The sequence below is a fragment of the Ranitomeya variabilis genome, chromosome 1 (assembly GCF_051348905.1).
Source record: "Ranitomeya variabilis isolate aRanVar5 chromosome 1, aRanVar5.hap1, whole genome shotgun sequence".
NCBI classification, from domain to species: domain Eukaryota; kingdom Metazoa; phylum Chordata; class Amphibia; order Anura; family Dendrobatidae; genus Ranitomeya; species Ranitomeya variabilis.
In genome coordinates this window covers 473,757,083-473,901,261 of record NC_135232.1, presented here as the reverse complement: position 1 = coordinate 473,901,261, position 144,179 = coordinate 473,757,083, and the positions used below count along the sequence as shown (strand labels likewise).

At 44.5% G+C, this 144,179-nt stretch overlaps 1 protein-coding gene across 1 annotated transcript; it reads right to left on the bottom strand.

Moving 5' to 3' along the window:
- Nucleotides 1–32,728: 32,728 nt before the first annotated feature.
- ANP32B (acidic nuclear phosphoprotein 32 family member B) lies at nt 32,729–94,203 on the bottom strand. Its single transcript, XM_077250829.1, has 7 exons — nt 93,775–94,203; nt 67,417–67,566; nt 65,044–65,166; nt 63,569–63,761; nt 49,294–49,430; nt 48,640–48,703; nt 32,729–33,678 (listed from the first exon to the last, which is right to left on the bottom strand). Exons 1-7 carry the CDS (start codon nt 93,826–93,828, stop codon nt 33,605–33,607), a joined length of 795 nt encoding a protein of 264 aa, XP_077106944.1. The 5' UTR covers nt 93,829–94,203; the 3' UTR covers nt 32,729–33,604.
- Between the last annotated feature and the right edge of the window lie 49,976 nt (nt 94,204–144,179).

The window sequence follows — 144,179 nt, the reverse complement described above, 5'->3', positions numbered from 1 at the left end:
ACCAAGAAACACCACGGAATGATTTCTTTGGCACAAGAAATTGGGAGGATCCCTCTGATCACTCAATATCATGACAACCATGGTAGATTTTCGAAAATCATTAATAAATATTGGCCAATTTTACAGAAAGATAAGGTGGTGGGAGAACTTTTATCAACAAAACCAAGATTTGTTTACCGTAAAGTAAAGAATATTGGAAACATCCTTGCACCTACCACGAAAATGGGGTTTGGTACCAGTAGAATCCCTAAAAGTAAAAAGAATTTGAACTCCGGAGGAGGTAGCTTTTCATATTGTGGGAGGTGCCCGTGCTGCCTACGCATAAATCGTCCAACAATAGTGCAGAAATCATTTTGGAATATGGACAAAACTGGGGAATTTGCCCTCAGGGAAACGATCTCGTGCCACTCTAGGGGAGTTATATATGCAATAAGATGTCCCTGTGAGAAAATGTACGTAGGTCGCACAAAAAGACAGGATTAAGGAGCACCTGGATAGCATTCTGAAGGGATCTTTAATACATCCCCTGTCGCGACATTTTGTAGAAAAACATGAGCGTTCAATTGGGGGGTTTTCGTTTTGTGGTATTCAAACAGTACCAAAAAACCCGAGAGGAGGGGATTTTATTAAAAGCATGTCCCGGATCGAATCCAAATGGATTTTTACATTAGACACCTTAGCCCCTAAAGAACTCAATTAAGAGATTGAATTGTATGCCCTGTAAGGTTTTTATTGTATTGACACATGCTTTTTCCTGTTCCCTTTTGATACATATTCTAATGCACTGGGTTTTATTAGAGTAAGCTTTAAATGATGGAGAATTTTTTATTGGTCTCGCAATTTTGTGCAGATTATTATAAAGTTTTTATATTAAATATGGCCAGGAGCCTGGCAATGGCTTCATGGCACGATTTGCATTTATGTATCGTTTGATAAGCTCACTTTGAGTCTGCACATTTTTATGTATATGTGCAGTTTAAGATGAATTTGATTAAAATATTCTCATTTTTATTGCTATTTATTACTATGTACTTTTATCATTTTTATTATTATTTTTATTTTTATTGAAATAAAGTTTGTAATTTTATAAGGTGGAGGGACTACCATATTTTAGCATATTATCTGTAGGTATATACAAGGTACAACCACTAGCGTCAGATGTGCCCACGGTTCAGTATTTGATAGTAACAGTTGGGTGTCCGCATTGGACCGGGTCAATTACTCCTTGACCGGCGAAATGTGCGCCCGCTGTTAAATTATGGGGCTGCAGGAGCGTGGGTGGATATATAAGAACGCGTCGGGTTGGCCCCTACACACGTCCGTCTCCAACAGACAGGTGACGTCACCATTCCACCACGCCCCCCGCTCACCTCGCTACGCTGTCAGCGGCGCCATCGGCCGTGGCTAACGCTGACCCACGGCGGCGGGTCTCTTCGGGGAGATTGCAACTCTAGGGAGGACGCTCCCATTATCAATACCACTGGACTACGGACGAGGACACCGGCATGCAAGTGGCCATTCTGTGTACAAGATTACATTATATTCTGTGAGTGCCGTTCAGCACGGCAACCTTTTATTATACACTTTATTTGTTGACCGTTACACACACCACACTGGTTGGTCTGCCTGCTGCTGTTCTTTCAGGCACACATGTTCAGCGCCACTGTGATTCATAGTATACTATTTTGTCAGTAATGGCACCTGTTTGAACTTAGTATAAAAGACACCTGTCCACAACCTCAAACAATCACACTCCAAACTCCACTACGGTGAAGACCAAAGAGCTGTTGAAAGGACACCAGAAACAAAATTGTAGTGCTGCACCAGGCTGGGAAGACTGAATCTGCAATAGGCAAGCAGCTTGGTGTGATGAAATCAACTGTGGGAGCAATAATAAAAAATTGAAGACCACTGATAATCTCCCTCGATCTGGGGCTCCACGCAAGATCTTACCCCGTGGAGTCAAAATGATCTCAAGAACTGTGAGAGAAAATCCTAGAACCACACAGGGGCATGTAGTGAATGACCTGCGTAGAGCTGGGACCACCGTAACAAAGGCTACCATCAGTAACACACTACGCCGCTATGGAATCAAATCCTGCAGTGCCAGACGTGTCCCCCTGCTTAAGCCAGTACATGTCCGGGCCCGTCTGAAGTTTGCTATCGAGCATTTGGATTATCCAGAAGAGTATTGGGAAAATGTCTGATGAAACCAAAGTAGAACTGTTTGGTCGAAACAAAACTTGTCGTGTTTGGAGGAGACAGAATGCTGAGTTGCATCCAAAGAACACCATACCTACAGTAAAGCCTGGGGGGGGGCAACATCATGCTTTGGGGCTATTTCTCTGCAAAAGGACCAGGACGACATGAAAGAATGAATGGGGCCATGTATCGTGAGATTTTGAGTGCAAACCTCCTTCCATCAGCAAGGGCATTGAAGATGAAACGTGGATGGATCTTTCAGCATTGTAATGATCCCAAGCACACCGTCTAGGCAATGAATGAATGGCTTCGTTAGAAGCATATGAAGGTCCTGGAGTGGCCTAGCCAGTCTCCAGATCTCAACCCCATAGAAAACCTTTGGAGGGAGTTGAAAGTCCATGTTGCCCAGTGACAGGCCCAAAACATCATTGCTCTAGAGGAGATCTGCATGGAAGATTGGGCCAACATGCCACCAACAGTGTGTGCCAACCTTGTGAAGACTTACAGAAAACGTTTGACCACTGTCATTGCCAACAAAGGGTATATAACAAAATATTGAGATGAACTTTTGTTAATGACCAAATACTTATTTTCCACCATAATTTGCAAAATAAATCTTGCCAAATCAAATAAGGTGATTTTCTGATTTTGACTCTCATAGTTGTGGTCTACCTATGATGTCAAATACGCCTGTATTTTCATCTGGGAGAACTTGCACAATTGGTGGCTGACTAAATACTTTTTTCCCCACTGTAATAAGTAGCCAAGATTCCCAGTCAGAAAAGTTGGAGAGTGTCAGGCAAGTGTCATGCGTTTTTTTTTTCTCACTTAGCATCCATATGCCATGCAAGTGCTATGCGTTTTTTCCCTCACCTAGTATCCGTATGACATGCATATGAAATATGTATTCAATGCGTTCTTAACATCAGCTTTTACATACAGTAATTATCTGTCATTTCAAGCTAGTTTTCAAACTAATAAAACAATCTTATATCCAGAAATAGAAAGAAAGATAGATAGATAGATACTGCGCACTGCAGTACTTTGCTCTGCCCTCAACAGGGCAGACAAAATACGCCTGCGCCTGAGCCGTAGCGTGAAGACAAGAAGAGGACGTCATCCTATGAAGATGGGAGGCCCCGGACTGCGACGCCCATCGGATCGGACCGCCCGCCCAGGTGAGTATAATCTAACCTCTTTTTCTCATCTTTCAGGATACATCGGGGGCTTATCTACAGCATTCCAGAATGCTGTAGATAAGCCCCTGATGCTGGTGGGCTGAGCTCATCTTCCATTTTGGGGGTGACAGGTTCCCTTTAATAGCCTAGGAAGGGACCATGGATATTGGTCCCCCTCCCTGACTAAAAACATCAGCCCTTATCCTCCCCAGAAATGAGGAAAAACTGTTTTCTCACATTGCACTCGCCGAGTTTAAACTCTGATTTGAGCACACCCTTACATTTAGGCCAGACTCATGCAAGAGAATCGGGGTCGATTATGCAAATTCTGTTGTTTGATTCGAGTGTCAATGCGCTGTGCTTTGGTTCTCTTTAATAAAAAGAGAGAAAAAACATTGCAGGTCTGAGTTGCCACATAAAATAACTGGTTCATGTGGTCTATGATAAAACATTGCATAGGACTTGGCGATGTTATACGCCCCTGTGAGCAAGCCCTTAAGAGAGTAATCCATCTGAATTCAGGATAAACATTCACTTCCAAAATAAGGTCACTTGTAGGGGTTCCTTGTTTTTGCACCTCAGGAGCTCTTCAAATGAGTTGTAGTGTTCAAAAACAACTTTGATGAGAGGTTAAGACTTGGACTGTAGAGAACTGGGTTAAATGTGTTTTCTCTGATGACGACCCCCAACAGATTGTTTGGGATATTTGACAGAGTGATTATGCAGAGAGGAAGAGGTTACCGCTACTAGGTGTCCTGTTTGATGGCATTAGTAAAGCATCCGCAGATCATTCATGTATGGGCTTGGTTTTATTCCAGAAGAGTGAGTTCACTCACAATTTTACATAAGAACACTGCCACGGATAAAGAATGGTATCTAAACATCCTCCAAAAGCAACTTCTCCCAACGATTAAAGAGCAATTTGGAGAACAATGTTCATTCCAGCATGTTGGAGCACCATATCACAAGGCAAACGTGATGACCAAATGGCCTGGTGAACAATTTTTACATAATGGTATCTGCAGTCCAAAGATCATGTTGAAAAAAAACACTGGAAATTCTGACTCAAAATGTTTCCAATCTGAGGACAGATGATGAAGCTTACTTAGAAAAAAAATAAAACAAACAGAAAAAACATAACGCTAGGGCTCCACACAAAAAATGGTGCAACCACGGTCACAATTCAAATGGGCATAAAATCAATTGTTCAACCCAACTAAACCACCACAAAGCATTAAAATTACAATAACTGAAAATTCAGTCAAAATAACATGACGAGAAAAAATATACAATATATTAAAAAACTAAAACTAAAAATATTACAAAAAATGACAAAACTGAACTGTTCACCGAGACCATTCAGAGATAGTGCATAACCATGGTTCATACACTTATATTCAACTTGAGCAAGTCTCCTCAGGACATCATCTCTACGAGACCCTGTCAGTGCCTTTAATCTTCAGTTAGCGCCATTTAGGCTACTTTCACACTAGCGTCGTGTGCTGCACGTCGCTATGCGACGTTGCGGCGCACCGACGCTAGCTGTGGAAGCGCCGCACAACGGGGGCAGCGGATGTTGTTTTTCAACGCATCCGCTGCCCCATTGTGAGGTGCGGGGAGGCGGGGGCGGAGTTCCGGCCGCGCATGCGCGGTCGGAAAAGACGGGAACGACGCACCAAAAAACGTTACAAGCAACGTTTTTTGGTGGCGATGGTCTGACGCAACACGACGCAACCGTCGCACGACGGTTGCGACGTGTGGCAATGCGTCGCACTGCGTCGTTAATAAAAGTCTATGGAGAAAAAACGCATCCTGCAAGCATGGATGCTTTTCTCCAAAACGACGCATAGCGACGTGCAGTGCACGACGCTAGTGTGAAAGTAGCCTTACCCGTATGACAGCTCTAAGGCTATGTGCCCAGCATTTCCGCAACTCCCTGTCACGGGTAAAACACATGCGGAATTCGCGTGCGTTTTCCCACAAAACACAAGCATTTTTAGCTTGCAGAATGCTTGCGTTTTCCAAGCGATTTGAAGCATTGCTTGGAAAAGTGATTGACAGGTTGGTCACACTTGTCAAACATAGTGCTTGACAAGTGTGACCAACTTTTTACTATTGATGCTGTCTATGCAGCATCAGTAGTAAAAGATAGAATGTTAAAAATAATAATAAAAAAATGGTTATTCTCACCTTCCGACGGCCCCCGATCTCCTCAGCGGAGCTCCCGGTACGTTCCGTTCCCTGGGATGCTTTGCGCGAAGGACCTTTGTGATGTCACAGTCGCGTGACCGTGACGTCATCTCAAGTGATTCGAGTAATGTATCCCTGGGAACGGAAGCCGCCACGTGCACCGCTGAGGGGCCATCAGAAGGTAAGTATATCCCTATTTTTTTATTTTAATTCTTTTTTTTACATGAATATGGATCCCAGGGCCTGAAGGAGAGTCTCCTCTCCTCCAAACCCTGGGTACCATCTGCACATGATGCGCTCACTTTACACATAGTGGGCATAGCCACATATGTAAATGTGAGCATTTCAATGCAATCCTATGGCTGCGGAATTGCCATGATTCCGCAGAAATGATGAACATACTGCGGATTTTACCACTATGCGATTCCGCAGCGGGAAAATCCGCAGCATGGGCACAGCAACTGCGGAATCCCATACAATTGCATGGGAATGCATTTTTTAAGCATTTTTAAGCGTTTCTGATGCGGCAGAAATGCATAAAAAAGCAACCTGGGCACCCAGCTTTAAAGTGGCAAAGAATATGTTTAAGTTTTGTAGTGGCTTCTAGATTTATAGGTGCAATGCCCAGGGGATTTTTTATATCCCTGGCATGTTGAAGTAGTCTCAAGTGTAATTCCTTTGATGCGAGTCCTGTTGTGAAATTGGATTTTGGGCTCCCCCGGTGGCCACTGGTGGAATTGAACTGGTGTGCATCATCCCCTCTGTTCACCTGTTTCCATCAGGATGTGGGAGTCGCTATTTAACCTTGCTCCTCTGTCACTTCCATGCCGGTCAACATTGTAATCAGAAGCCTTTCTGTGCATGTTCCTGCTGCTAGACAACTCCCAGCTAAGTTGGACTTTAGTCCTCGTTTGTTTTTGCATTTTGTTCCAGTTCACTGCTGTAGTTTCGTTTCTGTTTCTGGAAAGCTCTTGTGATCTGAAATTGCCACTCTGATGTTATGAGTTAATACTAGAGTCTTAAAGTAATTTCAGGATGGTATTTTGATAGGGTTTTCAGCTGACCATGAAAGTGCCCTTTCTGTCTTCCTGCTATCTAGTAAGCGGACCTCAATTTTGCTAAACCTATTTTCATACTACGTTTGTCATTTCATCTAAAATCACCGCCAATATATGTGGGGGCCTCTGTCTGCCTATCGGGGAAACTTCTCTAGAGGTGAGCCAGGACTATATTTTCCTCTGCCAGGATTAGTTAGTCCTCCGGCCGGCGCTGGGCGTCTAGGGATAAAAAACGTAGGCAACGCTACCCGGCTACTGTTAGTTGTGCGGCAGGTTTAGTTCATGGTCAGTTTAGTTTCCATCCTTCCAAGAGCTAGTACTTATGTTTGCTGGGCTATGTTCTCTTGCCATTGAGAACCATAACAGTTTGACCGGCCAAGAAAGGGTTAAATTAATTGACAGAGAAAGGAGAGAAAAGAGAAGTCTGCTGAATATTTTTTTTTTTTTTTTCCCCTTCCCTTCAGTTCTGAGTGTGCTTGTAATTGAATCTCTTGCAAGTCTGCCTATATTGCAGCCTTTCTCTCTCTCTCTCTCCTTCTAATCCTGGAATGGGTCAAAAAATCATATATGAATTACCCTTACTAAAAAGATACTTTTATTGTTAAAATTTGGGACAAACAAACAATAACCAAAAAATACCAGAAAAAACCAACACAACCAAAAACTGTGCTCAAAAACTAACAGAAAAAATCAAGAAACACTAAGGGGGAAAAAAGAGTCTAGATGCCCCTAGCTCCCACAACTACAATGATCCCTGCCTGACTGCGGAGGTTGGCACCCTTGGGGGAACGCTGTGGCGCCCCCGCTCCTCGATGGCTGACCCTAAGGGTCCTGATGCACCCTACCACCGCTAGTGAAGAGCCTCTACCCTCAGGCTAAAGGGTCCTCTCACACTAGACAGATAATTGTCTACGCTAGGGAATAGCTAGGTCCCCACACACATGATTAAAACTGTATGAACACTTAGCGCATACATTATTGGGTAATCAATGAAATACCGCTCAGAGAGAGTTAATTTGACAATCTATATGGTAATGATACCCCTTTCATGAATATCACCAAGATGCTAAATACTGTATATGGATACGTATAATACAAGGAAGTACTATAGCTGATTATGTACCTATTTCCTTAATTCCATTTGCTGCATCCTAAGGTGCTGCAAACCCAGACACATTGCATCTATATAGACAGATTAGATATAACTGTACTCATCTCAGGATGCACTCGCGGTATTTTCCCAAAACGCCATTCCTAATTTGCGCCTCGACGCGTTTCACCCTTTAAGGCTCATCAGGAGGCCGATAACGTGATAATATGTGTCATAACTGATGATAAGTAACTCAATCCTGGAATGGCTCTGTGTTCACCTGTTTAAAATGGATATTCAGAGTTTAGCTGCAGGTTTGAATAATCTCACCACGAAAGTTCAAAATTTACAAGATTTTGTTGTTCATGTTCCTATATCTGAACCTAGAATTCCTTTGCCTGAATTTTTCTCGGGGAATAGATCTTGCTTTCAAAATTTCAAAAATAATTGCAAGTTGTTTTTGTCCCTGAAATCTCGCTCTGCTGGAGATCCTGCTCAGCAGGTCAGGATTGTGATTTCCTTGCTCCGGGGCGACCCTCAGGATTGGGCTTTTGCATTGGCTCCAGGGGATCCTGCGTTGCTCAATGTGGATGCGTTTTTTCTGGCCTTGGGGTTGCTTTATGAGGAACCTCAGTTAGAGCTTCAGGCGGAAAAGGCCTTGATGTCCCTATCTCAGGGGCAAGACGAAGCTGAAATATACTGCCAGAAATTCCGTAAATGGGCTGTGCTTACTCAGTGGAATGAGTGCGCCCTGGCGGCGAATTTCAGAGAGGGTCTCTCTGATGCCATTAAGGATGTTATGGTGGGGTTCCCTGTGCCTGCGGGTCTGAATGAGTCCATGACAATGGCTATCCAGATCGATAGGCGTCTGCGGGAGCGCAAACCTGTGCACCATTTGGCGGTGTCTACTGAGAAGACGCCAGGGAATATGCAATGTGATAGAATTCTGTCCAGAAGTGAACGGCAGAATTTAAGACGAAAAAATGGGTTGTGCTTCTATTGCGGTGATTCAACTCATGTTATATCAGCATGCTCTAAGCGTACTAAGAAGCTTGATAAGTCTGTTTCAATTGGCACTTTACAGTCTAAGTTTATTCTATCTGTGACCCTGATTTGTTCTTTATCATCTATTACCGCGGATGCCTATGTCGACTCTGGCGCCGCTTTGAGTCTTATGGATTGGTCCTTTGCCAAACGCTGTGGGTATGATTCGGAGCCTCTTGAAACTCCTATACCCCTGAAGGGGATTGACTCCACCCCATTGGCTAGTAATAAACCACAATACTGGACACAAGTAACTATGCGGATTAATCCGGATCATCAGGAGATTATTCGCTTTCTTGTGCTGTATAACCTACATGATGTGTTGGTGCTTGGATTGCCATGGCTGCAATCTCATAACCCAGTCCTTGACTGGAAAGCTATGTCTGTGTTAAGCTGGGGATGTAAGGGGAAGCATGGGGACGTACCTGTGGTTTCCATTTCATCATCTATTCCCTCTGAGATTCCTGAATTCTTGACTGAATATCGTGACGTTTTTGAAGAACCTAAGCTTGGTTCATTACCTCCGCACCGGGAGTGCGATTGTGCCATAGATTTGATTCCGGGTAGTAAATACCCTAAGGGTCGTTTATTTAATCTGTCTGTGCCTGAACATGCTGCTATGCGAGAATATATAAAGGAGTCCTTGGAAAAGGGACATATTCGTCCTTCGTCATCTCCCTTAGGAGCCGGTTTTTTCTTTGTGGCTAAGAAAGATGGCTCTTTGAGACCGTGTATTGATTATCGGCTTTTGAATAAAATCACGGTTAAATATCAATATCCGTTGCCACTGCTGACTGATTTGTTTGCTCGCATAAAGGGGGCCAAGTGGTTCTCTAAGATAGATCTCCGTGGGGCGTATAATTTGGTGCGAATTAAGCAGGGGGATGAGTGGAAGACCGCATTTAATACGCCCGAGGGCCACTTTGAGTATTTGGTGATGCCTTTTGGTCTTTCAAATGCCCCTTCAGTCTTTCAGTCCTTTATGCATGACATTTTCCGTGATTATTTGGATAAATTTATGATTGTGTATCTGGATGATATTTTGATTTTTTCGGATGACTGGGACTCTCATGTCCAGCAGGTCGGGAGGGTTTTTCAGGTTTTGCGGTCTAATTCCTTGTGTGTGAAGGGTTCTAAGTGCGTTTTTGGGGTTCAAAAGATTTCCTTTTTGGGATATATTTTTTCCCCCTCTTCCATCGAGATGGATCCTGTCAAGGTTCAGGCTATTTGTGATTGGACGCAACCCTCTTCTCTTAAGAGTCTTCAGAAATTTTTGGGCTTTGCTAACTTTTATCGTCGATTTATTGCTGGTTTTTCTGATGTTGTTAAACCATTGACTGATTTGACTAAGAAGGGTGCTGATGTTGCTGATTGGTCCCCTGCTGCTGTGGAGGCCTTTCGGGAGCTTAAGCGCCGCTTTTCTTCCGCCCCTGTGTTGCGTCAGCCTGATGTTGCTCTTCCTTTTCAGGTTGAGGTCGACGCTTCTGAAATCGGAGCTGGGGCAGTTTTGTCGCAGAGAAGTTCCGATTGTTCCGTGATGAGACCTTGTGCCTTTTTCTCGCGTAAATTTTCGCCCGCCGAGCGGAATTATGATGTTGGGAATCGGGAGCTTTTAGCCATGAAGTGGGCTTTTGAGGAGTGGCGTCATTGGCTTGAGGGGGCTAGACATCAGGTGGTGGTATTGACTGACCACAAAAATCTAATTTATCTTGAGTCCGCCAGACGCCTGAATCCTAGACAGGCGCGCTGGTCGTTGTTTTTCTCTCGGTTTAATTTTGTGGTGTCCTACCTGCCGGGTTCTAAGAATGTTAAGGCGGATGCCCTTTCTAGGAGTTTTGAGCCTGACTCCCCTGGTAACTCTGAACCTACAGGTATCCTTAAGGATGGAGTGATATTGTCTGCCGTTTCTCCAGACCTGCGGCGGGCCTTGCAGGAGTTTCAGGCGGATAGACCTGATCGTTGCCCACCTGGTAGACTGTTTGTTCCTGATGATTGGACCAGTAAAGTCATTTATGAGGTTCATTCTTCTGCGTTGACAGGTCATCCTGGAATCTTTGGTACCAGGGATTTGGTGGCAAGGTCCTTCTGGTGGCCTTCCCTGTCTCGAGATGTGCGAGGCTTTGTGCAGTCTTGTGACGTTTGTGCTCGGGCCAAGCCTTGTTGTTCTCGGGCTAGTGGATTGTTGTTGCCCTTGCCTATCCCGAAGAGGCCCTGGACGCACATCTCGATGGATTTTATTTCGGATCTTCCTGTTTCTCAGAAGATGTCTGTCATCTGGGTGGTGTGTGACCGTTTCTCTAAGATGGTCCATTTGGTTCCCCTGCCTAAGTTGCCTTCTTCTTCCGAGTTGGTTCCTCTGTTTTTTCAAAATGTGGTCCGTTTGCATGGTATTCCGGAGAATATCGTTTCTGACAGAGGAACCCAATTCGTGTCTAGATTTTGGCGAGCATTCTGTGCTAGGATGGGCATAGATTTGTCTTTCTCGTCTGCTTTCCATCCTCAGACTAATGGCCAGACCGAGTGGACGAATCAGACCTTGGAGACATATTTGAGGTGTTTTGTGTCTGCAGATCAGGATGATTGGGTTGCTTTTTTGCCTTTAGCGGAGTTTGCCCTCAATAATCGGGCCAGCTCTGCCACCTTGGTGTCTCCTTTTTTCTGTAATTCGGGGTTTCATCCTCGATTTTCTTCTGGTCAGGTGGAATCTTCGGATTGTCCTGGAGTGGATGCTGTGGTGGAGAGGTTGCATCAGATTTGGGGGCAGGTAGTGGACAATTTGAAGTTGTCCCAGGAGAAGACTCAGCTTTTTGCCAACCGCCGGCGTCGGGTTGGTCCTCGGCTTTGTGTTGGGGACTTGGTGTGGTTGTCTTCTCGTTTTGTCCCTATGAGGGTTTCTTCTCCTAAGTTTAAGCCTCGGTTCATCGGCCCGTACAAGATATTGGAGATTCTTAACCCTGTGTCCTTCCGTTTGGACCTCCCTGCATCTTTTTCTATTCATAATGTTTTTCATCGGTCATTGTTGCGCAGGTATGAGGTACCGGTTGTGCCTTCCGTTGAGCCTCCTGCTCCGGTGTTGGTTGAGGGCGAGTTGGAGTACGTTGTGGAAAAAATCTTGGACTCCCGTGTTTCCAGACGGAAACTCCAGTATCTGGTCAAATGGAAGGGATACGGTCAGGAGGATAATTCTTGGGTGACTGCCTCTGATGTTCATGCCTCCGATCTGGTCCGTGCCTTTCATAGGGCTCATCCTGATCGCCCTGGTGGTTCTGGTGAGGGTTCGGTGCCCCCTCCTTGAGGGGGGGGTACTGTTGTGAAATTGGATTTTGGGCTCCCCCGGTGGCCACTGGTGGAATTCAACTGGTGTGCATCATCCCCTCTGTTCACCTGTTTCCATCAGGATGTGGGAGTCGCTATTTAACCTTGCTCCTCTGTCACTTCCATGCCGGTCAACATTGTAATCAGAAGCCTTTCTGTGCATGTTCCTGCTGCTAGACAACTCCCAGCTAAGTTGGACTTTAGTCCTCGTTTGTTTTTGCATTTTGTTCCAGTTCACTGCTGTAGTTTCGTTTCTGTTTCTGGAAAGCTCTTGTGATCTGAAATTGCCACTCTGATGTTATGAGTTAATACTAGAGTCTTAAAGTAATTTCAGGATGGTATTTTGATAGGGTTTTCAGCTGACCATGAAAGTGCCCTTTCTGTCTTCCTGCTATCTAGTAAGCGGACCTCAATTTTGCTAAACCTATTTTCATACTACGTTTGTCATTTCATCTAAAATCACCGCCAATATATGTGGGGGCCTCTGTCTGCCTATCGGGGAAACTTCTCTAGAGGTGAGCCAGGACTATATTTTCCTCTGCCAGGATTAGTTAGTCCTCCGGCCGGCGCTGGGCGTCTAGGGATAAAAAACGTAGGCAACGCTACCCGGCTACTGTTAGTTGTGCGGCAGGTTTAGTTCATGGTCAGTTTAGTTTCCATCCTTCCAAGAGCTAGTACTTATGTTTGCTGGTCTATGTTCTCTTGCCATTGAGAACCATAACAGAGTCCCAACATATAGCAATTCACAAGGACAGGAGGTCAGATAGATCTCCGCTGTCATTTTACAATTGGTGTGACGCACAATATATTCTTTGTCATTGGAAGAGTCAGTAAAAGAACCTGATTTCATGATGAAATGGCATGCTAAGCAATAACTACAGGACGTTGAGCCCCATTTATGACTTTGGGAATGGAGACTGCTGGCAAAAGCTTGTGTTCGGCTAGGCATGAAGTAGGCAGCAGGTCATGACAGCCAACAGCCATAAGAAAAGGTTCTCAATTAAACACTAAAGACGCTTGTCATGAAGGGGTTGAACAATTTTGAAACTGAAGTCTGTAAAAGTGGCATAGTGTGTTGACTTTTGCAAATCCACTTGTTATAGAGTAGTGTTTAAAATAATAGCAATGTGTTCAAAAACATGAGTTAATCACAAATCTTTATACTAGTTTTTATTTCCATAGTTTGGGAACATTGCACAGTGTTTTCTAATTCAAAACATGAAGAGAAATGTATATAATTTGTAACTACTTTAAAGAAAATAACAAAAAATTAACATTGGGCTGTTCTAAAAAATAGCAGTGTCTGCATTTGTCTTTACAAACTCACAATTTGTACTATTTTTGTGAGGATTTAGCATTCCTGTGAATCACTGACCTAATATATAGTTGTATACCCACAGTTTTTTAGAACTGCTTCACATCTATGTTGCATAGAGTCATAGATTACATTACCGTACACATTTTTTTGGCATTTGTTGGCTTTACCTCAGAAATGACATTTTTGATCTCACCTCACAGGTGTTCTATCGGATCCATAATAACCTGACCTATAAAACTGTCCCACTAGTTAACCCCTTCAGTGAACACCGTAAAACAAATAAATAAAAAACGAGGCAAAAAAACCCCAATGCTTTATCATCATACCGCCGAACAAAAAGTGGAATAACACGCGATCAAAATTGACGGATATAAACATGTTACCGCCGAAAACGTCATCTTGTCTCGCAAAAAACGAGCTACCATACAGCATCATCAGCAAAAACATAAAAAAGGTACCGTATTTTTCGGAATATAAGATGCACTTTTTCCCAAAAAAAATTGTGAGGAAAATGGGGGGTGCGTCTTATATTCGGAACGCAGGCTTACCGGCATTGTGGCGGCGACAGAGGTGCGGGCATGATGTGGCACGGTGAGCTGTATGGCGTGAGCAGGTCCCATCCATATTTGAGGTGAATCCGCGGCCCGGTATTGATGGAGAGCAGCAGCGCTGGTGAGTTACGGTATTTTCCGGTGGCGGTGGCCATCTTGCTGAGGCCGCGCGTGCGCAGATTCACTACTCTGCGTCCCAGGGCTTCAGGAAAATGGCCGCGGGAGGCCGCGCGTGCGCAGATGGAGATCGCGGTGGCCATTTTCCTGAAGCCCTGGGACGCAGAGTAGTGAATCTGCGCACGCGCGGCCTCAGCAAGATGGCCACCGCCACCGGAAAATACAGTAACTCACCAGCGTTGCTGCTCTCCATACGGTAGTTTATATTATGCCATTAAATAGATAGGGATTTAGGAGGAAACGTAATCGGGAGTTTGTACCACCCCTTTAACGCAGGAGTCAATGCAGTATAATGCAAACTGTGGTAACTTACTAATATTATAATTTAATGTGCATTACTACAGAATATACATTCTAGATAATGTTGACATGGGCTTTCGGATTATAGTGCTGTGGCCAAGAAGGGCCAAAACGTAATAACTTAAAAATCCTATCAGTTACGGTATGGCTCACGCCATACAGCTCACCGTGCCACATCATGCCCGCACCTCTGTCGCCGCCACAATGCCGGTAAGCCCGCCGCCACCAGGAAAACCACCCAGCTCTGCTGCTCTCCTTCACTACTGCTGTGGCGTCACCTCAAATGTGGAAGGGACCCTGGCCGCTGCCACCTGAGGAAGTGACCGCACGTCTGCCACCGCCACAGCAACCTCCCCATGGACACCAGGCCATGGCGTCGCCCACCTAAGCAGGATGGGACCCTGCTCAGGTGCACGCCGTTCCGCCCACCGCACCTCAGCATCACCTCACCTCTGCCACCACCATGCCTCCTGTGACCCTGCTCTGCCACTGCCTGCCCTCAGGTAAGAGATCTTAAATTCGGACAATAAGACGGACCCCCATCTTATAAAAAATATTTTTTCTGCATTTTTCACCTTAAATTTGGGGTGCGTCTTATAGTACGGTGCGTCTTATAGTCCGAAAAATACGGTATAGGTCACAGAATAAAGTGATGCAAAAACAACTAATTTTATATAAAATAGTTTTTATTGTATAAAAGCGCCAAAACATAAAAAAAATAAATGAGGTATCGCTGTAATCATACTGACCCAAATAATAAAACTGCTTTATCAATTTTACCACACGCGGAACGGTATGAACGCCCAACCCAAAAGAAATTCATGAATTGCTGGGTTTTGTTCATTCTGCCTCCAAAAAATTGTAATAAAAAGCGATCAAAAAATGTCATGTGCACGAAAATGGTATCAACAAAAATGTCAACTCATCCCGCAAAAAACAAGCCCTCAAATGACTCTGTGGGCCAAAGTATGGAAAAATTATAGCTCTCAAAATGTGGTGATGCAAAAACTATTTTTTGCAATAAAAAGTGTATTTTAGCATGTGACAGCTGCCAAACATAAAAACCTGATATAAAAACCCGCTATAAATAGTAAATCAAACCCCCCTTTATCACCTCCTTAGTTAGGGAAAAATAATAAAATAAAAAAATGTATTTATTTCCATTTTCCCATTAGGGTTAGGGTTGGGACTAAAGTTAGAGTTAGGATTAGGGTTGGGATTAGGAGTGTGTTAGAGTTAGGTTTGTGGTTAGGGTTATGGTTAGGGCTGGGAATAGGGTTACGGGTGTATTGGGGTTAGGGTTGGAGATAGAATTGGGGGCTTCCACTGTTTAGGCTCATCAGGGGCTCTCCAAACGCGACATGGCATTCGATCTCAATTGGAGCCAATATTAGTTTGAAAAAGTCAAACGGCCACCTTCCCTTCCAAGCTCTGCCATGCGCCCAAACAGTGGTTCCCCCCCCACATATGGGGTATCAGCATACTCAGGATAAATTGAACAACAACTTTTGGGGTCCAGTTTCTCCTGTTACCCGTGGGAAAATAAAAAAATATTGGATCTGAAGTACATTTTTTGTGATAAAAAGTTAAATGTTCATTTTTTTGAACATTCCAAAAATTCCTGTGAAGTACCTGAAGGGTTAATAAACTTCTTGAATGTGGTTTTGAGCACCTTGAGGGGTGCAGTTTTTAGAATGGTGTCGCTTTTGGGTATTTTCTATCATATAGACCCCTCAAAGTTACTTCAAATGTGATGTGGTCCCTAAAAAAAAAATGGTGTTGTAAAAATGAGAAATTGCTTGTCAACTTTTAACCCTTATAACTTCCTAACAAAAAAAAATTTCACTCCAAAATTATGCTGATGTAAAGTAGACATGTGGGAAATGTTACTTATTAAGTATTTTGTGTGACATATCTGTGTGATTTAAGGGCATGAAAATTCTAAGTTGGAAAATTGCGAAATTTTCAACATTTTCACCAAATTTCCATTTTTTTTCACAAATAAACACAAGTCATATCAAAGAAATGTTACCACGCACATGAAGTAAAATATGTCACGAGAAAATCACCGGGATCAATTGAAACATTTCAGAGTTATTACCTCATAAAGGGACAGTGGTCAGAATTGTAAAAATTGGCATGGTCATTAACGTGCAAACCACCCTTGGAGGTAAAGGGGTTAAATAAGGGCAACCTGATTCACACCTGTATCTTCACAGAATGAATGTCTTCACTAATTGAACTCCACACTGCTATTATTTTAAACAGACCCCTTTTAATTTAATTATTTTAATACACAGACTCAAAAACATGCAGATCATGAATGCGGAGTTTGTTGGTTTTCTTAGAATCTGCTGCACCAACTGGTAAATTGTTTGACATGTGGCGATGTAATTTATACCAAAAATAGTCATATTGGACTAGGACTTTATCTAGATCTGTAGTGAGCACCTTGAACCCTCCTGGGGCCTCACAGAATATTATAGTGTTGAGATGTGAAAATTAAAAAACACATTTTTGAAACAAAAATGTTGTTTTAGCCCCATTTTTTTTAATGTCACAAGGGTAACAGGAGAAAATGGGTGGCAAAATTTGTTGTGCAATTTTTCCAAAGTACGCTGGTACCCTACATTTGTTGGAAAACGACTGCTTGGGTGCATGGTAGGGCTGGAAAGGGAATGAGCACTATTTTGGTTGGCATAGAATGCAGATACCATGTCACATTTGAAGAGCCCGTGACATGCCAAAACAGCAGAAACCCCCACAGGTGATCCCATTTTGTAAGCTACACCTCTCAAGTAATTCATCTAGGTGAGTAGTATTTTTAACCCTAAGGCGATTCACAAACTTGTATAGAATTGGGCTAAGTAAATGAAATATTACTATTTTTTTTCACAAAAATGTTGCTTTGATCCTAAGTTTGCAATTTCCAAAAGGGGTAATACGATAAACGAACAGTACAATTTGTTATGCAATTTCTCCTGAGCACATCAATACCCCATAAGAGGTCGAAAACTATGGTACTTTGAGGCACAGGGAAAAACCTAAAAAAGGAAGGAGCGCCATATTACAGTGCAGATTTTGCTGCACTGGTTTGAGGGGGCCATGTCACATTGGCAGAGCCCTTGGGGTTCTAGAACAGCAGAAAACCCTGTAAGTGACCCCATTTTACAAACTACACCTCTTAATTCATCTAGGGGTGGAATGATCATATTAACACCACAGTTTTGTCACAGAATTTTATACCATTGGGCAGTGAAGATAAAATACAGGGATTTTTGTGTACTCATTGAAAAATCCTTTTCTCCGAGCCACTCATTTGGGGACACAGACCATGGGTGTATGCTGCTTGCTACTTGGAGGCTGCAATATACACCCTCGTGCTGGCTCCCAGAGAACCAGTTTGGTGCAAAAGCAGTAGGAACAAACAGTAACAACATAGAACTGTACAACATGTCAACTTAAAAGAACAGGCAAAAGCCATATAAGCCATTAGGCTAACAGGGTGGGTGCTGGGTCACCCAATGAGTGGCTCGGAGAAAATGATTTTATGGTGAGTACACAAAAATCCCTGTTTCTCCTTCGCCTCATTGGGGGACACATACCATGGGATGTCCCAAAGCAGCCTAAACTGCCTAAATGTGCGCCACCGCTGCCTGCAGAATTCTTCTGCCCAGACTCGCATCCACTGGAGCTTGAGAGTGAATATTATAGTGCTTTGCGAAGGTATGTAAACTGGACCAAGTCGCAGCTTTACAGACCTGCTTTGCCGTCACCTGATGCCGAATGGCCCAAGAAGCCCTCACCGCCTGAGTGGAGTGTGCTCTGATCCCCACTGGGATGGGCTGACTTCTGACTTAATATGACTCCTGGATGGTGGAACGAATCCACCTGGCTATGGTGGCCTTAGAAGCGGCAAGACCTTTCCTGTGACCTTCCAGGAGAACAAACGGAGCATTTGTTCTTCTGGAAGATGCCGTCTGTTGTGAATTCCGTTCTGGAGCTCCCTCCTGTGGTTGCTAATGGTATTTTTGCGAGTTCTGCCCTTGGGCTCCCTCTGGTGGTTTCGAGTGGAACTGCTGCCCCTTTAGGTAGCTGTAGCAGCTGCCTCCACTGATCGCCTTGCCTGGGTTTGTTATTTAAACCTGCTCTGGGCTTTAGTTCATGCCAGCTGTCAATGTTCTTGGTTGGATTTGGTTCTCTCCTTGGATTTCTCATATGGCCTGTCCTTGTCAGCAAAAGATAAGTTTTTGCTAGTTCTTGTTTGTCCATTTGTTTGGACTCTATTGCTCTGCCAATATGTCTCTTTTTGTCCAGCTTGTCACTATGTCATATTCAGGCTAGCTGGAAGCTCTGGGAAGCAGATTTGCCCCTCCACACCGTGAGTCGGTGTGGAGTTCATTTTTGTAAACTCTGCGTGGATTTTGTAGTTTTTAATACTGACCGCACAGTATCCTTTTCTCTCTGTCTATCAAGTTTAGTATTGGCCTCCTTTGCTGAAATCTGATTTCATTTCTGTGTACATCATTTCCCTCTCCACTCACCGTCAATATTTGTGGGGGGCTGTCTTTCCTTTGGGGGTTTTCTCTGAGGCAAGATAGCTTTCTATTTCCTACTTTAGGGGTAGTTAGCTCTTAGGCTGTGACAAGGTGTCTAGGGAGAGTCAGGAACATCCCACGGCTATTACTAGTGTTGTTGTTAGGATTAGGAACTGCGGTCAGTAGAGATACCACCTCCTCAGAGCTCGTCCCATGTTGCGTTTTAGCCACCAGGTCATATCAGTGTGGCCTCTTAACCACCAGGTCATAACAGCCGTCCTTGAGACGTACCTTTGCAGAGCTCTGACCAGGTCCAGAGTGTGGAGAGCTCTTTCAACACTGTGAATAGGGGCCGGACAAAAGGAAGTATGAACAATGTCCTCGTTAAGATAGAAGGACAAAACGACCTTTGGTAAAAAGTACGGTGACGCCTGAGGACAACCTTGTCTTGATGGAAATTAAGGAAAGGTGCCCGGCAGGATAAGGTGGCTAATTCCGAAACTCTTCTGATCGATGTGATTGCTCTAAGGAAGGCAACCTTCCAGGACAGAAAAACCAAAATGTCCTGAAGCGGTTCAAAGGGAGGTTCCTAAAGGGCACTTAGTACCAAGTTGAGGTCCCAAGGCTCTAAAGGCATATGATAGGGAGGAGCAACATGTGACACCCCCTGAAGAAAGGTCTTAGCCTGAAGTTTTGATGTGATGCGTCTCTGAAATAAGACCGATAGAGCAGAGATTTGCCCCTTGAGAGAGCTGAGTGTCAGACCGGAGTCCAGACCAGCCTGTAGGAACTCTAAAATAGTGGGAACTGAGATGAGAGGGGAAAGACTACGATCCACCAAGCAAAAAATGTCTGTCAGGTACCGTGATAGATACGGAGCGATGTGGGTTTATGGGCACTAACCATAGTGGAAATGACCTGTTTAGAAAACTCGACCTGGGTCAATACCCAGGATTCAATGGCCACAGCCTTTAAACACAGGGCCCCTGAGTTCTGGTGGTAGATCGGGCCCTGGGAGAGCAGATCTGGCATATCCGACAGCCTCCATGGTATGTCAGCGATGAGGCGTACCAACTCTGCGAACCACGCACCGCGGGGCTAATCGGGAGCGACCAGGATCACTGGGACTCCTTCTGCCTTGATCTTCCTGATTACTCTGGGGAGTAACGGTAGAGGGGGAAAATGTACGGAAGACAGAATTGGCGCCACGAAAGAACCAAAGCGTCGACACCGATATCTCTCAGATCTCGAGACCTCACTATAAACTGGGGAACCTTGGCATTCAGTCTGGATGCCATGAGATCCACATCTGGGATCCCCCAGCGAAGACAGATCTGGTTGAAGACTTCCGGATGAAGCTCCCACTCCTCCGAGGTGAGACCCTGATAGCTGAGGAAGTCCGCCGTCCAGTTTTCCACTCATGGAATTTGCACCACTGAGATCACAGAGTAGTTGTTCTCTGCCCATCGAAGGATGTGAGTTACCTCGGACATGGCCTCCCTGCTGCAGGTACCCTCTTGATGTTTGATGTATGCCACAGGCAATGTCTGATTGAATACAGATGGGGTGACCCGCTAGAAGATGATGGAAGGGCCAGCCGAATACGGATCTCCAGAACATTGATCGGTAGCTTCGATTCCTGAATTGATCAGTGGCCCTGAGCAGTGTGGTGGCGGAAGACTGCTTCTCAGCCCAAAAGGTAGTCATCACCAGCCATTGAAGGGGTAGAAAAGAATTCCCCCAATTGAGGGAAGAATTCAATGTCCACCACCTGAGAGCCTGTCTGACCTGCAGGGACAAGTGATACCTGCGGTCGAGAGGAAATGGGTTTCTGTCCCAAACTGCCAGAATTGCATGTTGTAGGGGATGAAGGTGCAGCTGGGCAAAAGAGACCACTTCCATTGCAGCCATCATCTTTCCTAGTACCCTCAATGCAAACCGGATGGAGTAAGGGGAAGACTGACAAAGCGCTCAGGCTCCTTGTTGAAGGGCTAAGATCTTGTCTGGAGGGAAAATTACCAACCCCTGAGACGAGTCCAGGGACATTCCTAGAAAGGAAATCTGTTGGGCTGGGACAGGAGAGGATTTGCTTAAGTTTATCAGCCGGCCCAGGCGAGAAAGGGTATCGCAAGTAATGCGAACGGACTCCGCAGTCGTGGAAAGATAGACTGAGAGTGCAGGATGGACATGGTGGCCGCTATGACCTTTGTGAACACTCGGGGCCGTAGCGAGGCCAAAGGGCAAGGCCTTGAATTGAAAATGCTGGTCACGATTGGCGAAGCGCAGGAATCTCTGGTGAGGGGGAAAAAAATCGGAATATGTAAGTAAGTGTCTCGGATGTCGATTGAGGCCAAGAATTCTCCCTCTTCCAGGGAAGTGATAACTGAGCACTGAGATTCCATGCGGAAATGACGGACCTTGGCAATCTTGTTTAGAAGTTTGAGGTCTAGTATGGGTCTTACCTTTCCGTCCTAATTTGGGACGACGAAAAGGTTCAATAGAAACCCTGAAACCTTTCGTATTCAGGGACGGGGACAATGACCCCATCGTGACACAATGTGTCTATGCCCTTGCCTCTAAAGAGAGAGGATGGGAGGGACATAAACGTGAAGGGAGGCGCGTAGCAAAGTCGATCTTGTATCTGGAAGACACCAGATCTCTAACCCTCTCGTCAGAGACGATGGAAAGTCAGACCTGACGAAAGAAGTAGGCGGCCGCTTACCCTGCAGGTGTCGACTGGATAGGGCCGGTAGTCAGCGTGAGGAAAATTTCTGAGACCTGGGACCTTTAGGTCTCGAGTGCTTGGGTCGGAACTTCCAATGCTGGTTAGGTCTGTAGGAGACCTGAGCTCCTCCATACCTTCGTGAACGTACTGAACCGGTTGAAGTAGTGGTAGTAGCCCAGCCTGGAGTGGAACGAAAGGAGCAGAAACGGATTTGTTGCTGTCTCCGAAAAGGACACCTAAGTTTCTGTTGGGGAAGGAATTTACTCTTTCCTCCCATAGCATCGGAAATAAGCTTATCTAGCTTTTCTCTAAATAAGCGACTGCTTTGACAAGGAAGGGAGGAGAGAGACTGTTTTGATGCAGAGTCCGCATTCCACTCTCTGAGCCATAAAGTTCTTCTGATAGTGATGGCATTGGCTGCTGAGTGGCACAATGGGACGCATCCAAGGATGCATGTACCAGGTAATCACCTGCCCGAGAAATTTGGTTGGCAAGGTGTGCTGCCTCAGGAGAAAGATTACTTCTCCGAAGTGAAGTAGCTAAGTTCTCTGACCAGAAAGCCATTGCCTTAGCTACCCATGCTGCGGCAAAGGATAGATAGAGAGCCGAACTTGAGGCTTCAAAGACAGAGCGAGCCAAAGTTTCTATCTGACGGTCCGTGGGATTTTTGATGGATGAACTATCCGGCACAGACAGGAAAGTTTTGGATGCTAGGCGGGATACTGAGGGATCTACCACCGGAGATTCAGCCCATTCTTTGTTCAGATGAGCTGAAAAAGGATACTTTGCTTCAAGAGGCCTTTGTGCTGTGAAGCGTTTATCCGGGCGTTCTCTGTGCCTATTAGCTATGGGACATGGGTTGATCCGGAGCGGAGTCGGAATCTTCCTCAACCTTTAAAGCCTGGTTGATAGCCTCAATCAGCGAATCCACTGTTTTCTGAAAATCTGATGAATCCAGATCTAAGGAACGATCAGATTCACACTCAGATTCGCTTTCGCTACTGACCTCTGGAGAGGGAGAGTGAGAAGTTTTCTAGGTGCCTGATGGCTTCTAGAGTGCTTTCAACCCCTGCTAACCGACTGCTCTCAGCTTGGGGAGGATCCGTCTACATCAGTCCTGCAAACGCTCCAGCCCCCCCGAAGGATCACGGAGAGATTCACTCGCTTTGGCCAGTGAAGCAATGGATTGAGACAGTTACGAAGCCCACTCAGGGGGGGGGGGTAAATTAGGCGGGCTCTCATCGCTACAGAAATGCCAAACATGTGGATATTAAATGTGGAGTAAGCACACTGGGGCTCAGAAGGGGGGGGGGGGGGGGCTTTTGGATGCACAGAACTCGCTGAATTTCGTTTGGAGGGTGAAGAGCCATTTTGCTTTTCCAGAGACTTTTACTATCAGTAACTTGGAAGCCCCCTATATTTCCGTTAACAGATGTGAGGGACCTGAGTGGGGACTTTTTTCGTAGATTGCATTGACGCTTTTATTGTTAACATTTTATGATATTTATTCTGTGCTCTACACCGAGCACTTACTTTGGGGTTTGCATCCAAATCTCAGAGTGGCAAGATTCAGATTAAACCCCCATTCACTATAATGAGGCAGCAGAGTTAATCTTTACTCCGCCTGACCTCTGTTCAGCGGTGTCCATCTTTTCAGAGGTGTACAAAACTGGCGGACCTAGCTTTTTTGTATGACTAAAAAGACAGACACCGCAGCATCACAGGTCAGACAGTGCCTCCCGACGGAGGTTCCATCCGAATCATGTATTTCAGAGATTTACAAGGAAACCCCGATGTAAACGCTCAGGATAAATGTGAACCAAGCTTTACTGTGATCTTTGTTAGGCAAAATGAACAAATCAACAGCGGGTGAAGAATTCATTTTATTTTTTATGCCATTCCTCATGCGGTATGTGATTAGGCGACTTTATTCTTCAAGTTGGTGCGATTACAGATACCAGACTTATATCAAGTTTTTGTTTGGCTGCTGTCACATACTAAACAAACGCTTTTTGTTTTTTTTTTACAAAAACAAGTTTTTGCATCACCATATTTTGAGAGCTATAATTTTTCTATATTTTGGCCCACAGAGTCACATGAGAGCTTATTTTTGCCACTTAACTTGTTTATTGGTACCATTTTCGGGCACGTGACATTTTTTGATCGCTTTCTATTCTGGTTCTTGGGAGGCAGAATGAACAATAACGAGCAATTCAGGATTTTTTTTCCATTGCCGTCGCGCGTTGTGAAAGTGATAAGGCAGCTTTATTCTTTGGGTCAGTACGATTACAGCAATACCACATTTAGATAATTGCTTTGTTTTGCTGCTTTTTCCACAATAAAAACTATTTATTCAGTCGCCATGATAGCACAACGAGAGAGGGGATCCGCCCTTCAGGGACAGGAAACCTACAGACATAAAAGGGCGGTACCCCTCTCCCGCATCAGTTGGTTTCCTGTCCCTGACAGCGGAACCTCTTCAGGCAGGCCTTAAGAAGGTCGAAGATAAGAAGAAATCCCACTCCTGACAGGCCGATGCAGGTAGCGGGGGTCCCCTACCTCGGACTGATCAGGATGCTGGAAGCACCACACGGCAGGAGGACTGTTTGTGTTGGTGACAGCAGGAGGAAGCAGCCTTAAGGTGGATGGGCTGGCTTCCATGGTAGCCACAGTCATACCTTGTAAGTATGGGGGTCTGTTGTTTTCTTAGTGCCGCGTTTGCCGGGGCCTCTCGGGTCTGTCCGCGGCTTGCGGTGGGTGTCCGCGTCGGTCTGGGGGCTGCTTCCATCCTCATCCGCGCGTCTGCTCGCAGGGCCGCAGTCGCGACCGGAAGGGGCGTGTCCTGATGACGCGGCCGGCGGCGCGAGCTGATGACGCAGCCGGGCATGCCCAGTAGCGCTTTTTTCCGGCTGATGGCGGCGCCAGCGTCTGGGTCGGGGACCGGCGCTCTCACTGGCCAACAGCAGGGGCGCGGCACGGGGAGGGAAAACCGGACCCTATTGGTAGTCGATACCAAACACGGCACCTGGAGTTCCTGCTGACCCCCATCCGGGGGCGGTACCCTGGGGGACTTACTTAAGCGGTGCACAAGGGCTGCAGAGTGTTCCTGTCCATTCCATAATGGAGTCGCCGGAAGGAACACCGCAGCTGAGCAAACAGCAGCAGCAGCCGCTTCAGCAACTTCAGGAGTTGGAAGGGCCTCAGAGAAGCTCCCAGCGACGGTCTAGTGGCAGTAGTCGCGCTGGTAGAGCTAAAGGGGCTCAGATGTCAAAACCAAAGTCCTCAAGCCGTAAAGAATTACCGGCTACGAAGGATCCCCCTTCTACGGTACCACTCGTTGCTGGGCTGGGTAAGTGATCTATGTGAAAGTTCACTTATTGATTATTGTCCCCCTTATATTCCCTCTCTCCTTACTAGGGGAGGAAATGTGTCACTAAAGCCAAACATAGGCAGTGTGCCGAATGTGCAGAGCCACTTCCAGATGGTCATAAGAGGAGGTTGTGTAGATCCTGTATACAACACTTAATTGAGGAGGAGGCTCCTGACCTTACTTCTACGATAAGAGAAATGGTTAGGCAAGAAGTCAGAGGTTCCATGAAGTCCAGGTCTCATAAAACAGATGCCAAAAAAAGGAAGGAAGTGACATCCCCGGTATCAGACGTAGTTTCAGACTCGGGTGAACTGAGTTCAGGCTCTCTCCCATCATCTTCCTCCTCCGAGGATATGGAGTCTAGTCGGGCCTGTCTGTCACTCGACAGGATTAACCACCTGGTCAAAGCGGTCAACAATACGATGGGAATTGAGGAGACCCAATCAGAGTGCTCCATTCAGGACATAATGTTTAAGGGTATAGATCAGAGATCCCGAAGGTCCTTTCCAGTAGTAGATAAGATTAAGTCGCTAATTTCAAGGGAATGGAAAAAACCCAAGAGGAAGGGGTCACTTCCGCCAGCGTTTAAAAGGAGGTATCCTTTCGACGAGGAAGCATCATCATCTTGGGATAAGGTCCCGAAACTGGATGCAGCAGTGGCCAAGGCATGCAAAAAAAACCTCTCTTCCTTTCGAGGATTTAGGGAATCTGAAGGACCCACTGGATAGGAAAGCTGACATCTTCCTTAAATGGGCTTGGGAAACCTCAACCGGATCCCTGAGACCAGCAATAGCAGCCACTTGCACAGCTCGGTCGTTGATGGTGTGGCTGGGTCACCTAGAAGATCAGCTCAAAGATAAGGTTCCCAGAAACGAGATCTTATCTTCCATGCCTATAATCCAGGATGCAGCAGCTTTCCTTTCGGACACGTCGGCGGACTCTGTTAGGTTGGCCACCAGATCCTCAGCTTTATCTAACGCGGCCCAGAGAGCATTGTGGATAAAATGTTGGCCAGGAGACTTACAGGCCAGAACAAAGTTATGTAGCATTCCCTGCGAAGGGGCTCATTTGTTCGGACCTGTCCTAGATGAACTCTTGGAAAAGGCGGGGGATAATAAAAAACGATTACCTTTCTTAGGAAGACCCTTTTATAGACGGGATTACAAGAGGATGGTCTAACCGCAGGTGGTCAAACAGATTCGAACAGAGAGTCAACCAGATATGACAGCAACAGGAGAAGAGGTAGAGGATACATGTTTAACCCTTCTCGGGACCGTAAAAAACCACAATGACTGGCGGACCAGGTGGGGGGTAGGCTTTTAGCCTTCTACCCGGCCTGGATACAGATAACTAATAGCCCATGGATTCTAAGTATTATTGGAGAAGGCCTAAAGTTCGACTTCCACCATATTCCTCAGGACAAATTTAAATTGACACCCATCCGTTCTTCCTCTGCAGAACAATTGGCACTGGAATTGGAGGTTCGGGAACTTCAACAGAAAAGAGTTCTGATCAAAGTTCCTACAGAAGAAAGAGGTAGGGGGTTCTATTCCCCTTTATTTCTGGTCAAAAAAACTGACGGATCTTTTCGTACCATTATCAACTTGAAAGGCCTGAACAATTTTTTGTTGATTCCATCCTTCAAAATGGAGTCTGTAAAGTCGGCAATAAAGCTACTCTTTAACAATTGCTTCATGTTGTCTTAGACCTTAAAGACGCCTACTATCATGTCCCAATACACGTAGATCATCAAAGATTTCTTAGGGTGGCGGTTTCACTGGCTAGCACAGTAGAACACTTTCAATATCAGGCACTCCCTTTTGGAGTCGCGGTCGCACCCCGGGTATTCACGAAAATCATGGTAGAGGTTATGGCGCACCTGCACGAACAAAACATATTAATAATTCCATACCTAGATGATTTAATGATTGTAGGACATTCAGAATCACATTGCAAGGACCAATTACAGAAAGTGATATTAGCATTGCACAGGTTAGGGTTTATCAATCTTAAAAAGTCTCGTTTACAGCCCTTAAAAACACAGGAGTTTCTGGGTCTTGTCATAGACTCTAGTCAGCAGGAATGTCGCCTGCCAGATTTAAAAGTATCTAATATCCAACAGCTAGCCAACAGAATAATTAACAATCCTTTGGTTTCCGTAAGAAGTGCGATGTCTCTTTTGGGTTCACTTACATCTTGTATTCCGGCGGTTCTCTGGGCCCAATATCACACCAGAACGCTACAATGGGACGTCCTACATAATTCCCGTCGACTAGGAGCTCATCTCGACAGCAAATTTTCACTTTCTACTGAATCTATTCACTCACTTATTTGGTGGACACACATTCCAAATTTACATAGAGGGGTCCCTTGGACAAATCATATAACTAGGATAATAACTACGGATGCTAGCCCCAAGGGATGGGGGGCACACTTAGGTGATAATTGGGTCCAAGGGCTATGGTCCCAATCTGAACAGGACTCATCCTCCAATCTAAAAGAATTGTTGGCCGTGGAACGTGCTTTGAATAGTTTTCTTATACTCCTACAGGGTCGACACGTCAGACTTTTATCAGACAACCAGGTAACCGTAGCCTACATTAATCATCAAGGAGGTACATGATCCAGTTCATTAATGGAGGTCGCGGATCGTATATTTCAGATGGCCGAGAATCGTCTACTCTCTCTTACGGCTCTACACATAAAGGGAAAACTCAATACCATGGCCGACTATCTAAGCCGCAACAAACTCAGACAAGGGGATTGGTCACTAAATCCAACCATCTTCAATCAGATCGTACAGTTATGGGGATGTCCAGAAATAGACCTTTTTGCCAGCCGAGGAAACAGAAAGTTACACCAATTCTGCTCCTTAAATCCCAGAGACAACCCGTATGCAGTAGACGCTTTCCTAATATCATGGCACTTCAGTCTCGCCTATGCCTTTCCCCCTCTAAACCTAATTCCAATAGTTTTGAGGAAGATTCGGGAAGACAGGGCCCGAGTAATCTTGATAGCCCCATTCTGGCCCAGGAGGTCGTGGTTTCCTTGGATGAGGAAAATGTCTATCAGCCCGCCATGGATTCTCCCAGAATTACCAGACCTGCTCTCCCAAGGCCCAATTCTCCATCCATGAGTAGCCAATTTACACCTAGCGGCATGGAATTTGAGAGGTCTTTGCTGAGGGGGAAGGGGTTCTCTCGGGATCTGGTAAATACGCTTCTAAAAAGTAGAAAACCCTCTACAACAAACATCTATGTTAGAGTTTGGAAAAAATTCCTATCAAGTTCAGGGGCTCAGATTGACCAAAGACCCTGTATAAATCAAATTCTAGAGTTTTTACAAAAGGGTCTAGAGATGGGCCTGGCCACAAGTACTCTCAGAGTTCAAGTGTCTGCTCTGGGGGTGCTATACAACTTTAACTTAGCCAGCAATCACTGGATATCCAGGTTCTTTAAGGCAGTCACTAGATCCAGGCCAGTCATTAAACAAAAAATAGTCCCTTGGGACCTAAATCTTGTTCTCTCGGCCTTAACGCGAGCCCCATTTGAACCTATTGATACTATCCCGATTAAAGTTTTATCAATTAAAACAGCCCTCTTAGTTGCACTCACGTACGCAAGAAGGGTTAGTGATCTGCAGGCACTTTCTAGACAACCACCATACATGCAGTTTAGGGAAGATAGGGTAATTATGAGACCTGATCCCCTTTATCTTCCAAAAGTTGCTTCAAAGTTTCATAGGTTGCAAGAGGTTGTCCTACCTTCTTTTTGTTCTAATCCCACTAATAATATGGAACGTGAGTTTCATTGCTTAGACGTAAGGAGGTGTATCCTTAAATATATTTCAGATGCCTGGAAAAAAGATAACTCCTTATTTTTAGCCTATCAGGGGGTTAGAAAGGGTCTTAAGGCACCGTTACACTAAACGACTTACCAACGATCACGACCAGCGATACGACCTGGCCGTGATCGTTGGTAAGTCGTTGTGTGGTCGCTGGGGAGCTGTCACACAGACAGCACTCTCCAGCGACCAATGATCAGGGGAACGACTTCGGCATCGTTGATACTGTCTGCAATGATGCCGAAGTCCCCCTGCAGCACCCGGGTAAACATCGGGTTACTAAGTGCAGGGCCGCGCTTAGTAACCCGATATTTACCCTGGTTACCATTGTAAAAGTTAAAAAAAAAAAAACCACTACATACTCACATTCCGATGTCTGTCACGTCCCCCGCCGTCAGCTTCCCGCACTGACTGTGTCAGCCCCGGCCGTAAAGCAGAGCACAGCGGTGACGTCACCGCTGTGCTCTTCTTTACGGCCGGGGCTGACAGTCAGTGCGGGAAGCTGACGGCGGGGGACGTGACAGACATCGGAATGTGAGTATGTAGTGTTTTTTTTTTTTTTAACTTTTACAATGGTAACCAGGGTAAATATCGGGTTACTAAGCGCGGCCCTGCGCTTAGTAACCCGATGTTTACCCTGGTTACAAGTGAACACATCGCTGGATCGGCGTCACACACGCCGATCCAGCGATGACAGCGGGTGATCAGCGACCAAAAAAAGGTCCTGATCATTCCCTGCGACCAACGATCTCCCAGCAGGGGCTTGATCGTTGGTCGCTGTCACACATAACGAGATCGTTAGCGGGATCGTTGCTACGTCACAAAAAAGCGTGACGTATACGTTGCAACGATATCGTTATGTGTGAAGGTACTTTTAGAGTATCTAAAAACACTTTAGCTAGGTGGATCAGGGAGGCAATCTCTCTCGCTTATTCAGCAGGTGGCATGGAGATTCCAGAAGGTATAAAAGCACACTCTACTCGGACCGTAGCAACATCTTGGGCAGAGAGATCAGAAGTGTCGATTGAAGACATATGTAAGGCGGCCACATGGTCTTCTCCATCTACTTTCCTTAGGCACTACAGATTAGATCTGGGTAGTTCTTCAGACCTTACGTTTGGGAGAAGGGTAATTGAGGCTGTTATCCCTCCCTAATTCTTCCTTACTTCTCTGAAAGTCTCTCGTTGTGCGGTCATGGCGACTGAATAAATACGTAAGCTACTTACCGGTAGCGTTTTTTCAGGAGCCCATGACAGCACCCTTATATTCCCTACCCTATTCTTTCTCGGATGGCTCAACACTTCCGTTTTCTACTTTAAATTCTACGTTCACTCATATAATGAATTGTACCAAAGTTTATGATGTACCTGTGTCACTAACCAAGGGGATCCTCTCATGCTCTGGAACCAACTGATGCGAGAGAGAGGTACCGCCCTTTTATGTCTGTAGGTTTCATGTCCCTGAAGGGCGGATCCCCTCTCTCGTGCTGTCATGGGCTCCTGAAAAAACACTGCTACCGGTAAGTAGCTTACGTATTTTATGAAAAAAAAAAAAAAAGGTTTTCGCGTCACTTTTATCTGAGATCTATAACTTTTTTTATTTTCCGCTGTTGGAGCTGTATGGTGGCTTGTTTTTTTTGCGGGACAAGATGACGTTTTTATCGTTACCATTTTAATTTCGATTTGACTTTTTGATTGAGTTTTATTCTACTTTTTGTTTGGCAGCATGATGAAAAAGCAAGGGTTTTTGCTCCTTTTTTTAACAATGTGCACTGAAGGAGTTAACCAGTGTGACAGTTTTATAGGTCGGGTTCTTCTAGAGGAGAGGATACCAAATACACTGCTCAAAAAAAAAATAAAGGGAACAATAAAATATCACATCCTAGATATCACTGAATGAAATATTCCAATTGTAAATCTTTATTCATTACAGGAACACTAAAATCCCACATCCTAGATATTACTGAATGAAATATTCCAATTGTAAATCTTTGTTCATTACATAGTGGAATGTGTTGAGAACAATAAAACATAAAAATGATCAACGTAAATCACAACTAATATCCCATGGAGGTCTGGATTTGGAATGATACTCAAACTCAAGGTGGAAAATGAAGTTACAGGCTGATCCAACTTCAGTGGAAATGCCTCAAGAAAAGGAAATGATGCTCAGTAGTGTGTGGCCTCCACGTGCCTGTATGACCTCCCCACAACGCCTGGGCATGCTCCTGATGAGGCAGCGGATGGTCTCCTGAGGGATCTCCTCCCAGACCTGGACTAAAGCATCCAACTCCTGGACAGTCTGTGATGCAACGTGACGTTGATGGATGGTGCGAGACATGATGTCCCAGATGTGCTCAATCGGATTCAGGTCTGGGGAACGGGCGGGCCAGTACATAGCTTCAATGCCTTCATCTTGCAGGAACTGTTGACACTCCAGCCACATGAGGTCTGGCATTGTCCTGCATTAGGAGGAACCCAGGGCCAAACGCACCAGCGTATGGTCTCACAAGGGGTCTGAGGCTCTCATCTCAGTACCTAGTGGCAGTCAGGCTACCTCTGGCATTTTCTGGCAAATGCCAAGTGTCCTGCACGGTGTTGGGATGTGAGCACAACCCCCATCTGTGGAAATCGGGCACTCAGACATCCTCATTGAGTCGGTTTCTAACCATTTGTGCAGACACATGCACATTTGTGGCCTGCTGGAGGTCATTTTGCAGGGCTGTCAGTGCTGCTCCTGTTCCTCCTTGCAAAGGCTGAGGTAGCGGTCCAGCTGCTGGGTTGTTGCCCTCCTACGGCCCCCTCCACGTCTCTTGGTGTACTGGCCTGTCTCCTGTAAGCACCTCCAGCCTATGTACACTATGCCGACAGACACAGCAAACCTTCTTGCCATAGCTCGCATTCATGTGCCATCCTGGATGAGCTGCACTAACTGAGCCACTTGTGTGGGTTGTAGACTATGTCTCATGCTACCACGAGTGTGAAAGCACAACCAAAACATCAGCCAGAAAGCATTGGTACTGAGACGTTGCCTCTGGTCCCCACCCGCAGAACCACTCCTTTATTGAGTGTGTTTTGATAATTGCCAATAATGTCCATCTGTTGTCTGTTCCATTTGCACAACAGCATGTGAAACTGATTGTCAAACACTGTTGCTTCCTAAGTGGACAGTTTGATTTCACAGAAGTTTGATTTACTTGGAGTTATATTCTGTTGTTTAAGCGTCACCTTTATTTTTTTTGAACAGTGTATGTGTACTTTTCTGCTTTTACATAAATATACGTATTTATTGGTTTAATATTTTTTTTATTTATTGTGATTTTTTTTTTAAATAGTTTTAAAACATTTTTTTACTTTTTTTTTTTATCCCTGTATGGGATTTCTATTTTTATTTCTCTGGTCACTGATCTCATGCAATGCAATGCAATACACATGTATTGCTTTGTATGAGACGTGACAGTTTTACAGTCAGATCGCTTGTTAGACTGAAATGTTAGCCGAGTCTAGCAAGCCACTGTAACTGGCAGAAAACTACGAATGCGGCATCTAGAAGATAGTAAAAGGTTAACATCATTGGGCTCTCCAATCAGATCCCGATTATGTCACCTGTCAGAGCTACCAATCTGCACAGGAATCGCAGTGCTTGCAGGACCCTAGTGGTCCAGAGCGCTGCCAGACCACCGACCGCTCAAACGTTGGCGCTGCACAGAGCCCAGCAAGCGCTGATGTTTATGTACAGTGAGCGGTTGGGAAGCGGTTACATTGGCCTTGGTTTATTGGCTAATTGCAAATAGAAGTTTGTAAATTTTGCTGATAAACCCAATTTGCACTGAGGGTTGTAGAATTTTAATTGCAAAGTTATCATGCGGTATCGGACAACAATCTGAGGCATACTTCTTAAAGATTCTAAAACCGTTCTAAAAAAACATAGTGCTTCCCAAGTAATAAATGGCAGCGTATACACACTTTTGTATATGCAGAACAATAATTACAAAGCACATTACAAGTACACGATCAGGAGTCATTTACTTCTTATTCAGAAATGTAATCATACAACTAGGATTTACCAAATAGTAACATGTTTATTTCACTCATGTTGTTAAAAATAGTTCATCTTCAGTTGTCGCAAAAACATCCTACTGTAAAAAAATATTGAACTGTTAGGAAAAGAAAGCAAAGCAGGAAAAACAAGACCCAAAATGTTAAGATTTTATTTACAAAGTTTTTTTTTCCTTTTTTTTTTTGTTATACAGAAAGTAAAAATGGTGCTCTGATGTCTATTTAATAGGTAGCCATTGACAATCATGACTCGCCAAACACTAAATGTTCTAGATTGTTAACCCTTAAGAACCCCAATGCAATAGTAAAACCATTGACTCAGTTTTATTAGCCGAAAGTTTTGTATATATATTTTTTTTCTCTGTATACATATATATATTTATTTTTCCATGATTTTTTTTTTGCCTTTTTGAGACTTAATTATAAACCAGGATGTAAGTTTCCAGTAGGATTTATTGGCTGTAGGAATGTCACAGTAACAACTCTTTGGCTCTTTTGGGGTGTTCAGGGAGAGGGCTTGTTTTAATTGTTAAATTTCATTTGCAGCTTGTTTTCAGTAATCCATGGATGGGGCCAGTTCAATCAATACTGTGTAATCCAAAATGTCCTTTTTGATTTTTTTTCTCTTTTTTTCCTCTTACAGAAATCTAATCATCCTCTTCATCACCTTCGTCATCTGTGTCCCTCTTCCTCTTTTCTCCTTTTCCAGTTTCCTCCTCATCTGTTGAAAGAGACAGATAATGGATTTAGTTATTATAAAACACAACAGCACTAACAAACAAACAAACAAGGAAAATTAACATTCAAGTCTGAAAATTGTTAGTAGCAAGCATTAAATTAAACAACCAGAAATGACTAATAGACAGGTAACAAAAGTTCACATGTTATGGTTCGAGCAGAAGTACATTTTGAATACTAAATAATATATGCACAGTTCTATCTGGAAAGTCACTCCAGCACTGCTATTCATTCACAAAGAAGTTAAAAGGGTTGATCCAAGTGAATATTATTTATCACCTATACATGGGATAGGCAATAACCGACTAGTGGGGCACTGAGTGCTACGACTCACACAGATCGGCAGAATGGGGCAATTTTATCCTTGCTAGAATGGAGCCCACTACATCGATTCTCTCGGGCACTGCGCTCAGCTATTTCCAGCAACCCCATAGAGTTATTTTTGTAGAAGCAATATGTTGCTAGTATGATGATACACTTTTTTTTTTTGCTACTCATGCCATTTAAAATACTTAAGAGTTCATACACGGGGGCGTGTCCGTATGCCGAGCTGAGCAGAAGTGTGGTGAAGGAGCTCCTGCCATCTCCCAGCTATAAATAGCATAATATCACCCTGCATCACCGGGTTCCACAGTCAGCATGGGGCCCAGGAAACCTAGGACCATACAGCAGCCTGCGGTGGACCAGCCAGCACAGCGGACGGCTCTGGACGCTTTTCTGGGCCTTGAACAAGTCCAGGGAGATACACAGGCGCCACCTTTACAGAGACAGGGCAGTGAGGAGGAAGCTTCCAAGCAAGACGCTCTGCATCAGGACGGCACTCAGGAGACTGATGGCTGCTGGGAGGAGGAGATCTCCCCCTCTACATCGGGGGATGAGCCTTAAGGCCCCATCTCACATAGCGAGATCGCTAGCGAGATCGCTGCTGAGTCACAAGTTTTGTGACGCAACAGCGACCTCAGTAGCGATCTCGCTATGTGTGACACGTACCAGCGATCAGGCCCCTGCTGTGAGATTGCTGGTCGTGTCGGAATGGCCTGGACCTTTTTTTGGTCGTTGAGGTCCCGCTGACATCGCTGAATCGGTGTGTGTGACACCGATCCAGCGATGTCTTCACTGGTAACCAGGGTAAACATCGGGTTACTAAGCGCAGGGCCGCACTTAGTAACCCGATGTTTACCCTGGTTACCAGCGTAAATGTAAAAAAAAACAAAACAGTACATACTCACCATCTGATGTCCGTCAGGTCCCTTGCCGTCTGCTTCCTGCTCTGACTGACTGCCGGCCGGAAAGTGAGAGCAGATCACAGCAGTGACGTCACTGCTGTGATCTGCTCTCACTGTACGGCGGCTCAGTCAGAGCAGGAAGCAGACGGCAAGGGACACCGAAAGGCGAGTATGTACTGTTTGTTTTTTTTGGTAACCAGGGTAAACATCGGGTTACTAAGCGCGGCCCTGCGCTTAGTAACCCGATGTTTACCCTGGTTACCCGGGTGCTGCAGGGGGACTTCGGCATCGTTGAAGACCGTTTCAACGATGTCGAAGTCGTTCCCCTGATCGTTGGTCGCTGGAGAGAGCTGTCTGTGTGACAGCTCCCCAGCGACCACACAGCGACTTACCAACGATCACGGCCAGGTCGTATCGCTGGTCGTGATCGTTGGTAAATCGCTATGTGAGACGGGGCCTTTACACAGAAGGAACAGGACTTCATGGAGATCAGATAAGCACCGCTGCTGACCGCAGCCACGAGGTGAGGGGGAGGGGGGGTGTTGGGCCCCCACTCCTTTACCCTTCATATCAGCCCACACAAACAAACAGCTCCTCATTACATCAGGAGGTCCATGGACAGAATAATACACAGGACACTGCCTATATTCAACCCCATCAGGGATACTACTCCTCTCATCATCCTGATTATTCACAGGGTGGATAAAAATCAATGTTTTTTTAAAAAAATAAAAAAAAATCGGATTTTTTTCAATAAACTGCTTTTTGAGGAAAATATTTTACCATCCAAAGGTTCTTCCATCATGAGATAAAGCTGAGTTGTTTAACTCAGTAGAATAAAGGCTGTATATGTGTAACATTCACAATGCCATGCTCTTCCAGAGGTTTCTGTAGGATGCTGACTATCCAACAAGTTTGGGCATGTCAACTGAATGGAAAAAGAAACTAAACCAAAAGTGAAACCAAGCTAGAAGGGTGGAATTAAAGGGGCAGTATGAACAAAATGTGGAGGCTATTAATAGTTTATACAATTAAGACATGCTGCTTTTAAACACCTACCTATTGCCATATAGTAAAACAAAAAAGATTTTTACTTACTTTGGGCTCCCCCCCTCACCCTGGCGTTAGATCGTTGCCCCTAGTTTCGTCCGTGTAACTATGGGCGCACATGCGCACTGCTCTCACTTCTCATTTTAATCGTGATTTATATTAAAAAAAACCTTTTGATTTAAATCAGTGATTTAAATCATGATTAAAATCATGATTTAAATCGATCCGATTTAAATAGAAAAAAATCTTTTGATTTAAATCGTGATTTAAATCATGATTTAAATCGGCGTGATTTAAATCAATCCACCCTGATTATTCAGTTAACTATCATCTTAAGGGTACTGTCACACAGTGGCACTTTTGTCGCTACGACGGTACGATCCGTGACGTTCCAGCGATATCCATACGATATCGCTGTGTCTGACACGCAGCAGCGATCAGGGACCCTGCTGAGAATCGTACGTCGTAGCAGATCGTTTGGAACTTTCTTTCGTCGCTGGATCTCCCGCTGTCATCGCTGGATCGTTGTGTGTGACACCGATCCAGCGATGCGTTCGCTTGTAACCAGGGTAAACATCGGGTTACTAAGCGCAGGGCTGCGCTTAGTAACCCGATGTTTACCGTGGTTACAAGCGTAAAAGTAAAAAAAAACAAACAGTACATACTTACATTCCGGTGTCTGTCCCCCGGCGTTCTGCTTCTCTGCATTGTGAGCGCCGGCCAGCCGGAAAGCGAGCACAGCGGTAACGCGGTGACGTCACCGCTGTGCTTTCCGGCTGGCGCAGACACAGTGGAGAGAAGCAGAACGCCGGGGGACAGACACCGGAATGTAAGTATGTACGTTTTGTTTTTTTTTTTACGTTTACGCTGGTAACCAGGGTAAACATCGGGTTACTAAGCGCGGCCCTGCGCTTAGTAAACCGATGTTAACCCTGGTTACCCGGGGACCTCGGCATCGTTGGTCGCTGGAGAGCTGACTGTGTGACAGCTCTCCAGCGACCACACAACGACTTACCAACGATCACGGCCAGGTCGTATCGCAGGTCGTGATCGTATAGTGTGACAGTACCCTAACTCACGGCCTGATGGCAGCTTCAGGGGGCCTGCCCCTCCCTCCCAAGACTGGCAGTTTATTCTGGCAACTCTACCATCTAAAGAGGACTTTAAGATCCTCATTAGTGAGGTCAAAGACATATGCAGGGCAGAAATAGCCAACGTGAGACGAGATTTACAACACTTAAATGGGAGGATTGAGGCCCTGGAAGAGGAACATGACACCACAAGAAAACACATGACAGAAATTCGCCAGCTAGTGTCCTGACAACAACAAGTGATGGAGGAAATGCAGTCCCACTTGGAGGATTTGGACAATAGGGGACGCAGATGCAACATACGTGTGAGAGGAGTGCCTGAGGTGGAGGTCTCTGAGTCTCCTGATCTGATCCTGCAGGACATCTTTAATAACATTCTGGGTGCACCTCCAACCAATATAACTAAGTTGGACAGAGCACACAGGGCGCTACAGCCTAAGAACATGTCTACTCAACCCCGAGATATTATATGCTGTGTTCACGACTTTACTACTAAAGAATTGATCATGTCCAAAGCCAGGACCCGGAACCAGACCCCCTTATTTCGGGGAACAGAGCTTCAGCTCTTCCCTGATCTCTCCCGCATAACCCTGCAGAAGCGGAGACACCTCAGGCCCCTCTTGCTAATACTCCAGGAACACCAAATTAAGTATAGATGGGGGTTCCCATTTGCCCTGACAGCCAGGAAAGATGGAAAGTCCGCGACTCTGCGTACCCCTGCTGATGTGATGGCCTTCTGTACAACCCTGGAGATCCCGGCAGTCAACATTCCACCATGGGTCCTGCATGTACCTGGGGCTCCCCCTCCACCGGTGTGAACCAAGTTGGGGGGAGGAAGGCGCGGGGCGAGTGGGGGAGGTGGGGGGAGAGGTGGCCGTGCCCCGTCTTCTCCCCGTACCCGTTGACTTGACTTTTAGTTTAGGCTTGTTTAGAACAGGCCGCATATTCTCTTTTTCTCTAAGCCTCCCTTACTGATTGGCCCCTCTGCCTTCTGGCCTGTGACGCTGGAAATGGGACATCCAAACCCCACCGGGGGATGGACACAATGCTGCCTCTGTGTGTCTGGAGCCGCACCATTTACTGAAACAATTGAAGCAGGTCACCCGGGAAGGCAGGTGGCGGGGGCTTCGCCAAGGCCACTTCGGTTGCTTCCCAGTTACCCCTTTCTTTACATTGGAGGGGCGGCTGGCTGGAGATAGACCGGCTCTCTCGGATTCGGAGACTTCCACCTATCCTAGGGCTTCCCTGGGATTGATATTGAGACCGACTTTTTCTACCACTCTGGCCCTCCGAGCCAAGAGTGGGTTTCCTCAGGGGATCCCTCTCCGGGTTAAACCCCGGGTATTGTTTTCAATTGTTTTTCTATGTTTTTTCACTTTTTGGATATGCAATTTACTAACCGAGTGTCTATGTCTTCCCTTTTCCTTGTTGTTCTTACCCTACCCAACCACCCAAATTTTGTTTCCACCCTCGGTTCGATCCTTGACAGCCTTCATCTGGTGGACCAGCCGCGCTGAGACAACCTCTATGTTAACTTACACCTTCAAAGGTAACAGTCCCGACACCTGCACTACACTCCACCTAATGCAACTAAGATGACACGTATTGTATCCATTAACGTGCGGGGTCTTAATTCTCCCCGCAAGAGGAAATTGCTGTTACAGGAGCTGCGCTCCACTAGGGCAGACGTGGCTTTCATCCAAGAGACCCACTTTGACTCTACAGGCTCATTTAAGTTTGCAGCCCACTTATATCCCCATCAATATCTAGCCAAGCACGAATACTAAGAAAGGGGGGGTTGCAATCCTGATTGCAAAAAATTGCCCTATACAAGTCACTGGAAATCACTCTGACCCTAAGGGACATTACGTGATCCTGGAGGCACAGGTGGGGGGCTCACCTCATATTCTCGCTAACATTTATGCCCCGAACGAGGGACAGATTCGCTTTCTGAGGGGGGTATTTTCACTCGTAGGGGGGCTTCCCCATGCGGCGACTATAGTAGGTGGAGATTTCAATCTTCCATTCTCTGAAACATCTGACAGGCTTTCTCTCGGGGGGTTCCCGCCCTCTGACTCTGTAAAGAAGCCGTCTTTGGGCTTCCGGAGGATTATAAGATCTGAGGTTCTCTTTGACGCATGGAGGGTGGCACACCCTGGAGAGAGGGCCTTTACCTTCTTTTCACACCCACACCAGACCCATACCAGGATCGATTACTTCTTTGTAAACTCTGCTATTCTTAAGAGGCTGGGGGGGGGGGGGGGTGGAACTGGGCTCCATTACCTGGTCAGATCATGCTCCTGTGATCATGGAACTGGAGGGAGCCCATTCTCGACCTAGATTTGGCCACTGGCGCTTAAATGAATCTTTACTCAAGGACCCCGAAGTCAGGGCCTCACTGCATAAGCAACTGGAGGAATTCTTCCAGCTCAATACGGGCTCAGTCTCCTCCCTGGGAATTCTGTGGGAGGCACATAAGGCGGTGATGAGGGGCCATTTTATTAGGGAGGGCGCCAGGGCCAAGAGATCCGCGGGGGTCCAGAGGGCACATTTGACTTCTCAACTAAAGCTTCATGAGAGGACACTCGCTGAATCTCCCTCTCTGGCCGCTTTGAAAGAGGTGGTCAGACTAAGGGAAAAATTAAAAGATCTGGCGGTGGCGGGGGCGGAGAAGCTGCTAACTTTCTCTAGACAGAAATTCTATGAAAGGGGCAATAAGGCACACACCCTCCTGGCACGCCAGCTGAAGGAACGCTCCGTGGCTTCATCTCCTCAGGCCTTGCGGGGCGCTGCAGGGGTGACGCATTATCACCCTGATGCCATAGCTGATATTTTTTATAATTTCTACAAAAAATTGTACAATCTTGGTCCCCCATCGGCTGATGGATCCCAGGGTTCAGGGGCTATTGAAGACTATCTTGCTACCTTAGACCTCCCCTCCCTACCTAGTGAAGCGATTGAATCTCTAAATAGTGCAGTTTCCTCTGAAGAGGTAGAGGAGGTTTTGGAGTCCCTGCCCATGGGAAAATCACCTGGCCCTGATGGTCTGACATACTTTTACTATAAGACATTCGCCAAAACACTTCTTCCTCACTTGGCGTCATTATTTAACTCCTTCTTGCAAGGCGACCCAATCCCGTCCACAATGCTACATTCCCACCTCATCCTCCTTCCAAAGCCGCCCAGGGACCCCTTGGACTGTGCAAACTACAGGCCAATAGCCCTTTTGAATACGGATTTGAAGGTGTTCACCAAGCTACTGGCCTCCAGACTTAATAAATGGCTACCCTCGATTATTCATAAAGACCAAGTAGGCTTTATTCCATGCCGTCAAGGGGGTGATAACACCAGGAGGGTTGTGGACTTGGTGGACATCTCGAACCGAAAGAAATTGTAAACACTAGTACTGAGCCTTGACGCCGAGAAGGCTTTCGATCGCCTCTACTGGCCATTCCTTTTTAGTACGATGCGGGTCTTTGGCATCTCGGGTGGATTTTTGTCCGCGCTGAGATCCCTATACAATCACCCTACAGCAGCCATAAAACTCCCTCTCTGTACATCCAAACCATTCACTTTATCGAATGGCACCAGGCAGGGGTGACCTTTGTCACCTCTCCTGTTTGCCCTCTGCATAGAGCCCCTGGCAGCGTCCATACGACGGGACCCCAATATTTCTGGGGTGATGGTTGGGAGTAAATCTTTTAAGATCGCACTATTTGCTGATGATGTCCTATTGACGCTCACTAATCTCCACGTGTCTCTTCCGAACCTCATGAGGGCTTTGAGGAGATATGGGGACTTATCTGGATATAAAATCAATTCCAGCAAAACGGAGGCTATGCCGCTTAACATCCCCCCTGAGGTATGGGACCACCTACGCCTGAATTTTAAATTCAGGTGGAAACAGGATGCTGTGAAATATCTGGGGGTGAATATTACGTCCTCATATGAGACCCTCTGCAAACTAAATTTCCCCTCCCTCTTTAAAGAATCAAAAGCCCGCCTGACTAAATGGCAATCACTCCCTCTCTCGTGGATGGGTCGGATAGCGGCGGTAAAAATGAGCCTTTTACCCAGATTGATCTACGCCTTTGAGACCCTCCCAGTTGGAGTTCCGGTCTCGGAATTGAAGTCCCTTCAGGCGGCTATTATGAGGTTCATATGGCAACAAAAGCGCCATAGAGTGGCTAAGGAGGTTCTCACAGCTCATAAGACCAGGGGAGGGCTTTCTGTGCCAAATATTCTTAATTACTACTGGGCTACTCACCTGAGGAGAATCCCCTGCTGGACATCCCAATGGGCCTACAGCAAGTGGAATGAAATAGAGAAATTATGGCTTGCCCCAATACACCCTAACTCTCTTTTATGGTCGCCAGCACAATGTAAGTCCTTTCCGCCCCTTTTAGGCCCCATGCAGTTCACCCGTGACATTTGGAATACCTGCACACGGAGATTCGCCCTCATGTCACCTTGCTCCCCCCTTGTGTCCTTCATCTATCATCCACAGCTCCCAAGCAGTTTAGAGTCTCCTATGGTTCACCCTTGGCTTAAAGCGGGCCTATTTAGATTTGCGGATATTATAGATGGGGAGACCATGGAGATTCACTCCTTTGATTATCTTAACCCCTTCCCGACCCATGACGCCTATGCGGCGTCATGGAATGATCGCATCCCTGCAGATCGGGTGAAAGGGTTAATTCCTATTTTACCCGATCTGCAGGGAGAGGGGGGAGTTGTACTTCAGCCTAGGGGGGGTGGCTTTGCCCCCACGTGGCTACGATCGCTCTGATTGGCTGTTGAAAGTGCAACAGCCAATCAGAGCAATTTGCAATATTTCACCTATGAAAATGGTGAAATATTGCAATCCAGCCATGGCCGATGCTGCAATAGCATCTGCCATGGCTGGAAATCATGTACTGGCCCCCCCCACCGCCCCCGATCTCCTCCCCAGTCGTCCGTTCTGTCAGGTACCCCCCTCCGTCCCCCTGTTCGCTCCCCCGTGCTCCTGTCCGCTCCCCCGTGCTCCTGTCCGCTCCCCCCGTCCTCCGCTCCCCCCCCCTGTGCTCCGATCCACCCCCCCACCACCCCCTCATACTTACCGATCCTCCCGGTGTCCGGCCGTGTCCTCGCTGGGCGCCGCCATCTTGGAAAATGGCGGGCGCATGCTCAGTACGCCCGCCGAATCTGCAGGCTGGCAGATTCGTTACAGGTACATTTTGATCGCTGTGGTAGGTTCTACCACAGCGATCAAAATAAAAAAATAATAAATAAACCCCCCCCTTTATCACCCCCATAGGTAGGGACAATAATAAAATAAAGAAAATATTTTTTTTTCTTTTACCACTAGGGTTAGGGTTAGAACTAGGGGTAGGGTTAGGGGTAGGGTTAGGGTTACGGGTAGGGTTAGGGGTAGGGTTATGGCATGTGCACACAGAGCGGATCGGCCGCGGATCGGCCGCGGATCCGCAGCGGATCGGCCGCGGATCCGCAGCGGATCCGCAGCGGATCGGCCGCGGATCCGCAGCGGATTGGCCGCGGATCTGCAGCGGATTGGCAGCGGATCCGCAGCGGATTGGCCGCGGATCCGCAGCGGATTGGCCGCGGATCCGCAGCGGATTGGCCGCGGATCTGCAGCGGATTGGCAGCGGATTGGCCGCGGATCCGCAGCGGATTGGCCGCGGATCCGCAGCGGATTGGCCGCTGCGAATTCGAAGCAGTTTTCCATCAGGTTTACAGTACCATGTACACCTAAGGAAAACCAAATCTGCTGTGCCCATGGTGCGGAAAATTCCGTGCAGAAACGCTGCATTGTATTTTCCGCAGCATGTCAATTCTTTGTGCGGATTCCGCAGCGATTTACACCTGTTCCTCAATAGGAATCCGCAGGTAAAAACCGCACAAAAAAACACTGGAAATCTGCTGTAAATCCGCAGGCAAAACGCAGTGCCTTTTACCTGCAGATTTTTCAAAAATCGTGCGGAAAAATCTCACACGAATCCGCAACGTGGGCACATACCCTTAGGGTTAGGGTTGGAATTAGGGCTAGGGTTGGAAATAGGGTTAAGAATAGGCTTGTGGTTAGGGTTACGGATAGGGTTAGGGGTGTGTTGGGGTTACAGTTGTGGTTAGGGTTGGGATTAGGGTTACGGTTAGGATTAGGGTTAGGATTAGGGTTGGAATTAGGGTTACGGTTGTGTTGCGGTTAGGGTTGTGGTTAGGGGTGTGTTGGGGTTAGGGTTGTGATTAGGGTTATGGCTACAGTTGGGATTAGGATTAGGGGTGTGTTGGGGTTAGTGTTGAAGTTAGAATTGAGGGGTTTCCACTGTTTTAGGCACATCAGGGGTCTCCAAACGCAACATGGCGCCACCATTGATTCCAGCCAATCTTGCGTTCAAAAAGTCAAATGGTGCTCCCGCCCTTCCAAGCCCCGACGTGCGCCCAAACAGTGGTTTACCCCCACATTTGGGGTACCAGCGTACTCAGGACAAACTGGGCAACAACTGTTGGGGTCCAATTTCTCCTGTTACCCTTGCAAAAATAAAAAATTACTTGCTAAAACATAATTTTTGAGGAAAGAACAATTATTTTTTATTTTCACGGCTCTGCGTTATAAACTTCTGTGAAGCACTTGGGGGTTGAAAGTGCTCACCACACATCTAGATAAGTTCCTTCGGGGGTCTAGTTTCCAAAATGGGGTCACTTGTGGGGTGTTTCTACTGTTTAGGCACATCAGGGGCTCTGCAAATGCAATGTGACGCCCGCAGACCATTCCATCAAAGTCTGCATTTCAAATGTCACTACTTCCCTTCCGAGCCCCGGCATGTACCCAAACAGTGGTTTACCCCCACATATGGGGTATCAGCGTACTCAGGAGAAACTGGACAACAACTTTTGGGGTCCAATTTCTCCTGTTACTCTTGCAAAAATAAAAAATTCTGGGCTAAAAAAATATTTTTGAGGAAAGGAAACACATTTATTATTTTCACGGCTCTGCGTTATAAACTTCTGTGAAGCACTTGGGGGTTCAAAGTGCTCACCACACATCTAGATAAGTTCCCTTGGGGGTCTAGTTTCCAAAATGGAGTCACTTGTGGGGAGTTCCTACTGTTTAGGCACATCAGGGGCTCTGCAAACGCAACCTGATGCCCGCAGAGCATTCCATCAAAGTCTGCATTTCAAAACGTCACTACTTCCCTTCCGAACCCCGACGTGTGCCAAAACAGTGGTTTACCCCCACATATGGGGTATCAGCGTACTCAGGAGAAACTGGACAACAACTTTTGGGGTCCAATTTCTCCTGTTACTCTTGCAAAAATAAAAAAATTCTGGGCTAAAAAATCATTTTTGAGAAAAGAAAAATTATTTTTTATTTTCATGGCTCTGCGTTATAAACTTCTGTGAAGCACTTGGGGGTTCAAAGTGCTCACCACACATCTAGATTAGTTCCTTGGGAGGTCTAGTTTCCAAAATGGGGCCACTTGTGCGGGAGCTCCAATGTTTAGGCACACAGGGGCTCTCCAAACGCGACATGGTGTCCGCTAATGATTGGAGCTAATTTTCCATTCAAAAAGTCAAATGGCACGCCTCCCCTTCCGAGCCTTGCCGTGCACCCAAACAGTGGTTTACCCCCACATATGAGGTATCGGCATACTCAGGAGAAATTGCCCAACAAATTTTAGGATCCATTTTATCCTGTTGCCCATGTGAAAATGAAAGAATTGAGGCTAAAAGAAATTTTGTGTGAAAAAAAAAGTACTTTTTCATTTTTGCGGATCAATTTGTGAAGCACCTGGGGGTTTAAAGTGCTCACTATGCTTCTAGATAAGTTCCTTGGGGGGTCTAGTTTCCAAAATGGGGTCACTTGTGGGGGAGCTCCAATGTTTAGGCACACGGGGGCTCTCCAAACGCGACATGGTGTCCGCTAAAGATTGGAGCCAATTTTTCATTGAAAAAGTCAAATGGCGCTCCTTCCCTTCCGAGCCCTGCCGTGCGCCCAAACAGTGGTTTACCCCCACATATGAGGTATCAGCGTACTCAGGACAAATTGGACAACAACGTCCGTGGTCCAGTTTCTCCTTTTACCCTTGGGAAAATAAAAGAATTTTCGCTAAAATATCATTTTTGTGACTAAAAAGTTAAATGTTCATTTTTTACTTCCATGTTGCTTCTGCTGCTGTGAAACACCTGAAGGGTTAATAAACTTCTTGAATGTGGTTTTGAGCACCTTGAGGGGTGCAGTTTTTAGAATGGTGTCACTTTTGGGTATTTTCAGCCATATAGAACCCTCAAACTGACTTCAAATGTGAGGTGATCCCTAAAAAAAATGGTTTTGTAAATTTTGTTGTAAAAATGAGAAATCACTGGTCAAATTTTAACCCTTATAACTTCCTAGCAAAAAAAAAATTTGTTTCCAAAATTGTGCTGATGTAAAGTAGACATGTGGGAAATGTTATTTATTAACTATTTTGTGTCACATAACTCTCTGGTTTAACAGAATAAAAATTCAAAATGTGAAAATTGCGAAATTTTCAAAATTTTTGCCAAATTTCCGTTTTTTTCACAAATAAACTCAGAAATTATCGACCTAAATTTACCACTAACATGAAGCCCAATATGTCACGAAAAAACAATCTCAGAATCGCTAGGATCCGTTGAAGCGTTCCTGAGTTATTACCTCATAAAGGGACACTGGTCAGAATTGCAAAAAACGGCAAGGTCATGAAGGGGTTAAGCAACATTTCTCGATTTCCAACAGGGAATTCTTTCAATACCTACAAATCAGAGATTTTGCTAACTCCCTATATGGTAAAGCGGGAGCTTCGATCCCCACGGATTTCGAGAACATTTGCAGGAGGGGCGTGAACACCAGGGGTCTGATCTCAGAAATTTATAACCTTTTATCGGATCCACAGGATGGGTCTGGTGAATCTTTTCTATACATGCGCAAGTGGGAAGCCGCCCTGGAGCGGCGTATTTCTCCCCGAGAGTGGTCTGTCATTTGGAGGAATGCCGCAAAATCGTCAGTGTGTACTCTCTATAGAGAAAATATCTATAAGATACTAATGCACTGGTATCACACTCCAGAGTTTCTGCATGGACTGAATCCCTCTGTCCCTCCCTCCTGTTGGAGATGTGGAGGAAGCACTGGGTCCCTCATGCACATATTCTGGTCATGCCCCAAAATTGTACCTTTTTGGGGTCAAGCTAAGTCCCTCATTGACAAGGTATTGCATACAGATATAGAACTAAACCCTCTGGTGCTTCTCCTGGGTCACGGGGCGCCGGGTATGGGCAAACTTTCCAATAGATTATTGCAACATATCCTTACGGCGGCCAGATGCCTGATTGCGCGTTTTTGGAGGCAGCTGAGTCCCCCTTCGCTTCAGATCCTCATTAGACGGATCATGGATGTCAGAAGGATGGAACACCTTACAGCCTTACTAAATGACTTGGTGGTGCGCTTCCAGGCAATATGGTCCCCGTGGGATTATTATGCAGCGGGATCCGACCTGTAGTGCGGCTGAGTTCGGATTTGATTAGTCGATTTAACTGAGGTTTTTCCCTTTTTTTCTTCTTCCCCTCCCCTCCTTCTACTCCTTACTGTCTTGTCTTGTCTTTGTCATTTACATCTTTGTAAAATTAAGGTCATTTATAGCCTTACATCGTTTATATCGTTTATTATTCATGCACACTATACAGAAACTAAATACTTGTACGACCCTGTTTTGTTATACCATGTTTAATAAAATAAAAATTTTATGGTTAAAAAAAAGAGTTCATACACAGCTGCAGCATTATTCTTCTATTAGTACATTATGCGTATGATTAGTATGCACTCTATCGTGCTAAAGCATGTCAATGTGAAATATATGAAATATGAATAGCTATTTTGAATATTAGGAAAAAATGAATGAGACGCTTTGCACAAAATTCGGCCAAATAATGTCTGCCCATCAATCATCGTCAAGGTGGTCCCATAAGTCTGATGGGTCCCTATCCAATGTGAACACCTCTCTAAGGCATGAGTCACACTAGAGAGGAATACGGACGAGTGCTATGCGAGAGAAAAAAAAAAAAAAAAATCGCATAGCACTCGGACCAATGTTAATCTATGGGTCAGCTCCCATCATCCATTGTTTTCTCGGCCGTATTATACGTGCGAGGGAAATCGCAGCATGCTGCGATTTGCAATATATATATATTATATATTACTGTATATATGTTTTCACGAATATTTGAAGCCATGGATCCATTCTATATCCATTTTGCAAGCCGGCGAGAAAATCTCGTCATACGGATGTCACATGGATACTTTGATGCGAGGAAATCGCATCCTCGCATTGCACACGGATGATATACGGATCACTGTTCAGGGAACATTTCTGCGATTCTCGTCTGTGAAAAACGGACCGATTTTTTTATACACTGTGTGCGACTCCAGCCTATGGCTGATGTCTGAATTCCTGGGTGAATGTGGACACTTCTCTCAGCAATGCCTGCATTTATGGGTAGGTACGAACCTGCTGTAATTAAAATCACCACATGGTGAAGGGTGGAGTTCTCAGTCAGTAAGCGTCTAATTTTTTTCTCCTAATATTCAAAATCCGTATTGCTATTCATATTTCATATATTTCACATTGACATGCTTTAGCATAAGAGTGCAACCCTTTTTGTATATTGTATATGGAGGTAGCTGCTCCTGGTATGCACCTATTCACACTAATTTGGATGTACCAGTCAGATTTTTTGTTATTTCCATGATTAGTATGCATACCAGGAATTAGACAGATTAAAAGTTATGTAACAGGTATAGCAAAGCAACGCCAATAGTGACTATGTGGAACCACAAGCCTGAGGGATGCACAGTCTGACTGCCGCATTTCAGAACACAATGGTCTTTAGTCAAAGCCATAGTGACTATAACTAAAGACTTAAGGTACCGTTACACTAAACGACTTACCCACGATCACGACCAGCGATACGACCTGGCCGTGATCGTTGGTAAGTCATTGTGTGGTTGCTGGGGAGCTGTCACACAGACAGCCCTCTCCAGTGACCAACGATCAGGGGAACGACTTCAGAATCGTTGAAACTGTCTTCAACGATGCTGAAGTCCCCCTGCAGCACCCGGGTAACCAGGGTTACAAGTGAACACATCGCTGGATCGGCGTCACACACGCCGATCCAGCGATGACAGCGGGTGATCAGCGACCAAAAAAAAGTCCTGATCATTCCCATCGACCAATGATCTCCCAGCAGGGGCCTGATCGTTGGTCGCTGTCACACATAACGAGATCGTTAGCGGGATCGTTGCTACGTCACCAAAAGCGTGACGTTGCAACGATATCGTTATGTGTGACTCAGCCTTAAGGTCTGAAATGCAGTAGCCAGACTGATCTGAGACTTGTGGTTCCACATGGACACAAGTGACATATGGTTATACCTGTTTATGGCTTTTAGTGTGGATTTAAAATTAATGATATTGCATTTTATTGCATAATACAGGAGTCTGAGCAACTGTGCACATATTAAGAAGTGACAGACTACTCTTATTATACAATAATGAATATAACAAACCTTCATCTTCCTCTTCATCTTCCTCCTCTTCATCTACCTCTCCATCATGTCCAAATTCCTCATCCTAAATAAAAGAAAAAAAAAACAACAACAAAAAACTAAATTTAGAACAGTAGAGCAGTTTACATTACATTTCTTCGGTAAGGCTGCATGCACGCTATTGTTGGAAAGTTCTCCTGGCCATCGTTAAGCGAGTTTATCACAGCACAAATTGTGAAGTAAGTATTTGGGAGTATTCGCCCATATAAGCACCTCACCAGATATGCAGATTCTAAGGGCTCAAACCTCAGGAAATATTTTGTGCAACAGAACACTTAACCAACCAATTGATATAGTGCAGATTTATTTCGGCAAAAATGCATCCCATAAATGGCATTTGTGCATCCACAGAAACACACACAACAAAACACTAAGGAATCAGTCATATGGCTGTATGTGCAATGGGCCACTACACACACAACATTTGAAGCCCATTTACTTACACTCGAGTGGTTTTACAAATGGAAATCGCAGCATGTATTATTCTGGTCGGTTTTACACACTAGAATATTTTATGCATATATAATAGCTGGCACTATTCTACATTTGTAGACGTCACTGGTCATCTCAACTTGGCCTCACACAAACAGCAAAAATTAAATATTCTGCACTAACTTCTTCTTCTCCACTACCATCCTCCTCTTCATCTTCTTCTCCAACCTCTTCCTCATCCTCATCATCTTCCTCCTCGTCATCTATATCCTCTTCCTCTTCACCTTCCTCTTCGTCATCATCTTCTTCCTCTTCTCCTTCTACAAATGTAGATATTGTAGTGAGTAAACAGGATTAATATTACATGCACAAATTAGCTCTATACATACAGAATCTAATGTAAAATCAATGTCAATACTTACAAGAAAATGCATTTTAAGGGGTACACAGCTGATGTAGATTTAAAAAGGGGATCAAATTAAACATGAGATCTTAACTCCTTTCTGTCATTGGACGTACTATTCCGTCCATGTGGGGTGGGCCCTAGTTCCCAAGGACGGAAAAGTACGTCCAGCGCGATCAGCCGCGCTCACGGGGGGAGCGCGGCCGAGTGTCAGCTGACTATCGCAGCTGACATCCGGCACTATGTGCCAGGAGCGGTCACGGACCGCCCCACGGCACATTAACCCCCGGCACACTGCGATCAAACATGATCGCAGTGTTCCGGCGGTATAGGGAAGCATCGCGCAGGGAGGGGGCTCCCTGCGTGCTTCCCTGAGACGATCGGTACAAGGCGATGTGCTCACCTTGTACCGAGCGTCTCCTCCTTGCAGGCCCCGGATCCAAAATGGCCGTGGGGCTGCATCCGGGTCCTGCAGGGAGATGGCTTCACAGTGCCTGCTCAGAGCAGGCGCCAGGAAGCCTGGAGCTGTGCACGTCAGATCGCCGATTTTTTCTATAAAATAGTTTTTATCGTATAAAAGTGCCAAAACATAAAAAAAGATATAAATGAGGTATCGCTGTAATCATACTGACCCGAAGAATAAAACTGCTTTATCAATTTTACCAAACGCGGAACAGTATAAACGCCGCCCCCCCCCCCAAAAAAAAAAAGAAATTCATGAATTGCTGGTTTTTGGTCATTCTGCCTCACAAAAATCGGAATAAAAAGCGATCAAAAAATGTCACGTGCATGAAAATGTTACCAATAAAAACGTCAACTCGTCCCGCAAAAAACAAGATCTCACAAGACTCTGTGGACCAAAATATGGAAAAATTATAGGTCTCAAAATGTGGCAACGCAAAAAACATTTTTTGCAATAAAAAGCATCTTTTAGTGTGTGACGGCTGCCAATCAAAAATCCGCTAGAAAACGTGCTATAAATAGTAAATCAAACCCCCCTTCATCACCCCCTTAGTTACAAAAAATTAAAAAAATTTATTTATTTCCATTTTCCCACTAGGGTTAGGGTTAGGATTACATTTACGGTTGGGATTAGGGTTGGGATTAGGGTTAGGGGTGTGTCAGGGTTAGGGGTGTGGTTAGGGTTACAGTTGAGATTAGGGTTAGGGGTGTGTTTGGATTAGGGTTTCAGTTATAATTGGAGGGTTTCCACTGTTTAGGCACATCAGGGGCTCTCCAAATGCGACATTGCGTCCGATCTCAATTCCAGCCAATTCTGCCTTGAAAAAGTAAAACAGTGCCCCTTCCCTTCCGAGCTCTCCCGTGCGCACAAACAGGGGTTTACTCCAACATATGGGGTATCAGCGAACTCAGGACCCATTGGACAACAACTTTTGGGGTCCAATTTCTCCCGTTACCCTTGGGAAAATACAAAACTGGGGGCTAAAAAATAATTTTTGTGTAAAAAAAAAAAGGATTTTTTATTTTCACGGCTCTGCGTTATAAACTGTAGTGAAACACTTGGGGGTTCAAAGTTCTCACAACACATCTAGATAAGTTCCTTGGGGGGGTCTAGTTTCCAATATGGGGTCACTTATGGGGGGTTTCTTCTGTTTGGGTACATCAGGGGCTCTGCAAATGCAACATGACACCTGCAGACCAATCCATCTAAGTCTGCATTCCAAATGGCGCTCCTTCCCTTCCGAGCTCTGCCATGCGCCCAAACGGTGGTTCCCCCCCACATATTGGGTATCAGCGTACTCAGGACAAATTGGACAATTGGGTTTAATTTACACTGTTTCCCTTGGAAAAATACAAAACTGGGGGGCTAAAAAATAATTTTTGTGGAAAAAAAAAGGATTTTTTATTTTCACGGCTCTGCGTCATAAACTGTAGTGAAACACTTGGGGGTTCAAAGTTCTCACAACACATCTAGATGATTTCCTTAGGGGGTCTACTTTCCAAAATGGTGTCACTTGTGGGGGGTTTCAGTGTTTAGGCATATCAGTGGCTCTCCAAACCCAACATGGCGTCCCATCTCAATTCCAGTCAATTTTGCATTGAAAAGTCAAATGGTGCTCCTTCCCTTCCGAGCTCTGCCATGCGCCCAAACAGTGGTTTACCCCCAAATATAAGGTATCAGCGTACTCAGGACAAATTGGACAACTACTTTTGGGGTCCAATTTCTTCTCTTCCCTTTGGGAAAATAAAAAATTGGGGGCGAAAAAATCATTAATGTGAAAAAATATGATTTTTTATTTTTACGGCTCTACATTATAAACTTCTGTGAAGCACTTAATGGGTCAAAGTGCTCACCACACATCTAGATAAGTTCCTTAGGGGGTCTACTTTCCAAAATGGTGCCACTTGTGGGGGGTTTCAATGTTTAGGCACATCAGGGGCTCTCCAAACGCAACATGGTGTCCCATCTGAATTCCAGTCAATTTTGCATTGAAAAGTCAAATGGCGCTCCTTCGCTTCCGAGCTCTGCCATGCGCCCAAACAGTGGTTTACCCCCACATATGGGGTATCGGCGTACTCAGGACAAATTGTACAACAACTTTTGGGGTCCATTTTCTCCTGTTACCCTTGGTAAAATAAAACAAATTGGAGCTGAAGTTAATTTTTTGTGTAAAAAAAGTTAAATGTTCATTTTTATTTAAACATTCCAAAAATTCCTGTGAAACACCTGAAGGGTTAATAAACTTCTTGAATGTGGTTTTGAGCACCTTGAGGGGTGCAGTTTTTAGAATGGTGTCACACTTGGGTATTTTCTATCATATAGACCCCTCAAAATGACTTCAAATGAGATGTGGTCCCTAAAAAAAAATGGTGTTGTAAAAATGAGAAATTGCTGGTCAACTTTTAACCCTTATAACTCCCTAACAAAAAAAAAAATGTTGGTTCCAAAATTGTGCTGATGTAAAGTAGACATGTGGGAAATGTTACTTACTAAGTATTTTGTGTGACATATCTCTGTGACTTAATTGTATAAAAGTTCAAAGTTGGAAAATTGCGAAATTTTCGCCAAATTTCCGTTTTTTTTTCACAAATAAACGCAGGTAACATCAAAGAAATTTTACCACTATCATCAAGTACAATATGTCACGAGAAAACAATGTCAGAATCAACGGGATCCGTTGAAGCGTTCCAGAGTTATAACCTCATAAAGGGACAGTGGTCAGAATTGTAAAAATTGGCCCGGTCATTAACGTGCAAACCACCCTTGGGGGTAAAGGGGTTAAAGAGAACATATATAAAAAAAAGGAAAACCATTTTTAAATATTTTAATAGATTTTTATGCTATAAAATAGGATTTAAAGGGTTTTGAGCATTTCAACTTTTAAACCCTAGGGGGAGCAGCTGCTGATATTAGCCATGAAAGCCTAGAATGAAATATTGTATCACAGAGTAGCACCATATTGGTGACAGCAATGTGATATAGACTTGTGGAAAGTGTCACTGAGGACTGACTGAAGGCCAGATTCTAGCTTTAATCCTAACTTAGGCAAACCTTGAAGTGGCACCCTTCTCCACAATGCCATACAAATGTGTAGTGGATATATACAATTACTCCTTTGTTTTCTGGGGTTTGTTTTTTTCAGTTTTTAAAATATGCTGCAAAAATAACCTGGGAACCCCATTCATCAGATCAGTAGGATGACAGCATTCCCAACCTTGTATATTTATTTAACTTTTTCAAAGGAAAAAAAAATGGTTTGTGTCGCCCTTTTCCGAGCCCCCTCGCGGTTTTACTTTTCGGTCGATGGAGTGGTGTGAGGGCTTGTTTTTTTTTTTTTTTGCAGAAAGCTGACGTATTTATGGATACCACTTTGGGGTACATATGATGTTTTGATCGCTTTTTCTTGCATTTCTTTAGTGAGGTGATGTAACTGACAAACCACGATTGTGGCTGTTCGATTATTTTTCTGCTCATGCCATTTCCCATAAGGGTTAAATAATTTAATATCTTCCTGGATCAGACTTTTATGGATGTGACAAGATCAAATGTGTTTATTTTTTTTACGTTGTATATTTTTATAGGGAATTTGATTTTCTTTTTAGCGATAACCAGGGACGGTGTTCGGGAAAGTGTGAGGGGTTGGAGGTGTGCACAAACTACACTCCTCCTCCTCCTATGTAATTAGGTTCTTCAGCTGCTGTTTATTGCATTTGTTCCCAGGAAAGTTGGGTCAGTGGGTACATTGTTCATGGGAAAGCCTCCCAGGAAGAGATACAACTAACAGCAGTTGAAGAACCTAATAAAACAGAAGAAGGCATTTAAAAGGGAGGACAGTTATCTGATCCTGGTCACTGCTCACAGATTCCTACAGTGATCAGAGCCAGGGTGGATTGATTTAAATCACGCCGATTTAAATCATGATTTAAATCACGATTTAAATCAAAAGATTTTTTTCTATTTAAATCGGATCGATTTAAATCATGATTTTAATCATGATTTAAATCACTGATTTAAATCAAAAGGTTTTTTTTAATATAAATCACGATTAAAATGAGAAGTGAGAGCAGTGCGCATGTGCGCCCATAGTTACACGGACGAAACTAGGGGCAACGATCTAACGCCAGGGTGAGGGGGGGAGCCCAAAGTAAGTAAAAATCTTTTTTGTTTTACTATATGGCAATAGGTAGGTGTTTAAAAGCAGCATGTCTTAATTGTATAAACTATTAATAGCCTCCACATTTTGTTCATACTGCCCCTTTAATTCCACCCTTCTAGCTTGGTTTCACTTTTGGTTTAGTTTCTTTTTCCATTCAGTTGACATGCCCAAACTTGTTGGATAGTCAGCATCCTACAGAAACCTCTCGAAGAGCATGGCATTGTGAATGTTACACATATACAGCCTTTATTCTACTGAGTTAAACAACTCAGCTTTATCTCATGATGGAAGAACCTTTGGATGGTAAAATATTTTCCTCAAAAAGCAGTTTATTGAAAAAAATCCGATTTAAATCAAAAAAATCCGATTTAAATCAAAAAAATCCGATTTTTTTGATTTTTTTTTAAAAAACATTGATTTTTATCCACCCTGATCAGAGCGCAGCAGTCAAATCTTTGCAATCTGTAGCGCTCTGATCACAATAGTTAGCGGTGAGCAAAGATCCAGGCACCAAAGCTTAGGGCTTGGCTCTACCTAGTGACCTGTTCTGACCGCTGGATGAAGTCACGACTGCAGATATGGCACCTGGACCTGTGCTCACCGCTAACTTCTGTGATCGAAGTGCTGCAGATGGCAAATATTTCACAGCTCCGCTTTGATCACAATAAGTACTGGTGATAGAGGGAAATTCTAGCTCAGCGCATATCACTGGGTTATAATAAAAAAGGTGCCAGGGTCCATCGACAGATGTGTACTGGGAATACCACAGGGTGTGCAGAGTTCAGCTAAAATAATCGCAGTGTAAGAGATAGGATCAAACGCGGCCACAGTTTCCAATGCCTGGTGTCTGCCATAATTGCTGTAAGTGTCATGCTCTGATATTTTCACAACCAGGAAATAAAAATGACAGCCCCAAGTGGTTGAAGTAATAAAAATAAAAAGTCAATTTTATACACTTATAAACCTTTATGTAAAACGTAAAAATAAATAAATAAATAAAACATTATGATACATTCCCTTAAAAAAAATAACCTGTCACCATGAGAAAAAAAGTGTCCAGTTTTTGTGCTTATTTTTTTCCCTTGAGTATTCTGGCCATAAAAAAATAGCACTAAGTAAAAGTACAGTGGATTTAAATTAAAAAAACAACAAAAAAAAACACCCCCACCCCAATTTCATACTCCGATATTCAGGAGGGCAGTTAGAATAAAATAAGAGCAAAAACTGGACACTTTTCACCTTGGGACAGGTCCTCTTTATAAAATGAAAAAAATCTTGGGTTTTTTTTGCCTTTTTTTTTTAACTTGAAAATTATAGACAGAACCACCGTATTTTCGGACTATAAAAATTCTCCAAAAATTTTGGGGGGAAATGGGGGTGCGTCTTATAGTCGGAATATACTTACAATTAATGTGGCGGCAGGAGGAGTTGGGCGATTCCGGTCCAACGCTGCAGGGCGATGATTACACTCCCTTCCCAGGCTGCTGCGGCAGGTTCACGGTGCTCTGTGGTGCAAGGGCTGCGCTGGCATTTTGTGAAAGCCCGGAGGCCCCCGAACATCCATTGCTGCGATGCGGTGGCCTCCAGGAAAATGGCCGCCGGGGGCAGCGCATGCTCAGATTGAGATCTTGGCACAAAATCTCGGGAGACGAGATCTCATTGCCAAGATCTCAATCTGAGCATGCGCCAACCCCCGGCGGCCGTTTTCCTGGCAGCCCTCTCACCACAGAACGCCGCTGACCCTGCCGCACCAGTCTGGGAGTCATATCGCCGGACCACCGAACACCCGTGACCACGCTCCCCTTTAAAGCTGAATTTGGACTGTAAGATGGATCCCCATTTGACACATTAACTTTTTTCCCTATTTTCCTTCTGAAAATTTTGGGTGCGTCTTATGATCAGGTGCATCTTATAGTCTGAAAAATATGGTAGGTTCACACCTAATAATAGGTATATATATAAAAATAATCCGCGCTGGGTTCTCCAGTTTTGTGACCACTAAATACCTCCAAAAAACAATATTTGCACCTTTTATATGACTTTAAAAAACTATTAAAAAATAAGTTTGTGCTGTGTTTTAAAATAGCTCCACCGTGGAGCACGACATTACCATAAGGAAATTCTGAGCGAGATAATAAATTGATTTTTTACCTGGTGCGGTATAGTCGATAATGTCCACAGTTCCCTTTAGTCGGTAAAAGTCCAAATGTGGAAAAATGCGGCTTCGGTGGAGTTTTTTTTCCTCTTTTGCTTTCACGTGAGCGGGCTCCAGGCAGTGCCCCGGCCGGCGGCAAACAGCCCTATGCTCGCTCACTGCTAGTAGCGACTTTGCGCTGTGCAGCTCTCGGTTCTCTGCCTCTGCAGGACCTTGCGTGACGTCACGGTCATGTGATTGCTCACGTGACTTGCTACAGATAGCACGGTGGACCAATTTCCTACTAGTTTCGGAATAGGACGTATTCCTTCATCAGGAGCCCGCTCACGTGAAAGCAAAAGAGGAAAAAAAACTCCACCGAAGCCGCATTTTTCCACATTTGGACATTTACAAAGACCGACTAAAGGGAACTGTGGACATTATCGACTATACCGCACCAGGTAAAAAATCAATTTATTATCTCGCTCAGAATTTCCTTATGGTAATGTCGTGCTCCACGGTGGAGCTATTTTAAAACACAGCACAAACTTATTTTTTAATAGTTTTTTAAAGTCATATAAAAGGTGCAAATATTTATTGTTTTTTGGAGGTATTTAGTGGTCACAAAACTGGAGAACCCAGCGCGGATTATTTTTATATATATACCTGTTTATAGCTACTAATACAGAAGGGTGGCACTGTATTTGTATCCGCTGCAGGATTCACAGTTTCTGAAGCGCTACTGGTGTGTTTAATTTCACACCTAATAATAGTTTAAATTTTAAAAGGACACAAAAATAAAAAGGCTCCACGGAAAAAAAAAAAAAAAATCGGTACACAATATCACAGGACTTTTTTTTTTTTTTAAACAGAACATTCCATAAAAGCAATGAAAGTAGCATTTTGATAAAATATTGTAGGCTGAAATTGTTGCATAGAATTTCAATGCATATCATATTTCTCTATTTTCTAATGCAATTAAATTTGTATGGTAACCAATTTTTTTTTTCAGTTGCTGAGGAGCTCAGCTCTAACTTTACAGAAGAGATCCTACAATACAGTCATGGCCAAAAATGTTGGCACCCTTGAAATTGTTCCAGAAAATGAAGCATTTCTCCCAGAAAAGTGTGGCAATTACACATATTCTGTTATACACTGTGTTCCAAATTATTATGCAAATTGGATTTAAGTGTCATAAATATTTAATTGTTTTGTTTTTCAAATAAACTCGTGGATGGTATTGTGTCTCAGGGCTCAATGTATCACTGAAATCAATCTTAAACACATGTGATAATTGGTTTTCCAGGTAATTCTAATTAAAGGAAAACTCCTTAAAAATGATGTTCCACATTATTATGCAGGTCACAGGTTTCAAGTAACATGGGAAAGAAAAAGGATCTCTCTGCTGCCGAAAAGCATCAAATAGTGCAATGCCTTGGTGAAGGGATGAAAACATTAGAAATTTCCTGAAAACTTAAGCGTGATCATCGTAGTGTTAAGAGATTTGTGGCTGTATCTGAGCACAGATGTGTTTCTGCTGATAAAGGCATAATGAGGAAGATTTCTGCCAGGCAAGTTCATCGGATTAAGGCTATGTTCACATTTGCGTTGTGCGGCGCAGCGTCGGCGCCGCAACGCACAACGCAAACAAAAACGCAGCAAAACGCATGCACAACGCTGCGTTTTGCGCCGCATGCATCCTTTTTTTAATTGATTTTGGACGCAGCAAAAATGCAACTTGCTGCGTCCTCTGCGCCCGACGCTGCGGCGCAGACCGCTAATGTGAACGTAGACTAAGAGAGCATCTGCTAAAAAGCCATTATAAAGCAGCAAACAGATATTTGATGCTGCTGGTGCCTCTGGAGTCCCTCGAACCTCAAGGTGTAGGCTCCTTCAAAGGCTTGCTGTGGTGCATAAACCTACTATTCGGCCACCCTTAAACAGTGTTCACAAGCAGAAATGGTGGTATTGGGCCCACACATACATGAACACTAATTTCCAAACAGCCTTGTTTACTGATAAGCATTGAGCAACCCTGGATGGTCCAAATGGATGGAGTAGTGGATGGTTGGTGGATGGCCACCATGTCCCAACAAGGCTGCATCGTCAGCAAGGAGGTGGAGGAGTCATGTTTTGGGCCAGAATCATAGAGAATCAGCTGGTAGGGCCCTTTAAGGTTCCTGAAGGTGTGAAAATGACCTCTGGAAAGTATACTGTATAGAGTTTCTGACTGACAACTTTCCTCCATGGTATAAAAAGCAGAAATGTGCCTTCAGGAGCAAAATCATCTTCATGCATGACAATGCACCATCTCATGCTGCAAAGAATACCTCATTGGCTGCTATGGGCATAAAAGGAGATAAACTCATGGTGTGGCCACCATCTTCCCCTGACCTCAACCCTATAGAGAACCTTTGGAGTATCATCAAGCAAAAGATCTATGAGGGTGGGAGGCAGTTCACATCAAAACAGCAGCTCTGGGAGGTTATTCTGACTTCATGCAAAGAAATACAAGCAGAAACTCTCCAAAAACTCACAAGTTCAATGGATGCAAGAATTGTGAAGGTGATATCAAAGAAGGGTTCCTATGATAACATGTAACTTGGCCTGTTAGGATGTTTTGGTGTTAAATAGCTTTTTGTTCAGTGAATGTGACCTCCTAATGCTGCAAATTCCACAAATGAGCATTTTCAGTTCTTTAAAACATATCAAATGTTTAGAAATTCTACTGTGCATAATAATTTGGAACAGTGCATTTTGAGTTTTTATTCATTTTGGAGATTATACTGTTATCATTGGGAGGTTTCTTCAATAAAATTCGATGTATACTCTAACGGGTGATGACTTATTAGACTGACTGTCATTTGCACCAACCATTTAGGAAAATCCGATAAAAATGTCATTTGCATAATAATTTGGAACATAGTGTACACATATATTTTCTGTGTGTATTGGAACAACACAAAAAAACTGAAAAGTAAGGCAAATTTTACATCATTTCACCCAACTCCAAAAATGTGCCAGACAAAATTGTTGCCACCATCAACTTAATATTAGGGCGCACACTCTTTGGAATAAATAAACTGCAATCAATCGCTTCCTAGAACCATTAACAAGCTTCTTACACCTCTTAATTGGATATTTGGACCACTCTTCTTTTGCAAACTGCACCATGTCTCTCATATTTGAAGGTTGCCTTCTCCCAATAGCAATTTTAAGATCTCTGCAGTGGACGCTTCAGAATTCTCCACCACTTTGTTTCCATCCATTTCTGGGTGCTTCTTGTAGTATGTTTAAGGTCATTGTCCTGCTAGTCCATGACCTAGGACTCAAAGCCAGTTTTCCAACACTGGGAACTACATTGTGACCTAAATTCCTTGGGTAATCTTCAGATTTCATGATGCCTTGCACACAGTCAAGGCTCTCAGTGCAAAACAACCCAAAAACATCTTTGAACTTCCACCATATTTGACTATAAGTACGGTGTTCTTTTCTTTGTAGGCCTCATTCCATTTTCTGTAAACAGTAGAATGATGTGCTTTACCGAAAAGCTCTCTCTTGGGATTGATCTGTCCACAAGACGCTTTCCCAGAAGAATTTTGGGCTTACTCGCATACATTTTGGCAAACTGCAATCTAGCTTTTTTATGTCTCTGTTTCAGCAGTGGGGTCCTCCTGCCATAGCATTTCATTTCATTCACATGTCGATGGATAGTTTGCGCTGACACTGAAGCACCCAGACCCTGCAAGACAGCTTGAATTTCTTTGTAACTTGATTGGGGCTTAATATCCACCTTCCAGATTATCTTGCGTTGCAACCGTTCACCAATTTTTCTTTCTGACGACCATGGACATTAGCTACAGTTCCATGGGTTGTAAACGTCTTGATTATGGTGCGTACCGTTGACAAATAAATATCAAGATCTCTGGAGGTGGACTTGCAACCTTGAGATTGTTGATATTTTTCAACAATTTTGGTTCTGAAGTCCATTCTCCTTACTTTCTGTTCTCCATGCTTAGTGGCATACACAAACCCACAATGCAAACATAGGAGTCAAATTCTCCCCTTTTTATCTGGTTTCAGGCATGATTTTCATATTTCCCACACCAGTTACCTGCCACTGGTGAGTTTGAACGAGCATCACATGCTTGAAACAAAGTGATTTACCCACAATTTTGGAAAAGTGTCAACAATTTTGTGTGGCCCATTTTGGGGGTTTTGTGTGAAATTATGTGCAGTTTGCCTTTTTTCTCTTTTTTTGTGTTGTTTCAATAAACACACATTAAATAAACTTGTATAACAAAATATGTGTAATTGCAATAATTTTCTGGGAGAAAGACACTTTTGGCCATGACTGTATATATTACTGTCATCATCTGTGAATCCTATAATTGTGCCATGTTTCAACCGTTTTGTAAAATTTTAATTCACTTATGGCAAATAATCAAGACATTTTTTTATCTCAGTTTGAGCAATTTAAAAAATATATATATACGGTATATATATTTTTTTAAATCTGTGCATTTAAATGCAAAGATCTGACAGCTGTTGCGATATCTATTTAGGCATCAGAATCACTAGAACCTTTATCACTCTACTTGGGCGCAGCCTGAAAAGTAAAGTAGATAAGTGCCCAGATATGTCTATATGCACTTTATTCATATTTGTCATTGCTGCTAACTTCCATTACAAGCACTGCACTTTAAATAATTATTCAATATTTACAGGCACTACATGAAATTATTTATACTCAAACTGTTAACATATTAAAGGGAACCTGTCACCCCCACAATCGAACATGAGCTAAGCCCACCAGCATCAGGGGCTTATCTACAGCATTCTGTAATGCTGTAGATAAGCCCCCGATGTATCCTGAAAGATGAGAAAAAGAGGTTAGATTATACTCACCTGGGTGGACGGTCCGATCAGATGGGCGTCGCGGTCCGGTGCCTCCTATTTTCATAGGATGACGTCCTCTTCTTGTCTTCCTGCCGTGGCTCCGGCGCAGGCGTACTTTGTCTGCCCTATTGAGGGTGGAGCAAAGTACTGCAGGCGCCGGGCCTCTCTGACCTTTCCTGGCGCCAGCGCACTGCAGTACTTGGCTCTGCCCTCAACAGGGCAGACAAAGTACGCCTGCGCTGGAGTATGAAGATAAGAGGAGGACGTCATCGTAAGAAGATGGGAGGCCCCGGACCGGACCACTACACCCATCGGATCAGACCGCGACACCCATCGGATCGGACCGCAGCGGGAACGCCCCTGGCTAAGTATAATCTAACCTTTTTTTCTCATCTTTCAGGATACATCGGGGGCTTAGCTCATGTTTGATATTGGGGGTGACAGGTTCCCTTTCAGGCTATGTGCATACGTAGCAGAATTGCAGCGGAAATTTCCGCGGCAATTCTGCGCCTCCTGCCGCGGGTATATCGCATGCAGAATTTGCATGCATATACCCGCAGAAAACTAGCGTTTTGCAAGCATAACTAGCTTGCAGAATGCTAGCGTTTTCCAAGCGATCTGTAGCATCGCTTGGAAAACTGATTGACAGGTTAGTCACACTTGTCAAAAGTGTTTGATAAGATGCTTATGCAGCATCTATAGTAAAAGGTAGAATGTTAAAAATAATAAAAAAAATTAAAAAAAAGGCTATACTCACCTCAGCGGCTTCCGTTCCTAATGCTGTGTGTTCAGGACCTTCCATTGACGTAGCGGTCACGTGACCCGCGATCATGTGACCGTGACGTCATCGCAGGTCCTTCACACACACCACAGAAACCGTTGAGGAAGTCGGGCCGCCCGAAGGTGAGTATATCGCTATTTTTTATTTTAATTCTTTTTTTTTTACCACTTATATGGTGCCCAGTCCGTGGAGGAGTCTCCTCTCCTCCACCCTGGGTACCAACCGCACATGATCTGCTTGCTTCCCGCATGGTGTGCACAGCCCCGTGCGGGAAGTAAGCAGATCAATGCACTCCTATGTGTGCAGAATCGCCGCGATTCCGCAATTTTAATGAACATGCTGCGTTTTTTTCTGGATTGCGATTCCGCTCAGGAAAAAAATGCAGCATGTGCACAAAAAATGCGGATTGCATTCTGTTACATAGGATGCGTAATGTTAGCGTTTTTTTCGCGGTTTTATAGCGAAAAAAAACGCAAAAAATCTGCTACGTGTGCACACAGCCTCACAGTTAAAAACAATTAGTCTATGCATAACCTTCTTGATATTCATTGGGTGTCCACAGCCAATTACGTTCCTCACTATTGAGGCATTTGCTTTTATTTTATTTTTGTATGTTTGTCTTGGAATTTTCAATAAAATTGTTATTTATTCTTCATTTTTCTTGAGCAACTCTGGTCATTTTGCCCTGGATGAGCATATAGGGTGGCAGATGGAGATTCATAGTTAAACTTTAAAGCACAGGATACTATATGGATCAAAAAGTTGTTTGATTTAATTACATAACTTAAAATAGTAGCAAATAATGCAAGACGAAAACCAGAAACATTCCTTCTCCCTTATAGTCTTTGTTCTCATCGGGCCAGCATGTGGGCAGTCAATCAGTGGTCTAAGTGCTCAAGTGCATGATACCAACAGTATGGCACATGACCGTTGAGGACGCTGACAGGCTGCAGTGGTCACATGGTGATGGCTGTAAACAAAGACCAGAAGGACCACTGAAGAGTCGGGAAAGGATTGTCAAGGGAAAGGAGGCGAGTCATTTCTTTCACAACAAAGTGACTAATCCTTGCAATTATGTTTGTAGAGGGGGAAAAATATATACTTACATAGGTGAAGTAACCTATAATTTAGAAATTCTATACAGAGGCCTCTTCAGAGAACAACTTGTTTTGAATCATTTGAAATTAATATGGTCTACACTATTAAAATGATTAGTATTTCATAAAACATACTTCATACGATTGAAAAAGAAATTATTATTCTACACTGACTTCACATTTGATACTTTGTTTTGAAGGTTTGTACTTGTAGCGATTGAATGAGAACATTCTTTTTTTTTTTACTTCCAGAAGTTGAAATCTGTCCCATCATGTGATGTTCATACAGGTACATAACTTGTTACAGATACATCAGAGTTAACTTCGATCCATGCACCTTCGTGATCATCAGATCAAAGATGTTCATTCCACAGAAGTAAACACTGAATGATTCCATTCAATTATGATAAAGCAGAGCTTTTGGAAACTGTGAAACTTACCCTATTTCAGATTTTATTTTTTTTTAAAACTGGGAAAAAAACAAAACAAAAACACATTTAAAGAAGTCAAGATAGCACAACTCACCTTCATCTTCCTCCTCGTCAACACCATCTCCATCAGCCTCAGCATCAGAATCTGGGGCCTCCTTATCATCCCGATCATATCCATCCAGGTATGTCAGCTGAGGGAGGAGTTTGAATACACTTTCTCTGTAGTCATTCAGATTTGTTACTTCACAGTTAAAAAGGTCGAGATTCTTCAAATGTTCCAATTTTTTCTGAAATATAATAAAAATATGATATAATATAATTTTCATGTCAGTTGTATGCTTAACTAGATGCATTCCATAGCACTGCAAGAGAGGTCTCGCTGCAGTTATTTCAGGTGACTTTTCAGGGTAAGCTGCTGTGTGTATACTTGAGAAATAACATTTCTGACAATGATATAAATTGTATCCGGCATTTTCTTTGAACTTTTCTCTGTATGTCGCTAGCTTCTTTTTAACGCTCCCTTCTCCACAGACTTCGGTAGCGTTCACACGGTCAGTATTATACGTCAATATTTGTAAGGCTGCTTTCACGCTAGCGTCGGTACGGGCCCATCGCAGTGCGTCGGCCCGACGCATGCTGTGAAAGAAATGCCCGACGTGGGCAGCGGAAGCGTCGTAAGACCATTGTAAGGTCCGGGGAGGAGGGGGCGGAGTTTCGGCAGCGCATGCACGGTCGAAAATGGCGGACACGACGCGCAAAAAAACATTACATGTAACGTTTTTTTGTGCCGACGGTCTGCCAAAACACGACGCAACCATCGCACGATGGTTGCGACGTGTGGCAATACGTCGGTAATGTTAGTCTATGGGGAAAAAACGCATCCTGCAGACAACTTTGCAGGATTTGTTTTTTCTCCTGAACGACGCATTGCGACGTATTGCAAACGCCCTAGTGTGAAAGTAGCCTTAGCCAAAACCAGGAGTGGAACAATCAGAGGAAAAGTATAATAGAAACACGTCACCACTTCTGTAAAATACTGACCAAATACTGAACGTGGACTTATGAGCAGCAGCTGAAATCAGGTCCCACTAAGCTGAATTCAGGTCTGAGGAGTTTGATTAAGTAGGGGAACTTCTGTCTTTCATAAGTTATACTCTTTAAAGAGGACTCCAAGAAAAAAATCACTTTACTAGTATACTGGAAAATTCTGGCATAAATTGCTTTGAAATGTAGCAATAATTTTACACAACTAAGTTGTGCAAAATTGTTTTGACGTTTAGCGTTTTCACATTAGGTTCTTCCAACTCTGCCAAAATGGGTGAAGTTAGGGTGGGAAAGGAGCGTGATGACAACTCTCTTAATGATCAGGAGGGTCTGACTCCAGCAAGCTCTCTCCTCAAAACTGGGGAGAAAAAATCATGGATATTGATGAATCAAGGTCTACAAATCAGATATTTGCAACATACATCTAGATTTGTTTTTCTTAATTAATTTTGCAACATGTAACCAAATGTCAAATTTACTGATGGAGAAGGCTGGCAACAAAAGAATAACAAAAAAAATCCATACCAGAGGTTCCAATGTGCTAATGTCTTTTAATTTGTTTCCACTGAGGTTTAGATGTGTGAGGTTGGGAAGCTTTTCTGCTAATACGTCCAGACCTCCAGATATTCTGTTGTCACTTAATTCAAGCTGAAAAGAAAGCGGAAAAAAAACATTTTTACTTATTTTTTTTTTAGGAAAGAAACAAAACACAGAACCATTTCTGATAAAACCATAACTAAGCAAAAGATTTTTTTCAAGTGTATGTTTAACCTGTTACTGGACTAGGCAACTTTCTGTTTAGGTGTTTTAATGTTTTTCCCCTTTCTTCCAGGAGCAATAACAAGTTTTTTTTTTAGGACAAGCTGCAGTTTTGAATGACACCATTCAGCATATTGAGAAAAGTGAAAATGCAAAGAAACCGCACTTCTACAATTGTTTAATGGGTTTTATTGTTCACAATAAAAATTACGTAAAGTACGATTATAGCAATATCAAACTTGTAAATACATATATTTTATTTAAGCCACGAAATTCGTAAAGAGAAAAACAAGAAAATAAATAAAAATTTTGCTTGTTTGCATGATTATTTTTCGAGCTGTATAAGGACATCTTTTTTATTGTGACAAACAGCCATTGATACCATTGTGGTGAAGACATTTTGATCTCTTCTGATTGCATTTATTTGTGGTGATCCTCAAAAAACGATCACGCTATTTAATTTTATATTTTGTTAGATCAGACTTATGCACATGTACTGTATTTTTCGGACTATTTAGGGTGGAATATGGGGGGTGTCTTATAGTACAAATGTAGCTTACCGGGGGGTTGCGGCAGTGGTGGAGCGGGATCACAGGAGGCAGGGTCACTTCCTCAGGAATCCAACAGAGGCAGAACAGGTGCGATGTTGAGGGCCCGGTGTCAGTGGGGAGGCAAAGCAGAGTGCATTACTTTGTCAGCGGCCTTTCTCCCAAAGCAGTGGGCTGCCTCCGGCGGAGCCTGTGCAGACTGGGATCTCAGCCAGGCCTAGATCTCAGTCTGTGTAGGCTCCGGCGGCTCACGGCTTTGGGAGAAAGGCCGCCGACAAAGTAATGCACACTCTGCTCCACCGCCCACACCGGGCCTGCAGCATCGCTGTGGCACCTACTTCTCCCAACTGGGGCTCGCAGCATTGCCTCACTTCTGCCACCAGAGGAAGGGGCCATGCTTCCCTTGACCTCCAGGTAAAATACCTTAAATTCTGCAGGTTAATAGCGTTTATTTTTTACATGACCAGGTCCCCCTTTAACTTCTTAAAGGCATAATGAAACATGGATGTCATGGAGTGCTCTCCTCTCCACTAAACCGTCTACATCAGTATGGTCTGAGTGTTAAGACAACCTGCAAGACCACAAGGCACTGATGTTATCGTCTTGCATGAGCCAGGGAGCATCTACGCTGAATGAGGGACCAGTGGGCCTCAGTGCTGTTCACTGATAAAAGTCGATTCAAGCTGAGCAGAAATGATGGCCGCCAACGACATTGGAGATGTCAAGGAGAGTGCTACGCATCAGCCATGGTTGTCACCAGACGAGCCTTTGTTGGAGGTGTTATTACAGTGTCTAGTCAACACAGAACTGCCCTACACCTTGTGAATTGTACAGTCACAAGCCCCTACTACTTGAATAATATAATTAATCCAGCCATTGTGCCTCCGCATGAACAATACAGGCCTAATTTCATCTTCATGGACAATGCTCCAGCTCACTGAGGTCAGATCATTAGAGAACGACCGTTGGAGACTGGGGTACCTCAAACGGAGAGGCCTGCACTTTCTCCAGACCTAAATCTCATATAAAACCTATGAGATCAGTCGATATCTAGAGACTCGTAACTCTGTACCCCAGAACCTCAATTACCTGAGAGCTGTCCTTCAAGAAGAGTGGGATGCCATGTCTCAGCAGACAATAAATTGACAGCATGAGACGTCATTGCCAAGCTGTTATTGATGCTCAAGGCCATATGACAAGTTATTGAGACATTGACATTTTTTGTAGGGTATACCCACCACTGTTGTTGGCTTGTGTTTCAATAAATTGTTTGAGATGAGGTAATCACCATTGCGCATGGCTTCTACTTAAATGTCCTACTTTCATGATGAAATATCACTGCTGCATGAACTTTACATTTTTCGTCAATTTCACCTGAAAGCCAGATATTCTTAACTTTTTGTGAGTAGTATAGTTTTACAAATCAACATGGCTAACATGACAAGAATCCCTCAGCTCACAATTTCTTTGAGTCACCCCCTCCTCCTGCCTTTACTGAAATGATGGCATATACTAGCCATACACTATAATGTTCTAGGATGTGAAAATACCTTTAAGAAACGGACATTTAAAACCAGAGAAATTAACTTACCTTTTTTAACTTGGGCAACTTTGGAAGGTTTGAAACTGACAGCAACATGACATTTATTAGGCTGAGGAACTCTAGATTAACAAACTCTGCTGTGAGACCCTCAATTTTGCCTTCGCGTGCTCTGCAGTTGTCCAGTACCAGTTCTCGTACCTGTAAAGTATAAATGCACAGCATTACAATGGACTACAATACAAAAGAGGCTGTAACTTACTGAATGATGGGAAGGGTCACTTGCTCATGATATCTCTGCCCTGTCCTTTTGAGCACTGGTGTTCTATAATGCGCACCCATTTTAAGTTGGAATGCGAGCATACAGTGAAGTATTTACCGATGCTGATAACTGTTGTGAATTCTGTTCTCGAACTCCCTCCTGTGGTTATGAATGGTACTTCGGCGAGTTCTGTCCATGGACACCCTCTGGTGGCTGTGAGTGGAGCTGCTGGTTCTGAGGTTCCTTCCCCAGCCGACCTCGTTTAGGCCTTGGCTGGCTGCTCTATTTAACTCCACTCAGATCGTTACTTGATGCCAGCTGTCAATGTCCTAGTACTGGTTCAGTTCTCTTGGATCTTTCAGATGATCTGTCTACTTCAGCAAAAGCTAAGTCCCTGCTAGCTTATTTGTTACCACTGTGTTTTTGTCCAGCTTGCTATTATGAATTTGTCTTGTTAGCTGGAAGCTCTGGGATGCAGAGTGGCACCACCGCGCCGTGAGTCGGTGCGGTGCTCTCTTTTGCACACTCTGCGTGGTTTTTTGTTAGTTTTTTATGCTGACCGCAAAGATACCTTTTCTATCCTCAGTTTGCTTAGTAAGGTCAGGCCTCCTTTGCTGAAACCTATTTCATTCCTGTGTTTGTGACTTCCATCTTAACTCACAGTCAATATGTGTGGGGGGCTGCCTATTTCTTTGGGGAATTTCTCTGAGGCAAGGTAGGCTGTATTTTCTATCTTTATGGGTAGTTAGCGCTTACGCCGTGAAGAAGTGTCTAGGCAGAGTCAGGAACGCTCCACGGCTATTTCTAGTTGTTGTGATAGGATTAGGGGTTGAGGTCAGCAGAGCTCCCACTTCCCAGAGCTCGTCCTGTATTACTAGTTCGCTCATCTGGTCATTTCTAGTGCTCCTAACCACCAGTTCAATCATAACAGATAACAGTGATGCACCATTATCTTTCCCCTATACAGCAAGCACTGTGTCTCTAACATAGGATTCATCAAGAAATGGATATTTGTCAGTGGTGCGGCTCTTTATTTATAATCTACAACAGCATGAAGCATTGTGCATAAACAGATATACAGAAACTGGCAGTATACAATATACAGTATCGTGCAGCATTGAATGTATCTATAGAAACAAGTGCCAATCGACTGTATAAAGTTGGTGCTCATTAGGGATGGAAATGCCAATGTAGACGAGTTATTAAAGAGTAAACCATTGTTTTTAATTTTATACATGAAAAATGCACATGAAGATAAGAAACATTATAATATTTCTTATCATAGATAACGGTTTCTTTCTCCTCCTTTACTGATCTTTCAATCTCAGTTCAAAGGCAAAATAAATATTCAGTGAAGGTAGATTTCTCCATTTCTGAAATAGGAGATGACTACTGGTGCTTTCAAAATTGTATGAAGGGAAGAGATAGAGGTAGACACGTACATTTTATTGAAAGTTCTGCTTAAAAGTCACTGCATAGAACTTTGAGCACCAACTGTCATCCATCTCCATAATGGGAAATACTGTATTCATTGAAGACAAATTTTAGCCATGAATTAACAGTGAAGGATCAGTTCGGGAAATCAAGAAGTAGATTTTTCTTATAAGATATATTACAACATTTCTTATTTTCATATGTACTATTGATTTATGGGAAAAAACAATGGTTACTCTTTAAATAACAGTATTGTAAATCAGTGCATAAATTAAGTGATTGCCAGCTACCATATGAGATCCCCCCCAATCAACAATATGTTTTAATTATAGCTTTAGAATTTGCAAAGGTGATGAAGATCACACTTCTCTACGAAAAAAAAAAAAGTTTCCAAATTTGAACACCAATTCATTTTGCCCTGAAAACAGCTTATATTGTTTAAAACGCTGATCCATGATGACTATATCAGAATATCCATGCGAATTGCAGAATAAATACTGCTTAGTAAACCTTCAGGGCCGTATTTGCCACTAGGCACCAGCAGTTCAGTTCCTAGGCAGTAGTTTGTGGAGGAAAGTGCAGGTGTGAAAGAAAGGCTTTTCTTTTTTTCTCAGTCCCCTCTGACAGGCCAAATAACAAAGCTGGCATTTCTTGCAGTGGGAGAGGGGCCGCTGTTAAAAGTTAGAACTAGATGAAAGAGAAAGGGATGAGAGACTTCAATCAGAGATGTCGCCACCTATATAAGGCCTGTCCCACACGTCCAGATAATTCCGGTACCAGAAAAATCGGTACCGGAGTTATCCGTGTCCGTGTGTCCATGAGCTCACGTGGCACATCAGTGTGGCACACGTGCGGCAGCCGTGCGCCGACTGGGTACCACACGGACAGTGCAGGAGACAGCGCTACAGTAAGCACTGTCCCCTGCTTTGGGTGCTGAAGCCGCCATTCATTTCTTCTCTCCAGCAGCGTTCGCTGGAGAGAAGAAATGAAAAATCATTGTATTTTGGTTTTCTTTACGGTAGAAATAAATATCTTTGTCTCCACCCCCCTCCCACCTCCTGTGCGCCTGACCACTGGAAAGAAAATACTCACCCGGCTCCCTCGAAGCATCCTCTCCGCGCCGCAGCATCTCCTGTATGAGCGGTCACATGGTACCGCCCATTACAGTGATGAATATGCGGCTCCACCTCCCATAGGGGTGGAGCCGCATATTCATCACTGTAATGGGCGGCACCACGTGACCGCTCATACAGGAGAAGTTGCGGCGCGGAGAGGACGCTTCGAGAGAGCCGGATGAGTATTTTCTTTCCAGCGGTTAGGCGCACAGGGGGTGAGAGGGGGGTGGAGACAAAGATATTTATTTCTACCGCAAAAAAAACCCAAAATACAATGATTTTTCATTTCTTCTCTCCAGCGAACGCTGCTGGAGAGAAGAAATGAATGGCGGCTTCAGCACCACGCTGGGGGGACAGCGCTTACTGTAGCGCTGTCTCCTGCATGGCACACGGACAGCATCCGTGTGCGGTCCGTGTTTTACACGGACCCATTGACTTTAATGGGTCCGTGTGATCCGTGCGCACCCACGAACACTGACATGTCTCTGTGTTTTTCAAACGGACACACGGTCCGTGAAAACACGCTGACATGTGCAGAGACACATTGATTTTAATGTGTCTACGTGTGTCAGTGTCTCCGGTACGTGAGAAAACTGACACCTCACGTACCGGAATCACTGATGTGTGAAACCGGCCTAAGGTAGCTGGATATACACTGGCAACCATAAAACTTTTAAGCAACCACTGATGGGCTATATCAGGGGTCCCCAACCTGTGACTCAGGAGCCTCATGTAGCTCGCGGGCCCATGACATGCGGCTCGCGGCTGCCTGCCAAGTTGGTGCCTTAGCACCACATCTAGCAAACAACCATGAAGAGAAGGTCTCCAGGTTATTAATTTTGTGAATAGCCCTGCACAGAGGAGCAGATCTGGATGCCTATACTGGTCTTAGGGGTTTGGAGATAATTTAAGCATGGTAAGCTGGAAACCAGGTGATTGTATCTGTCAGAGGAGATGCTTCAAGCTGGATTCAACAGTGTAGTGGGAGTGTTTGATGCGCGCATATTGAATGGAAGCATTATGGGAACCTCTGGATCTTGGCATACTGCCTTGGTGCGATTTCTTTGACTGTCCTTAGACCGGTAATGGGGCCTCTGTGTCACTACTGAGAAGTGGGCAGGAGATGGATGTGGCTTGCAACTCTTAGACCTATGTGGCTCGCAACCCTCTCTCAAAGCTGAATGTGGCTCTCAAGGTCAGAAAAATTGGGGACCACTGGACTATAGGAAGCAGAGTGGCAGTCATTTAATAGCCTATAATACAACCTGATTACACTATAATGTGCACAGAACAATCAACAACACAATTTCCCTATGAACATAGAATAACATTGTTCTCTCCAGCATATCCCGTTTACACAGGAATATCTGATAGAGAAAAATTATATATATAGCAAGCTTAATATGATGAACAATGGTTTTGCTTTAACATCTACTAACTGACAACTTATTCGATAGGCTGATAATCGGTTCCTGATTATCAGCCATTGCAAACGTACTATAAAAGAGAAACTAAAGCTCTGGGAAATTTTTTTAAAATGTTTAAAGAGAATCTGTTCCCACCAAAAATGCTATTAACCTGCAGATATGGGGGAGAATAAATTTCGCACTCACAGCATAGTTCAAATACAGCAGAAAGTTAGGTTTTCTATGCGCTCCAGTCTACTGAGCTGACCTGCAACCAGTCTTCTCAAAATTAAAAGGAGCTAAAATATAAACTCTCTCCCAAACGTTAATTTACTCTTTAAATGTTCAATAGTGCTACTGCCTATGATTAATCAGTATTGTTGGTCCTGTATGGTCAGCAGTCTGATGATCACTGGTAACGACAACTCTCATCATCTCCTTACCATTGCTAAGAACTGGGAGTTGCAGGTTCATGCTACAATTGTATATGTCGAGGGTTGACCTGAAATTGCAATTATTCAGTTTTAACCCCTTAACGACCAGGGGTATTTTTGGTTTTGCATTTTCATTTTTTAGCTCCCCTTCTTCCCAGAGCCATAACTTTTTTATTTTTCCATCAATATGGCCATGCGAGGGCTTATTTTTTGCGGGACGAGTTGTACTTTTGAACGACACCATTGGTTTTATCATGTCGTGTACTAGAAAATGGGAAAAAAAATTCCAAGTGCAATCCCACACTTGATTTTTGTTTGGCTTTTTTTTTTTACTATGTTCACTAAATGGGAGTGACAAAGTAAACTAAAACGTAACTTTTAATGTTTTTTTTTTTTTTTTTTTTACAAAAAACACAACAATGGATAAATCAAGACAAACAAACCAAATGTGATAAAGTGCTAAAAGTTACCAGTGCAGTGCTCAATAATAAATAGTTTGAACTCACCAGAATGGGGATGTATAGCCATCTCATGGGCTCCTGCATACCTGCAACCTGCAGAAAAGGACTACAATTCTGGTGAGATCAAACCATTTATTATTGAGCACTGGTAACTTTTAGCACTTCGTACTTTATCACATTTAGTTTGTTTGTCTTGATTTATCCATTGTTTTTTGTTTGTTTTTTTAAACACACATTAAAAGTTATCACACGGTGGTTGGAACCAAAGATCTCAAATTTGGACTCATCAGACCAAAGCACAGATTTCTAGTCGTCTAATGTCCATTCCTTGTGTTCTTTAGCCCAAACAAGTCTCTTCTGCTTGTTGCCTGTCCTTAGAAGTGGTTTCTCAGCAGCTATTTTACCATGAAGGCCTGCTGCACAAAGTCTCCTCTTAACAGTTGTTGTAGAAATGTGTCTGCTGCTAGAACTCTCTGTGGCATTGACCTGGTTTCTAATCTGAGCTGCTGTTAACCTGCAATTTTTGAGGCTGGTGACTCGGATAAACTTATCCTCAGAAGCAGAGGTGACTCTTGGTCTTCCTTTCCTGGGGCGGTCCTCATGTGAGCCAGTTTCTTTGTAGCACTTGATGGTTTTTGCCACTGCACTTGGGGACACTTTCAAAGTTTTCCCAATTGTTCGGACTGACTGACCTTCATTTCTTAAAGTAATGATGGACACTCGTTTTTCTTTACTTAGCTGCTTTTTTCTTGCCATAATACAAATTCTAACAGTCTATTCAGTAGGACTATGAGCTGTGTATCCACCAGACCTCTGCTCAACACAACTGATGGTCCCAACCCCATTTATAAGGCAAGAAATCACACTTATTAAACCTGACAGGGCACACCTGTGAAGTGAAGACTATTCCCGGTGACTACCTCTTGAAGCTCATTAAGAGAATGTCAAGAGTGTGCAAAGCAGTCATCAAAGCGAAAGGTGGCTACTTTGAAGAACCTAGAATATAAGAGATAATTTGTTGTTTCACACTTTTTTGTTAAGTATATAATTCCACATGTGTTAATTCATAGTTTTGACGCCTTCAGTGTGAATGTACAATTTTCATAGTCGTGAAACTACAGAAAAATCTTTAAATGAGAAGGTGTGTCTAAGCTTTTGGTCTGTACTGTATACTATGTGCCTGAGCTATATACTACATGCCTGTGCTATATACTACGTGGCTGTGTTATATACTGCGTGGGCTGTGCAATATACTACGTCACTGCTATATACTACGTGGCTATGTTATATACTAAGTAGCTGTGCAATATACTACCTGCCTGTGCTATATACTATGTGGCTGTGCTATATACAACGTAGCTATATACTACGTGGCTGTGTTATATACTACGTGGCTGTGTTATATACTGCGTTTTCTGTGCTAAATACTACGTGCCTGTGCTATATACTATGTGGCTGCTATAAACTACGTGGCTGTGCTTTATACTACCTGCCTGTGCTATATACTACGTGGCTGTGCTATATACTGCGTGGGCTGTGCTATACACTACGTGCCTGTGCTATACACTACGTGCCTGTGCTATACACTACGTGGGCTGTGTTATATGCTACGTGAGCTGTCAAGACTTTCACCCGGCGCCCTCAAAAACCTGCAGCTGGCCCTGGCTTCACTGATTGGTCGTGGACGGCCGGCCGCGATTAGCGACAGGAGCAGTCCGGCCGCGAATTGCCGTGGAATTTGAACCATGCTTCGCTAATTGGTCGCGAATCTTGTGTATTCATTGCAGTATTCTGAAATCTTCATAAATAAACTACATACATATTCTAGAATCCCAATGCGTTAGAATCGGGCCACCATCTAGTGTGTGGGTCTGTGCGTGTGTGTATATATATATATATATATCCCTACGCTTGCCTGCGGAAGTTTTTTTTTTTAGTATGTATATATAATGTTCATTATGTTAACAAGTGGGTAGGTCACTGAGGGATCAGTGACCTGTCAGCAGGCTGAATTATGAAACCTAATCAGAGCACCACATGAAGACCCTCACACAGCTTCGCCCCAGAGCACGAGCATATCATTAAAGGGAACCTGTCAGTGGAATTGTGCACAGTAACCTACACACAGTGTCAGGTCGGCGCCATCTTGAAGAAGGAATTTTTTTTCTCTTCTCCAGCAAGATGGCGCCACCGGCGCATGCGCAGTGGCATCTATCGGATCACCAATACACACTGATAGCTGCTACTGAGCAGGTGCGACTGGTGCCATTTTAAAGTTATTTTTTTCTATCTGAATAACATCAACCACATTTATTATTGGGACATTAAACATGCGCTTATGCTGCAGTGCAAGTGCAATGGCTGGCACCTGCCTGCAGAAGGGTTTTTTTTTGCAGCTTGTACATATAGTCATTATGCAAACTAGGGGGCAGTGACCTTTCAATAGTCTGCATTATGAATTCCTAAGTAGAGCACCACAAAAAGACCCCCTCCCCTACAGGCCCGCCCTGAAGCAAGAGCATATCATTAACTCAAAACTGAAAATAAAGATTAAAAAACAGCACAAGACGGATTTCATCAACCAAGGTATAATATTAAATCAGCATAATGGCACCGACCTGACACTGTGTGTAGGTTACTGTGCATAGGTTACTGTGCACAATCCTGCTGACAGGTTCCATAAATTTATCAATATCATCTTATCCTTTTGGACCAGAAAAAAAAAAAAAAAAAAGGAAAAACATGATCGCAGCGTTCCGGCGTCATAGGGAAGCATCGCGCATGGAGGGGGCTCGCGTTGTTCCGAGCGTCTCCTCCCTGCAGGCCCCGGATCCAAAATGGCCGCAGGGCTCCTTCCGGGTCCTGCAGGGTTTTAAAAAATAAATGAATGAATATATATCTATATCTATATTTATTTTATATATATTTCTAATAAATACATTTCTTAAAGTAAATAAAAAAACAATAAAAGTACACATATTTAGTATTGCCGCGTCCGTAGCGACCCGACCTATAAGTGTCCCACTAGTTAACCCTTTCAGTGTACACCGTAAAAAAAAACAACAACGAGGCAAAAAACAATGCTTTATCATCATACCACCAAACAAAAAGTGGAATAACACGCGATCAAAAAGACGGATATAAACATGGTACCGCCGAAAACGTCATCTTGTCCAGCAAAAAACGAGCAGCCATACAGCGTCATCAGCAAAAAGATAAAAAAGTTATAGCCCTCAGAATAAAGCAAGGCAAAAATAATTATTTTTTCTATAATATAGTTTTTATTGTATAAAAGCGCCAAAACATAAAAAAAGATATAAATGAGATATCTGAAACTGCTTTATCAATTTTACCAAACGCGGAACGGTATAAACGCTTCCCCCCCCAAAAGAAATTAATGAATAGCTGGTTTTTGTTCACTCTGCCCAAAAATGGTACCAATAAAAACGTCAACTCATCCCGCAAAAAACAAGACCTCACATGACTCTGTGGACCAAAATATGGAAAAATTATAGCTCTCAGAATTTGGTAACGCAAAAAATATTTTTTGCAATAAAAAGCATCTTTTAGTGTGTGCCAAACATAAAAACCCGCTATAAATAGTAAATAAAACCCCCCTTCATCACGGCCTTAGTTAGGGAAAAATAATAAAATAAAAAAATGTATTTCCATTTTCCCATTAGGGTTAGGGCTAAAGTTAGGGTTTGGATCACGTTTACGGTTGGGTTAGGGGTGTCAGGCTTAGGGGTATGGTTAGGGTTGGGATTAGGGGTGTGTTGGGGTTGGGGGTGTGGTTAGGGTTGGGATTAGGGTTAGGGTTGGAGTTAGAATTGGGAGGTTTCCACTGTTTAGGCACACCAGGGGCTCTGTAAACGCAACATTACGTCCGATCTCAATCCATACAATTCTGCGTTGAAAAAGTAAAACGGTGCTCCTTCCCTTCCGAGCTCTGCCGTGAGCCCAAACAGTGGTTTACCCCCACATATGGGGCATCAGCGTACTCAGGACAAATTGGACAACAATGTTTGTGGTCCAATTTCTCCTGCTACCCTTGGAAAAATACAAAACTGGGGGCTAAAAAATAATTTTTGTGAAAAAAATAAGATTTTTTATTTTTACGGCTCTACATTATAAACTTCTGTGAAGCACTTGGGGGTTCAAAGTGCTCACCACACATCAGATAGTTCCTTAGGGGGTCTACTTTCCAAAATGGTGTCACTTTTGGGGGTTTCCACTGTTTAGGCACATCAGGGGCTCTCCAAACGAGACGTCCTATTTAAATTCCAGCCAGTTTTGCATTGAAAAGTCAAATGGCGCTCCTTCCCTTCCGAGCTCTGCCATGCGCCCAAACAGTGGTTTACCCCCACATATGGGGTATCAGCGTACTCAGGACAAATTGCACAACAACGTTTGGGGTCCAATTTATCCTGTTACCCTTGGTAAAATACAACAAATTGGATCTGAATTAAATGTTTTGTGAAAAAAAGTTAAATGTTCACTTTTTTTTTTAAACATTCCAAAAATTCCGGTGAAACACCTGAAAGGTTAATAAACTTCTTGAATGTGGTTTTGAGCACCTTGAGGGGTGCAGTATTTAGAATGGTGTCACACTTGGGTATTTTCCATCATATAGACCCCTCAAAGTGACTTCAAATGTGATGTGGTCCCTAAAAAAAACGGTGTTGTAAAAATGAGAAATTGCTGGTCAACTTTTAACCCTTATAACTCCCTAACAAAAAAAACTGTTGGTTCCAAAATTGTACTGATGTAAAGTAGACATGTGGGAAATGTTACTTACTAGGTATTTTGTGTGACATATCTCTGTGATTTAAGGGCATGAAAATTCAAAGTTGGAAAATTGTGAAATTTTCCAAATTTTCACCAAATTTCCATTTTTTTCACAAATAAACTCAAGTAATGTCAAAGAAATGTTACCACTAACATGAAGTACAATATGTCACGAGAAAATGATGTCAGAATCACCGGGATCCGTGGAAGCGTTCCAGAGTTATAACCTCATAAAGGGACAGTGGTCAGAATCGTAAAAATTGTCCCGGTCATTAATGTGCAAACCACCCTTGGGGGTAAAGGGGTTAAAGTTTTGTCTCAAAGGTTGGGCAATTTTAACTTCATCTGGAGGTTATGTCAATTCAGCAAAGTCAACACAACATTTTGGAGTTTGCTGCCCCTTGCCAGAAAAGGCAGAGGCATCTGTGACTGATGAGGTGCAGAACCTTAATCTACTTCAGATTGGAGTTCAGGAAAGCCAGCTTAAAGGCCCCGTCTCACTTAGCGAGATCGCTGCTGAGTCACAAGTTTTGTGACGCAACAGCGACCTCAGTAGCGATCTCGCTATGTGTGACACTTACCAGCGATCAGGCCCCTGCTGCGAGATCGCTGGTCGTGTCAGAATGGCCTGGACCTTTTTTTGGTCGTTGAGGTCCCGCTGACAGCGCTGAATCGGTGTGTGTGACACCGATCCAGCGATGTCTTCACTGGTAACCAGGGTAAACATCGGGTTACTAAGCGCAGGGCCGCGCTTAGTAACCCGATGTTTACCCTGGTTACCAAAAAAACAAACAGTACATACTCGCCTTTCGGTGTCCGTCAGGTCCCTTGCCGTCTGCTTCCTGCTCTGAGTGCCGCCGTACAGTGAGAGCACAGCACAGCAGTGACGTCACTGCTGTGCTGCGCTCTCACTGTACGGCGGCTCAGTCAGAGCAGGAAGCAGACGGCAAGGGACCTGACGGACACCGAAAGGCGAGTATGTACTGTTTGTTTTTTTGGTAACCAGGGTAAACACCGGGATACTAAGACAGTTTCAACGATGCCCAAGTCGTTCCCCTGATCGTTGGTCGCTGGAGAGAGCTGTCTGTGTGACAGCTCCCCAGCGACCACACAACGACTTACCACCGATCACGGCCAGGTCGTATCGCTGGTCGTGATCGTTGGTAAATCGCTATGTGAGACGGGGCCTTAAGGCTATGTGCACACGTAGGAAATGTGGTGCAGAATTTTCTGCACTAAATCTGCATCTCCTGGCAGAATTCGCAGGTGCGTTTTTTATGCGGAATTGATGCGGATTTTGTGCAGTTTTTACCACTGCGGATTTCTATTAATGGAGGGGTGCAGAAACGCACAAAAGAAGTGACATGCACTTCTTTGAATTCTGCAGCGTTTCTGCGCGGATTTTTCTGCACCATGTGCACAGCTTTTTTTTTTTTCACAGTGCAGATCTGCAGCAGAAAAATCCGCTGCAGATCTGCACCAATTCTGCACTAAATCTGCATCGTGTGCACATACCCTAAAGGGTTCTTACAAATACAAATGTCTCACTAAGCTGTCTGGAGACCATGGGCAAACACTCATTCATACAGAACTGCTGAGGAGAGATTAACTTTTTATGTAAATCTTTTTCACCATATGTAAAAGCATATATAAATTATATTTTGTATTTAGTGGAATGCAAGAAAAAAATCCTTTCGTTGGGGTTTTCAGAGAACTTTGGAAAATAAAGCAACTTCCTTGTTGATACAGCAAGTGCTATTGATCACAGACACCTCAAGCCAATACAGTTCCACAAATATAAGGTACTAGGAGTTGAAAACTAGGTTGTTGGTATGGGGCAGGAAGGGACTGTCTCATTTAGAAACCATTTACAAATTCACTTTAGAGAATTTGTTGTTAAAGGGAACCTGTCACCCCCAAAATTGATGGTGAGGTAAGCTCACCGTCATCAGGGGCTTATCTACAGCATTCTGTAATGCTGTAGATAAGCCCCCGATGTTACCTGAAAGAGAAGAAAAAGACGTTATATTATCCTCACCCAGGGGCGGTCCCGCTGCAGTCTGGTCAAATGGGCGTCTCGGGTGCGCTCTGGCGCCTCCCATCTTCATTCCATGACGTCCTCTTCTTGTCTTCACGCTGCGGCTCTCTGACCTTTCCGGCGCCTGCGCACTGCAGTACTTTGCCCTCAACAGGGCAGACAAAGTACGCCTGCACCGGAGCAGTGGCGTGAAGACCAGAAGAGGACATCATGGAATGAAGATGGGAGGCGCCGGAGCGGACCTGAGACACCCATTTGACCAGACCGCAGCGGGACCGCCCCTGGGTGAGGATAATCTAACCTCTTTTTCTCCTCTTTCAGGTTACATCGGCGGCCTATCTACAGCATTACAGAATGCTGTAGATAAGCCCCTGATGCCGGTGGGCTTAGCTCACCATCGATTTTGGGGGTGACAGGTTCCCTTCAAAGGGGTTATACCAAGTACAACCCTCATGTCAGTCTCAGAGAGGTTGAAGAGCGCAGAAGTATTCATGTGCATATCATTCTGCAATGGGGCTTCAACTCAAATCCCTCTTATGGTATGTGCCTACGATCCAAAAATAGCAGCGTTTTGGATGCAGCTCACCAGTGCTGCATTGTAGGTTACAGGCACAGTGGATGGGATTTATAGAAATTCCATGCCCACTGTGCTTCTATTTATCGTTGCGTAAACTCACCCGCGGCGGGGTTTCTGAGCCGCAGCATGTTAACCCCTTAATAACCTGGCTTTTTTTTTTTTTTTTTTTTTTTTAAATCTGACCAGTGTCACTTTATGTGGTAATAACTTTGGAACGCTTCAACGGATACCAGTCATTTTGAGAATGTTTTTCGTGACACATCGTAATTACAAAAATGTAAAAAAAAATTGCAATTTTCAAAATTTAAATGATTAACCATTTAATTTAGATAGTTGTACCACACAAAAATATTAATAAACAACACTCTCCTCAATCAGCATCATTTGTAAAATGTTGTTTTATTTTGTTTGCATTTTAGAAGGTTTTTGTTTCAATGTACCAGTAATTTTTCATTTTTGAGAAAATTGACAAAACTTATTTTTTTAGAGACCTGTTCAGTTTTGAAGTGACTTTGGGGGTCCTATATATTGGAAACCCCCAAAAGTTATACCATTTTAAAAACCTCACTGCTCAACGTATTCAAAACTGCTGTCAGTTGGTTTTCAAAATGCTGTAGATAAGACCCTGATGCCGGTGGCCGCAGCTCATATACGATTTTGGGGGTGACAGATTCCCTTTAAAATGCATGCAGGCATTGCAGAATTGACAGTTTCCGGGCACAAGGCTAAACCCACCCACACAGCCGCCTGTGAGGTAACAGTCAATTACAGATCTTCAAGTATTACAACAAATGCATTGACAAGAAGTCTGGAATTAATTCCCTATGCTCTATAAAAGAGACATTGACTGAAAATAAGAAAGCCCCTCTTAATACCACCATACACCTTTGGTTTTACCATTCAAGGAATGTGTTATACAAACATAGGTTACTGTTTAAAAGGAATCTGTCACCCCCTGGGACATATATAACCTATTAATATGAGCACACAGGTGATAGAAATGTTAAACTAGTCCTACCTGTATGCGTCATATTTGCGGTCTTGTTGTTAAGAAATCATACTTTATTTCTGTATGCTAATGACCGTCTGGGGTTTGGTGGGGGGGTGGGAGCATTTGCCTGGAAGAAGTCTGTCTCCTGTCTTCATTATCAAACCATCCTCCCCCTCCCATCAGCGTCAGTGCCATGTGACCCCGGAATCCTGCGCCCTTAATACCCTCCCGAAGGTGGTTTGCATGTTAATGATCAGGCCAATTTTTACAATTCTGTCCAGTGTCACTTTATGAGGTAGTAAGGCTACTTTCACACAAAGTTTTTTGTTTCAGGCACAATCTGGCAAGTTTTGAAAAAAACGGATCCTTTTATTTTTTAAGCCGGATCCATTTTTTTCCTCATAGAGTTGTATTAGTGCCGGATTGTGCCTGAGGGCCAGACGTTTCATCTGTTTTTTTCCGGATCCGTCCAAAAAGTAGTTTCCGACGGGCGGAGAAAACGTCCAGAGGAACTTTTTTTGTGCGGCGAAAAAAGCGCACAGTGACGGAACCGGACAAAAACACGTGAAACGGAGATGTGAAACAATGAATCCGGCATCCGGATTTCAAAGCATTTTCCATTGAAATCATTCAGATTTTCCGTTCTGGTCTCTCTCTCTTTTTCATGACATATTGTACTATTGTACATGATAGTGGTAAAAATTCTTCGGTATGACTTGCGTTTGTGAAAAAAAACGCAAATTTGGCAAAAATTTTGCAACTTTGAATTTCCATGCCCTTAAATCACAGAGATGTCACATAAAGAGTTAATACATAACATTTCCCACATGTGTACTTTCAGCACAATTTTGGAACCAAAATTTTTTTTTTGTTAGGAAGTTATAAGGCTTAAAATTTGGCCAATGATTTCTCATTTTTACAACATTTTTTATTTAGGGACCACATCATATTTGAAGTCATTTTGAGGGGTCTTTATGATAGAAGATACCTAAAAGTGACACCATTTTAAAAACTGCACCCCTTAGGGTATGTGCACACATCAGGATTTCTTCAGGATTTTTTGCGTTTTTTTGCGGATTTCCCTGATTTCCCCGCAAATGTTGCGTTTTTTTCCGCTAAAAAAATGCATTCCGGAAAAAGAAGCAACATGTTCATTATTTTTGCGGATTTCCTATGAAATTGGAGTGTCAAGAGAAAAACGCAAAAATTCCGCAAACATCAGCCAAAAAAACGCACAAAAACGCGTAAAAAACGCCCCCAAAAAACCACGCGGATTTCTGGCAGAAATGTCCGGATTTTGTCAGGAAAATTTCTGCAAGAAATCCTGACGTGTGCACATACCCTCAAGGTGCTCAAAACCACATTCCAGAAGTTTATTCCCTTCAAGTGCTTCACAGGATTTTTTGGAATGTGGAAAAAAAACCTTTTTTTTCCCCCAAAATTTTTTTTTTAATTTCAGATCCAATTTTTTTTTATTTTGACAAGGGTAACAGGAAAAAATGGACCCAAAATTTGTTGTGGAAGTTCTCCTGAGCATGCCAATACTCCATATGAGGTAGAAAAACACTATTTGGCTGAACAGCAGAGCTCGGAAGGAGCGCCATTTAACTTTTTGAATGCAAAATTTGCTGGAAGAATTGGTGGACTCCATGTCCTGTTTGGAGTGCCCCTGATGTGCCTCAACAGTGAAAATCCCCCACAAGTGACACCATTTTGGAAGCTAGACCCCTCAGGGAACTTATTGTGTGGTGAGCACTTTGAACCCTCAGGTGCTTCACATAAATTTATAACGTTGAACCATAAAAAAAAAAAGAAAAAAAAATATCAAATTTTCCTCACAAAATTGTTGCTATAGCCCCAAGTTTTTAATTTTTCGAAGGGCTAAGGCTTCTTTCACACTAGCGTCGGGCTCGGTCCGTCGCAGTGCGTCGGGCCAAGGTCCCCGACGCTAGCGCTGTCTCCGCCGCACAACGGGGGCAGCGGATGCATTTTTCAAGCGCATCCGCTGCCCCATTGTGAGGTGCGGGGAAGTGCCGCGAGGTGGGGGCGGAGTTCCGGCCACGCATGCGCGGTCGGAAAAAGCGGACCGTCGGGAGCAAAAAACGTTACATGTAACGTTTTTTGGTCCCGACGGTCCGCCACAACACGGCGCAACCGTCGCACGACGGTTGCGACGTGTGGCAATGCGTCGCAAATGCGTCGCTAATGTTAGTCAATGCTCAAAAAACGCATCCTGCAAGAACTTTTGCAGGATGCGTTTTTTCGGCAAAACGACGCATTTGCGACGTATTGCAGTTAACACTAGTGTGAAAGTAGCCTAAAATAAATTTTTTTTTACAACAAACGGAAATATTTTTCAGGCACAGCGCAAAGCTCAGAAGGCAAGGAGCACCCGATTTTACTGTTATGGTTTGCAGGTGCCATGACCCATTGGGAGAGCCCATGAGGTGCCAGAACAACAGAACACTCCATTTTACAAACTACACCTCTCAATGAATTCATCTAGGGGTGCAGTGATCATATAGACACCATGGGTGTGTCACAGAATTTTATACCATTGAGCAGTGAAGAAAAAAATAACTACATTTTTACCACCAAAATTTTGTTTTAGCCCCAGATTTTATATTTTCACACATGAAGTGGGTAAAAATGGCACCAAAATTTGTCCCACAATTTCTACTGAACATGGCAATACCCCATATATAGCTGTACAGTACTACTTAGCCATACGGAGAGACTCGGGAGGAACGGAGCGCTATTTGCCTCCTGGAGCGCAGATTTTCCTAGAATAGTTTGCGGACTGTATATACCGAGCCCCTAATTGCTGGAAGAGCAGAATCCCCCTCAAGTGATCCCATTATGGAAATTATCTACAGATGTAGTGCTGATTTTGACTCCATGCATAATTTTCCAGAAACAAGCAGCAATGAATGCTGAAGAGTGAAAATTGCAAACTGCCGCTGTAGTGACCAGTACCTTGCAGTCACCAATGCGTTATACCCAGCCCGTGCTTCTGGAGACATACACCTGTAAGTAAGGTGGGCTCTCATCGCTTCAGAAATGCCAAACATGTGGACAGTATATGAGGTTTAGGTACACTGTGGGGCTCAGAAGGGAGGGAGGCATTTGGATTTGGGAGAGCAGAATTTACTGAATTTCTTTTGGAGGGTTATGGAGCCAATTCACTTTTCCAGAACCTTTGTGCTACCAGTAACGTGGAAGCCTATATTTCCGTTAACAGATGACAGACCTGAGTGGGGACTTATTTTTGTGGATTGAGTTGAAGCTTTTATTGGGAACATTTTACAGAACGTTTGGGATCACATTTATCTGGCGATCTACGCTAACCACTTTGGGGTTTCCATTTAAATCTCTGAGTGATGTGATTCAGATAAGACCCCCGAGGGATCCTTTCACTATAATGAGGCAGCAGAGTTAGGCTGCCGTCACACTAGCTTTATTTGGTCAGTATTTATTTGTAAGCCAAAACCAGGAGTGGGTGATAAATGCAGAAGTAGTGCATATGTTTCTATTATACTTTTCCTCCAAGGCCGGCGTCACACTGGCGTTTTAAACGGCCGAGTGCAATGCAATAAAAAAATCGCATTGCACTCGGACCAATGTTAACATATGGGGCAGCTCCCAGCAGCCGACTTTTTGTCGGCCGTTTTCTTCAGTCCGAGACAATCGCAGCATGCTGCGATTGTCTCGGACCGAGGAATACTCTGGGCTCACTCGCACCCATATAAGCCTATGGCTGCTGCGAGCAGGAGCCGAGTGTCAATAGCATATCGCATCTGATGATCTCGCATCGGATGCAATACGCCAGTGTGACGCCGGCCTAATTGTTCCACTCCTGGTTTTGGCTTACAAATACTGATGTAAAATACTGACCAAATACTGCTAGTGAGATGGCAGCCTTACTCTGGATTCCGTCTGGCCTCTGTTCGGAGGTGTCCTTTTCAGAAGTGCACCAAACTGTGGCCAACAGCACTTTTATGCAATCCTAAAGAGATGGACACCACCAGATCACATGCGTCCAGAGTTCCTCCATATGCCTCATTATAGGGAATCTTCCGCCAGAGGTTCCGTCAAAATCACGTATTTCAGAGATTTACACGGAAACCCCGATGTAGCGCTCAGCACATGAGAAATGTGTGCCGAGCCTTACTGCGATCTTTGGGAGGCAGAATGAAAAAATCAACAGCAGGAAAAGAATTGGTTTTATTTATTTTTTAATACTGTTCCTCGTGCAGTATAAGTGATTAGGCAACTTTATTCTTCGGGTTGGTGCGATTACTGAGATACCAAATTTATATCGGGTTTTATGTTTGGCTGCTGTCACACACTAAAAGAGGCTTTTTATCGTAAAAAAAGTAGTTTTTGCATCACCATATTTTGAGAGCTATAATGTTTTCCATATTTTGGCTCACAAAGTCATGTGAGGGCTTGTTTTTTGGGGGACGAGTTGACGTTTTTATTAGTACCATTTTCGGGCACATGACTTTTTTTTGATCGCTTTCTATTCTGATTTTTGGGAGGCAGAATTCAGGTTCGTTTTTTTTTTGGGGGGGGTGGCAAGGGTTGGTGGGAGTTATGCCGTTCTGTGTGTGGTAAAATTGATAAGGCAGTTTTAGCACTAAGCATGATCGGCAACTTTCCTAGCTATGGTGACCCGGATGTCGTCAGAGTTGAGCGAATTGCTTCAGGTGCCCGCTTATTCGGCAAGCCATAGCGCTTGAGGAATAAGCTGCAGAGGGTACCCAGATACATTAAGCGTGCTGGCTGATTAGCGCCGCAGCTGAATGTGAGCCCAACAAATAGGCTCTACATGCATGTGCTGTGACAGTGACACAGCTCTATAGCTTGCCGAATAAGCGGAAACCCGAAGTTCGCTCAACTCTAGTCGTCATGACAACATCAGGTCACCATGGCAACGAACGGGACCCCGTGGGGTCTCCGATCCAAAGGCAGATGGGCTGTCAGCCCTCTGCCAGCTCCCAGAATGCTGCTATAGTGTTCGATCACAGCATTCCGGGGGGTTAAAGTGTCGGGAGTCGTGCCAGGTGTCAGCTGTCAGAATCAGCTGACACCCAGCGGCGATCGCCCGCACACTACTCGTTTGCACGGGCGATTGCGAGGACTTAATAATCAGTCCTGGTAAAATAGGCCCAGGGCACATGGACGGATTATTACGTCCTATGTCAGAAAGGGGTTAAAGGAAACATGGTTTAATAAAAGGTCAAAGAAAGTAAAACCATTATGTACATTGCACATTAACAGGTGTAAGGCTAAGTGTACACGTTGCAGAATTCTGCAACTCCTGCCGTGGGTATATCGCATGCAGAATTGGCATGTGCGTACTCCCACTAAACACTAGAGTTTTGCAAGCGTAATTAGCTTGCAGAATGCTAGCGTTTTCCAAGCGATCTGTAGCATCGCTTGGAAAACTGATTGACAGGTTGGTCACACTTGTCAAACAGTGTTTGATCACTGCCGCGAGGCATTATTGGGAACGGGAGCATCGCGAGGAGCGGGAAGACTGCCGGGGACGCCGGAAAGTGAGAATATCACAATTTTATTTTTTTTGTAAACAATTATATGGTACCCAGGGCCTGGAGGAGAGTCTCCTCTCCTCCACCCTGGGTACCAACCGCACATGATCCGCTTACTTCCGGCATGGTGGGCATAGCCACATGTGTAAAGTAAGCGGACCAATGCATTCCTATGTGTGCGGAATCCCCGCGATTCCGCACAAAGAATGAACATGCTGCATTTTTTTCCGGAATGCGATTCCGTCGCGGAAAAAAACGCAAAATGTGCACAAAAATTGCGGATTGCATTCTAATAATAGGATGCTTAATGTATACGTTTTTTTCGCGGTTTTATCGCATTTTTATAGACAAAAAACGCGGAAAAATGTGAAAAATCCTGAACGTGTGCACACAGCCTTAAGAGGGATTGTCCACTTGGGATTTTTTTTATATATATGTATACTTAAATGCAAGCATTTTAGGCTCGGAAAAAAATTGCAATTGCTTTTCATTAAAAAATGTTTGCTTTCAACTGCCTCTCTGTGACATTGCCTATTGCTGGCTGCAGAATGAGTTAAATTGGGAATCCGTCAGTCAGCCCACTGTTATGGCCAGATGGGGCATTTGCAACTCTTAGGCTATGTCCCCATGGTCAGTAATCAGCAGCGCACATGTCCGCTCTGTCCAAAGCGCTGCCAGCTTTGAATGCAGGTGATTCCGCATGTGTTCATTGAACCGTGCGGAATGACAGCGCCCAATACATTGGACTGGTGACATTTATCTTCAGGAGATTGAGCTTCTCCGCAAGATAAATAGACATGCTGTGGTTTGGAAAGAAGCGCCGCATGTCCGTCTCCACAGGGAAGCCGGATTTCTTGAAATCCCATCCACTATGCAGTAACATCTGGCCGCTGCAGATGTACGCAACGTACAACCCACAGCGTTTACGGACCGTGGGAACATACCCTTATCTTTTTCTGAGCTTCCCTCTGATTTGCCGTGAGCGCGGCCGATCGCCAGCTATCGCAGCTGACATCCGGCACTATGTGCCAGGAGCGGTCACGGACCGCCCCCGGCACATTAACCCCGGCACACTGCGATCAAACATGATCGCAGTGTTCCGGCGGTATAGGGAAGCATCGCGCAGGGAGGGGGCTCCCTGCGTGCTTCCCTGAGACCCTTGGAGCAACGCGATGTGATCGCGTTGCTCCGAGCGTCTCTTACCTCCTCTCCCTGCAGTCCCCGGATCCAAAATGGCCGCGGAGCTGCATCTGGGTCCTGCAGGGAGGTGGCTTACCAAGCGCCTGCTCAGTGCAGGCGCTGGTAAGCCTGCAGCTCTGAAGTCAGATCGCTGATCTGACATAGTGCTGTGCAAACTGTCAGATCAGCGATCTGTGATGTCCCCCCTGGGACAAAGTAAAAAAAAAAATTTCCACATATGTAAAAAAAAAATAAAAAAAAAATCCTAAATAAAGAAAAAAAAAATATATTATTCCCATAAATACATTTCTTTATCTAAATAAAAAAAACAAAACAATAAAAGTACACATATTTAGTATCGCCGCGTCCGTAACGACCCAACCTATAAAACCGTCCCACTAGTTAACCCCTTCAGTGAACACCGTAAAATTTTATTTTTTTTTTAAAAACGAGGCAGAAAACAACGCTTTATTATCATACCGCCGAACAAAAAGTGGAATAACACGCGATCAAAAAGTCAGATATAAATAACCATGGTACCGCTGAAAACGTCATCTTGTGCCGCAAAAAACGAGCCGCCACACAGCATCATCAGCAAAAAAATTAAAAAGTTATAGTTTTCAGAATAAAGCGATGCCAAAATAATTATTTTTTCTATAAAATAGTTTTTATCGTATAAAAGCGCCAAAACATAAAAAAATGATATAAATGAGGCATCGCTGCAATCGTCCTGACCCGAAGAATAAAACTGCTTTATCAATTTTACCAAACGTGGTAAAATGCAGTCCTCCCAGCAGAAAGCAAGACACATGAGATAGTTATAGCATCTCTACACACCCTTTCTATTGTCTAGCAGTTATAACTAGGGTTATAAAGATAATAAATGGCAAGATTATGGTGGCACACACTTCTGTTTCCATGATTGAGGCTGATAAATCTCAGGTACTCTGTAATATGCAACAGAGTTCTTTTCACTCCTCAGTTTTTACCCAAATCTGTGCCAGGATGTTGTGTGACTTCATTATGACATCGAAGATTTCCAATGCCGTACCGAGTATTGCCAATCCAAAATAGGGAACTTATTATTTCAGTTCCTTGCCATGTCATTGTCACAGGTTTCAAAACTTTGCATCCATGCAAGAAATTTTGCTAATTTGAATGTCAGGCTGGGTTGTTAAAATTAGAGATGAGAGAATTTGCTCGGGTTCCCTTTTATTCGGCAAGCTATAGCGCTTGCCTAATAAGCTGCAAAGGGAACCCGGTTTCCTGGATCGCTCCAGCTGATCGACGCCGCAGCTGCATGTGTCGTGGCTGTGTGACAGTCACGTCGCATGCATGGAGAGCCTGTTTGTTGGGCTCTCCATGAATGTATCATGACTGTCACACAGCCGGGTTTCCTCTGCAGCTTATGAATAAGAGGGAACCTGAGCAAATTCGCTTATCTCTAATTATAATTGCAAACTTTTTTTTTTTTACTTTACAAGTATATAAGACAGGCAAAGTATGACGAAGAGGCCACATCTGGCCTTTTGGCTGTTCTGGTCCGGTGACAGCAAAAGGACTGGAAACAAACCATGTGACCATCCCCCATCTTGATTGCTCCGGTATCTACATAGTCAAGATGACCGATATCAGTGAACATGATTGGTGGAGCATGGAGCTGTCAGCTCCCTCTTCTACCATTCTGACTGTGCGACTGAGACTCAGTGCAACAGATGCAAATGCGCCTGCTGAGTGGAGCCTCAGTGTGCAAGCAGCAAAGACGGATGCAACAACCAGGGGGAACAGGGGTTAGAAGCGTAAGATTTTGTCATTTACTCGTTGGGGGAATATGTAGGACCATCAAACTGTGTTTGGGGAGTTGTGAGGTCCATAATACTGTGTGTAGGGAGATATGAGTGAAACTAATAGGTCATGTTTACATGTTGAGAATTTGGCAGTACACGTGCTTATACTTTTCCTCTGACTGTCCCACTCCTGATTTTGGCTTACAGATACGGAGATAAAATACCGACCAAATACTTAACCTGTGAATGTGGACTTAGGCCGGTTTCACATTTGAGGTTGTGTCCGCAGCGTTTCTTCCGCAATTATCCGCATGCGTTGTGTTTTCCTATATTTAACCCCTTTCTGACCTCGGACGGGATAGTACGTCCGAGGTCAGAAGCCCCGCTTTGATGCGGGCTCTGGCGGTGAGCCCGCATCAAAGCCGGGACATGTCAGCCCGTAATAGTCAAAAGCAGACAGCGGCATTTAACTACCGGGCGGCCGGAAATGAGCGCATCGCCGACCCCGTCACATGATCGGAGGTCGGCAATGCGTCAGGATGGTAACCATAGAGGTCCTTGAGACCTCTATGGTTACTGATCCACGGTAGCTGTGAGCGCAAACCTGTGGTCGGCGCTCACAGCACACCTCCATTTCTGCTACATAGCAGCGAACATAAGATCCCTGCTATGTAGCAGAGGCTATCGAGTGGTGCCAGCTTCTAGCCTCCTATGGAGGCTATTGAAGTATGGCAAAAGTAAAAAAAAAAAAAAAGTAAAAAAAAATTGGAAAAAAATAAAAAATATATAAAAGTTTAAATCACCCCCCTTTCGCCTCATTCAAAATAAATCAATTATAAAAAAAAAAAAAATCAAATCTACACATATTTGGTATCACCGCGTTTAGAATCGCTCGATCTATCAATAAAAAAAAGCATTAACCTGATCGCTAAACAGCGTAGTGAGAAAAAAATTTGAAACGCCAGAATTACGTTTTTTTTCGTCGCCGCGACATTGCATTAAAATGCAATAACGGGCGATCAAAAGAACGTATCTGCACCAAAATGGTATCATTAAAAACGTCAGCTCGGCACCCAAAAAATAAGCCCTCAAACGACCCCAGATCATGAAAAATGGAAACGCTACGGATATCGGAAAATGGCGCAATTTTTTTTTTTATTTTTAGCAAAGTTTGGAATTTTTTTTCACCACTTAGATAAAAAAAAGAACCTAGTCATGTTAGGTGTCTATGAACTCGTAATGACCTGGAGGATCATAATCGCAGGTCAGTTTTAGCATTTAGTGAACCTAGCAAAAAAGCCAAACAAAAAACAAGTGTGGGATTGCACTTTTTTTGCAATTTCACCGCACTTGGAATTTTTTTCCCGTTTTCTAGTACACGACATGGTAAAACCAATGATGTCGTTCAAAAGTACAACTCATCCCGCAAAAAATAAGCCCCCACATGGCCAAATTGACGGAAAAATGAAAAAGTTATGGCTCTGGGAAGGAGGGGAGCGAAAAACGAACACGAAAAAACGGAAAATCCCAAGGTCATGAAGGGGTTAACATTAGGGACGCATGAGTCTGTGATCGGTTGCGTTTTGCCGCGTTTGACGACGCATGCGTCGTTTCATCGTCTGCGGTTTGGCGCGATAAACGCAACATGTAAGAATTTTAGAGGCGTCAATTTGCCCCCTAGAAACGTATGCGGTTGTTAGCGCAAGGAATGCGGCAAAAAAACGCATTACTATCTATGGGAACGCATGTGTACACGTCTTTGCATACGCATGCGTTTGATGCTCTTGCGTACTTCGGACTGCGCATGCCCATTAAAGACACACCCTCCTGGAAATATCAAACGCATGCGCATCGCATAAAAAGCGCAAACACATGTAAAAACGCATGCAAACGCTGCGTTTTTTTTTACCATCATGCGTAAGCTGATGCGGATAAAAAACACTGCGTTATCAGACGCTTGCATGCGTCTTTGCATGTGTTTGCGCTTTTTATGCGATGCGCATGCGTTTGATATTTTCAGGAGGGTGTGTCTTTAATGGGCATGCGCAGTCCGAAGTACGCAAGCGCATCAAACGCATGCGTACGCAAAGACATGTGTATGCACACATTAAAAACGCCAGCTCGGCACGCAAAAAATAAGCCCTCACCCGACCCCAGATCACGAAAAATGGAAATGCTACGGGTATCGGAAAATGGCGCAATTTTTTTTTTTTTTTCAGCAAAGTTTAGAATTTTTTTTTCACCACTTAAAGAACCTATACATTTGGCGTCTACAAACTCGTAATGACCTGGAGAATCATAATGGCAGAGCAGTTTTAGCATTTAGTGAACCTAGCAAAAAAGCCAAACAAAAAACAAGTGTTGGATTGCACTTTTTTTGCAATTTCACCGCACTTGGAATTTTTTGCCGTTTTCTAGTACACGACATGGTAAAACCAACAATGTCGTTCAAAAGTACAACTCGTCACGCAAAAAGTAAGCCCTCACATGGCCATATTGACGGAAAAATAAAAAAAGTTATGGCTCTGGGAAGGAGGGGAGTGAAAAACGAACACGGAAAAATCCCAAGGTCATGAAGGGGTTAATTGCTGAGCCCTGATTTAATGTGATACATTTAGGTCTACACAAGTTTGCCCTCACCAATTCTTAATGATGGAAACATAACTCATCAATATATTATTTCCAAAAGTCGGTCATTGCACGTCAAAATTTCTATTAGAGCCATGGTAATTTGTAGTAAACCACGCGACCTTGACCAAGTCCCTTCACCTATGTGATGCGCTGGCATGGTACAGTGCTGATGATGAGCCCCTGATATGGCACAGCTCTGTCCCCAGTGCTTATAGCAGAACGGCTCCTGCTGATGAGATTAGTATCATTACATAATAAGGATGGCACAGTGACCTGCCATGGAGCAATGGATGGCACTGGGTGTGATTTGCATCTCCTGCCAGCCTTAGGCTGCCGTCACACTAGCAGTATTTGGTCAGTATTTCTCATCAGTATTTGTAAACCAGGAGTGGGTGATAAATGCAGAAGTGGTGCATATGTTTCTATTATACTTTTCCTCTGATTGCTCCACTCCTGGTTTTGGCTTACAGATACTGATGTAAAATCCTGACAAATGCTGATAGTGAGACGGCAGCCTCACACTGCTGCCATGATCTACAGGCAATGGAACAGACACACATTATCACACTGGGGTAGAAGTAGTGAAACATTCAAGAACTGGGCTCACAGGGTGTGAGAGCAGCCACACAGTGCATGGAGAAGGCACATTACACCGCCTGGGCTTGGTTTGCACAGTCATGTTGTGTGCTGACAGACTGCCTGTAACAGGAGAGCAGACAAAGGCGCAGAGGGAAACCAGGCAGCGCCATGCCGGGCACACATTCACACACACGGCGAGCAGGGCAAAATGGAGGTTGGAAGGCGGGCACTGCAGCTGTCACCACAGAAGGAGCGCACCGACAGCACGACACACACACAACATGGAGAGCGGGAGTGAGGAGGAAGACAAGAGGACAACATGGCGACTGCTCCTCTGACACTGCCGGGCTGAGGAGGCGCTGGATAACCGGACATAACCCGCAGTAACAGGGCGGCGGGGATGGAGCCTCCATACTGTGACGGACGGTTCATGTATTTATTTCTCTTTCCGTGGGATTTAGCGCCTCCATTCTCCTCCCCCTCTGCTCCGCTGCGCTTTCCCGCCCGACTCGCTGAGGAGGAGGGGAACATGTCGCCCGGACACGCCGTGTATTTTCGCCTGTTCTATCACATAGACGGTAACTGCACCGACACAGGGGCGGACGGTGAGGAAGTGGAGCTGCCGGGCGCTGTGGGCCATGCGGAGGGAACTTCCCCACAGAGGGCACACGCTCCTGCCATATTACCTCACGGTTATTGTGCTGGAGTCACGTGACGGCATTTCTCGATTTGGCCGTCGGCAGCAACTTTCCCGTCGGACTTTCCGTCCGCCCGTGTGCGCGGTGTGACCGTCACCCTGCGTGTTCCTGACTAATGTAGCCGACTGCTCTGTGAGGGGGAAGACCTCTCCTCACAACTCCGCCATAAAGTGCCGCAACCGGGGGAAACACGCATTTCGTCCCCTCCTCGCCACTTATTTCTAGAAGGACCCGGCAGGTAACGCCACAACATGGCAGCTTAGAGGGTGTGAAGGAGCGGAAGAAAACAAACAATAGAGGAACTGGAAACTTTGACTGTACCCCTCCATGTCTAGCTATATCTCCGTCCCTCCCTGCTGGCTATAGGTATAAAGGGGACCCCAAAGTTGAGCACGGCCAGTGGAGAAGGCGGTGTAATGTGGCCAGGTGCCATGCCCGAGTTCCTGAAGTGTGTGGTGGATGGAAGCTGCTTACATCAGTCGGCGTCCTGTTCCTCAGCTCCAGGTGAATTCTCTTTTTCATGTCCATCTTCTCGCTTTTCGTTCGTCCCTCGCTCTTGTCTATGGCTCTGTGATCTATCTGTCTCCCCCGTCCTGGCTGGCTTTTCTAGATGATCCAGCCGAGAAATAAAAGTTTCAAAGGGAGGGGGTTGGGAGGCTGCACAGCAAAAAGAGCAGTTCGAGGTGTCCTTAATGGAGGCCGAGAATCCGAGCGCTCTCTGTATGGGAAACGTGTGGAAGCTGCCGAGACCTAACGCCAAGTTACTACTCACAAGAGCGAGGAGGAGAAACCATGGAGGGAAAAAAAGGCACGGAGAAAAACCCCGATGGCACTACTGCCTCTCGTGGTTACAGCGAGGTACTGCAGGCTGAGCAAGCAAATGCTGCAGCAGAAAGCGACACCAGAAAAAAAAAACAGGCTTGCTTAATAAGAAAGCTACAACGAGGAAGACATGGCATCTCTAGAAGGGTCTCCTTTCACGGTACCATCTATTTCACCTGATCTTCATAGCTATATCATGAGATTATTGCCCCTACAAGCCCCAGCACCGAGACCAGAGGAGGCTGAAAGGAGTGGCTCAGAGACCATGCCTTATTACAATTTCAAGTTTTTGTAGTCCTTATATGTGAAAATGAGGGCTGTATAATAAATCTATGGCTCTACGAGAAGTTTAGTAAAGCAGGTAATGATTGCATGCTCAGTTAGGTTATTGTCTGCCAGCATTTCTTCTGTTTACCAGTGATATCATTGCCATCACCATGGCTGTGTAATAAGTAATCGTCACCTATCAGACCCTCCTAAAACATCAGAACATGACCTTATCAGCAGCTTCCCTAAATATACTGATTTGCGTGTTTGCATTATTTTTAAATGAAAAAAAATGGGGATGGAAAGTGTCCCGAGACCTGTCACAAGTGGCCCCCGCTATCTACAAAAAGGCTTGCTGGGAGGTGTCTTGGTTGCAACTGTACAAAATTGATAGTGTATTAGATGAAGGACATGTCAGCAAGTCTTGTATCTGTCTCATAATAGTATGAGGCAGTTTTTGGAGGCAGACAAAAAAAAGACTATCTTTGACAAATTCACGTTGAATATCAAGAATGATCACTTCCCAATCATATAAGAAATAGGTATGTGATATAAGAAATTGGTTTCTGTGGTATGTCGCTTTAACTGTTTCTGAGCAACATATACATTAAAATAATAAAAACCTTATAAAATATTGACATTGATGTACTGTAGTTTTCCCTGTGTGTGTAGTAATAATGAGTCATTTGGTATTGTCTCGTGTCTGAGTGGCTTTTTCTCGCCAGGATACAGAATGGTAATTATTTAAATTCATTTTCACATCCGAAGGTCCCCGAGTGTTAATAATTGAGAATGCAGTGTGTAATTGTATGTTCACATGTGACTTTTTTCTTGCATGTTTTTTTTTTTTTTTTTAGCAAAATACACATTGATCTTACAGTACCAGCATAATCAATAAGATTTCTGAAATCTCATGCATATGCTTTTTTTTTTTCTTTTTTGAGGTGTATTTTGAGCCCTTCCTCATTTTTTACCATGAAGCAGCGTGTCAATTTAGTTTTTTGCAGCACGCTTCACCCATTCAATTGAGTGAAAAACACAAGTAAAAAAAAAAAGTGACAAAAACATGCATATTGTATACAAAAATGCAATGTGTGAACATGCCCAAAATGTGAAAATAAATGACCTTAATACTATTCATATGTCCCATGTGTCATTTACAGTTCTGTGAAAAAGTGTTTGCCCCTTCCTTATTTCCTATTTTTCATGTTTGTCACACTGAAATGTTACAGATCACCAAACAAATGTAAATATTAGACAAAGATAACACAAGTAAACACAAAATGCAGGTCTTTATTATTAATGGAAAAAGAAATCCAAACCTACAGGGCCCTGTGTGAAAAAGTGATTTCCCCCTAAACCTAATAACTTGTTGGGCCACCTTTACCAGCAACAACTTCAAGCATATGAAAATAACTGGCAATGAGTCTTTTACAACGCTCTGGAGGAATTTTGGCCCACTCATCTTTACAGAATTGTTGTAATTCAGCCACACTGGAGGATTTCCGAGCATGAACCGCCGTTATAAGGTCATGCCTCAGCATCTCAATCGGATTAAAGGGAACTTTAGATTGCCTTGCGCTGGCGTGTACTCCGGAGGACAGAGAATGAACTTCAATCCAATATTGCGGCCAGCATGCAGCCAGTGGGTAAGGAAAGGGTGAATCAAAACACCCGAAAACCCCGCCCATATGACCCAAAACTGGTCCCGCCAAATTCAGGCGACAGGTTCCCTTTAAGGTAAGGACTTTGACCAGGCCACTCCAAAGTGTTAATTTTGGTTTTCTTAATCCATTCAGAGGTGGACTTACTGTTTTTTTTTTGGATCATTATACTGCTGCATAACCCAAGTGCGCTTCAGCTTGAGGTCACGAACAGATGGACGGACATTCTCCTGCAGGATTTTTTGGTAGACAGCAGAATTTATGGTTCCATTTACCACAGCAAATCTTCAAGGTCCTGAAGCAGCAAAACAGCCCCAGACCATCACACAACCACCACCATACTTTACTGTTGGTATCATTTTCTGAAATTCTGTGTTACTTCTACGCCAGATGTAATGAGACATAAATAGTCTTGATCAAATAGCTTCAGGTAAGTATATGAATAGCTATAATGCTTCCCGAATAGCTGCCTCTTGGCTACCTGGAGCGCTCCTGATAATCAGCTGTTCGGCACCGCAGCTGCATGTGTCGCGGCTGTACCAACAGACAGGAAGGCATACACAAGCAGGGATCACCATATAAATTAACAAATTTTATTGGTACACAAAAAAGCAAAAAACGTTTTTTAAAAACAATTAAAGGGAACCTGTCACCTGAATTTGGCGGGACTTGTTTTGGGTCATATGGGCGGGGTTTTTGGGTGTTTGATTCACCCTTTCCTTACCCGCTGGCTGCATGCTGGCCACAATATTGGATTGAAGTTCATTTTCTGTCCTTCGGAGTACACGCCTGCGCAAGGAAATATTGCCTTGCGCTGGCGTGTACTACGGAGGACACAGCATGAACATCAATGCAATATTGCGGCCAGCATGCAGCCAGCGGGTAAGGAAAGGGTGAATCAAACACCCGAAAACCCCGCCCATATGACCCAAAACCGGTCCCGCCAAATTCAGGTGACAGGTTCCCTTTAAAATCCAAAGAAATAATACAAGATACGGTTGTACAAGGAGCTACGGTTTTGCCTAGAATACTAGAGATGGAGTACCGTATTTTTCCGACTATAAGACGCACTTTTTCCCCAAAAAAATTGTGAGGAAAATGGGGGGTGCGTCTTATATTTGGAATGCAGACTTACCGGCATTGTGGCGGCGACAGAGGTGCGGGGATGATGTGGCGCGGTGAGCTGTATTGCGTGAGCAGGGTCCCGTCCACATTTGAGGTGAATCCGCGGCCCGGTATTGATGGAGAGCAGCAGAGCAGGTTGAGTTACGGTATTTTCCGGTGGCGGCGGCCATCTTGCTGAGGCCGTGCGTGCGCAGATTCACTACTCTGCATCCCAGGGCTTCAGGAAAATGGCCGCGGGAGGCCGCGCGTGCGCAGATGGAGATCACGGCGGCCATTTTCCTGAAGCCGAGTTCGCAGATTGAGATTTTGGCTTCAGGAAAATGGCCGCCGCGATCTCCATCTGCGCACGCGCGGCCATTTTCCTGAAGCCCTGGGACGCAGAGTAGTGAATCTGCGCACCCGCGGCCTCAGCAAGATGGCCGCCGCCACCGGAAAAATCCTTAACTCACCCAGCTCTACTGCTCTCCATCAATACCGGGCCGCGGATTCACCTCAAATATGGACGGGACCCTGCTCACGCCATACAGCTCACCGCGCCACATCATCCCCGCACCTCTGTCGCCGCCACAATGCCGGTAAGCCTGCCGCCACCAGGAAAACCGTGACTCACCCAGCTCTGCTGCTCTCCTTCACTACTGCTGTGGCGTCACCTCAAATGTGGAAGGGACCCTGGCCGCCGCCACCTGAGGAAGTGACCGCACATCTGCCGCCGCCACAGCAACCACCCCATGGACACCAGGCCATGGCGTCGCCCACCTAAGCAGGATGGGACCCTGCTCAGGTGCACGCCGTTCCGCCCACCGCACCTCAGCATCACCTCACCTCTGCCACCACCATGCCTCCTGTGACCCTGCTCTGCCACTGCCTGCCCTCAGGTAAGAGATCTTAAATTCGGACAAGACGGACCCCTATCTTATAAAAAAATCTTTTTTTCTGCAATTTTCACCCCAAATTTGGGGTGCGTCTTATAGTACGGTGCGTCTTATAGTCCGAAAAATACGGTATATAACTAATTTATCTCAGCAGTTTTAGAAATGACTGATGTGAGACACACAAATAAATGTACAGGGCAGATTACAAGCTGTTACCAGTGTTTGGTACATAGGATTATTAAGGGTTGGCACCAAATACAATACAGTAGGAATAAAGAATACAATAGTTATAAATAACATCAATATTGATATCCAAAACTGCAACCTTTGGTAAAGGCTCCTCACATTTAGTCAAGGAAGAGCACCAAACAAAGCGTGGTCAATGTAGATAATCATACAATATATCTTAACAATCTTCAGGATTTTAATATTTTCAATCAACACTAGACTATTGAATATAGATCCCCACAAAATACCATGTAAATAATAGATCATAGGGATCTATTACAATCAATACTGCCCTGTCAATTATGAATTTATATACCAGCCAGGAACATATCCCAGCTAGATAGGCTTATAGAGCAACAAATATAAAGTGCAGTCCAAAAGTACAGGCATAGATACCGGCTCCTGTAACAACCCAACAAGTATAGTCACCGTTGTGACTTCATCATGCTCTCCATGCATGCGTTGTGACTGTCAAACAGCCACGAAAAAATTCCAAATGCAGTGAAATTGCAAAAAAAAAGTACAATCCCACACTTGTTTTTTGTTTGGCTTTTTTGCTAGGTTCACTAAATGCTAAAACTGATCTGCCATTATGATTCTCCAGGTCATTACGAGTTCATAGATACCAAACATGTCTAGGTTCTTTCTAAGTGGTGAAAAAAATTCCAAACTTGCTAAAAAAAAACGAAAATTGCGCCATTTTCCGATACCCATAGTGTCTCCATTTTTCGGGATCTCGGGTTGAGTGAGGGCTTATTTTTTGCGTGCCGAGCTGACATTTTTAATGATATCATTTTGGTGCAGATACGTTCTTTTGATCGCCTGTTATTGCATTTTAATGCAATGCTGCGGCGACCAAAAAAATCTAATTCTGGCGTTTTGACTTTTTCTCGCCATGCCGTTTAGTGATCAGGTTAATCCTTTTTTTATTGATTGGGCAATTCTGAACGCGGCAATACCAAATATGTGTATGTTTGATTTTATTTTTGTTTTATTTTGAATGTGGCGAAGGGTGGTGATTTGAACTTTTATTTTTGTTTAATATTTTTAAGCAGTTTTTTTTTTTTTTTACTTTTGCCATGCTTCAATAGTCTCCATAGTAGTCTAGAAGCTGGCACAACTCAATTGGCTGTGCTACATATGGTAGAGGCGATGGTCAGATCGCCTCTATGTAGTAGAATTGCTGACTTGCTATGAGCGCCGACCACTGGGTGGCGCTCACAGCAATCTTGCAGTGACAACCATAAAGGTCTCCAGGAGACCTCGAGTTGTCATGCCGACAGAACGGTGACCCGTGATCACGTGACGTGTGCGTATTTTCGGCGCGATAGCTGGAAGCGCCATTTAAATGCCGCTGTCAATGTTTAACAGTGGCATTTAACTAGTTAATAGCCTCGGGTGGATCGCGATTCCACCCGCAGCTATTGCGGGCACATGTCAGCTGTTTTGAACAGCTGACATGTGCCGGGAAAAATATGGGCTCACCTCCGGAGCCCACATCAAAGGGAGGGAGTCCGACATCGGCGTACTATTATGCCTGATGTCAGTAAGGGGTTAAAATGCAATAATGGGCGATCAAAAGATCGTATATGCACCAAAATGGTATAATTAAAAACATCAGCTCGGCCTGCAAAAAATAAGCTCTCACTCAACCCGAAATCACGAAAAATGGAGACGCTACGGGCAGGGCTGCCACTAGAAATTTCGGGGCCCCATACTGGCAAAATTTCCGGGGCCCCCTTGAGACTCCGCCCAGGCTCCACCCCAGCCCCGCCTCCACGCTCCACCCCTCAAACTGTCCACAGTCCCACCGCTCTCTCTTGGAAAATCTCCACTTCTCACCTATCACACATTGACAGTTCCCATCACCAGATCACACATGTAGCCGGCAGCTTTTGTTTTGGCCAATAGATTTTTTTAAGCCACCAAAATGACAAGGTAGACACTTTTGGCCGGGCCCTACTCTACTGTAACCTATTAAATATTTGTTAAAATATGCAGTACAATTTAGGTATATTTTTATTTTTCAATTTTTAAAATGACCTATAATACCACATACAAGGAACAAATACCACAGCACCATGACCAGACACCATATTATCACCACAGTGACCTATAATACTATCTACAAGGCACAAATACCGCCACACCATGACCAGATGACATATTACCACCACAGTGATCGAATAATATCAAATACAAGGAACAAATACCACAACATCATGACCAGACCACATATTACCACCACAGTGATCGAATAATATCAAATACAAGGAACAAATACCACAACATCATGACTAGACCACATATTACCAACACATAGTGACTGAATACTACAATACTGATCAATAATTAGGCTAGGTTCACATTGCGTTAATGTGTGCACGCTAACGGACAGCGTTGCACGGTGAAAATGTCGCAATTAACGCCGTGCAACGGGTCCGTTAGCGTGCCCACTTACAGCAATGTGAAGTTTCCCTCTAGCGCATCGCAAGCGCGTGCCTTTTTTCGGCTCGCGCTAGCGATGTGCCGTTCTTTTGTAGCGCGCCTCGGACGTTGCTTGCAGCGTCCGCGGCGCGCCCGAGGTCCGTTCCCCGCTCTCGCAGATTGGGGATCTGCGAGAGCGGGGACGTTAACGCGACCCCTAACGCGGCCCCTAAAAAAACATTGCGTTAGCGCAATCCGCTAGCGCTAAACGGATTGCCTTAACGCAATGTGAACCTAGCTTTATAAAAAAAAACAATACTATCACCATAAGTGCCATTATACACAGGAGATCTGTACTTAGTATGCAGTGTCTGTGTACAGGTAATACAGTGATCACCAGTGACATTATACACAGGAGCTCTGTATATAGTCTATAGGTAATCCAGTGATCACTGGTGATATTATACACAGGACCTCTGTATATAGTATACAGTGTATAGTGTCAATGTATAGGTAACACACTGACTCACCAGTGACGTCTGTAGGTGAAGTCCTTCATCTTTCATCCCGCACAGACCACCATCACTTCATGCAGCCAGGACTCGTTTCTGCAGGAAATAACAGTTATCTCGAGTTCCACTTGCAGAACACATTACTTAATTTTCCCAACTTCTACATTACACCACATGAAGAAGGCGACATAGTGTCAATCTACACAGTAATAGGACCGCCCCTCCATTTAAAACAGTGTACTCAAAAAATAAAATAAAAACATCACTGCAGTAATAATATCCCTTAATTAGCCCCTATGGTAATAATATTCGCCATCCTGGCCCCGTGTGTCTCATAACTGGGGTCAGCCATATGTTCTCCCATCCTGCCCTAATGAGTATCCATCCTGCCCCATATGATCTCCCCATCCTGCCCCATCTGTCTCCATCGTATCCATCCTGCCCCATGATCCTGCCCCATCTGTCTCCAATCCTGCCTCCAGTGTCTCCAATCATGCCCGTATCACCATTCTGCCCCGTCTCCAATCAGGCCCCCATTTCTCAATTCTGCCCCATCTGTTTCCATTCCTGCCCCAGTGTCTCCAGTCATGCCCCAGTGTCTGCCCCCCTGTGTCCAGCTTTCTGCCCCTGTGTCCAGCTTTCTGCCCCCCCCTGTGTCCAGCTTTCTGCCCCCCCCCCGTGTCCAGCTTTCTGCCCCTGTGTCCAGCTTTCTGCCCCTGTGTCCAGCTTTCTGCCCCTGTGCCCAGCTTTCTGCCCCCCCGTGTCCAGCGTTCTGCCCCCCCCCCCCTGTGTCCAGCGCTCTGCCCCCCCTGTGTCCAGCGCTCTGCCCCCTCCTGTGTCCAGCGCTCTGCCCCCTCCTGTGTCCAGCGCTCTGCCCCCTCCTGTGTCCAGCGCTCTGCCCCCTCCTGTGTCCAGCGCTCTGCCCCCTCCTGTGTCCAGCGCTCTGCCCCCTCCTGTGTCCAGCGTTCTGCCCCCTCCTGTGTCCAGCGCTCTGCCCCCCCTGTGTCCAGCGTTCTGCCCCCTCCTGTGTCCAGCGTTCTGCCCCCTCCTGTGTCCAGCGTTCTGCCCCCTCCTGTGTCCAGCGTTCTGCCCCCTCCTGTGTCCAGCGTTCTGCCCCCTCCTGTGTCCAGCGCTCTGCCCCCTCCTGTGTCCAGCGTTCTGCCCCCTCCTGTGTCCAGCGTTCTGCCCCCTCCTGTGTCCAGCGCTCTGCCCCCTCCTGTGTCCAGCTTTCTGCCCCTGTGTCCAGCTTTCTGCCCCCCCCATGTCCAGCGTTCTGCCCCCCCCTGTGTCCAGCTTTCTGCCCCCGTGTCCAGCTTTCTGCCCGTGTCCAGCTTTCTGCCCCTGTGCCCAGCTTTCTGCCCCCCGTGTCCAGCGTTCTGCCCCCCCGTGTCCAGCGTTCTGCCCCCCCCGTGTCCAGCGTTCTGCCCCCCCCTGTGTCCAGCGCTCTGCCCCCCCCTGTGTCCAGCGTTCTGCCCCCTCCTGTGTCCATCGCTCTGCCGCCCCTGTGTCCAGCGCTCTGCCCCCCCTGTGTCCAGCGTTCTGCCCCCTCCTGTGTCCAGCGCTCTGCCCCCCCTGTGTCCAGCGTTCTGCCCCCTCCTGTGCCCAGCGCTCTGCCCCCCCTGTGTCCAGCGTTCTGCCCCCTCCTGTGTCCAGCGCTCTGCCCCCCCTGTGTCCAGCGTTCTGCCCCCCCCTGTGTCCAGCGTTCTGCCCCCTCCTGTGTCCAGCGCTCTGCCCCCCCTGTGTCCAGCGTTCTGCCCCCCCCCTGTGTCCAGCGTTCTGCCCCCCCCCCCCCCCCCCCCGGATCGCCGCTCTCAATAAAAAAAAAAAAAGTTCTACTTACCTCCCGTCCCGGGCTCCTGCTCTCTGCACGCAGCTGCAGCGTGCACTCGCCGGCGACTGACAATGACGTCAGACGCCGGCGACATGCACGCTGCGTCTGACGTCAGCTGCCAGCCTCAGATTGGCTGGCGGCTGTTAACTATTGACGTGCGGGCTCGGGCCCGCACTTCAATAGCGCTGCAGCGCCGGCCGCAGCTAAGGGCCCGGTTCAGCCTGCGGCTGCCGGTAGGGGCCCGATGGGCAGATGAGACGGGGCCCGATGCGGGCCCCTCTGCCCACCGGGCCCCATACGCCAGTCACGGCTGTAATGCCCTGATGGCGGCCCTGGCTACGGGTATCGGAAAATGGCACAGTTTTTGTTTTTTCACCACTTAAAAAAAGAACCTAGACGTGTGGTGTCTATGAGCTCGTAATGACCTGCAGAATCATAATGGCAGGTCAGTTTTAGCATTTAGTGAAAATGGTAAAAAAAAAAAAAACTATGGGATTGCAGGTGTCTTTTTTGCAATTTCACCACACTTGGAATTTATTTCCTGTTTTCCAGTACGCGATATGGTAAAACCAATGGTGTTGTTCAAAAGTACAACTCGTCCCGCAAAAATCAATCCCTCAGATGACGATTTTGAACAAAAAATGAAAACGTTATGGATCTGGGAAGAATAGCAAAAAATGAAAGTGCAAAACCAAAAATACCTCTGGTCGTTAAGGGGTTAAAAACTGCATTCTCTGTTTACTTGTGTTATCATTGTCTGATATTTCAATTTGTTCGGTGATCTAAAATATTTCAGTGTGACAAACGTGCAAAAGAATAGGAAATCAGGAAGGGGGCAAACACTTTTTCACACAACTGTATTTGTAACGTATAAAGTTTTTTTTGTTTTTTTTTAAAATCTGGATCTGTTAAGAATACTTTGGTTTTGTTTTGTTCTGTTTGTAATAAATCCATATTTACTAGAGGCGTCTCTGAACACCCTAAGGCTATGTGCACACGTTAAGGATTTTTCAAATTTTTTTCGGCTTTTTTCCTCGGAAAAAACGCTAAAAAACAGATACATAAGCATCCCATCATTTTTAATGCATTCCGCAATTTTTGTGCACATGCTGCGTTTTTTTCCACGAAAAAAATGCATCGCGGTAAAAAAAACGCAGCATGTTCATTCATTCATTTTGCAGATTTTTCGCATTTTTGCCGCTATATTATTGCATTGGGAAGCTCCGGCAAAAAAACGCGAAAAATCCACACAAAAAGCACGCAAAAAACGAATGCGTATTTCCTGCAGAAAAAGTCCGGTTTTGTTCAGGAAAATTCTGCAGACATTCCTGAACGTGTGCACATAGCTTTAGTATACTGGGCATGGATAGTACTAAGAAACGGATCTGTCATACATTTCCCATAAACTTTAATGCTAATTTTTTTTAAAAACCTGTTATCCGTAACAAAAAAGTTCTGCAGACTAAGTTTTTCGATTTGGCTACAAAATAGATTGCAGTCAAACAGAAGACCATTCTGTCCCCACTCAAATAAATAGATCCTGGATCATTTTAATCCAAAAACAGGACTTAACACTGGACATGTGAACCTAGCCCTAGCAGCTAGACAGAAGGTTTCTGCTTTTTAAATCTTGTTACAATGGGGAAATGAAGGTTCAAAAGAAGTCGGAGACATCATTCTTCCTGAACAGAGGTAAACTCAACTAAAATGTTTTTTCAGACAATTGTAGCCTTGAAATTGAAATGTCACAACTAAAACTGGCCATACAGTAGAGTTTGAGGCCATGTGCACACGTTCAGGATTTTTAGCGTTTTTTTCGCGTTTTTTCGCTATAAAAACGTGATAAAAACGCGAAAAAAACGCTAACATATGCCTCCTATTATTTACAGTGTATTCCGCATTTTTTGTGCAAATGTTGCGATTTTTTCCGTGAAAAAATCGCATCGCGGAAAAAAAAGCAACATGTTCATTAAAAATGCGGAATTGCGGGGATTCCGCACACCTAGGAGTCCATTGATCTGCTTACTTCCCGCACGGGGCTGTGCACACCATGCGGGAAATAAGCAGATTATGTGCGGTTGGTACCCAGGGTGGAGGAGAGGAGACTCTCCTCCACGCACTGGGCACCATATAAGTGGTCAAAAATAAAGAATTAAAATAAAAAATAGTCCTATACTCACCCTCGATGTCTTCCCGCCTCTCAGCTGCATGCTGCCGCTTCGGTTCCTGTAGCTGATGTGCGGTGAAGGACCTGCGATGACGTCACGGTCTTGTGACCGTCCTGTGATTGGTCGAGACCGGTCATGTGACCACGACGTCATGGAAGGTCCTGCGCGCGCACACCATCTATACGGAACGGACGCCGGTGAGGATATCAGCTGTCTGCGGGTGAGTATAAGCATTTTTTTATTTTTTTTATTATTTTTAAACATTCTATCTTTTACTATAGATGCTGCATAAGCTGCATCTATAGTAAAAAGATGGTCACACTTGTCAAACAGTATGTTTGACAAGTGTGACCAACCTGTCAGTCAGTTTTCCAAGCGATGCTACAGATCGCTTGGAAAACTTTAGCATTCTGCAAGCTAATTACGCTTGCAGAATGCTAAAAAAACACGAAAAAAACGGAAAAAAACGCAAAAAAAAAAATGCGGATTTCTTGCAGAAAATTTCCGGTTTTCTTCAGGAAATTTCTGCAAGAAATCCGCAACGTGTGCACATACCCTTAGAGGGTTGAAATGGTCAATCAGATCATTTTCTGCTATCTGATGGCACCTTTTGTGAAGAATGCTTTAGTTGCTGACTAATAGCCACTATCTTGCACAAGAGTTGAAGTGCATTTAGACCAGCTGATGCTCAGCTTTAAATAACTGTCGATTATATTTGCCGATTGGTGTTCTTCTCATTGCCTGTTTTGGCAGGCAGACTGCGATTCAAGCCCCACTGTGGCTTTATTTATATATATATATATATATATATATATAAATATATTTGGTTTAATTTTATGTCACCCCTAAAGTGAAATCACTAATGCATGTTCCCTGTCCGTAGTATAATGCTTACCAGTAGTGATGAGCGAATATACTCGTTACTCGAGTCCTCCCGAGTATTTTATAGTGCTCGGAGATTTCGTTTTTTATTGCCGCAGCTGAATGATTTACATCTGCTAGACAGCTTGATTACATGTGGGGATTCCCTAGCAACCAGGCAACCCCCACATGCACTTATGCTGGCTAACAGATGTAAATCATTCAGCTTGTGGCAATAAAACCTAAATTTCCGAGCACTAAAAAATACTCGGAGGACCCCCGAGCATGCTTGAGAAATCTGGAGTAATGAGTATATTCGCTCATCACTACTTACCAGCTGTCGTCTTCTGTTCTCAGTGCTGCTTTGGTCATTTACTAGCTATGGCCTATCAGATCGCTCCAGTATTTGCAGGGCGAGTCGGATGTCACTTCTCAATGTAAGTCTATGAGAGCCAGAAAACAAGGTTCTACTGAGCTTATATTGAGAACTTGTGACTGTTAGCTCTGACTTCTGGTCAGTCAAGAGCTGCAGTCACAAGATGGTGGAATGGCAACAGAGTGACACAGACTGGTAAGTATACCCAATGTTAAAGGTAGGTGTGCAGGACTCATGCAGAAGTATGCGGAAGTAGGCGGAGCTTAACGGAGGACGTACGCAGCCCTTCAGCAAAGTCCCCAAACGCAAATCTGAACCCGGCCTAAGGGAGAGTTTTTATCTCATTCTGTTCACCTTTAAGTTCTCACTCGGGTTCGATGAATGCACTAAAAACTATATTCAGACTTTTCCCTTATTCATTTGAGTGTAAAATAAGAAACTTACAATTCGTTCAACTAATTGTTTAATTTATTTTATGTAAGCTATAACACTCTGGAAGATTCTCCTTTTGTAAGACATCTGGCTTTTCTTACGAAACTGTCTGAAAAGGCTTCTCGTAGATGTACAGTATGGAGATATATTCATATATAGCACTGTAAAATTTCGGACACAATAATATTCATCTAGGCTGTAGATTGAAGGCTAGATTAATTTATCACCATTTACCAGCCTATATCAGGAATGTAACAATTGTGATTGCAGAAGATGTGACAGCGATCAGGCCCATGTAGGAGGGAGCCCGCTGATTGTGGTGCAGAGAGCCACCTGCTCCTTACACTGCAATATATGCTGCTAGCCAATCGGAGGCAGGCAACTGTCATCAGCATGCCCACCATACTGCACATTTGGCAGACACTCTGAAGTTAGCTTCCAGCCTGTGCGCCAGCTACAGAAGAGGATGCCGCACATCGTGGGAGCAGGGGAAGGTATGTTTTGTTTTTAAATGTGTTGGGGAAGTGCGTCAGAACCGACAAGAATTGACAATTGAAAGGGGTGTAGGATGGGGGGTTTTATTACAGGAAAGAGGACACTATACCAGGAAGGGGCCGAGGATGCGGGACATTATACCAGGAAGGCGCTCAGGATGCTTGACAATATACCAGGAAGGGGCACAGAATGAGGGACATTATACCAGGAAGGGGCACAGGATGAATGTTATTTACATTAAGGGGCTCATCAGAGGGGGCATTATTACAGGAAGGGGCCGAGAATGGAGGACATTATTACATTGGGGAGAACACATATCTTTATAGGATCTAGAATGCTACAAGGGCCCATAAAGCTAACCAATATGCAGGTGGGGGCCCAAGTCCAAATTTTGTACCAATGCCCATAGGACTCTAGTTATACTAGTTGCTCATATGTTACATTCAATTGCATCTTGCAGTTGGCAGGGTTCTGTTAACCCAATAACTCCTAACAATATGCACTCTAAGTACTCCTGTTAGGCTCTGAGATACAATGACATGCAAGATGACACGCGGCAATATAGTATTGCAGTGTATTATAAGTGATGACATGTTCAAGTGCCAAAATGGGACTAAAAGAAAAAAGCAAAAATAAATATATAACCATACTTGCAGCTCTGTCTTTAGAAAGTAATAAAAATGTTATGGGTCTTTGAATGCAGCAACACACATTTTTGGTTCTTATTGATGTTTTTTTTGTTTGTTTTTACTACATTTTGCAGAATAAAAACACAATTGTCATCTACTTTGCTTTTCACTGTTTGTTTTGTAATGAGAATGTCGTATTTATCTCCAAATGGTATAGACTATAAACAAGCCCTCCCGCAGTTTTCTTAACAGAAAGATACAGCTTTCAGAATGTGACAATAAAATAACCTAGGAATTTATTTTAAACAAGTGTATAACATGTTAGGGCATATTAGGTTAGGCTATGGATTGAACTAGATGGACTTAAAGTCTTCCTTCAACCTTAATAATAACTATGTTACTATGTTATTAATAACCTATTAAATTGATGCACTGGTATTATTTTAAACAGGACTAACATATACTAATACCTAAAAAAATCTTTATTAAATATTTAGACAAAAAACAACACAAGGGCCTTAGGCCTGCAAAAAGCATGGATTTGGTGCCATTGGAAAAATCTATTGTTCTAACCCCTATAAAACCCTAGCTACACCCTCTTAAACCCTTCCTAACAGCGGAGGTTGGCACCCTAACTTGTACGAAAATGGCGCCCCCGCTCAACGACGGCTAACCCTAGATGCACCCTAATAGATCCCTCAATAGGTGTAGAGTGCAATAAATTAGCAACTACTCTGATTTAACAGACAGATAATGCTGCGGTGAAAAAAGGAAAATAGAGGGGGAGAAAGGGGGGGTGGGATTAAATCCTGATGAGGTAATCTCTCAAAAGATGTTTTATCGTAAAAATGTAATTATTCTTTCTTCACCGCCCAATGGTACAAAATTCTGTGAGGCACAAGTGGTTACAACATACTGCACCCCTAGATGAATTCATTGGGTGAAGTAGTTTGTAAAATAGGGTCACTTATGCAAGGGTTCTGTTGTTCTGGCACATCAGGGGCTCTGCCAATGGCACCCTCAAAACATTCCAGAAAAAGCTGATCTCTAATATGGTGCTTCTTCCCTTCTGAGCTTTGCCATGTGAAAAAGTAGTTTTCCACAACATATGGGTTATTGGCGTACTCAGAAGAAATAATGCAACAAATTGTACTGGCCATTTTCTCCTTTTGAAAATTAAAAACTTGGGGCTAATACAACATTTTAGTGGAAAAAATGGTAGGGTAATTTCCTATTTACTCAGCCCAATGTTATACAATTCTGTGAATCGCCTGAGGGTTAGAAATGCTTACTACAATCCTAGATGAATACCTCAAGAGGTGTAGTTTACAAAATGGGGTCACCTGTGTTTTTTTTGTTGTTGCTGTTTGGCATGTCAGGGGCTCTTCAAAAGTGACGCAGTGTCCGCAATCTATTCCAGCCAAAATTGCGCTCCAGAATTCAAAAGGCGCTCTTTTACTTCTGAGCCCTGTCGTGCACCCAATCAGTAGTTTTCCATCACATACTGTTTAGAGTATCAGTGTACTCAGGAGAAATTACACAACAAATAGTATGGTCCATTCTCTCCTGTTACCTTTGTGAAAATGAAATATTTGGGGCAAAAGCAACATTTTTGTGGGAAAATTGTATTTTTTCATTTTCAATGCTCAACTTTATAAAATTCTGTGTAGCACCTGTGGGTTTAAGGTGTGGATTCAACAGGGGCTCTGCAAACGAAACATGGCGTCTGCTACGTGTTCAAGCCAATTTTCTCCTCCAAAAGTCAAATGGTACTCCTTCCCTTGAAAGCTTGAATATTGCACAAAATATATATATATATATATATATATATATATATATATATATATATATATATATATATATATATATATATTAACATTTTTTTATATTTTCATAAATACCGTATTTTTCAGATTATAAGACGCACTTTTATGATCCCCAAAATTAGGGTGGAAATGGGGGTGTGGCTTATAAATCGAACACTGTTCTTACCGATGCTGAGGGCGCAAAGCTGGGGGTGTTGAGATGGTAGTGCGGTGGTCCTGTGGTATGCGGTGGTGGTACGGCGGCGAGCGGTGTTCTTGCGGTGGTGGTGTTGCGGCGAGCGGTGGTGGTATAGCGGCGAGCAGTAGTCCTGCAGTGGCGGCATATGGCCGCCATTCTTATTCCAGGGTCCGGCTTCTCACTTGGCGCAGGCGCAGATGGAGGAAAGCCGAGATCTCCAACTGTGCCTGGCTCTACGCGATGTCTCCAGGAAAATGGCCACTGATGCGGCGCAGGCGCAGATAGAGATCTCGGCACCAAGATCTCCATCTGCACATGCGCCGCCTCGGCAGCCATTTTCCCGGAGTCCATCACATAGTAAACAGTGCGGGGGCTCTTGGCTTTCAATGTCGGCGGGGCACTCACACCACCGAACACCCGCAGCGCCACTCTTGCCTCCTCCAGCAGGGACCCTTGAACCCTGCTCCACTGCGGCCTGCACCATCGAACCCCAGCAGCGACCCTGGCACACCGCATCCCCACAGCCACCACCCCTGGTATGCAATAAGACACCTGGATTGTAAGAAGCACCATTTTATTAAAAAAGTTTTTTTTCCTATTTTCCTCTTCAAAATTTCGGATGTGTATTATAATCCAGTGCGTCTTATAAAACGCAAAATACGGAAAGTGCAAATCATATCTACCAAAATTTACCACTATGATGAAGAACAATATGTCACAAAATAACTGTCTCAGAATCACTGGGATTTGTTGAAGTGTTCCAGAGTTGTAGCCTCATAAAGTGACAATGGTCAGAATTGAAAAAACTAACCTGGTCAGGAAAGTTAAAGGGAACCTATCACCCCGTTTTTTTCGGTATGAGATAAAAATACTGTTAAATATGGCCTGAGCTGTGCATTACAATAGTGTAGTTTGTGGACCCCGATTCCCCACCTATGCTGCCGAAATACGTTACCAAAGTAGTCATTTTCGCCTGTCAATCAGGCTGGTCAGGTCGGATGGGCGTGGCTTCTTCCCCCAGATATTGCGTAGTTTTCCGTTGGTGGCGTAGTGGTGTGCGCATGTCCAACGTCCCCAATCCTGCACGGGGGGGTGAAAATAGCAGCGATGTCCGTTATTCCATTGGTGGTCGGTGGGCGCGGCCATCTTCCTTTGGCCGCGCGTGCGCAGAAGCGGCGCTCTGCTGGCCGCGGCTTCAGGAAAATGGCCGCGGGATGCCGCGCGTGCGCAGATGGAGATCGCGGCGGCCATTTTCCTGAAGCCGCGGCCAGCAGAGCGCCGCTTCTGCGCACGCGCGGCCAAAGGAAGATGGCCGCGCCCACCGACCACCAATGGAATAACGGACATCGCTGCTATTTTCACCCCCCCGTGCAGGATTGGGGACGTTGGACATGCGCACACCACTACGCCACCAACGGAAAACTACGCAATATCTGGGGGAAGAAGCCACGCCCATCCGACCTGACCAGCCTGATTGACAGGCGAAAATGACTACTTTGGTAACGTATTTCGGCAGCATAGGTGGGGAATCGGGGTCCACAAACTACACTATTGTAATGCACAGCTCAGGCCATATTTAACAGTATTTTTATCTCATACCGAAAAAAACGGGGTGATAGGTTCCCTTTAATACAGACTGGGGGGTGAAGGGATTAAAGCTTTTGCACAAAACTGTTTGTCACGATTACCTTATTGATGCCACTGTCCTTGAAGAATCCCAAAAGAAATGCAAATAGTAACCAAAATCATTTTTTGGCTAGTAATTGTGAAAACTCTTCCCACTTACTGTAGATACTGTATTTTGACTGCAGCGTTTGAGGCAGGGTCGGACTGGGGTGTCTTGGACCCACAGGGGGAATGGACTCTAGGGACCCACCCTACAACTATATGCAAATACCTGTTAGCCTTTATCCCTGTTACAGTGAAGCATCGACTGTAAAACACAGGAGGCTCCTGCACATCTACTGTGCGCCACCATAACTGGGATGTAAAATTTCGGTAGTTTGCATTAAAGGGTTCTTTGATGAAAATAAGTTACCGTATATTTCGGACCATAAGACACACTTTTTCCCAAAAATTTTTTTGGGGAAAATGGGGGTGCATCTTATAGTCGCAATATACTTACAAATCCTGGCGGTGGTCCCGGTGGCGGCGGTCACGGTGGTGGAGGTCTCGATGCAGCTGGTGCGGCTGTAGCTGTGCTCTGTGATGCAGGGGCTCTGTGGTGTGGTGGCTGCGGGGCTCTGTGCTGCATGGGGGGCTCCGCCGGCATTTCATCAAAGCCCAGAAGCCCCTGCAGCTCCGTTGCTGCGACGCAGTGGCCTCCGGAAAGATGGCCGCTGGGGGTGGCGCATGCTCAGATTCAAATTTTGGCAACAAGATCTGGTCTCCCGAAATCTCGGGACGAGATCTCGTTGCCGAGATCTGAATCTGAGCATGTGCCGCCCCCGGTAGCTATCTTTCCAGAGGCCACTGGCGGCCAACTTTCCGGAGGCCTCCGTGTCGCAGCAGTGGAGCTGTAGGGGCTTCCGGGCTTTGACGAAATGCCAGCGGAGTCCCCCATGCAGCACAGAGACCCGCTGCCGCCCCAGCACATAGCCCCGACACCACCACTCCAGAGAGCCTTGCCGCCCCACAGGCCACCGCAGCCCCACAGAGCACTGCAGCCCCACAGGCCACCGCAGCCCCACAGAGCAGTAGCACCACCGCACCAGCCTGGGATGGGATTTCCCAGAGGCCACCGCACCAGCCTGGACCACCGAACAACCTCTGTGACTACTCCTCCACCAGTGCCAAAACCCCTCCCCGATAAGCTGAATTCAGACTGTAAGACGGACATTTGCCACATTTTTTTCCCTATTTTCCTCCTGAAAATTTGGGGTGTGTCTTATGTTCTGATGCGTCTTATAGTCCGAAAAATATGGTATCATCGATCCACAAGTTAAGTAGGTGATGACTTACTGATTGGTGGAATCTGACCATTGGAAACCACACCATCAGAAGAATGGGGAACTTTTATCTCTGACAGAGCACTTTTATCTCCATTTTATCCCCATTTTAAAATGGAGCAGCAGGTGGGATGTCTGACTGCAGCTCCATTCATCCTCTTTGGAGGCTTTAAGAAAAGCCAAGTGCAACCATTTAGGGAATGAATGGATCAGTGGTCGAATCATACATGCTGCTCCATTCTAATGGGGATAAAAGTTGCACATTCTGCATATTGGTGAAGGTCCCAGCAGTTAGACCCCCACCAATCAATAACTTATCACTTATCTTTTGGACACTTTCACACGTTTAGTATTTGTTCAGTATTTTACATTAGTATTTGTAAGTCAAAACCAGGAATGGAACAATCAGAGGAAAGTATAATAGAAACACGTGCACCACTTCATTTGTCACCCATTCCTGGTTTTGGCTTACAAATGCTGAGACAAAATATTGACCAAATACTGAATGTGTGAACATGGCCTTAGTATAGGTTATTACTTGTTTTCACCGTAGAACCCCTGTAAGTGCATATTTGCTACTGTGTAATAGTCACAGGCCAGGGAGAGGTTTAACATCCAAGTATTTAATCCCTATTGGAAATCAAGAATCTTATTGATATCAGAGAGAACAAATGACCTTCATACGCAACACAATCCAATAAACCAAGACCAATAATACCACATACAAGGAGCAAGTTGTGACACATCGTGACAGACTACATATTATCAATACACAAAGACCAAATAATCCCACATACAGGAGATAAATACCACAACGTGACCAGACCACAGATTACCACCACATAGTGACCAAATAATACCCACACACAAAGGACAAATACCAACACACCATGACCAGACCACATATTACCACCTCATAGTGACCGAATAATACCACAAACAAGAGAGTAATAACACTACACCATGCACAGATCACATATTACCACCACATAGTGCCTGAATAATGCCACATACCGGGGATAAATAGTCACACCATGACCAGACCACATATTGTGACCAAATAGTGACAGAATAATACCACATACCAGGAATAAATAGTCACACAATGACCAGACCACATTATGACCACATAGTGATCAAATAATACCACATACAAGAGAGAAATGCCACCACAGATTGACCAGATCACATATTACCACCACCACATAGTGACTGAATCCTACAATACTGGTCATTTAATAAAAACCACAATAATAAAATTAATATTACCACTGGTGACATGATACACAGGAGCTCTGTATATAGTATACAGTGTACAGGTAATACAATGATCACCAGTGACATTACAGTATATACAGTGCTCCTGTGTCTATAGTATACAGGTAATACAGTGGTCACCAGTGCCATTATACACTGGAGCTCTGCATATGGTGTACAGGTAACACAGTGACCACCGGTGACATTATACACAAGAGCTCTGTATATAGTGTCAGTGTATAGGTAATACAGTGATCACTGGTGACATTGTGCACAGGAGCACTGTACATAGTGTATATTGTCAGTGTACAGGTAACACACTGACTCACCAGTGACATCTGTAGTTGAAGTAATTCATCTTCGCTTTTCTTCTTTATCCAGTGCAGACCGCCATTACCTCTTCCAGACAGGACTCGTCTCTTTAGAAAATAAGAGTTATGAATAGCTGATTGCTTTCAGAGCACGTTCTCCACTTTTCTCTCCAACTCCTACACTATGTCAGAGGAAGAAAAAAGGCAACATAGTGCACAGTATCAGGACCTCCCTTTTTATTCCACCCTACAAACACAGTATCCTCAAAAGTAAATTAAATTACAGCAGTAATAATATCCCCTGATTGGCCCCCTCAGTAATTATGTCCCCACTTGCCACCATAAACCAATAATAAATTTAAAAAAATTGTAGTCAGCTCACCTGTCCTGCAGTGTTTCCCCATGTTCACTGTTCGCATGGAAAGGGTTGAGTAGCCAGTTGTCAGGACTCTGAACATTTTTTATTACCTTTTTGTGCATTACTGCCCTTTTCCAAGATGGCGTCTTTGGTCTCATGTGCACTGTGTCTTCCTGCTATAAAACTCCACCCCAGCCTTCAGTCTGTGCTAGAGTATTCTGCCTTGCATCCAGCTCCTGACCTCTGGTGACTCCCTGGCTATATACCTGCTCCTGTGAACCTGTGGGATTAATCTGCTACTCTGCTCTGAGTTCCTGCTGCATACACCAGTTCCAGTAATCCTCCTTCATCTGCTGCTCCTGTTTACTTCCATCTGCATTTGCTGGACATGTAAGCTGTTTCTGCTCTGCAAGAACCTGAGACTATTACCCAGACCTCCCTGGTTGAGCTAAGATATTATTTGAACTGCGTTATAAGCATATCTATCTGTGTTTTGGACTAAGCAAGGACTTATTTCGTGTCAAGTATCCTCAAGAATAATTGTGCTTCATAGACTTTCTGCGTGATTGCATTTTCCTCTGAAGTTTCCTATAGACTGCTGAGCTGCATTTGATATTTGCACCAAGTGTTGTGGACTTGAGTTTCTCTCTGCACCTGTTTGAATCACCGTGTGATAATATAGACTTTACCACTTATAAAACTGTGTCCTGTAGTTGTCTTGTTCCACGCAAAGAGTCTCCTGAGTTATCCCCTATAATTATTACACCAGTCTTGAAGCAAACGAAGGGTATATTGAATCCAGCGAACAGTAGTATCCACTTAAAATATAGCTTTTAATGAGACATTTTAAAAAAACAGGAAAAATTAAATACAATGGTGTTCCACAAAAAATGTAAAAAAGCACATTATAGCAGTATACATATTATGCAGCGTTATAACCTACGCATGAAACAATGAGTAGAACAATAGTTGAAACGCGTAGGCTATAATGTTGCATAATGTGTATACTGCTATAATGTGCTGCTTTTTTTACATTTTTCATGGAACCCCATTGTATTTAATTTTTCCTGTTTTTTTAAAATGGCTCGTTAAAAGCTATATTTTAAGTGGATCCAACAGCTCGCTGGATTCAATTTACCCTTCATAAACCAATAACGTATTGTTCGGAAAACATTAGTCAATCTCAAATTTCGACAGGAACATTGCACATTCGGATTCGTGTTCAGATTCCTGAGCATTTTTCCTCAAAATCAGCAAAATTCGGCCAAGTAAATCATCGAGTTTCCACTAATGCTTTTGTTAGGACTTTGGCTACGATAGTGATGCTGTATGATGAGCGGGGGGATGTGTTTGATGTAGGGATGGGGTCAGAATAGCAGCGGACTGGTTTTTATTTTCTGTTAACTTAATGTGTGGAGATTCTGTCAGCCAATCAGGGAGCAGAAACCATCCACAAGGTCCAGACACAAGGGCTTCTGTCATTGGCTGGTGACGTCACTTGTCCCTCTCCATATAAAAAGCGGACATGTTGTTTTTACACCATTTTGTCAGTGTAACAGTGCAGAGAATCTGCTGTTGCTGTAAGTAGTCAGGTAGGTAGGTGGTTTATTGTCAGCTAGTTCAGTTAGGGTACCGTCTCACAGTGGCACTTTTGTCAAAACGACGGTACGATCCGTGACGTTCCAGCGATATCCATACGATATCGCTGTGTCTGACACGCAGCAGCGATCAGGGACCCTGCTGAGAATCGTACGTCGTAGCAGATCGTTTGGAACTTTATTTCGTCGCTGGATCTCCCGCTGTCATCGCTGGATCGTTGTGTGTGACACCGATCCAGCGATGCGTTCGCTTGTAACCAGGGTAAACATCGGGTTACTAAGCGCAGGGCCGCGCTTAGTAACCCGATGTTTACCCTGGTTACCATCGTAAATGTAAAAAAAACCAAACCGTACATACTCACATTCCGGTGTCCGTCAGGTCCCTAGCCGTCTGCTTCCCGCACTGACTGTGAGTGCCGGCCGTAAAGTGAAAGCAGGCTAGGGACCTGACGGACACCGGAATGTGAGTATGTACGTTTTTTTTTTTTTACATTTACGATGGTAACCAGGGTAAACATCGGGTTACTAAGTGCGGCCCTGCGCTTAGTAACCCGATGTTTACCCTGGTTACCTGGGGACTTCGGCATCGTTGGTCGCTGGAGAGCTGTCTGTGTGACAGCTCTCCAGCGACCACACAACGACTTACCAACGATCACGGCCAGGTCGTATCGCTGGTCGTGATCGTTGGTAAATCGTTTTGTGTAACGGTACCCTTAGAGAGGATCCTGTGTCAAATCAACCTTCCAGCATCTAAATAGTTTGTGCTAATAGTGTGGTCCAGCCAGGAGTCCACATTTGAGAATCTAAATCTTTTCTGCTAATAGTATGGTCTAGACATCAGGCCACATTTCAGAATCTAAATCCTTTCTGCTAATAATGTGGTCCAGCCAGGAATCCACATTTCAGCATCTAAATCTTTTGTGCTAATTCTGTGGTCCAGCCACACATCTCATCAAATAAATACAGATTGTTAATTTACTGACAGGTGTGGGCCTGGGGTTGTGAAACAGCTAGTTAAAAGAGGGGAAGGATACATCCAACATGAGTGGGGAAAAAGCGAGGTCATGGTGGAAGGGGGTTTTAGGTGTACGTGGGTAGTAATGTTACTGACAGCTCTACTGAACAAACACTGGCTTGTCCTATCCAAAGACAACTGACCACTTCTGTTACTGGACGGGTTACTCGACTCCCTTTCTTTGACAGCCGCACAGCAGTACGCCTTGTAGATGAGGGCCAGAAAGAGCATGTGCTTCAGTGGATGGCAAGCGCTGCATTAAGTGACCTCTCCTCCTCTTCCTCCACCTTAACATCACACACAGTACAGTCCGCAGAGATGGCACCCCAATTACCCTTGCTTTCCCCCACGGCACAACTCTCCAATCACCCAACTGACCCAGAGTACAAATAGTATAATTGCACAGCATGGATGCATGGGAAAGGGCTTGGACCAGCATTCTGGCTGCAAAAATTGATCAGTAACAGATGGATGAGTGATAGGTGTAGGCCTGTTGCTCCGAGAACCCTGCCAAATTCAGGCAACACACATGAAGGAGGCCTAACTTGAAGTCCAAACATTTCCAAAAATTAGGGGCAGACACCAGGAAAAGCGGAATCAATTGACCCGCAGCAGAAATTTTATAATGGCGCAGCAGCAGTCAGGGATGGGCCATTATGAGCCAGGATCTTGGCCAGCATTTACAAATTTGAATTTAATTGTAGACTACTATAGTTTAAAAAACATTTAAGTATAGTAACACAGGTAGTTGACCGAAAGTAAGTGAAGGCCTGCTGGCCTGGGAGCCCAACTTCTACAGGCAACACACATAAAGGAGACCCAACTTGAAGTCCAAACATTTCCAAAAATTAGGGGCAGACACCACTACGGTCACATCAGTTTCGCTAGAGTAGAAATAGTTGTAATAGAGTGCAGGGTTGAGTATGTCACCACGGAACAGACAGACCAACTGTTGAGGGGAATTTATTAACAGGAGTAAGAATCTCCTCGCAGGGAGTAAACAGGGGGTTAAAAGAGGTAAATCAAACAGTAAACAGTTAAGCGAAAACAAAAGGGTTAACGAGTGTTCTTGTAACTTATCAGTCCAGGGAGGTCCTGACTGGAGGGTCCTAATTCCAGCGTGGGTAAAGTCACCAGCAGAGTCCGCTTTCATGTACTCACAAGTTGCAGTCTTTAGCTTTTACAGCACAGCCAAGAATCAGGGGCTCCACGCTGTTAAGTCTCTCACCAAGAATCACAGTCTCTGTACTGATACTGCGGGGACCAGGGAATAGAAGTCTCTTCTCTGTTTCCTGGGAACTGGAAACTCCGGGGTTAAGACTTTTCTCCCAGTGAAGCTGCAAGCAAGAAGTCACACAGCCACTTTGCTGCGAGTCTCTGTACACCAGGCTGACAGTCTCTCTCTCTGCAGCAAGAATACACACACTGAGAAGTTTCCTTAGTCACACTCAGGGGTCCTGGCTTGTCAGTGCGGTCACCGGAGCTGCGCGCTCAGGTCACTATAAGGGGATATGTCGTCTCTGATTATGGAGGCTTCCAAGTCCCCACTCTCACTCCAGCCTTAGTGCACTCACGGGGAGCACTCTGTCATGGGGAGCGCGGCGCTGCAGCCTGCTTTCTCTCTGGCATGCTGTCCCCTCTGTCTGGCGCGCTCTGCTCTCCCGCTCTTTTTTTCTGACCACACCCCCCTCTTTTCCTCTCTGCCCCCAGCCGTCACATGATCCCTTCTGTCCAGGGCAGAAAGTCTTCCCCCCGACAACCCAGCTGTCTGACTAAGTGGTTCCAGGTAAGGAGCAGGGAAAGCAACCTCCTTACATTCCCCCTCTCTTGAATCTCGCCATTCCACGGGCGAGGACTCTTCGTGCTTCTCTTTGTTCTTTTGAGGGGAGTCGGATAACTGCAATTCTCGCATCTCCTTCTGCCTTTCTTCTTTCACATACTGCCAAACTAAATGGTCTAGGAGTTGTTCATCGGTCAGGTTGAGATATGTCTTCTCCGCTTCATCAACAACTGCTGGCCTCTTCTTCTTTTTCTTCTTCTTCTTAGCTTTGCTGCTAGCAGATGTCTGCGTAGATGATTCATCCTCTTCCTTGTCGTTATCGGAAACTTTAGGGACTTCTTGCTCGGGCTCCTCAGTCTGGGGGCTTAGTACAAGCAATTCTTCTCCATAGCTCCCCCTCTCTTTGACAGGAGCATTCTCGTCGAAGCTTGAGTCAGATGAATTAAGACCATGCAGGCCGGACTCTTTGTCATCTGCGCTGGGCTCTGCGGGCCTCACTTCCCGTGGCTTCTCAGCCACACGCCCTGTCTCACACAGCTGTTCCATTTCCCCTGTCCGATCAGGAATTGGTGGTCTGACAGCCAGCACATTCTTCACCTCAGGGGACGACATCAGTGGTTCCTTCTCATTGGCTAGGACCTTGAAAACGAGTGTCGCAGGAACACTTGGCACTTTCTCTCCGTCTTCCGGAACTCGTGCTGGGCAAGGTAGTAAAGCACTTCGGTGGTCTTCTCGAGTGAACGTCCCTTTCTTTCCTCCGGGCTGAGTCTCACCAACAAAACCTTCAGACCAAGGCTGAATATCCACCAGGCTCGCCTTTACACATCGGGACAGCGCAGTCATTCCACCAGAGATTCTTGACACTTTCTCCACCTCTCCTTGGCGTCCGACATTGTGGTACTGTCTTGCCTTAGGTGGAACTCTTCCTGCCGTACCATTCTCTCCAGGGGCGACGTTCCCTCCAGTTAGCAGGACCCTCAGAGGGGTGAGCGAATCTCTGCCACCGCTCTTCTCGGGTAGAGCAATTTCTGGACATGTGTCCCACCTTTCTGCACGACCTGCAATCACGTCTGCGTCTGTCTGGAGGGCGCTTCAGTCTGGATCGTCGACCTCGGTGGGGGACATCTCTCATCTGCGGTTGCTCTTCACCCCAGGATACGGAGTTACACTCTGGGGCCACCACCGAAGCCTTCTTCATGCTGCGCACCTCTCCTCTATCTCTTTCTGGTGGCTTCCGCACGTTACCTCGGGGTATGCCGCTGGTCCCCAAAACGGAAGTAAGGGCTTTCCCCAGACTCTCAATCTCCTCCCAGATTCTTCTTATCTTCAGCTGGGAATCTCGGGTCCACATCGACTCCTCTTCATTTTGACTGGGTGCTCCGCAGTTGTAGCATGTAGGCAGTCTTCTTCGCCGAGCGGCACTAGTCTCAATTTGGGGGCCGGTCTCTCTTTCTCGCATCAGAGGGCTGCACTCTGCAGCAGGGGTCTTCTTATATTCAGCTACTTCCTCACGGACTCGCTTAACCTCCTTCTTTAAGTCTTCTACCCATTGAGCGGCTGTTACCTCCCCGCTCCATACCTTTCCCACTGGCACTACCACCCGTTTCTCTTGCTCGCGCATGCGTGCCTCACTCCCGACCTCAGAGAAAGTCATATCTAGCTTTACGCGCATGCGCTCTCGCAGGGCCTGTTTCACCAACACATCTCGCAAGCCTGTCACCAGTTGGTCCCGCAGCACAACGTCAATTGACCCCACACCTATGCCGTCCTTCCGTATAATGGCAGTATGAAGCTCCTGCAGTGCGTTCATATATTGAGTCACAGTCTCCCCCTCTCTTTGTACCCGGCGGAACAGTCGCATGCGCAGCTCCCCTACGTCAGTGGGGTCCCCATGCGTCTCCTCAAGTATACGTAATACTTTGTCCAGGGTATCTCTCGCCTGGGGGGGTCTGAGCATAACAGTCCCGTGCATCCCCCTTTAGGGCCATCACCGCTATTTCCGCCTGCAGAGCCGGTGTCATAGGATGCATCTGCATCATCCCTCGGACGCGCTCCGTCCAACTCCACAACATGACATCGCTCCCTGAGAACTTTGGCAGGTTAACTAACATGGCTCCCAGGGAGATGCTAGACCTGGGGCCTCCCTCAACTGCTTGGTCTGCCCCTTCCGCACTACCGTGTGACATCCTGCCGACTACGCCAAGTGTAATAGAGTGCAGGGTTGAGTATGTCACCACGGAACAGACAGACCAACTGTTGAGGGGAATTTATTAACAGGAGTAAGATTCTCCTCGCAGGGAGTAAACGGGGTTAAAAGAGGTAAATCAAACAGTAAACAGTTAAGCGAAAACAAAAGGGTTAACGAGTGTTCTTGTAACTTATCAGTCCAGGGTGGTCCTGACTGGAGGGTCCTAATTCCAGCAGTGGGTACAGTCACCAGCAGAGTCCGCTTTCATGTACTTACAAGTTGCAGTCTTTAGCTTTTACAGCACAGCCAAGAATCAGGGGCTCCACACTGTTAAGTCTCTCACCAAGAATCACAGTCTCTGTACTGATACTGCGGGGACCAGGGAATAGAAGTCTCTTCTCTGTTTCCTGGGAACTGGATACTCCGGGGTTAAGACTTTTCTCCCAGTGAAGCTGCAAGCAGGAAGTCACACAGCCACTTTGCTGTGAGTCTCTGTACACCAGGCTAACAGTCTCTCTCTCTATCTGCAGCAAGAATACACACACACTGAGCAGTTTCCTTAGTCACACTCAGGGGTCCTGGCTTGTCAGTGCGGTCACCGAGGCTGCGCGCTCAGGTCACTATAAGGGGATATGTCGTCTCTGATTATGGAGGCTTCCAAGTCCCCACTCTCACTCCAGCCTTAGTGCCCTCACGGGGAGCACTCTGTCATGGGGAGCGTGGCACTGCAGCCTGCTTTCTCTCTGGCATGCTGTCCCCTCTGTCTGGCGTGCTCTGCTCTCCCGCTCTTTTTTTTCTGACCACACCCCCCTCTTTTCCTCTCTGCCCCCAGCCGTCACATGGTCCTTTCTGTCCAGGGCAGAAAGTCTTCCCCCTGACAACCCAGCTGTCTGACTAAGTGGTTCCAGGTAAGGAGCAGGGAAAGCAACCTCCTTACATAGTATTGTTAAGTCTATGACAACCCGGCCACTCACTACTCACCTCCTTGTTCCTGCATTTCGATGTGCTGCTGGATGGCGGCTGAACTTCGGGTCTCGCACATGCGCACTAGGATGCGACCACGCGCAGTGCCTGCAACTTTAGCCATGGCGCTGCCCTGACCTGGAAGCTCCATGTGGACAATGGAGTCTCGCTGACAGGTATTTCAGGCTGCCCTCCCTTAGTGGAGGTGCTTGATTATTGAGTATCTCTCTGTACCAGTACTTAGGCCCCTGTTACCTGCTTCCCAGCATCCTCGTTCTTCCAGTGTCTACCCGTTCTCCTGTTCCTAGGTTCTCTTTCTGTGGGTCATCCCCTTGCCCCTGCCATCTTGTGGTTACTCTCTTTCTCTCCGTGTTTCCTACAGCTTCAGTCCTCTCCATCCCTCCCTGGTGGTCTCCTGCCTCCGTTGTTCCCTCAGGCCCTGGATCTCGTCCCCCAGCTTCCGCTCCTCTCCTGTTCCAGTCTGTCTGCATTCTGTGGGATTTCACCTTTTCGTCCCCTCTGTGCCCCAGCCCTGAAATAACTTTTTCCCTTTTTGGCATTTTCCTCCCTATGAGTCGCCCTATTGGTACCGGCTGTTGAGGTACTTGAGCCCCTTGGGCCTGCCCCTAACGATCCCTGTATAGGGGTCTGCTTTATTTGGTTAGCTCACCCGGGGGGGGGTTCGGTACTGTGACCTAGAGGGTCCACTCTAGGATGCTCGCCTCACCCAGGTATTACAAGTATCATGTGGCTCAGATTATTGATGCGCAAACCTATCAAGGTTTGGTTCTCTTCGTCGAACGTCCCTATGTTCGCCAAACTGTTCGGCGTACATACCCGAACCCCATTGAATTCAATAGAAGGCAAACACAAGCGTATAGACAACACCTTCAAGGGGGCCAAAAAGCTGCCAGAGCAGCTAAAATTAGGGGCAGACACCAGGAAAAGTGACATAAATTGACTCATCAATTGCGCTATAAATAAATATATATTTTTTTTAATTGACATGGGTTTCCCTGTATTTTTGATAACCAGCCAGGCAAAACTGACATCTGCAACCCCCTTATTTTTTATTTTTTTTTTATTTATAGCACATGTGAATACTCCCATCAGCCACCACTTGCTCTCACTGTTAACAGTTGAATACAACTCTGAACATTGTCCCCTGCTAGCCGTGTGTCATCAGTGTGCACGTGTGCAGGACGTTTTGTGGTCCATGCTGCCACCGGAAACACAGACGTCTGAAAGAGCTCTTAGTGAACTCTATCATTTTCAGAACTTTGGCTGGCTTGTCCCGATTTTTAGTGAAAAGCTCGAGAATCCAAACATGAATCCGAATGTGCAACTTTTGTGCCGAATTTGAGATTGGCAAAAGTTTTCCGAACAAGTTCATTCATCTCTTGATCTGACACCCTTTCTGTGAGATATGGGAAAATTATATCTAATTGATATCATTTTGATATCTGATGGAATTCCCTATCAGATACAGTTTGGGCCAAAGTACTTGCTCCAAACTCAGCCCACACGTTTGGCATTCCCCCAGGCCAAAAGGGAAATCAAATACACACCGAACAATGGGACCTCATTATACAGGGAAGGCACTTCCTTGGATAAGGCAGACCAATTTTTTTTTTAATAAGATTGAGCAAATAGGCCTTTGAAACTCTCCCCATGGGGGCCAAAAGACATAGACCCTGTGTCCCTCAGCACCACGTCCGGCAATTTTCACAGGGGTGTGAACTCTTGTGCAGTTACCAGCCAGCTGGCTTCCCTTGTTGGACTCAGACATATTGGCACCGCAGATTCCAGGTTGCACAGCACAAGGCTCTGAGATATTGAATCTAGAAAATGACCAATAATAAAAGAATGCAATAACTCCGAACCTAGCCGAGCACATAATTGGAATCTGCATTCCTTTCCCTACAAGCCCATACCATGCAGCCACCTCTAGAACTCTGCATTATTGAGTTATAAAGCATAGCTACCAGGAAATAAAAACATTAGCCATATTTGCCCTCCCTGCACAGATAAAATCCAGCAAAAGCCAGTGGCGCCGCCGCCGTCCCATTTAGAGCTTCGGGTGGAAAGTTATGAGCATCCATGGTTCTAGCCAGAAAACCATGCTCTCAGATATGGGATGAGAGAGGCTGCACAGCCCAGGAGTTGGCGCAGCAAGTGGGAGGGGGCAGCCTAGGGGATAATAGGCAACTGAGTTTTTCTACTGGCAGGAGGCCTGTTATCTAACGCGGCCAGAGAATTACAAAATAAAGATTTGGACCTGTGATCCATCAGCGCCTCCCTGTGGTCACATGCTACATAACACAATGTGAAGAAACCAGATTGTATCTTAATTACCCAGACAGCTACGTTTTTGCAGACCAATAAAAACTGGCTTTTCATCTGTATATTGGCTTGTGCATTTAAGTGTTTGTGTCTGGTGGGTCAGGAATACAGACTTGCCAACTGAAATACTATCTAACATGCTGTGTAGGTCTGTAATGGTGACTGTACATTGAGTGTGTTGGGCTTTGTTTATTGATGTGTGCTTATATGCTGATAGTGCTACTTAATCCCATCACCATTGTTTGCCTTATCTTGATGTTGGACTGGGAGACCCTGGGTGATTCTGGGAGTGGCTTACATGCCTTGGGCTTAGAAAGACTCAGAGATCACATCCTGGAGTCTGAAGTAAGAGAGTTACCAGCCAGATATTCTGCAAACCACCCAACAGACAAGAGAAAGGACTGCAGCCAATTCATCATGGCACCATCATGAGGGACACTGATCTAGGATTCTATAGGATACAACCTAGGGGTTTTCGGCTCCGGTTGGAAGGACACAGATCTGATCCAGTGACCATCTCTGCACCATGGATATGTTTGGAGAAAGCCAGGGTTGGGACCCGCTGGTCGCCTGGTTCCATGGAGATGGTCAGATAAGCCAGGTGGTGACTCTCGTGTCAACTGGCTTTGGACCTTGTATGGACTCTATGGACAATTCTTGGTCATCTCCCTATGCTTGTCATTACCTTTTCTCTGTGCGTTCATCCACAGATGGAGTAGCGACCCTGGGAGCTCTGACATCATGTCATACTGGAAATACGTGGAGACGCAGTGATCTTTTATATACGCCCATGTGACCCTGGGAGTTCTGACATCGTGTCATACTGGAAATACGTGGAGACGCAGTGATATTTTATATGCGCCCATGTACCCATACAATTCCAGGCATGTGGGGAATGTTCTGTTTGCTATTGTGTGCTGTGGTTCAATAAAGTATTGCCACCCTGTTTTACCTTAACTCTGTGTTGTCTGTGTAGTGTATTGCCCACTTGGAGATAGAGCGGGCGTTCAGTGGTATGAGCCGTGGTCCATGCAGTCTTGCTAAAGACAGCCGGGCCAGCGGACGAGAGCACCCACTGACCCAGCGTCTCCGTAACACACGGTAATTGTAATCTATCTGTACTCTACCCTTGTACTACACTCCTGACTGTATACTTGTATATTTGCTCTTGTAAATATACAGTATATACCTGTATCTTTTTAGTGCACCTTTCGGCGATTAAATATAAAATTAATCTTGGGCTTCTCTTTTATCTCGATTCACGTATCCCCACGCCCGCACGCTCGGTTGGTTATTATACGCTACTCCGGGGTTGGTTCCTGACCCAATATTAGCCTGTTGTCGGATGGGGCGTATATCAGTCGAGGAACTGGTGGCAGCATACTGTACTGTGTACTGTACAGGAACTCTGACAGTGAGGGCTGGGAGGTTTATATGTATATATATATATATATATATATATATATATGTATATATATATATATATATATACCCAGCCTGGACTGGTGATATATATCCCCCATCACTGGGATCACCTCAATAACGCGTACCTATAGGGAAAGCCTTTCCGGCGACTATTTGCCCTCAGTGCAGTTCCCTGACTGACCTGGGGTAAGTGGTGGCGACAGAGAGCTGATCCCTGTTGGGTCATTCTCTCCCCTCTCCAGAGGTGAGTGAAGCCGACACACCCCTTCCCTGTGCAATCCATTGCATCTTCTATTACAGGAAACCCAACAGATAGAGACAACACTTGGAGTCTCCACATTTAAAAATATTGTTAGTAACAACAGCAACAGCAGGCACAGAAACCACAACAAAGGTGTCACAGACTGCAATAACGCGAGATCAATGCATCACACTAAAAACGACACCATCGCTAAGGCTAAGTTCACACTTGCATTTGGCTGGTCTGTGTATGGTTGTGTACGTCCTTCCTTAAGCTCCACCTATGCTCCGCCTACTTCCGCTTGCGTCCTGCGTCCTCCTGCGAACCTATCTTTAACTTTGGGTACTCAGGGACATGCGTTGTATGCGGATGCGTCCTCATGCTGCGGTTTGACATGCCCACCGACCATGCACAAGGATGTAGATACCCACTTTTTTTTGTGAAAGAACAGCTCACATCCCAAAAGAGTGTAATGGACTGGGTGGTGGAACCACTGTGTCGAAGTCCAAGGAAGACATGGAGGGATGTGACTAGGAGCCTCACCCAATCTGACCACGGATATGCAGCAGCTAATGACACCGAGATCCGAGGACAAGGGAGGTGGTCCAGGTGCTACTCCAGAACTGACCTTGCGTAGATAGCAGCTGACCACTATGAACGGGTAGCTGGGGCTGCCCGATGGAATGTCCAACAGATGCAGGCAGAGCACCGGCAGATGCAGTAGGCTGAGATACAAGCACTGGGACCTGAGAGCTCCCAAGATTATTAGGAAAACAAGAGGGGATTATAGGGAGAGAAATGGGAAGCGCAGACTTCTGAGTGTAATAGTTAGTTTCCAAAGGTGTGTACTCAGTGTGAATCCACTCACCTTTTTGGTGTCTTGATATCCATGGATCACTCCATTCCTCTTTCCACTCAGTTTGCTGCAAAGATCTGGGAACTGATGAGCGCACTGAACAGTGCTTTCATAGGCGATAACACTTTGTGAATGTTTTTCCCAGCAATATGCGCTCCTGAAGGATGATGATGGAACTTTTTATTTCAAACTAAAATACAACCGGTTTCGACTTCTTAAGAGTCTTCCTCAGGTATAATGTCATGCATATAAACAGATCTATCTGAACACATTTTATAGCAGATATCCCTGCATGTCAATTTGGGTGTGGGACTGACAAATTTTTTTTTTATTTTATTTTTTTCTCACACAAGGAGGAAAAAAAGTGTTAAAAAACTCCACACTGAAAAAAACGTAAAAAAAAAAAAAAAAAAAAAAAAAAATGTACCCACAAATTCTTCACTAAAATGATTTTTTCTTTTCTAAAAACACTATAAATATAATTATGCTATATATAAAATTTATTTTAAAATGTTATTAAACATACTAAAGTGTGATTTCATACTAAAATGTAAAATCCTACAAACATATACATAATAAAATATTTTCAATATTTCTGTAACCCCGTTGGAGCAAATACCTGTGAAGTGTACTAATAGAGTACAAAAGTTAAACTGGAAAGAATCATATTGGATCTTCCGTCTGGGTACATTATACCCAGATGGATTAAATGATGTTATAGAAGGTATATGATGTACAAAGCAAATAAATTGACAGGTACAAAATTGCATATTAGTTTTTTCAGTTTTGATATGAATGAAATTTCGAAAATTTGTATTTGGCATTTGGAAATAGTCCCAATATGAAAAAAGGGAGTTTTTTTTTTTTTTTTTTTTTCGTTGTTTTATTTTGTTGTTTTTTTTATTATGTATATGTTTGTAGGATTTTACATTTTAGTATGAAATCACACTTTAGTATGTTTAATAACATTTTAAAAGAAATTTTATATATAGCATAATTATATTTATAGTGTTTTTAGAAAGGAAAAAATCATTTTAGTGAAGAATTTGTGGGTAAATTTTTTTTTTTTTTTTTTTGTTTACGTTTTTTTCAGTGTGGAGTTTTTTAACACTTTTTTTCCTCCTTGTGTGAGAAAAAAAATAAAATAAATAAATTTGTCAGTCCCCACCCAAATTGACATGCAGGGATATCTGCTATAAAATGTGTTCAGATAGATCTGTTTATATGCATGACATTATACCTGAGGAAGACTCTAAGAAGTCGAAACCGGTTGTATTTTAGTTTGAAATAAAAATCATCTTTGAATCAGAATATCGAGTTCCATCATCATCCTTCAGGAGCGCATATTGCTGGGAAAAACATTCACAAAGATTATTAGGAAAACAAACTCGCAACATTGTACAGGCACCTCCATGTTGGAGGAGTTGCTTTAAATAGTGAATGTCCTCCAGTTATTGGCTGGAGACACTTTAGAGGAACGCGAACGGCCCTTTTAAGAAAGAGGAAGTGTGCGCATGCCCTAAGCACAGTGCACGGCTAACGCACCCCGGGCAGCTGCAGGTGCGGAAGGAGCAGGAAGGGGGCAACCCAAAATGTGATAGGGCAGACTGAAATGGGGAAAAAAAACACCTGGAAAGGAGCAAATCAAGGAGGGGGAACAAAGACAATTGGATCCAACAGTATTTGGACAGGGAAGAAAAGGCAATAGCACAGCAGACAGGGGAACCAACCACGCAGTAACAGTTCAGAGGAGTGAATCCCCAAACCGAACAATGGCAGGATCTTCATCAGAGAAAATAACTTTACTCCAGTCCTCTGCAGTTCAATCCCTGTGCTTTCTGCAGAATGTCAGTCAGTCCTTGATGTTTTTTGTTGGAGAGAAGTGGCTTCTTTGTATCAGGATCCTGTCAGCACCGGCAAACTACCATGGCTGAACAGGGTGACTCACCCACACTGTGGGAGAGCCCGGGGTCAGATGCTGTGGGGAAAACTCAGGCAGACAGGACCTGAGCAGCGTGGTGAGAGGAGACACTGAGGATAGCAGAAAACAGAAGGACCTGTGATCATGTGACCACAGGGGGCGTGGCTTAGCATCCTGCTACTGGAGATGAATGCAGGATGCTACAGGGACCCTGGAACAGAGGAAAGGGGAACTCAGGTCGGACAAATGAGGGTCATGCACGGAGAGCGCAGTGTGGTACAGAAGGGGCGAGCAGAGAATAGTCAGAATATAGGCAAGGAGTCATACATGGAGATAGCAGCGCAGTACACGAGGGACAGGCAGAACTCTAAACGGGGACAGAACCAGATCAGAACCAGACAAGCATAAAGTAGCACAGGCACAAAGCACAGGCACAGGCACAACAGGGTCACACACACTCGGCCAAGGGTCAAAGTATAAGTGACAGGGAATGGACCCACAATGAGGCCATAAGAAGCCTCCCAGAATCCCAGAGTGAGGCCGCCCAAATTAACTTCTGAACTACCTAATTACACAAACTAAGCAGACCAAGACACTTTGCTGCTTTTTTTGACAACAGGCCAACCCTCAAAAGTCTTCACCTCATTGTGCTTGTAAGTCCACTGACATCTGCCTGCTCTCTTTCATGTTCAAGCTGTACACTTGTGCTGAACAGATCCCATAGTAGAGTCCTCTTTATATGAAGGTCCTGGCACTTGCTAGAGTTTCTTGGGCTCCCTGAAGCCCTATTCTCAATTGACCTTTTCTCTTTGAAGTTATTGAAGAATTTTGAGCAGGATCCACAACCTACAGATAAGACCAAATAAAAGTGGAGGTAACTTTTACATAATTTTACTTTTTTCTATCTTCGTTTATTAGGTCTTTAAACAATAGAGATACAAAAAGGCATCAGATAAGTTAAGATACATATTAACAGATGTTATTTACGAGACCAAACTGTTCATACCTTACCAAGTTCCTAGCCCTCAATCACCCCTTCTCCCTTCCAACCTGTGCACCTAAACAATAAAATAGAAAGATAATCTTAATCAATCTAAGAAAAATAGTTATTCAAGCAGTACGTTATAGTCAAATTGTCTATTATTGTCTGATGGATTTCTATCAAGCATGTATCAATAACATTTTCCCATTTTCAAATATTTGCTCATCCTTTTCTTATCAATAAGTGTTTCTTTTTTTTAACCATTAATATTTTTATTCAGCAAAAATATTTTACAATAACAATAGCATTGGAGAGAGGGGAGAGGGGGAACAAGGGACAAGAAACACCATTATAATGTTACAAAAGATCAGAAAGTACAATATTTCCAGAAATTCAACAGAATATAACAATGCAGAAGGAATCGACATAATACCTTTCAATTTAACTGGTAGGGGTAGGAAGAAGTGAAGTCGGGATTGATACTAGTGAGGATGAGATCCAAGGGTCCCACCAATTGAGAATTTTATTCTTCCTAGAGAGGCTATCTACTATGGTCAATTCGTAGCTAAGATGAAGATTAACCCTTGCAGTTAACTCGTCTCTGCTGGGAACTATAGGGGATTTCCAATATTTTGCAATGCAGAGCCTCGCAGCGACAAGGATATTAGAAATTATGGGTTGGAGGGAGTGGGGGAAATCCAAAAGTGAAATACCCAGGATGGCAAGGGGACCCGTTAAGGTGAAAGGAAGCTGAGTAATCTCAATTAATATGGATTCGACTTGACACCAGAATGGTCTAAGACACGGGCAAACCCACCACACATGTGCTAATGAGCCGTTGAGATTACAACCTTTCCAACATAGAGAAGAGGAAGAGAGGTGAAGTTTGGCTAATTTGGCAGGAGTAAAATACCATTGGAGGTGGATTTTTTTTAATTTGTTCTAAGTGTCCAATACAAGAAGAAAATTTGGAAGGGTGTGTCATAGCGAAGTCCCAGTCAGTCAGGGGAGCATCGAAGGAAAGGGCAGACTCCCACGAGGACATGAAAGGGAGTTTGCCTACAAAATCATGTGAAAGAAGGGCTTTATAAATAATTGAGATGCCATGATCAATCAGGGTATTTGGTCTAAAGAATCGTTGAAATGGAGTCTCCTCGTCCGAGAGGGAGGTGGGAATTCCAGATTGGAAGCAACGTTTCATGAGGCTGCGAATTTGGAAATATTGGAAAAAACATTTTCCAGGAAGAGAGAAGCGTGTAGCCAAATCCGAGAATGGGATCAGGCCACCGTCGTTAAATAGGTCACGTACCCATAGAATTCCACATCCCCCCCAGGAAGAGAGAGACAGACCGTCAACCGCAGACTCCAAAGCTTGAAGAGACACATAGTGGGTTAGGAAGGAGAGAAGATTAGGGCACAACTCTGACCAAATTTTGATGGCAGAACGAATTGTATTAAGAGAGGGACCCTGAGGGTTAAGCCATAATAGACACAGCTCCAGCAACACCTTAAGAGACTGTCCAGGAGCGAAGTGAGACTCAATATTAAACCATATAAGTGACGAGCCACCCTCCCACCAGATTTTAAGCGGTTCTAAAAGAGCGGCCTTATAGTAAGCTTGGACTCTAGGAGCCCCAAGGCCTCCCTTGGAGTATGGGAGTGACATTAACGATCGTTTAATTCGATGTGGTTTACCATTCCAAATAAAACGATCAATCAGAGATTGGAATGCTGATATATATTTAGAAGGGACGGCAAGAGGGAGACATCTGAAAAGATAAATAAGCTTAGGGAGGATTAGCATCTTACTGGTTTGAATTCTGGCCATCCAGGACAAGCAGGAGCTAGAGAATTGGTCTAACTCTTTTTTGATTACTGAAAGAGTTGCGTCACAATTAATGCGAACAATGTTTTTGATGTGCGATATTTGAATACCCAGGTATGTAAAACCCAGAGGGGACCAGAGGAAAGGGAACTTAGACTGAATTTGACGCTGGAGAGAGGATGGGAGGAATAGAGGGAAAATTGAGGATTTAGATAAATTTAGTTTGTAGTATGAAGCTTCAGCGAATTGCGCTAGAATATCGGAAACTGCATTAAGGGAGTCTACAGGGGCGGAGCAAGTCAAGACTACATCATCGGCGTATAAGCCAATTTTGTGCTCATGATCTCCCACCCTTATCCCCCTGATCCTAGGGCACTGTCTGATAGAGGCAGCAAGAGGCTCCATAATGAGCGCAAAGATGATGGGAGAGAGAGGGCAGCCCTGGCGGGTACCATTGGAGATGGGGAAAACACTGGATCTGAAGCCGCCTGAACGGACAGATGCACAGGGATTGGAATAAAGGGCCATAATAGCTCTGATAATTTGACCAGATAGACCAAATCTTTGAAGAGTGAGATCAATGTACCCCCAGTGCACTCTGTCAAACGCTTTCTCTGCGTCAAGAGACAGAAATACACTGGGGAGGCTCCCCCTCTCCACCACATCCAGTAGGTCAATTAAACGTCTTGTGCCGTCTCTTGTCTGTCTACCAGGAACAAACCCCACCTGGTCCGAATGAATGAGTGAAGGGAGTATTGTCATTAGCCTATTAGCCCAGAGCTTAGCATAAATTTTGACATCGCAGTTTAGAAGAGCAATGGGGCGAAAGTTCCCTGGGGAGGTCATAGGCTTCCCTGGTTTGGGAAGGGTTGCTATAGAGGCCTCCAAGCCTTCCTTTTTAATAGTGCCAGTGGAGAGCCAATGATTAAAGAGGCGCAAAATGTAGGGAGACAGGATAGAGGAGAAATGCGAATAATAAGAGAAGGAAAAACCATCCGGACCAGGGGCCGAACGTTTTTTAGCCTCTTTAATAATTTGGGATATTTCAGAGGGCACAATCGGTGAATTTAGGAAGGATAGTTGGTCTGAAGTAACTGTAGGTAAATTAGCTTTATCTAGGAAAGAGGTTATGGAAAATTGGGACGGTTGAGGGGTATTAGCATCAGAATTGAGGTTGTATAGAGAGGAGTAATATGACGCGAACTCTTCTGCTATGTGAATTGGGTTGTAAATGTGAGAACCGTCAGGTTTCGAAAGGTAGTGGATTTTGGACTGGACCTCCCTTTTTTTGACACGTTTGGCCAACAGAGCACCCGCTCGGTCCCCCATTAGGTAATATTTGGCATTGGATTTTCTAAGAGCATTTTCTGTTTTACGGAGAAGCAATTGACGGAGGTGAAGCCGGGCTTCTGTAAGTGCTGAAAGCAATTGCGGAGATGGTAATAGTTTATGCTGAGCCTCAAGTTGGGATATCGCACCCAAAGCTGTGTGGAGATTCATGTTATATTTCCGCTTGGCTAAGGCAGCCATTTTAATAAAATGGCCACGAATCACAGCTTTGTGAGCAAACCAAAGCGAATCAGCACTTATTTCCTCAATATCATTCAAGGAGAAAAATTCTTTAAGGGAAGCCTCTATCAATTGGAAATTTGCATGGTCATTTAGAAGGAATTCATTAAGCCGCCATTGTGAGGGGGGTCTAATTGCAAGAGGATCGCTTAGAGAGACCGAGACAGGCGCATGGTCAGACCAAGTAATATTACCTATCTCTGCAGAAGTACAGTGAGGGAGGGCCACATCGTCTACCAAAATGTAGTCAATTCTGCTATAAGAACCTCGCCTGGATGACCAGAATGTGTAATCCCGCTCATTACAATGGAAATATCTCCAGACATCATGAAGGTTAAATGTGTTAATAAGTTGGGCTGCTTCACCTCTAGAAACAGAAGAGGCAGAGCACTCCAGGGCCTTTGAAACCGGGATGTTAAAATCGCCCGCAATCAATTTATAACCATGTTGAATGCCACTCAACGTTTGGAAGAAAGAGTTTAAAAACTTGATTTGGCCGGAGTTTGGTGCATAAATGGAAGCAATAGTATAGGGAATATTATTAATTAAGCATAGCACTATGAGGAATCTGCCTAAAGGGTCCGCTACAGCCTTAACCATCTGAAAAGAAATTGCTGTGTTAATAAAAATGGCGACTCCAGCTTTTTTGCATTGGGCATTGGCAAAAAATTGGTGAGGATAAAGACTAGAATGCAATCTAAAGTTATCACGTTCTAACAAATGAGTCTCTTGAATGCAAATAATATCGTGATGCGCCTTAGAGAATTGGCGCCAAACCAGGGACCTCCTCCTAGGCGAGTTGAGGCCGTTAACATTGATAGAAAACAGTGAGATACTCATTAATAATAATAAAAAAGGAGCAGGTAAAAGCATTCCGGAAGAAATATTGCGATATCATAAGACAACAAGGTGGACCAAGATGAGATACCTGCAAGCAAAATGGTGTGGGAGGGGAGGGAAGGGGGGGAAAGAAGAGGGAGGGACAAAAACGGACAAACAACAAAAAAACCATAACTTGAGAGTCCATTCAGGTATTACCCGAATCCAAAGGTGAGAAGGAAAAACAATTCACCTATGGGGCAATGCGCTGAGTGAGGTCCTGCAAGTGACCAAGCTCAGCAAAAAAAAAACAATAAAAAAGAGGAAATGCGTGGGAATGGAACAAAATAATAATCTAAAAAAGAAAAAGAAGTAAAAGGAAAATAAGTTCCAGCCAGGAACAGTATGGATGAAACTCAGGCAACCTTCCAGTCCGGAGAAATCCGGCGCCTTCCAGCTTTAGATCCACCGGGGCCAGGAGAAGCAGATGATGGGGACTGAGGACCGGGGGGAGACAACCCCCATTGAGACAGAGTCTTGGCTGCTTGTGAAGGAGAAAGGCAGGTGGAACCGAACCATCTTTACGGATGCATAGTTTAGTGGGGAAGCCCCAGCGATAGAGGATTCCTTTTTCCCTTAATATAGAGGTATATGGCGCAAAAGCTCTGCGTTGGGCCAGGGTGCCGGCTGATAAATCAGGGAAGACAGATATTCTAGCAAAGCGTTCAGGAAGAGTTGGTTTGCTTCTTAGTGTTTGCAGAAACTCCTCTTTCATTATGAAAAAGTGAATACGTGCCAGCACATCTCTGGGAACAGATGGATCCAAACCTGAGGGTTTGGGAATTCGGTGGATGCGATCGATAATAACACCCTCTTTAGTTGCGTTAGGGAGAACAGCCAGTATAAAGTCCTGTAAAAAGGATCTCAAATCATCAGAGCTTACTGTCTCTTCAATGCCCCTGAGCTTAACGTTATTTCTTCTAGATCTGTCCTCCAGGTCCAGGGTTTTAGATAGGGTTTTGTTAGCGAGAGAGCTTAGGTTCTCATGTGCATCCCATAAATCATTATGTGAAGCCACAAGTTTAGCCATCTTATGTTCTAGGTGGTCTGTGCGACTCCCCAATTCCTCCACTTCTCCTTTAAGATCTGCCACCATTGCGCGCATATCTTCTTGGAGGGAGATACGGAGGTCTCCCAACATAGCCTTCATTATAGACGCTGTAATCGGGGCGTCGGTGAGATCTGTTGCAGCTGCGCTCGAGGTGGAGGATTGAGAGCCTCGGCGCGCTGAGCGGGAAGACCTAGGAGAGAGCGGCGCCATCTTGGATTTCTGGCGCGGCTGAGGAGAGGCCGCAAAGAAATCTCCAATGCGCCTAGTGGGATCCCCGGAGCCGGTTTTCGCCTTCCCCATGAACTCACCGGTAAGTGAGGAACTGAATCGGAGGAGGCACAGGACTGGGAAGGTCGCGAGAGAGTCTTTGTGAGCCGGTTTCTCTTCCTGGCAGCGGAGCTTCAGCGTTAAGCGACCTGCTCCATTAGCGGTCAGGCCACGCCCCATCAATAAGTGTTTCTGTCCACTCCATTCGAAACTAAAATTTTACTGTGCTGGTAATTAATTTCAATGGCACTGGTTCATATTGATCCCAACTATAAAGTATACTTTTGCGAATAGCAACTGTCTAGATCACTCTGAAAATACTTTTATCATCATTGGGCAGAAAAGTATTCACATAGAGCCTAGATCAAAAGCAATGTCTTGTCACGTGTAGTGAGAGTAGTAGCTTCATGTTAGCTTAGTATGTTAAATAAGGCCCAGTTAGTTGAGGTGAGAGATTAAAGGAATTGCTTTAAAACGTAGTCAATTCTTCCCGCACCTCTTAAATAGAAGAAGATACTCTTAGCTAATGCACTATGTCTGCATTAGGAAACTGGCAGAGAGGACAAGAATAATATGATAAAGAAGACCTTTTAAATTGAAGTAAACGCTCTATAAAGTATTATAAAAGACATAGTTTGATAAGCATCATATGGTAACATACTGTTCATCTTCAATGTGGCTCTGACAAATTTTTAACTTCCTCCCTCAGGAATCTGAGAGTCCATTTGGGTGGTCCAGTAGAAGACTTTTCATATTTTATTTCAGGTATGGTATCTCTTTCAATAGAATTTATTACTCGCGAGGTTTCGCAATTGCATAAATGTAGACATTTGGTTTGTTAAAATTGGAAATTTTCTAATTGAGATCAAATCATCCCTTTATTATCTACTGCAGGATTTCAAAGAGCTTGATGCAATCCTGTATTGCTAAAGTTCTGAATATTTGAGGAGGTTCACTGTCTGAGAATAATGGGTTAGCCAAAAAAAGGAAAATTGTGGACCAGTAGGGGTAAATCTGTCTCCTTTTCTTACCAAGCGCCACATTTGACTTGTTATTAGTGATGAGCGAATATACTCCTTACTCGAGATTTCCCGAGCTCGCTCGGGTGTCCTCCGAGTATTTTTTAGTGCTTGGAAATTTAGTTTTTATTGTTGCAGCTGAATGATTTACATCTGTTAGCCAGCATAAGTACATGTGGGGATTCCCTAGCAACCAGGCAACCCCCACATGTGCGTATGCTGGCTAATAGCTGTAAATCATTCAGCTGCGTCAAGAAAAACTAAATCTCCAAGCACTAAAAAATACTCGGAGGACACCCGATCGTGCTTGGGAAATCTCGAGTAACGAGTATATTCGCTCATCAATACTTGTTATCCAAATAAGAGGATTATCTCAGAATAAATTTAAAATCTCCCTATCTGAGAGATATAAAAGAGCCAAATGACTAGCTGAAGATTAACATCCCAAATATGCTGGAAATTTGGTAAATGTGAATATACCTCCCTTCTAATTTAGGTCATATTGCAAATTAGCTGCTTAAACTATAAGATCTTAAGAGGGGAAGATTTAAACCTTCATGAAATTTGTCTTATTATAGTTTAAACATTAATTTGTTCTCAAATATTTTAGAGGGGTGAATTTCCAAGAGAAGAGTCTGGGTGAAATGGTGGAAGAGGATGAGGTAAAGGCCAATATGCTAAATTCCTTTCCTCTTCAGTATTTATACAAGAATATCCCATGACAGGCAACATGATTATTGATACTAGAAATCCTCCACTAAATGTCACCTGCTTAACCCAGCAGGAAGTATGACGACTCCTCAAAATCACTAGACAAATCCTCGTGCCTCGATGGCATACAACCTAAGTACTACAGGAAGTAAGTGCATCAAGAAAAGCATAACCAGTCCATGAATGGCAGTGCTTCCCAGGGCTCACATCCAAAGATGATATTTCATATTTTTTTATTTGATAAGTTAAAATAGAGGAGATACAACGCGTTTCGGATACAGTATATATCCTTCTTCAGATATAAAAACACAGTACAGGATCGGCTGCGAATTGGCATTGGGATTTGAAGTACGCGTCGCTAATTGGTCGCGCCCGGCCAGCCGAATTCTGTGTATTCATTGTATTATTCTAAAATCTTCATAAATAAACTACATACATATACTAGAATACCCGATGCGTTAGAATCAGGCCACCATCTAGTCTACTATATAATTGTCTAAGGGTCACTTCCGTCTTTCTGTCTGTCTTTCTGTCTGTCTGTCACGGAAATCCCAAGTTGCTGATTGGTCGCGGCCACCTGGCCGCGACCAATCAGCGACGGGCACTGTCCGGCCGCGAAATAGCTGCTCCATACTCCCCTGCACTCAGTGCCCCCTCCATAGTCCCCCCCAGTCAGCGTCCGCCACCCACATAGCGTTGTAGCAGTCTGTTAAGCCGACTGTTACACCGCGGCATAATGTTAAAGACAATCTAATCTTAAAGATCTAATGTTAAAAATAATAATAAAAAAAAAAATCGTGCTATTCTTACCTTCCGGCGTTTTTCCCGTTCCTCGCGATGCTCCGGGCCATGCATTGCGGTCTCGCGAGATGATGCCGTAGTGCTCTCATGAGACCGCTACGTCATCATCTCGCGAGACCGCAATGCATTCTTGGGACCGGAGCGTGGCGAGGAGCATCGGTAAACGCCTCGCCTGGATGCGGGGGCCGCCGGAGGGTGAGTATATAACTATTTTTTATTTTAATTTTTTTTTTAAACTGGGATATGGTGCCCACACTGCTATATAGTACTTGGGCTGTGTTATATACTGCGTGGCTGCTATATACTACGTGGGCAGTGTTATATACTACGTGGGCTGTGCTATATATTACGTGGGCAGTGTTATATACTACATGGGCTGTGCTATATATTACGTGGGCAGTGTTATATACTACGTGGGCAGTGTTATATACTGCGTGGACTGTGTTATATACTATGTGGGCAGTGTTATATACTACATGGGCTGTGCTGTATATTAAGTGGGCAGTGTTATATACTATGTGGGCAGTGTTATATACTGTGTGGACTGTGTTATATACTATGTGGGCAGTGTTATATACTGTGTGGACTGTGTTATATACTACGTGAGCAGTGTTATATACTACGTGGCAGTGTTATATACTACGTGGACAGTGTTATATACTGCGTGGGCAGTGTTATATACTGCGTGGGCTGTGTTATATATTACGTGGGCTGTGTTATATACTAAGTGGCTGCTATATACTACGTGGCTGCTATACACTACGTGGCTATGCTATATACTATGTGGCTGTGTTATATACTACGTGGGCTGTGTTATATACTGCGTGGGCTGTGCTATATACTGCGTGAGCTGTGTTATATACTATGTGGCTGTGATATATACTACGTGGTACCTATATACTACATGGCTGTGTTATATACTACGTGACTGCTATATATTATGTCGGCTGTGTTATATACTATGTGGCTGTGATATATACTACGTGGCTGCTATATACTATGTGGCTGCCATATTCTATGTGGCTGTGCTATATACTATGTGGCTGTGCTATACACTACGTGGCTGTGCTATATGCTACATGGCTGTGGTATATACTACGTGGGCTGTGTTATATACTACGTGGGCTGTGCTATATACTACGTGGCTGTGCTATATACTACGTGGGCTGTGTTATACTACGTGGGCTGTGTTATATACTACGTGGCTGCTATATACTACGTGACTCCGATATACTACATGGCTGTGCTATATACTACGTGGCTGTCTGTGTGTAATAATTATAGGAGATAACTCAGGGGACTCTTTGCGTGGAACAAGACAACTACAGGACACAGTTTTATAAGTGGTAAAGTCTATATTATCACACGGTGATTCAAACAGGTGCAGAGAGAAACTCAAGTCCACAACACTTGGTGCAAATATCAAATGCAGCTCAGCAGTCTATAGGAAACTTCAGAGGAAAATGCAATCACGCAGAAAGTCTATGAAGCACAATTATTCTTGAGGATACTTGACACGAATAAGTCCTTGCTTAGTCCAAAACACAGATAGATATGCTTATAAGACAGTTCAAATAATATCTTCACTCAACCAGGGAGGTCTGGGTAATAGTCTCAGGTTCTTGCAGAGCAGAAACAGCTTACATGTCCAGCAAATGCAGATGGAAGCAATCACGAGCAGCAGATGAAGACGTCTTAAAACGACATGTTCTTCATGTTCCTGTAGAGAGTCAGAAAAGATTAGTATATCGTCCAAATAGATCACTACAAACTGGTCCAACAAATCTCTGAAAATGTCATTAGCAAGGTGTTGAAATGTTGCATACCGGCATCTGAATGCTGTCTTCCACTCATCCCCTGGACGAATACGCACCAAATTATAAGCCCCACAAAGATCCAGTTTAGAGAACACCTTAGCATGGCGGACTCTTTCCAGTAATTCGGGAATCAGAGGCAAAGGGTAACGGTTTCATACGGTTACCTTATTGAGTTCCCGATAGTCAACACAGGGTCTCAGGGTCCCATCCTTCTTCTTTACAAAAAAGATAGGTGCCCCTGCTGGTGAGGAAGAAGGACGTATGAAGCCTTTGGCAAGATTTTCATCAATATACTCCTTTAAGGCTTGAAGCTCAGGTGCCGCCAAAGGGTATACGTTACCAAAAGGAATAGCTGCCCCAGGAAGCAACTCAATGGGACAGTCATAATGCCTGTGTGAAGGAAGTTGATCTGCATTCTTCTTGTCACAGATGTCAGAGAACTCTTTCTATGCTGGAGGTAAAGAAAATACCTGTACATGTGGTTCCATAGCCGTGGACTCAGGGACAGCTTCTGTTAACACTGAGTTGCTCCTTGTTGGAAAGATAATCTCCTTGGTCTCCCAGTTGATAATTGGGCTCTGAGAACGCAACCAAGGAATGCCTAAAATGACAGGAAAATGAGAAGAAATTAGCAAGAAAGAAAGTTGCTCCTGATGATTAGGCTCCAACAAAATTTCAAGGGGTACGGTCTCCTGATCCACAGGCCCAGAGATTAAAGGTGACCCATCCACTGTTTCCATGGTAATTGGAGAGGCTCTTTGCTGAATTTCAATACCATGTTCCTTGGCAAATGCGATATCCATGAAATTGCCACCTGCACCAGAGTCAACCATAGCTGCACTGGAAATCCACTGTCCTGAACACAGGATCTTAATAGGGAGAGAACAGTGAGAGTTCTTTTCCTTAAGCTCCTTGGGGGGTGAAGTCATAGAAAGTGAATGGAATACAGCGTTTAAAGGCAGGCTACATTCAGAGATGTCAGATTCATCATCACAGTTGTCATACTCTCCTACTGCTGCTAGCACCTTGTTAGGCCGTCTAGGACACTTAGGACAATTGATCAAGAAGTGGTCAGACTGGCCGCAGTAGAAACATAGACTTTCACGAAGGCGATGCTCCCGGCCCTCATTGATCTCGCGCCTCTGAACGGAATCAATTTGCATGGGCACCTCCTCCACCTCTCGAGATGTTTTACCTGCAGGCTCTTTGGAAGGAAGGGAAAAGTTAGAAATACGGTTATATGCAGCAAACTTCTCCTGCCTACGCTCAGTAAGGCGAATGTCAATGTGCACACAATGCTGTATAAATGTCTCTAGCTCTTGTGGTGACTCAGAGCGAGCTAGTTCATCTTTTACAATACTAGACAGACCCCTTTTAAAAATAGGCAATTGTGCATAACTGTCCCAATTGGTATCTACTGCTAATCTCCTGAATTCAGTAGCATACTCAATAACAGAACGTTTTGCCTGGCGTAAAGACAATAAAGCAGATTCTGCAGTTGCACAGCGATTAGGATCATCAAACATTAATGCCGTAGTGGCCAAGAAATCATCCAAGTTATTTAACCGTGGGTCACGAGACTCAATCATCGGATTCGCCCAGGCGAGCGCTCGTGCGGTCAGCAGCATTATTACACACAATACTTTGGATCTATCATTAGGAAAACGGTCAGCATGCACATCATAATATAGCATACATTGATTCACAAAGCCACGAAATGTGTCGCGATCACCATTAAATCTGAATGGGGGCAACTTAGGTGGGCTAGCTGGTGGCGGTTGCCCAGAGGGAAAAGTCGCTTGTGCAGCTATTTGCGTGCTTATGTCCTGAAAAGCCCGCCCATACTGGGACTCTATGCCAGCAAGTTTGTTTTCCTGGGCTGCCATGCGGGTGCTTATGTCCTGCAAAGTCTGTCCAAACACTTGTTGATTGAGTTCAAAGCTTCCAAACTTCTTTTGCAGACCTTCCACATCTTTCTGCAGTGATCTAATTATGGAAAACACCTGCTCTAGTCTGCTTTCTGCAGTCATTGTTCCAGCAGTCTCCTTTTTTTTTAGGCTAGAGTATCCTGTAATAATTATAGGGGATAACTCAGGAGACTCTTTGCGTGGAACAAGACAACTACAGGACACAGTTTTATAAGTGGTAAAGTCTATATTATCACACGGTGATTCAAACAGGTGCAGAGAGAAACTCAAGTCCACCACACTTGGTGCAAATATCAAATGCAGCTCAGCAGTCTATAGGAAACTTCAGAGGAAAATGCAATCACGCAGAAAGTCTATGAAGCACAATTATTCTTGAGGATACTTGACACGAATAAGTCCTTGCTTAGTCCACAACACAGATAGATATGCTTATAAGGCAGTTCAAATAATATCTTCACTCAACCAGGGAGGTCTGGGTAATAGTCTCAGGTTCTTGCAGAGCAGAAACAGCTTACATGTCCAGCAAATGCAGATGGAAGCAAACACGAGCAGCAGATGAAGGCAGATTACTGGAACTGGTGTATGCAACAGGAACTCAGAGCAGAGTAGCAGATTAATCCCACAGGTTCACAGGAGCAGGTATATAGCCAGGGAGTCACCAGAGGTCAGGAGCTGGATGCAAGGCAGAATACTCTAGCACAGACTGAAGGCTGGGGTGGAGTTTTATAGCAGGAAGACACAGTGCACATGATACCAAAGATGCCATCTTGGAAAAGGGCAGTAATGCACAAAAAGGTGATAAAAAATGTTTAGAGTCCTGACACTGTGTTACGTGGGCTGTGTTATATACTATGTGGCTGCTATATACATACATACATATTCTAGAATACCCGTTGCGTTAGAATGGGGCCACCATCTAGTAATTCTATATGGAGGCAACAGGTAGAAATTGTAGGAAATAGCAAGACAATGCCTATAAAGGAATGGTTCTACAGGTGGTGACCACAGACCATTTCTCGTTCTCATCCTTTTTGGCTGTTGTTTTGGTCACTTTTGCATTTGTCATTGCTCTCACCCCTTGAGTTACAGTAGCATAAGGCAGTTTCTATAACCCACAGAAGTTGCTCAGGATGGCACATCAATGCGAGCTGTGGCAAGGGTAGCTGTGTCTGTCAGCACAGTGTCAAGAGCCTGGGGCAGATACCAGGAGACAGACCAGTACATAATGGCTCATGGCTTTCAGTATCACCTCTATGCTGATGACACACAGATCTACATCTCTGGACCAGATATCACCTCCCTACTAACCAGAATCCCTGAATGTCTGTCCACTATTTCATCCTTCTTCTCCGCTAGATTTCTGAAACTTATCATGGACAAAACAGAATTCATCATCTTTCCCCCATCTCACGTGACCTCCCCAAAGAACCTATCCATTACAGTACATGGCTGCCCACTTTCCCCAGTCCCACAAGCTCGCTGCCTCGGGGTAATCCTTGACGCTGATCTCTCCTTCAAACCACATATCCAAGCCCTTTCCACTTCCTGCCGACTTCAACTCAAAAATATTTCACGAATCCGTACATTCCTCAACCAAGAATCTGCAAAAACCCTAGTCCATGCCCTCATCATCTCTCGCCTTGACTACTGCAACCTCCTGCTCTGTGGCCTCCCCTCTAACACTCTCACACCCCTCCAATCTATTCTAAACTCTGCTGCCCGACTAATCCACCTGTCCCCCCACTATTCCCCGGCCTCTCCCCTCTGTCAATCCCTTCACTGGCTCCCCATTACACAGAGACTCCACTACAAAACCATAACCATGACGTACAAAGCCATCCACAAACTGTCTCCTCCATACATCTGTGACCTCGTTTCCCGGTACTTACCTACACAAAACCTCCAATCCTCACAAGATCTCCTTCTCTACTCACCTGTTATCTCCTCTTCACACAATCGTATACAAGATTTCTCTCGCGTATCACCCCTAATCTGAAATCCTCTACCACAACACATCAGACTCTCGCATACCATCGAAACCTTCAAATAGAGCCTGAAGACCCACCTCTTCTGACAAGCCTACAACCTGCAGTAACCACCGATCAACCAAACC

What these genes read in the sequence shown, in the direction of transcription:
- ANP32B (XM_077250829.1), bottom strand. Translation starts at nt 93,828, where the DNA reads ATGGACATGAAAAAGAGAATTCACCTGGAGCTGAGGAACAGGACGCCG. An exon ending in TGACGAGGAGGAAGATGAAG is followed by an intron (nt 49,431 to 63,568) that starts GTGAGTTGTGCT and finishes CTACATTTGTAG; the next exon opens with AAGGAGAAGAGGAAGAAGAT. An exon ending in ATGGTAGTGGAGAAGAAGAA is followed by an intron (nt 48,704 to 49,293) that starts GTTAGTGCAGAA and finishes TCTTTTATTTAG; the next exon opens with GATGAGGAATTTGGACATGA.